We start from the raw sequence: 139823 nt of genomic DNA on the forward strand, positions 1-139823 counted from the left end.
AATGTGGGAGCATGGCCTCGTGGCCTCTGCGCTTCTGTCTGAGTACTCCAGTGTGGGGACTGGGGAGGGGACAGGGTGCAGAGAGGGTGGAGTGGTGAGGCCCCTTCTGTGTGCTAGGCAAGTTTTGCACACTCTTGGCAGAGGCACCAGCCCAGTTGAGGAGCTCTGGGCCTCCTTCCGGGGCGGAGGAGAGGAAAGGCCCTCCACACACAAGCTGGGAGGTGCAAATCTGCATGGGACGGTGACAATGGACGGTGACAGTGGACGGTGACAGTGGAGACGAGGGCTGGTCTTACTGGAATGTCACAGGTGCTGTGGAGTCCACAGAGGCTGCAACCCAGGGATTTCACTACTGGGTCAAAGTCCTTGGGTGGCTCCCGGTGCGGTCCCCTCAGGTTCCCAGTCTTCATAGTTTCCGTCCCTTGGCCGTCCCACCCCATGTGGCCGCAACTGGACAGTGCAGTGGGGCCACGTTCTGTGTGCGGCGTCCCAGATGTGAAACACTGACATCACACACAGTTTGACTAGACAGTGCTCATGGTGAAGAGCCTCTGGGATGAGTCAGGCTGCTGCAGATCCCTGGAAGCTATATCCTAGCTCAGGATGGGCTGCGAGGGTAGCAGCTCAGGCAGCGGGGTGGGTGCTGTGGGACCCCGGCCCAGAGGTGGGACATCTGACCTCTGGTCTGGAGCTCTACCACTTAGCAGCTGTGCGATTTAACCAATGCTCGGTCTCTAGAGTCTTAAATTTAGGTGACATGGAATGATCACTGTTTTTGTTTTTTATACCCCCTCACTTTGGTTCAACAAGGACTCCTTACCCAGTTGTCCCACCCCCTGCTCGGCCAGGCTCTCAGCCAGGCAGAGCCCTGGGGAGGGCATGCATGCCTGACTGTGTAATGAGGACAAGCCTCAAGGGCTGGAGGAGGCCGCAAGGCTAATTGAGCTTTTCCATCCTCAGCCCACTTAGCCCAATTTGTAGTTATTTGTCATTGGCTGTTGGCATGTTTGTGTCTGCCTTTCGGCTGAGCTGAGTTCTGGGAACGCAGGGATGGAGAGGGCTCAGCTTCCTTGATGTCACACTTCTTCCGACGTGGCATCTGGCACACAGTAGGTCTTGGCGCTAGCTCTTTCTGAATGAAAGGGTCATCTTGTACAGAGAGCATATGCTCTGTCTCCTGGGACAGAGGGCTTATCACCAAGCCTTGTGGGGTTCCTCAAGTCACAGACCCCGAGTGGCCTGTGGCGGAGTAAGTACATGGACATCTGCAGAAGCAGGGGTGGCTGTGGCCTCTGCTTTGCAGGATAGGGTGGCTGCTCGCCTGCGCTGGGTTGGATTAAGCCCCATGTTGACCTAGGGTCCTTGTCCTGCTATGCAGGCCACCAGCAGTCAACTCCCAGAGTTCTAAACATCCTACTCTTTGTATTTCCCATCCAGTGTCTGGGGACCCTGAAACTGTCTCATGATAGTCAAAATCTTGGTGACTGGCTGGGTGCGGTGATTTATACCTTTAATCCCAGAACTCAGGAGGATCTCTGTGAATTTAAGGCCAGTCGGGGCTACATAGCAAGTCTAGGTCAGGAAGGTTGCATAGTGAGATTCTGTCTCAAAATAGGGTTAATTGAAAAAAGAAAGAAAGAAAAAGAAATAAAAAATAGAAAGAAAGAAAAAAAAGAAAAGCTTGGAGGTTGAGAAGGGAGGGTCTCCCTGCAAGCTTCCCCAGGAAGCCTCAATGGGTCCAGAGTATAAAGAAACGTGTTCTCAGGGCAGGGCAGGGACAAGTCAGGGTGCCCAGGCTCCTCCTTTTGGCAGATAGGACCCAGCATGGAACATTTCGCTTTCCCTGGTCCAGGCTTCAGCTACCCAGCCTTCCCTCAGGAAAACCATCCTGTGGCTAGCTCTGTGGGTACTGGGCTATTGCCAGAGGTCTCCTGGTATAGTTGTCAGACCTGCCTCTGCGTGGAGAGGAGCAGGAAGAAGGATTGCACAAGGGGAAACTGGCAGAGGGCCCCTGCTTCCGCTCGCTGTTGATGCCTTCCAGGGAGGGATGCGGGGTAGCCCGGCCCACCAGGAGCATCCTTTCATCTGCTTCCAGCCAGGAGGAAACGACAGTCCAAGGAACAGCGTCCCCTGTGTGCACGGTGTACCACCCACTGTACCCAGCTCACTTCCAGCCTCGGCCTCCAGCGTGTGCCTCGTGTGCGTTCCTGAAGGAGGTCTTCCCAGAGACCCCTCCCGGGTCCATTGAGTGAGCTCTCTCACAGCAGCCTCCGCTCTGGCAGGGGTGCTTTTTGGCTATGGTTCTGTAGCTGTAGGTAGAGTAGGCGAGCAGCTGTTGGTTGGTATCAGTTTCTGTGACTCTTAGGGAATGATCTCCTCCTTCCCTCCCATCTTTGGGTCTGGAGACCCCATTCCCGCCCTCCACACATGCCTGTAATCTGGACCATTGGACCCTCCCATCTTTGGGTCTGGAGACCCCATTTCCGCCCTCTACGCATGCCTGTAATCTGGACCATCAGAGAAAGCTGAGATCTCACCTTCATTACTCTCTGGTCATGCACTCAGAAAATGCTTTTGTGATTCTCTCTGTAAAAGCCCCGTGCCAAGCAGTGGGATAAGACATGTTTGTGGTTGATAACACACCCCCAACCCCAGGAGCTGAGCATACTCCCACAATCCCTGAGACCAATACTTGCTGAGTTCCTTTCTATCCAGCCCTGCCAGGCTGATTCCAGCCTCCTCACTGTTCCCTCCCCTTCACTCACACGGCTCTTTAGGAGCTGCCCCCTCCCTGGGGCTGCTTTTAGAGAGGAACAAAGAGGCATTGGCAGGTGGACAGCTGACAAAGGAGCCGGGGGAGTGGTGGGGCATGTCGGAGATGTTCATTTGTAAGTCCAGCTTTCTCCCTGAAGCCCTAGAGACTGCCTTTATCTGGCTTGATAATAGACCGAAACCTTGTTCTACTCCCTGTGGAGAGATCTGTGCACCTGCCAGGTGGCAGCAGCCTAGAGTGACACTAGGCACTTCTCCAGCTGACAAGGTGGCCAGATCCGGTAAGGAGCAGCCAGGTTCCAGGTCTCTCACACTCACGCAGGGGTCCTCAGTGTCCATGTAGGAGACTTACAGACACCCAGAAGCTGAGACCTCATCTCGAGCTCTGGGGTCTCTGTATTCCAAGCATTGACACGGCCAAGGAACTTCATGATTTTCCCTCAAGTATTTGTAAGCCCTGATTTGCAGGACCCTATGGCTGCTAGCCATCTGATGGTCTTCTCCCTGTTCTCCATTGTTCTTCCCCCAAAAGCTATTGGGGCTCCCCCAACAGAGAGAAATGTGGGGATCTCCACAGTAGCTGGTATGTGAAATGCCAGCCTGGGCATGGCCTGCTTACTGTGTCGCACCGAGAAGAAGGTAGGAGTCTTTCCTTGTGTTTCATAACTCCAGTGTAAGTGTTCAGGCATGTCACCTCTTCCAGGCAGGTCCAGCATGTCAACATTCCCATTTTGTAGAGGACTGGGGTTTGCACCCAGATCTTCTGCCTCCTAGTCCAGTCCTCCTCATGTTTGGAGGCCCAGTCCCTTGGTTAAACTCTGAGTTTCTGGAGGGAATCGGGAGTTTGGGATAAGATACCAATTTGGAATGGGCTGAGGAGAGGGGCCAGAAGGACGGGAGTTGATGTAGGAGAGAAGGCGTGGCAGTGGGTGCAGCTGGTCTTCCAAAATGTCCTGTAAGACTGGCCAGCAGGAGTCTGATGACCTCAGCTCTTCTCTGAGGTGCCTTGGGCTGTGTTCAGAGCGGACAAACAGCATTGGGTAAGGCTGGGGTCTAATGACTGTTTTCAGTGAGCTATTCCTCTACGTGGGGTCTGTCTTGTCAGGTCATCGCTCTGCAACCTCTACTTACTCGTGTAATAGTGGCTCAGGCTGGGTCTCCTACCCACCCGGCCCCGGGGCCCTACAAACCCTACAAACTGAGGGAGCCAGATGAAGAGGAGAGGAATGCATAGGAACAGCATCCCCACTGTGCATCAGACCCCTGTACTGTGGAATCTCACAGCAGACAGACACAGTCCTTAACCCAGGTCTGCATGGGTCTTTCTAGTCTCTGAGGTCCCTTACTTCCTTTGTCTGCAGACTACTCCCCTTCCAGGCTTAGGAAGATGAAGATTGAAGGTAGCCTGTGTGTGAGCCTGCGTGTGAGCCTGCGTGTGAGCCTTCGTGTGAGCCTGTGTGTGAGCCTGTGTGTTGTGTTAAGTATTCCTGAAGCTTAACACAACATCATCCATAGGGCGGGTGCTCTTTCCACTTGGCCATTGAAGATACCGAGGAGCTGCACTGGCACCACTTGCCTGAGTTTAGACAACGTTATAGACAGAACAACAGCAACCCCACTCTTGGCTCCATCCAGAGGTGTTTGCATCCTAGTCAGGGCAAAGGGGACTTCGTGGATATAAGGGAAGAGCTCGGGAGATTAGCCTGGATTATCTGGGTGGATCCAGAATCATTCTGAGTCCTTTAAATGTGGAAGGAGGAGGTGGATGACCAATGTGATGAAGAGCTGGCTCTGAAGCCCGGGGGAGCTAAGGATTGCGGCCGGCAGGAAAGAGCCTCGTTCTGCTGACACCCCAACTCTAGCCCATTGAGATCCATGTCAGGATCTGTAGAAATGAATAGAATTTATGTAAAGTAATAAGTACAACATGGGCAAAGCCGTGGAACTCATGTGATTCTTTTTTTTAATGATGTATTTATTTTTTTATGTATATGAGTGCTCTATCTTCATGTATGCCTTTATGTCAAAAGGGGGTATCAGATCTCCTTATAGATGGTTGTGAACCACCATGTGGCTGCTGGGAATTGAACTCGGAATCTCTGGAAGAGCAGCCAGTGTTCTTAACTGCTGAGCTACCTCTCCAGCCCAACTCGTGATTCTTACAAAGGCGGCAGAACTTGTGAGTAGCAGAGTGAGAAATTGACCCTAGGAATGTCAGTCAGCTCTGTCTAGTCCTGTCTGTCTGTCCTGCCTGCAGTCCACAGGGAACAAAGAAGGGCCATGCGAGAAGAGGACAGGGAGTGAACCAATCCGGGCCAGAACGCCAACTCCTCTGAGCCCTGTCTTCTGCCTCTGCCAGTCTCCTATCATGGCTGTCAGGAGGCCTGGACACCTGGTCCTAGCGGCCCATTTTGATATTGTGAGAATTTTAGTGGGGGAGAGTTGGAGCTGGCCTTCAGGTGCAGTGCGCAGGGCTGCTTCTGCCTTTGCTTACTTTCTCTGTCTAGTTTCTAAGCTATTTGTAGCAGGGGTGGTTGGGATGGGGCATGTGGGAGCCCCTTGGATTTGTGTTTGTGTGTGTGTGTGAGAGAGAGAGTTTGTGTGTGTGTGAGAGAGAATATGCATGTGTGTGTATGTGTGTGTGAGAGAGTTTGTGTATGTGTGAGAAAGTATGCATGTGTGTATGTGAGTGTGTGTGTGTGTGTGTGTAGCTCAGTGTAAGGGTATGTGTTGGGGTGCCTGGTTGTGGGAGGATCCTAGGGCCCCTCTGGTAGTACAGGGGTCTTCAGATCCTGGATACTTCTTGGACAATGTGTCTAGTTATCTCATGTGTGAGAGTACAAATATGCCTTCACTTGTATGCCTGAGAATGCCCACCCACACTCCTTGTGTGTGAAAAAGCACGCACCCAAGAGTGTGAACACCATTTCTCACATTCCCGAGGGGACATGTACCTTGAGCACTTGTGTGTGTGTGTGTGAATGTGTATGTCTGCTCTCACCTGTGTGAACGTTGAGTATGGCTGCCCAGCTTGTACTCTAAATGTATTTCTGCTCATGTTCCTTTATGAGTAAACTTGTCACCGTGTCTGCTACAGTGTCCCCCGGTGTGTGAACACACATGTGCCTGCTGACACCTTGTATATGAATGTGTGTGACCACGTGTGCAGGTGAATATGTCTGAATGTGTAGCGACACGAGTGTGTCTTTAGTGAATGTGAAGAGTGTGGAAGTCCACTCACACTTCTGCTTGTGAGTCCTTGAGGGTGCACTTCGCTGTGCGTGTGTGTTTGTGTGTAGGCTGCACCCGGTGCTGTCCCTTCCCCCAGACAGCATTGCCTCACTCTGTGACACAGCCACTAATGACTGTTTGCCATTGTCTGAGCTAGGTGGCATCACCTGCTCTAATGACAGTCTCCCTGCCTAATCACCTGGCTCCTGCCCCATCATTTGGGAGCCATAGGGCCACTGGCCTGGTGACCAGAGAGATGTTGACGAGCTCAACACATTTCCTGTTGGGGTTTTGTGGGGGTGGGGTAGCAGCAATTTCACCCCTCTCTCAGCCCTTAGGGTGCTCATGTGGGCCAGGATTTTAGCTGGCAGGTGGCACTCCTAGGCGGGAAGCCCTGGGTGTGGGCCCTGCCTTCTTTCTGGGCAGGGATAGGCTGATGATGCTCTCAGTTGCCCCTCCCCCTAAGGTGCACTTCACCTTAGAAGGCAACCTGACCTTCTTCAGTCACCATAGATGGTGCTAACTGAGACCTCCCTTCTGAGCAGGCCTCTCTAGGCCAAGATGCTCTGGTTTGGGGAAACCTCTGAGGAACAAGGGGCTCTGGAACTGCCAGGAACTCCTTGCGGCCCTGGGCAGGTTCCCCTGTAAGAAGGGCCTTACTAGCCCTCCTCATAATATTTCTGTTGTGACTGAAATTATGTTCAAATGGCCTTAGGCTTTCGAAGGAGGAGCCAGGAGGGCTTGCCGTCCCTTTGGTGAACATATCACCTCTTTTTCATACTCTCACAGCTTTGAACCATTTCCATCTTCTTCCTAACCCTCCTTACAGGTCACTTTCCCCCCAACTTGAAGTTTAGCTGGGTGGGTAGAGGAGCCCAGAACCCAGCCTGGTGAATAGGGCTTCACTAAAAGTTTTCACAGTTCAGGGGATGCACGCCTGGAAGTAGATGTGAACTCCTAAGTGAGCGGTGAACTCATCTTAGGTCTTTTCTTTTCTTTTCTTTTTTTATTTTCGAGACAGGGTTTCTCCGTAGCTTTTTGGTTCCTGTCCTGGAACTAGCTCTTCTAGACCAGGCTGGCCTCGAACTCACAGAGATCCGCCTGCCTCTGCCTCCCGAGTGCTGGGATTAAAGGCGTGCGCCACCACCGCCCGGCCATCTTAGGTCTTTTCAAAGCCTCCTTTGTAAGGGCGTCTGGTGCTCTAGCTCCTGGGAAGAGGATGCTTTCTCTTCGCATCCTCAGCTGTGGCCGCAGCGCCCCGCTTCTGAGGGTTTCCTCAGTGAGGAAGGAGAGAATGCATAGCTGTCTGTCTCACTTGCTGACTCAGTGACCGGTCCTGGGGAAACATTCACTCCCTTGAGCTGAACCTTGCTCGCATTTCCTGCAACAGGACTCATCAGAGGGTTGGCTGTGACTTGCCAGAGGGTCATGAGGGTGGAGAGCGGTGAGTGCATTACAAAGCACGGTCTCATGACGGCACGTGCGTGTTCCCCTCTGTGTAAAATATATTTTGTGCTGTGGGCTGGGATTAAGTAGCTGGTGATAGATAATTTGCCATTTGGGGCCAGGCCCAGGACAATGGGGACTTTCTTCCAAATGGGCCCATGTGTTCTGTCCTGGTGTAGAACCAGGTGAAACCTTTCCTACCCCAACTATTGAAAGTCCCTTCTCGCATTTCCTGGAGGATGTCCAGCTGACGTCGAGGAGCGGCTTTAGAGTGAAGGGCAGTGCCGGCCAGGCAGGGTCCCCATGAATGCCGTCCAGGCACACTTGCCCCATGGACGGACGAGTGACTGGGTCAGGGACCCTGCTTCTTCTCATTCAGTTGTGAGCCCTTAGCCAACCAGGCTCACGGTTGGGGTGAGAGGATCCGAAAACAATACTTATAAAAGCAGATCAATGGGCCTGGGGAGCTGTCCCAGCGGGTGAGAGCGCTGTCACTCAGGAAGCCCTAGCGGCCCTTACTTACATTCAGCCCATCACTCGTTCCCAGTAAGGCCCTGCTCAGGGTGGGCTGGGGTGTTGGGGGAAAGGAAAATGTTTCAGGGTTGAGGTGTCTCCTCACAAATACCCTCACCCACTGGTCTGATTGGTGGGGTCTGAATGTTGTTTGTTTGATTGGTGGGGTCTGAATGTTTGTTTGATTGGTGGGGTCTGAATGTTTGTTTGATTGGTGGGATCTGAATGTTCGGGTGGTATGTGTGTAGTTATACATAGGCATGTAGTGCATCTGGAGGCCAGAAAACCTTGACTGTCCTGCTCTAACATTTTCTACCTTCATCCCTTGAGTCAAGGTCTCTCACTCGACCTGGAGCTAGGCTGACATCCACCAAGCCTCAGTGATCTTTCGTTTTCTACAGTGCTGGTCGTACATGAACATGTAGCAACACCCAGGGTTTTGCATGGATGCGGGGGGTTTAAAGTCAAGTCCTCATGCCTAGACAGCAAGCACTCTTACCCATGGAGCCAACTACCCAGGCACATTTTCTGATGCCCAGCCACTGGCAGGCCAGGTTGGCTAAGGGTTTGGGGTTGAAGGGGAAAGAGCAGGATCCCTGGCCCAGGTGCAGGTAGATGAGACAAGCCGTCCTAGGAGGCCTTTCTTTGACCCTGCCTGTCCAGCATCAACTTCTCCTATTCGGGCAGCATAGATGAGTGTGTCTCATCCATCAGCTCACTCTTTGCTACCCATTTTTCTACAGGGTTGCGATTACTGTACTCATTCCCCGGACAGTGAAATAAAGGTTCAGAGCGATCAGGTCCACACGGTCAAGAAGAGCTAGAGCCAGGATTCTTTCCCAGGGCAGCCTCTCCCTATAGCCTTCTGTGGCCTCGCAGGGAGCCCCCTGGGTTCTGGTAAGGATGTAGCCCCTGCAGACAGCTTGGTTTCTGAGACTAGCAAGAGTGGAGCTGACCTGGGAAGGGTTTGCAGTACGCCAAAGGACGGCCATTACCTTTGAAGAGGAACTGACCGCTTCGAGGCGCACCAGAGATCCCTGCCCCCGTTCGACCTTATCTGGGGCCTCCCCGAGAGTCCAAGCAAGAACTTGAATGTGGAGAGAAGTTTCGTCAGGGAGATGGCTTGATTATCAAGAGGAAAAAATTGCAGCAAGAGAGATGTGTCTTCGATTCCAGAGTGTTCCTCGGCACTCCTTAAGGGCAGGGACTAATCCTCTAGCAAAATGGACTTAATTAATGCTGCAGACTCTCACAGCTCACAGCGCTGAGGTCTATGAGAACATTTGCAAAGTAACACATAAGCAAGATGACTGAACACACAGTAAACTTCGCATCTAAGTGCTGAGGGGACGCAGAGTAAGCCAGGGTAAGAGCAGGGAGGGGTCTGCTGAAGAACGCTTCCCCAAAGGGCAGCGTGGGACAAGCTGGGAAAGACCAGGCTCTCTCTGGGGTGGCGGGAGGCAGTAGGCAGCTGGCTTCTCAACAGCATCACTACAGAATCCTCTACTCCCTAGGGAACCCACGCCTGGGACCCGACTCAGTGACTTGCTTCTCTGGGAATTTACCCTGCCTCCTGGTGGGGACTGTCCAGCAGCATGCCAGCCTAGCCCTTTTGAAGCTACTTGGAAATGTCATGGAAAAGTGGTGTGGCCTTAAGCTAGGCCCTCCTCTCTGGGAATTTTGGATCATCTAAATTTCTTCTTTGTGGGACATGCAAGGGAGAAAGGGGGGGCAGTGGCTTCTTTTGGTGAGACCAGGGGAGAGTCCGAGAAGAGCTCAGAGATACTTCTAAAACCAGTTGTCTCAGAGGCCCCCACGCCAGCACTGCCACACTTCTAGGCTACAGCCTGCACACCTGTGTGTGTGGAGTGGGATTCTGAGTGGGAGCAGAGGACGGGGGAAGAGGGGAGGATGGTGAGAGAACAGAGCTCTGGTGGCCCCTTGGGGAACAGGATAAGGCAGGGCTGGGGAGCTGGAAGATGCAGGGCCTGGCCAGGGGTTTTCTGGTGGGAAAGGTTCTGGAAAACATTTGTGTCTGGTGTTGTGTGTGAACACCTTCTCTGGACCTGGAAACACAAACCAGGTTGCCCCTGGGGTCGAGCTCCTGGCAGTGCTGGGCAGGTCACCTTTCCGAGGTCTGGAAATTGCAGCTCATCTTCCCAAGGATTGGTGGAAATGATTCTTGATCTCAGAGCTTCAGGTGAGCCTGGGTTTGGCCCGACTCCCAGTTTGTCCTCCCTCTAGGGATGTCCTGGTCACAGGACAGAGGCATCTATCCGGGGATTTATAGTCTCTTAATAACTGGCATTTAGGTGTGTGCCTGCAACAGCCTCAGAAATGACAGCATTTGGCCATCATCGCTGCCCAGCAAACTCTCTACTCCTCAACACAGGGCACTGTCCAGAGTCCCCCGGGAGACACAGTAGGGAGAAGAATGACCTGCTCTTCCCCCATCCACAATCTCTAGAGGGAGAACTAGGAGAATGAGGCCGTGCCAGTGTCAGGGGTATAGGGAGAAACGGAGATGGTGGTCCACTGCCCAGCGGTTGTACGTGGAGGCCAGAGGGCTGTGCTTCTGAGTCCTGTAGGGCGATTTAGCCGCTGGCTCTCAAAAGCTTTCCTGCCTTCCTGGCCTCGGCCTGGTGCCCAGGCCCTGTTGTCAGCACCTGCTCCCCAGGGCCAGAGCCTGGCAGATGCAGCCATGAGCTCATGGGGCGGGGTAAGTTGGCAGGTCCCTGATCTCCCTGGAGCTGTGGCAGGTGCATGTCACAGTCCTGGGCCTGGCGCCTCAGTAATCTCTCTTCTGGCCTTATCCCCTTGTAAGGAGGCAACTCTTCCAACTAGCTAAGCCTTCTCCACCTCGGTCCCCAGAATCCAGAAGAGATGGTGTGAGGCCTTACAATTAAACTACAAGATTTCCCATTGGAAGATGGGATGGTGGGGTAGGAGCAGGGGCATTAACATCAGGGAGAGACCACAGGGCTCCTGCATGCCCACTTCTGCCTTCAATTCACTTTCAGTGGTGAAGGAGACAGGGGAGCATGAGGCCAGCCAGGCGGGAAAGAGACCGGTCACTGTCACGTTCCAAAGCACGGAAGTAGCTACGTGAAGTCGGTGGCCTGTTTCTGCCGGACACCTCTTGCATCTGAAAGGAAACAAGCAGGAGGGGGTGAAGAAGATATCAAGACGTTCTGACTTCCCATGTGGTGTCCTTGGCAGGTGGAGGCTCCTTGAAGGGCTGTGTTTAGAAGAGAAGGGATGGGGTCTGTGGGAGTTCTGGGTAGCGTTCTGTCTGTGTGACTGCCCACATAATTGTGCTGTCCATAGCAGGAGATTTCCCTGCCCTGTCTCTGAGGTCTGCACAGCCCTCGAGGGAGAGTTGCCCTTTGCTGATTTATATTTAGATACCATGCTCCTTAGTTTGGGGGTGCAGATTAACCTGAATATCCTCCAGTTCGACAGCCCATTTGTTCCTGTTCTGTAATCTCCATCCTTCTAGGGATTTTTCTCTGACCATGGTCCAAGGACCCTCTCCTTTCCCTGGGGGTGACCAGGTATCTCAGATGGTAGGCAATGGTGGGCATGCTCTGTTTCTTCCCTGTGAGGCCAGTTCCTGTTTGGACTCTCCTACCTCCGTGTTCCTAAGACAGATGATGACGAAAAGGACTTCTGGGGACGCTGCTATGTGCGCCTGAGCTTAACTCTCAGGCTCCTTTCAGATGCCACATTGGCTGATGGTCCCCATCAGCCAGTACTATCCTATGCCCCGTTCATGTCAAAGGGTCTGGTATCAGAGTCTTCATTTCTGGGCTCAGTGGCAACCCTGGACATCAGGGTCAGGTTGGGACCCCAGAGGCAACCCAGGCTTGTTTAGTTTTTGCTTACAGTCAGGCATCCAGAGATGGGGGGAGCTCACTCAAAGTCGCACAGCAAGTTAGGGGCCACATGAAGTGTCTCCCAGGCATAGCTTTCCTGCCATGTTCCAACAGCTCCCCAGTTTGGACAAATGCCCTGCTACCTCCATTTCTGCTCTTCTCCTTGTTTTTCTCCTTCTTCCCATTCTGACCTTTCCCACCCAGCTCTTGCTGCCTGAATCACCTCTGGAACCTCTAGCTCCTTCTCCCTGGGACCATTAGCAGCACGGGGCTGTTAGTTTCCCTTCCTTAATTGTCTGTAACACAAATGAATGCTCTAATAGTTCCAGCCCAGCTCATTTGCGTCCCAGCTCTGTGACCTTGGGCTAGTTGTACAGCACTCCTCAGCCTTTGGTTTCTTATCTGTAAAATGGGGCAGGCGGTTCATTCAGAGCAAAAACTTGGAAAACTGGAGGGCAAACTTAAGATGTGGAGACTAGTGTAGTGTGTGGTGTGGGTGGTCATAGCCGTGGCTGGTGCGGTGTGTGGTGTGTGGTGTGGGGAGCCTCCCTAGGAAGGTGGCTGGTGCAGTGTGTAGTATGGGGAGCCTTCCTGGGAAGGGTCATGCCACTGGGGGTGGGGCACTTTTGAGGCTTTTCTGAAAGGGAAGGGACGAGCTCCTATTTAGAGCTTAGGGTGGCCAAGAAGTGGGCAGAAAGGGCAAGAAAGTGTGTGGGTGTCTACAGATCTGTGTTTCGATCACAGCTCCTCCGCTGGGGAAGAGGGTTAGTAGATTTCTGAGACCCCGTTTCAATCTGCAAGATTAGCACTCTGCCTACTCCACAGTCACAAAAGGGTTAAATGGCTTAGCTTGGAGTCTTAGGCTTCATGTACTGAATGGGGACCAATACTCTGGCGGTCATCGCCACAGTGCCATTCAGCCTGAACTGTGGCCTGGCCTTGCACCTGGGTCTTCCTGGTCCTGGGTGTTGCTCCTCATTTCCCAACCTGGAAGCTTCCCAAGGGCAGGGCTCACACTATCAGCTTCTTGCTGTAGCTACTGTCGGGAAGACATGATGTCATTCCTTGGGGCCCCTGAACGGCTTTGCGGAGGCCCCAGGGATTGGCAAGTTGTGGGGGAGTCGTAGGCCCTCCAGTGCCCCCACAGGCCAGGTGACTTCAGAGCCTAGAGCCTGGTGTGTGTGCAGAGTTAACCTTCCTCCCAGGGGCTGTCTAGCCAGCTGTCCCTGGAATAGTCCTTAGGGCCTCGAGTCTGTGATAAGACTGTGGTAGTTCACCAACTGCACACAAGGACAGGCCTAGTACCAGCGAGGGGGCCTTCAGTGGGGGCTTGAGCACTGGCTTCCAGCTACCTACCCCAGCTGCCTACCCCAGCTACCTACCCCAGCTGCCCTCCAGGCAAGAAAAGCCAGAAACACAGCACTGATGAAATTGCTGGTGTCTAATAATCGTCGGTAACATCCATCAACACGTCAAGGTGTTGAGTGGGGTGAGGCTCTAAAGATACTAATTTGGCAGAGATATCCTGAGTCTGCACAGCAGAGGGATTGCAGACTAGGAGGGATTCAGATAACTATTCAGGGGCAGTCTGCTCAGGAAGGGGATGCCAGGGGGCTGTGGGCTCTGAGGTGGGCTCCTGACCCACTCACAACGCTGGGGTGTACAAGGAGACACCAGCATAGTCAGAGACCTGGAAACAGTCCTGCAGTCAGGAGAAGCAGAGGGGGGTGTTTTCTGTCTAGAGGAAGTGGTCAGCCATGGAAGGGTCCTTGGGCAGGGTATGCTGTGGCCAGCTATGGTCTGCAGGGCTACGGGAAGTCTGGTATTTTGTCTTCCGATTTTACCAAGGAGTGATGAGAGGTAGGGAGAGAGGAAGTGGAGTAGGGAGGGTGAGTCCACCTGCCTGCGTAGGTGGAGGCTTTGGTACCAGGGGCTCTGGCAGAGGGGGAGACAGAGCAGAGGGCCAATGGGCTCAGTGGCTCCCTCAGCAACTCCTTTTTAGGCCTCAAATGCTGCTCTGCCTCACAGTGCTGCCTCTCCCAATCTCTGGGAGTGCTTAGGTGCTGGAGGGACAGGGAATTCTGGGAATGAAGCCATGACAAGGGTCCCAGAGCTTCTCCCTTCTCCATGCCTGAAGGTCTCTCAGACCCTCACAGGGCCCCAGGATAGAAGGACAAGGAAGACAGGTCACTGCTTCCACCTGACGACGGGCCTCACAGTCCATGCAGGCTCTCTGGTTTCTCACTGTTGTCTGGCTTTGGCTCCACATGCGTCAGGGCAGGAGCTTAGGCAATAAAGGCTTTTAGTTCTGTCTTGGGGTTCTTCCTCTCTCTGGTGTGGTGGTGCAAAGGTGTATAGGTGGGCACTGATTCCCCCAGCGCCACTCAGCTGCCTCTGCCTGTGCTCTGGGACACTGTCCCCTGTTACCCAGGCCCTCCTGAAAGTCGTCCCTGTCTGACTCACTCATACCAAGGTGTTGAGGTCGTTTAACCCCTTCGGGTTGGAACATCATTGGAAGGGATACTGCCAGCCCTGGGGGAGGAGAAAACTAGCCCTTCCCTGTCCATGCAGAGGGATCCCCGCTTCTTAGTTCCAGCTCCAGGAGCTTCTATTTCAGATTCTCCACAGCCTGTTCTTCATGTGAGGTGCCGCATCCTCCAGTCCAGGCTCCTTCAGGTCTGCAGAAGGGAGGAGCCCAGGAAGCATGGGGCAGATGCTGTCTGTCCTGACTGGGGACCGGGCTGGCAGGACAAGGGGCCTGTGACTGATGGTGATGAGTTTCTACACGAGGGCCATCTTGGCCCCTTCCTCTGTCTTTCTGCCCTGCTCTGTCCCTGTTGGGTACTTCTCCCTTTCCCTGTCACCCTCACCTCCACTCCTCTATGGCTTTTATCTTTATCACCTCCTTGCCTATGCCATCGCTGCATGTTCCCTGCTTCCTAGCGCCCTCCCTCCCATGTTCCCTGCTTCCCCAGGGCCCATCCTCTCTCCCTCCCTCTCTCTCTCCCTCCCTCTCTCTCTCCCTCCTTCCCTCCCTCCTTACCTCCCTTTCTCCCTCCCTCCTTCCCTCCCTCCTTTCCTTCCTCCCTTCCTCCCTCCCTCCCTCCATCTTCCTTTCTCTACTTCCTCCAGTGCCCTTCAGTTCTCTCACCCCACCTGGGGTTCAATCTCCTTGAGTTCAAGCCGTCTGACTGCGTAGGAGATTATCCCATATCCTGCAGGAAATCAGGCCACCAGCATGTCCCTCTCCTGCCACCTCGAGGATGGGCTGGGTCCTAATCTGCAGCCAAGTGGTGCCACCTGCTGCCCACCTGGTTCTCTGGCAGGGGTAGGGTCGAGGGGGAGTTCGTTCCTCAGGTTGCCTTTATCCTTGCTGCCTTACAGTCCAGGCCTAGGGCAGAGAACTTGGCAGTGACCCCTAGAGGTGAGGCTGGGGATTGCAACTTCTGGACAGCTGGGGCCCCTTCTGCTCCTAGTCTCATCCTAGACTTCTGAAGGTCTCACATGTGTGTCTTGGAGTATGCAGTAGTGTGTGAACACTTGGGCCCGTATGTGTGTGTGTGTGTGTGTGTATGTGTGATTTGACTGTCCTGCTGGCATGCACCGTAGGCGTCTGTGTCTTACTGCAGCCAGGGAACTCGGGGCACTGGAGCATCTTGGAGACCTAGAGGCACCGGAGGACTGAGGACAGCGAGGGCTTGTCCAGGGTGTACGTGGAACATACTTGCGCGGGCCTGGCTGCTTGCCTGAGTCAGCAGATTTGCACGACACGAGTGAGACAAGCCCCTAAGAAGGCCTTTGCAGCCCTGAAGACGCTTCGAGGCTGTGAGGAGGGCTGGGGAAAGCAGTGTGTGCCCTTGTAGTTCTGGGGCAGGGCTGCTGAAACAGTGAGCACTTAGCTGTTTGTAAGCTTTTAAAGAAATGCCAGATCGGCCTAGGATGTCACGAGTCCCCAGTCACTTAAATCTGACTCAGTGGCCACCTAAAACCACAGGAATGAAAAGAGGCTATGTTGCCCCCACGCCTCACCCACCCACCCCAGCAGGGCTGGGACCAGGAACGCAGGGACACCTCCCTGTGAAGTACCTTCTGGGTGCAGCCTGTGCGGCCAGGCTGAGTGTGGACTATGCTAGTCCCACCCGTGGCTGAGCTGGGGCTGTAAGAGTCTTACCATGAAATCTGCTGCCAGATGTCCCCTCTTACAGCCAGGTCTGGCTCCTTCAGGAGAGCTGAGTGGCTTCCTCCTGCAGGTAGCTTTTTTGGACCTTACTTCCCTTCTTTCTGAAAAAGAGAAGATTGCTCCCATGTCCCCCTCACCTCCCCAGGGTTATTATACGTGGGAAGTGTGGCCACGTGCCTGGTGTGTGGCACATAGGAAGTGGTGAGTGGGTCTTCCTTGAGAGCTGGCAGCTATCGCGAATCCTTTCCACAGCATCCCCTCGTTGAGAGGTGAGTCAGTTATGGCTGGGTAACCAGAACACTCAGGTTCCCATTCTGGAAGCATGAGTCAGCCGAGTTTGGGGAGGAGGGAGGTCACACTGGGGTCAGATGCTGGACCCAGGCAGGAACAGACACATGCCTGGCTGTCTTCTGATCATGATGTCCATCGCTAGTTCCTGGATCTCTGAGTACCGCATCAGTGTGGATTCAGGATGGACTGACACTGGCTCTGTGATGTGCATATGGTTTTCAGACAGAACTGCTGGGAAAAAGCCTTATAAGCCCAGAGGAGCTGGGCCGTGGTGGCACATGCCTTTAAGCCCAGCATTTGGGAGGCAGATGCAGGCAAATCCCAGTGAGTTCGAGGCCAGCCTGCTCTACAAGAGCTAGTTCCAGGGTAGCTAGGACTGTTACACAGGTAAACCCTGTCTTGAAAAACCAAATAAATAAATAAATAAATATTAAAAAAAATAAAAAAGCCCAGAGGAAGTCCCATGACCACTATTCTTCCATCCCTGTCTGGTCCATCCTGAAGACCCTCTCTCACGTTATTGGAGCTCTAGGACTCTTCCTGGGGTGCCCTTGCCTCATTCCCCTAGTGCCCCATCCTTTTTCTAGGTCCAGTACATCGCATCAGGACCCAGATGCGCACACCTGGGTTTGGTGAGCATGTGCAGGGAGGTAATTCTTGTTTTTTTTTTTTTTTTTGGTTTTTTTTTTTTTTTTTTTTTTGGTTTTTTCGAGACAGGGTTTCTCTGTGGTTTTGGAGCCTGTCCTGGAACTAGCTCTTGTAGACCAGGCTGGTCTCGAACTCACAGAGATCCGCCTGCCTCTGCCTCCCGAGTGCTGGGATTAAAGGCGTGCGCCACCACCGCCCAGCTGAGGTAATTCTTGTTAACCATTTCTTTTAATAGCTTCCCTCTGACAGGGACCCATCCAGTAAACCGTGCGTGTTCAGTACAACAGAGTGCTTGAAGGGGGCTGGCGGCCCAGCCTTTGTGCTGGGCGGTGTCCAACGTTTTAGTGCATGGCTTCTCATCCTAGGAGCCATGGTTTGTAAGAGACCAAGAACTCGCTAGCTCTTCCAATGTTACCAATCGTGTCTTTTTGGACATCCACATAGTGAATGAGCCTACTTCTATCAAGTGCCTTGGAGAAATCGGTACAGGCTGAACAAGGCAGGATGAGGAATGGTGACAGTCCTCCCTTTGCCTTCCAGGCATGTAGACAAAGGCACTGTGCACACGCCTACACAGGAACACACATGCAGGGTGTGGTGGCTCACGCCTGTCAGCCTGTAATCTGGAACTCAGGGGCTAAGGCAGGAGGATTGTGAGTTCCAGGCCAGCTGGGGTTTTATAGTAAGACCCTGTCTCAAAAACAAAACAAAACAACAAAACAGAACAAAATAAAACAGCAGAAGAGAGTAGAACAAAACCATCAAAAAAACTTTGATGGTAGGAGTGATTCCTTCCTGCAGTCATACACTAGACAGGCCGAGGCAGGTGTTTAACTCACAGAGAAACATGGCTTCCACTGGGCATCCTCTACGGATGGGCCCTTGACAGGCACTGGGAGGCAGTGGACACGTGGGGAAGCCTGGTGTTGAATTTGCACTGGTCTGTGGACAGCTGCTCACAGACACATGGAGAAGAGACACATCAACAGGCATTTAGTTCTCTTCCATCCTTGTTTGTTTGTTTGAGGTGGGGGATGGGGAGTGGGGCTTAATATGTAGCCCAGGCTGGCCTTGAACTATTGATCTTTCTGTGTTAGCTTTCTGGGCGCTGAGATTGTGGTCTATACCACCAGACCAGGCCTTTTTTTCTCTCTTGACTTTTTAAAACTATCCCAGAGAAAAATCAAACTTGTTAAATTTTGCAAATTATGGACCAGCATCTTGGCTTCCTGGAGAGAGGGCTGCCCCACTTCACTAACGTGGTTTCCAGTAAACACTCTTCCCAAAGGAGCACATTTGGTTTCACTGATGACAGCATTTGACCCCTGTCTGCTCTTGTCTGGGCAGTGACATAGGGACGAGGCAGAGAGGTCCAAGGACAATGAGGTTTGGAGCCTTAAATAAACTCAATAAATATGTATTTATTGTTATTCTCAACATGATGTGACCATACCTGTGGGCAAAGGCTTTGCTTACTGTCTTCTTTCTCCAGTCTTCACCTTCTCTGAGCCACTGGGCCTGAGGGAAGAAGGTCTTGGTCACTGTGGGGTGTGGGAAGAGCTGGGCTTGCTTCTCCTCTTCTGGGCCCCAGAGGCCATGGGCTTCTTGAGTACTTAATGTTGAAATTCTTCACTTAAGCCTTGAGTGTGGCCTTGGTCCAGCCCTCCCCAGCCGAACCTTGGGTCTGAAACTCTGGACAGAGAACTGTGTACCCAGCCCATGCCTGGCACCCTGTCCCCGACAGTCAAGGTGAACAGGTTTGGCTGCCTGAGTTAGCTGTAACCTTTGCTTTTAGTGAGACAAATGAAGTCTGAGCTTTTGGTGACAGCCGATGAAACTTCTTGAACCTTGCTTTTGGAGTTCTCTGTAACCGGTGAAGTCAGACCATGGTGATCCTTACTCCCAATGCTACGCATGTATCTCCCGTAAACAAAGACATTCTCTTACTTAGTTACAATGTAGCCATCAAATCCAGGAATTGAATATTTATGTCACTGCCACCCAATTGTCAGACCTCATTCAAGTTTTACCAGTTGGCGCGATAATGCCCTGTATACAGCAAGAGGAGCTGGCTCACAGTCCTGTGTGGTTGCATTGGCTATCCCTCTCCTTCTACCTCCCCTCCCCTTCTCTCTCCTCCCCACCCCCTTACCTCTCCCCTGCTTCTCCTCCTTCTCTTTCTGCTGGGGACCAAACCCAGGACCTTGTCTATATCCCTGTCAGTAAAATGACACAGTATTTTCATATAAGCCCTTTCTTCTCCCTTCATCCCTTCCTCCTCCCCTTTCCCCTTCTCTCTGCCTCCCTTCCTTTCTATTTTGTGCTGGGAATTGAACCCAGGGCTTGTGCACACGGGCAAGTGCTCTCTCTCCACTGAGACACACTTCTAGCTCAGTTACTGGGTCTTGTTAGAATTCTCTTAGCCTGGGAAAGTTTCTCCATTTTCTCCATCTTGATATCTATGACTTTGACACTTCTCCAAGGATTATAGAGGGAAGTGTGCTCAGTGTTGGTTTGTCTGATGGTTCCTCATGATTAGATTCTGGTAGAAAGCACAACAGTCCAGAGCTGCGCTCTTCCTACGGTTGCCTGGCTGGGAACCTTTGTCCCTTGGCTAAGATGGTGTTGTCAGGTGTCTCCGTGGCAAATTACTTTTTTCCTCTGTGTAATTAGAAAGCACTGTCAGGAGAGACTCTGTGTCCATGTAAACACCCTGATCCTCATCAAACTTCCTCTCGCTGCTTTCAGCATCGTTGATGTTTCTTGGCTTAATGAATAATACTATGATAGTTGCCAAGTCCATTATTATTGTGACGTTTACCTGTAGGCATCTTCTGTATGGGAAAAATTCTTTCTCTTGTCTGTGGTTATTCACTTACTCATATTAGTGTAGGCGAAGGATGCTTACTTCACGTATTGTTTATTTCACTTGTCATTTGTTTTGATGTTCACATCCTCTGAGCACTGGACACGGGTGCCTTCCTACTAGCTCTGCTGTGCTTTCATGCACCCTTTCCATCCTTTGAGGGTTTCCTGACTCTGGAACAAGATGTTTCTGGCTTACCTTGTACCAATCCTGGAAAGAGTCATTTCTCCATGGAGCAGAAAGTGGTTTTTAGATGCTGTCTTGATTTGCCTTTTGTTGCTGTGGTAGACACCATGACCGAAAGCAACTGGGGAGGAGAGGGTTTACTACAGCACACAGTTGTGGTCCATTACGAAGGGGAGCCAGAGCAGGAACCTGGAGGCAGGAACTTAAACAGAGGCCGTGGAGGAACACTGCTCACTGGCTTGCTTTTCATTTCTGGCTCAGCCAGCTTTCTTATACAATCCAGGACCACTGGCCAAGAGGTAGCACTGATCACAGTGGGCTGGGACCTCTGATATCAATCACCAATCAATTGCCTACAGGCCAATCCGATGGGGGCATTTCCTCATTGGAGACCACAGGCTTGCCTATGGGGCATTTTCTCATTTGAGGCCCCCTCTTCCCAGATGAGCCCTGCTTGTGTGAAGGTGAGGAAGAATGAAACAGCACAGGTGCCAAGATCTGGTCACTGGCTGTGCTCTGGCCTTAGAGGTTTTGCAGATGGACCTTTGCTTGACCTGGGGGGGGGGGGAGGATACTGCTTCAAACTTTACCATTTCAAAGAAGTGCTCCAAATCTGTTGGGGTGGATGATAGCATGGCCATAAATGGAACTGGTTCCAGAAGCCCCCACTCCCACCCCAGACACCGAAGTCCAGGGATGGTCATCCTTTACATAAAATTTTAAGCGATGAATTGTTACGTTCTTGATGCCTCAAACGTTTTGCACAGGGCAATGACTTCTAGTTGGCTGGGACTCAAGGACATGGGGTCCCTCAATGTCGTGGCAAAACATCGGAGTTCTTGCCAGGGCTGTGACGGCAAGAAGGGAGGCGGGAGGTACGCACACCCCGGGTGGACTCACTGAGGATGGTAAGCGGTGGCCATGCTTGTGCGCCGCTGACCCCCACAGGGAAACTGAAGCTGGCCACTCGTGTACAGCGTGAAAACGGCTCCAGTGACTGGCACACCCGGAGGGCTGCTGGGCTGGTAGGCAGGAGGCCTCTTCCTCACAAGTTCTCTCTTGCCATTCTGCAGGGACCTCAGTTACACGTTCCAGACGACCCTCACAGAGCCAGACATGATGCCTGTGGCTGTAACCCTAGCACCTTGGAGGTGGTAGCAGAGGATTGTTTTAGGCTAGCTTGGGCTATGTACCAAGACCCTGTCCGAAAAAAAAAAAGAAAAGAAAAAAAAAAGGCGTGCACACAGAGAAGCAACCCTACCATTTAAGTGAAGGAGACAGAGCCCAGAGGTAATCTAGGGGTAAATGGTGGTTGCCAAGGGTCAGGGAAGGGAGCAAACAAGGCTCTTGTTTAACGGGCATGGAGTTCTCATTTGCAGAGAACTATTCTGAAAGTGAGCCATGTTGGCGGTCATATAAAATGCAAGTGTATTTAATACTCATGAAGCAAATATTTAGGTGGATAAAAAGTACATTTTATGAATATTTTATTACAAGTTTTTTTTTTAAATCAAGAAAATGAGCCAGGTGTAGGCACTCATTCCTATTATCCCAGCATTCAGGAGGCTGATGGACCAAGATCATGGACCAACCTGGGCTACATAGGACTTGTCACTAACAAGCAACCTAAAAGTAAAAATAATAGTTTTTTTTTTTTTTTAAATTTGTACTTAAAAATGATGAATCTTGGCCTGGAGAGATGGCTCAGTGGTTACGAGCACTGGCTGCTCTTTCAGAAGTCCTAGGTTCAGTTCTTAGCACCCACATGACAGCTCCCAACTGCTTACATGTAACTCCAGTTCTAGGGGATCAGATGTTCTGGCCTCTTCAGGCACCAGGCCTGTATGTGGTATGCAGACATGCATACAGACAAAACACCCATACACATAAAATAAGTACACAGGTAAGTTAAAACGAGCATACACATTGGCACCATTAAAATAGCTAACTCCATGATTAACATCTGTAAAGGAAAATTATTTATCCATAATGCTTTTGACACCAAATTTGTGGGTTTTTCTACACCAAGCAATTCTCCAATTTTCTGGAGATACCAACTGATAGCTGCAGCTTAATTCAACTCCAGGAACTCCCCGGCGTTCCTGCAGACCCCACTCAGCTATACAGGCCGACCCCCAACTCAGTCCCCCCCTCCCCCGCCATTCCATCTGACTGGGCCTCATACAGCTCCCTCTTCAGGGCCACTCATTTGCTGGGATTTCACAGATCAGAGAGCCACTTTTCCTGTGTTTAGCAATTTATTAAAAAAATTATAAAAGATAGTTTGGGGTGTGACTCAGAATTGGGTGTCTGTTTAACTTGTACAAGGCTCTGGATTCAATCTCAGTGCATATCTGTGCATTCGCATGCACACACACACACACACACACACTCAGCGTGTGTTCGTCAGGGTCCTGAGTTTAGAAGCCTCTGTGTTTGAGAAGTTTTGGTGTTGGGTGCGCGAGGGTGGGCAATCCTCTGACATGTACATGTCTTCACCAACCTGGACGTCCCCTATCTCCTAACTCGGGGTCTTTAAGGGTAGTTTCATCTCCAGCCCCAGTTGCTTCTCTACAGCACAGGTCAATGGAACCGAAAGTCCAGGCTTCTAGCCGTGTGTGACCTTTCTTGTGACCCAACACCCATACTAAAGCCATCCTGCAACCCACAGGCAGGGTCTCCTTAGAGCAGCAGATGCTCCTGTCACTTGGGAAACTCCGTGAGACTTACGAAACTGGGATGAAGTCTAAGTGTTAGAAGGAAAGGTGCCCCTAGTCCTGCTCTGCTCCCTGAAACTGCAGAGCAAACACGCGGTGCACACTCTGTCACGATTGCTCACGACAAAGCCGAGGAAAAGTCGCCCACAGTTTCACCCGTGGAACGTGGTGGTTTAATACGCAGATATTTTCCGTTCAGTGCCCCCTAGTGCGTCCGTTCCTTAAGCACAATTATGCATGTGTTGTGCCACCTTCTCATGGTGTGTGTTTGCTTAAGACAACAAAAACATACCCTGCTGATGAGGTGCCATGCCAGTCCAGACCAATGCTTCTTTCTTCTCACTTAATCCTTGACATAATCTTGCAAAGTAGACACTTTCTTGATTGCAGATAAAGAGTCTGAGCCTCCCACTGCATTTCTCAAGAGTGAGAAGCTGGGATCAGGACCTCCGTTTGATTCTGTGTGTTCTCTGGCTCTACGGATGACCAGCCTCTCCAGAGTGGACATAGTTCCCATAGCATAGTGCTACTCCCAGATCTCTGGTTCTAAATGTAAACATATATAGTCAACGAGGAGCTCTCATATCTTACCAAATCACAGTCCTATTGTATGTGTTCTCTCTACATTTATCTGTGTTGTGTGTGTATGTATTATAATGAAACTTCATGAAAGTTGCTGAATTTTTTTCTAAACTGTTACTTTAAGTTGACTGCCGGATTCAAAACACTGACTTATTACTGTCTTACAAAAATAGACGGTGCATTCTTTAACATAGACATCTTAGCGTGTATATGAATATATTTGATTTATTGAAGCATCACTGGCAGGGCTTGTTGTTTGTGCCAGAGACGATGGCAGCAGTGGAAGGTGTTCTGTCTCGTGGAAACTTTAAGGGCTCAGGAGCTCAGCAGATAGCCAAAACCAGGACACCCCAATTACATAAACCCACATTTTAGGTGCTGGGCAGAGCTGAGGGAGAGTTGGGGACTGATGCTCAAACTAAGGGTTGGTCAGTCAGCTCAGGGAAATGGGACGTGAGGCTATGACAGTTCCTGAGTTCCCGTGTCCTGGCTCCAAATACGCACTCACTTCTTAACAAAAGAAGGGTGTATTGAATCACAGTTTCTCTTTGACACAGGGTGGCCTGGCTCTTTCAGTTCTCCTGCCTCAGGGTTACTTGTGTCAGCGACCAGCCCCCATGTGGTTATGTGCTGCAAGGTGCTGGGGTTGGGAGGCTATTCACGGCTGTGTTCTCAGGGGCTTCCATTGAGGCTGGCCCATAGGGGGCTCCAGAGGTGGGGTTGTCCAGGGCTTCCTGGCACCACTAGCTTGCTGGGTGCCCTGCCTGGTCTGGCATCCGCTTGACAGTTTTCCAGGACCCAAAGGGAATCAGCCTGAGAGTGTCCACTCGCTCAGATATACCGGGCCTGCCAGGCTTCAGCTTCTACCACAGGTCTCAGTTTTGACAACCTCTAACCTCTTTGTTCTCTGAACCTAGTGTGGCACCTTTGCCTGGTAATTCTGTCATAGAGACTCCCTTTAACTTTTCATGCAGCAGTTAGCAGCTCTTTGCCTATTTAACTCTTTACACTGACGTTCTGATAAGGGGAGCGGCCGCTGTCCCTCGTTGGAGCCTGATGAAAGGCTAGGCTGGAGGCCCTGAGATATTGAGTCCCTTGGGGACCACATGGTTCCTTTTTATTGTTTGAGACATGATCTCACTGTATGGCTTAGGCTGGTCTTCTGGAGGAGGTCTTGATCCTTATCTTTCAATCTCCAGAGTAATAGGATCACAGGCACATGCCATTTTACAAGCGACATGTCAGTGGGCCCCTGCCAGTGGCCTTGGCTGTGGATTGTTCCGGAGCATTCTAGATTGTTCTAGTTAGGTTGTAAATAATATCCAGTTGTCCTGAGACATTCCAAGCGGAATGTTTTGGCAGCTACACATTCTATAAAGTCAGGGGTATCTGCTAAAGAACAGAGTCCATTTCAAATAGTTTCTTTTGATAAATGCACACAAACATCAGTAGCACAAATTCGAATTGATCTTTATAATAAAATCCCGAAGTCAGATATAGGGGTTAATGCTGAAAGATCAGAGAAGCAGAGCAGCCAACCATTAGTTCTTAACTCTACTGAAACCTCAGAACCAAGGGAGGCAGGATCCTGTCGCCACAAATCCTCAGACGGAATGCCTCGAGCTCCTGTCTCCTCCCACCTTATATTCCTCTCCCTGCTCAGCCACATCCCTTCCTGTCTCCACCTCCATAGTGCTGGGATTAAAGGCGTGTGACTCCCAAGTACTGGGATTAAAGGTGTGAGTCACCACTGCCTGGCTCTGTTTCTCTCTGAGGCTTGATCAATTTCAGATAGCCCAGGGTGACCTTTAACTCACAGAGATCCATCTGCCTCTGCTTCCTGAGTGCTGGGATTAAGGAGTGTGCCACCATTGCCTGGCCTCTATGGCTAACTAGTGTGGTTTACCACACTCTGATCTTCAGGCAAGCTTTATTTGTTGCAGCACAAACAAAATATCAACACAAATACATTGCTGATTCGATGCATTAAACAGGCACAGGATGCCTGTCGCTTCACCCCTGTTCATCAGCTGCTGGTGAGCATCTGGCAAGGGTCAGGTGCTGTGCTAGGCAGTGGGGATGCTGGGGAGATTTCAGTCCTCACCTGCCTAACTGGGAAAGACATAAACAGTTTCCAGTTCAATATGACACATTGGACAAACATTCTCATGTATGTTCCCTTCTGAACTCTACAAACACAGCAGTGATGTTTATTTATCCACACACAAATTCACATCAATTGGTTAGTTTGAAAGTGGAGGCTGGTTTTGTAGTATGGACTTACAGAACAACATGAGAATAATGTGAGTTTCATGTTTGCTTATGCATAATTTTGTTTGTGAGACTCCTGGGTGACTCTGAAAACTGCACCCAACATAGCTCAGCCAAGGAGGAACCATAAAACACACACTCTGAACATCTGCCTGCCTTTTCCAAGAAAAAATATTGCAGTAATGACTTCTTAATCATTTAATAAAGCGACTACCATTTTCATTGGCTCCTATTTCCTTTTTTTCTTTTGGTGTAAACTGATGAAGTTCTTGAAGACTTGTGCCCCATCTTCGTTTTTCTTCTCTACGCCCTGTGATTCTGGGTTGCACGAGTCTGTGCAGCTTACTGCTTTTTAGGAACACACCTGTGGTTTTATAGCGACACAGCTGTCATTTTACGGCTGAGCATGGCGACAGCCTTCTCAACTGTCAGCATGTGCAGCGGACAAAGAAGACAGCCAGGGCGATGATTGTGGAATGCTTGGAAGGGAGAACGGGGAGACCGCTGACTCTGGCGGCATCTGTGGGAGAGGACGGACCCTGGGCCCTGGGCTCCTGGAGTCTCTGTTGAGCAATGAGTTACAGATGTAGATCAGGCTCCTAACAAAGCAAGAGATGACGATGGCCTGGTATGGACTGAGGGACAGGCGCAGACCCCTAGGATAGATTATACTCTAGACGCAATCACAAGACAATCCCACAGAGAAGGAATAGCCTTTCTGTGGATGAGTTAGATATTCAGATAAAAAAAATAATTTAATACATTCTGTATAAATTACTTGGTTGTGGATCATAGATGCCAATAAAAAAATCTAAAAGTATAAGATTTCTAGAATAGAACAATCTGGGATGGAGAGAAATTTCTTAGATTTCTTAGACAAAAATATGGATCATAGAAAAAACTGGATGAATTGGACTTAAAACCCTTTGGTTTTTGAAAGGTGTCATCAAAAAATGAAAAGATGGGGCTATTGCTCGGTGGTAGGGCAGTCGAGTAGCATACTCAAGGCTCTGGGTTTGACTGAGTAAAGATATTCATAATTTGTGTATCTGACTGTGGACTTATAAAGAAGACAAATAGTTCAATTAGAAACTGGGTGGAATACGTTTTATATGCATGATAGGGTAAGACTTTGATGGCCAATAAGTACATGGAAACTATGCTACTAACCACTCGGAAATCAAACTGCAGCCGTCAGCAGCCGTGGGAGTGGGCACATCAAGATTGGTACCTGTGTCGAACAACTGAACTGCTCATATCATGCTGGGTGGAAAGAAAAATGGTACAGCTGCTTTGTACCCAGGGCTGGCCTTGAACTTGCTGTGTAGCTAGGCTGGCCTCCATTTTGGGCTTCTCCCATCTTGGCCTCCAAATGCTGAGATTACACATGTACACCACATTGCCAGATTTTTTTTAAAAAGTTAAACTATGTAATCCAGAAATGGAAGGGCGGTGGTGGTGCCTTTAATCCCAGCACTTGGGAGGCAGAGGTAGGCAAATCTCTGAGTTCGAGGCCAACCTGGTCTACAGAATGAATTCCAAGACAGCCAGGACTACACGGAGAAACCCTGTCTCAAACAAACCAAACCAAACCAAACCAAACAAAAAGAAATTCTATTTTTAGGTACTTACCTAGGACAAATGAACACTGATACATAAAAATACTTGTACAAAAGTATCTACCAACTTTAATTATATGAGACAGAAAAGAAAATACTGACAATGTCTGTTTGTAAACGAAGTGTACTGTATGTACAATGCTGTTCCGTGTAAGTATGAATGCTATTCAGCAATAAAATAATAATAATTGATACAAGTAACAATATGGACAAGTCTTCAAAAATTTAATGTGAATAAAAAAATCCAGACAGTAAATTTCAGTTACTGTCTATGTCTATTGATATGACATTCTAAACAAGACAAATTCATATATAAGAGTGGGTGAGGGTATTCTTAGGGCCTGGGGTTGGGGCCAACTGTAAAGAGGCACAAGAGAATCTTCTTGGGGGAATGGATATGCTGTTTATCTTTATTTTGGTGATAGCAATACATTTATTAGAACCCATCCAACTGTGTACTTGAATTGTATGTAAGTTGTACCTCATTGGTTGATGCCTACAACCTGTTGGGATTGGTTAATGTCTGCTTCGACTTTAACCCCAATCCGCTGGGCCTTGGGACCTCCTATCCCACTCAGAACAGCCAGGTTCTGTTCTTCCACACCTCAGCAGGTCTGTAAACACATTCTCTGGAAAGAGTTAGCAGAATCTTTATTACAAGTGACAGTAAATCTTGCTGCAGGCATTATGCCTGTTGAAGAGTCAGGGAGAAAGGAAAGCTGGGGGCTGAGGACAGAGTCCTCTGGTCGTCTTCCTTCCTTTGCTTCCAGAACGCTGGAACCAGGCAGACAGCATCAGCAGCTTACCGTGGGTTGACATTCTGCTTCCATGTACTGGGTGCACAGCCAGCCTTTGATGACAACCCCTGAAATGTGAAGGCAGTCACTGGTCACTGGTCACCAGTCACCTGAGAAAGGTCACTCAGACAAAAACCAGAGCTTAAAGTACATTTAGGAAGATAAACAATACACCCCACAAACCAAGCAACATACAAGACCAACCAAACAAACAAATAAAACAAAACCCAAAACAAATTAGACTGGAAAGAAACAGCTATATGGAAAGATGGAAATACTAAACAAATAGTCCCTCTCTGTCATTAATATTGTCAGAGATGCAGAGGCTTCTTCACCCAGGAAGTAGGAAGTAGAGGCATACACATATTATATAGACATATGGATATGCATCATAGATGATAGAGCTAAAAGTCAAATGTGGTTGTTTTTAGGGAGTAGAATTTCCAACAGATTTGTGCACAGGTGCGCATGTGTGCTTTTGTGTGTGTGTGCATGTGTGTGTGTGTGTATGTGCATGTGAGTATGCCAGAGGACAGTCTTGCGTATCATTCTTCAGGTAATATCCACCTTTTTCTTTTTTTGAAGCAGAGTCTCTCACTGGCCTGGGACTTGCCAAGTAGGTTAGGATGGCTGGGCACTGAGTCCAGGGCCCTTTCTGTCTCTATGTCCCCAGCCGTGAGAGTACAAACGCACTACCATGCCTACCTGGATGTCTTTAAGTGGGTTAAGGGGATTGAACTCAGATGCCCGGGCTCATGAGACAGAGGCTCTACAGCTGTGTACCATCTCCCCAGAGAGCATTATAAGCTTTACGGTTTGCCTCTAAATCATATTTAAGTTTTACTTTGACAAAAATTATAGTTATATGTTATCCACCTATTTATATCTGGGAACTTGTAAAAAGGTTGGCTTTCTCCTTCACCGTCCTGCTGGGACGCTAAACTGACAGAAACAGTGCATGGGGAAGTCAGCTGCCTATTGCAACCAGAGCAGCTGCAGGAGAGGCGTGGGATTCTTAGAGCCCCGGGGGTGAGGCACGGAACCCCCTGAGTCACCTAGGTTGACAATTCTCTCCTTCAGGACCAGAAGAGGGCCCAGCCCCTGGCTCTCTGCAAAACGCCTTAAAGCATGGATCAGGCTGTCACTGGCTTCCTGGGAGGGGATTCACTCCGCTCGCCCTTTTTCTGTGACACCAGAGGCAGCATAGAAGCTGGAGCTGCCCCCACTCTTCGGACAAGAGGGTCCTGTTTACCTGCCTCTTGCTCCAGTCAGAAGGAGGACCCCAGCTGGACCTATCAGAAGAGGTGCCACCAACAGAAGAAAATGTCTCGAGACTTAGAAAGGTAGAATTTTAAAATATCTATGGCAACAAAAACACTCCTAGGAGATTTCAACAACAGTGATAAAGAATAATTTGGAAATAGGATTATTCTGGCAAATTACAGAAATCCCCAATTTAAAACCCAATTAAATAAATGAAAAGCAGACACATTACCAAATGAGCAAACTCTCTTGCTGCTTGAATAAAAGTATTAGGAAATGGAAACTTCAACTGAAAAGATAAGAATAGAGACCCTAAGATAAGAACAGGGACCCTGAGCTAGGAAACTTTGTATCAGAGTATGGTTCACAAAGGAACGGATGGAGTACACCCGACAGAGAAAGAAACAGTAGAAAAGGTTTTAGTGACCCAAAAGGAACTTGAGGCCAGGCACAGTGACATATGCCAGAGTTCCAGCGCTGAGAGGTGACAGGAGGAATAGACGCTTGAGGCTAGCCTTAGCTACATAGGGAGTGAGTTTGAGGCCAACCTGGGCTATGTGACATCCTGTAATAAGCAAGCAAGCAAGCAAGCAAGCAAGCAAGCAAGCAAGCAAGCAAGCAAGCAAGCAAACAAACCTCTAAAAGAAAGACTTGACTACTAAGAAGAGCTAAGCAAATAATAAAAATAAGACACACATGCACTCCTTTAGACTCCAGACATAGGAGCAACAGACCTGAAAAGGAAGGGAACTCAAAGAGGCTGGGATGAGACCCTCTGCAGCTTAGAAACCAAGGCCTGCTCAAAAGCCTCATTGCTCCCAAGGAAGACTCAGTTCTGGAAATCTTGGCCAAAAATATTATTTAACTGTGAGGATTCCAGATACACCAAGGTATCTCAAAAATGATTTCTAAACAAACTATTTCATAAAGTAGTCTAGGCAAATAAAGCTTAAATTTGGAAAATAAATACATCGCAAGCTCACAGTAACAGTGAACTATATAGTAAATAACTGGGTGGTGATAAAGTGATTTCAAATGATCATAAATTGGAAAGGAATTTGAAATGAATGAAAACCAAGGAAAATCCTTGGTAATGGATTGGAACTAAAATGACAGGTTATTTCAACCAAGCCCAGGATTTGGAACGGGGGGTTGTGGCATTGGGAGAAGAGGTGGGAGGAGATGGGGAAGTAAAATCTGAAGTCACATCACCCTGGGCTGAGGGGTCATATTGCTGTATTCTTTTAAAGTGAATTCTGGGTCCAATACGACCAAGGAAGGAAAGTAACCATTAATAAAGCCAGATGGAAAAACTCCCAACACCAGCATGGGGAACATGAGATGCTCCTGCAGGAGAGAAAGGGTGTGGCGTTGAGGGGGTAAAGGGAGGAATCAGGTCATTTTCCCCAATGCCTTTAATCTTTATTTTTATTTTCTCTTTATAGAAAGGGTCTCACAATGTAGCCCTGACTGGCCTGGCCTGAACGCAGAAATCTGCCTGCCTCTACCTCCTGAGTGTTGAGTGTTCATCACTATGCCCTGCTCCTTTGATGTTTGATCTCTCCCTCCCTCCCTCCCTCCCTCCCTCCCTCCCTCTCTCCCTCCCTCCCTCCCTCCCTCCCTCCTTCCCTCCCTCCCTCCCCCCCTCCAACAATAACAAATACTGTGGATCAAATGCTATTTTATAATGAAAAGTAAAGCTATAAGAGACCCTGGAAGGTCAGTGTGTTCCAAGACTCATTTGATGCTGAAGACTCGAACATGTCTGGAGACTGCTTCCCACCATAGCTTCTTTTTTCCCAGCATGCTTTCCCCCTCTTCTCTTCGGAAACAATGAGCAATGCTTGTCACTAAGGAGTAGGGCTAGAGAACGATTTGTAGAAAACCCCGGGAGGCCCCAAAGTACAACCAAAGAACAAGTGACGAGTAAAGATGGCTATCTGTGCACTTGCAAGTTCTTAGTTGTTGACGACGGGCGATGTTCCTACATGTTCTGTCGGGGATTTGTTGTTCTCGTTTTCTGGAAGATATTGGACTCTGTGACGGAGTTCAGAAGATGCCACGTCGGGAGCCACTAGAGCAGTGGTTCTCACCCTTCCTGATGCTGACCCTTTAATCCAGTTCCTCATGTTGTGTGACCCCAATCATAGGATTATTTTTGTTGCTTCTTGGTAACTATAATTTTGCTACTGTTATAAATTGTAATGGACATGTCTGATATATGACCGGTGTGAAAGGGTTCTGCAACCCCCCAAAGGGTTGTGACCCACAGGTTGAGAACTGCACCACCTCAGGATCAGCGTTGGGAGAAACTCTTGATTCAGGAGTTGCAGTGGCTGAGGTCAGTGTGGGTGTTTTCCTTGTCACTATACACCTATTTCTTTTTTAGTGTATTTCTTTTTTTAATTGATTTTTATTGAGCTCTACATTTTTTTCTGCTCCCCTCCATGTCTCTCCCCTCCCCTTCAACCCTCTCCTAAGGTCCCCAAGCTCCCAATTTACTCAGGAGCTCTTGTCTTTTTCTACTTCCCATGTAGATTATATCTATGTCTGTCTGTCTTAGGGTCCTAATTGTTGTCTAGGTTCTCTGCGATTGTGATTTATGGGCTGGTTTTCTTTGCTTTATGTTTAAAAACCACTTATGAGGTCCAGCCTGGTCTACAAGAGCTAGTTCCAGGACAGGCTCCAAAAACCACAGAGAAACCCTGTCTCAAAAAAAAAAAAAAAAAAAAAAAAAAAACCACTTATGAGTGAGTACATGTGATAATTGTCTTTTTGTGTCTGGGTTACCTCACTCAAAATGATGTTTTCTAGTCCTATCCATTTTCATGCAAAATTCAGGATGTCATTATGTGTTCAACTATGTTCATAGCAACATTGTTTGTCATAGCCAGAACCTGGAAACAACCTAAATTCTCCTCAACCGAAGAATGGATAAGGAAAATGTGATACATTTACACAATGGAATACCACACAGCAGTAACGAAGTAGAAACAAAAATAATCTATGGTTGGGGGTCACACAACATATTAAAGGGTCAAAAAAATAACAACACCTTTTTTTAAAGATTTATTTATTTTAGGTATGAGTGCCGCATCTACTTGTATACCTTTATGCCAGAAGAGGACATCAGATCCCACTATAGATGGTTGTGAACCATCAGCGTGGTTGCTGGGAATTGAACTCAGGACCTCTGAAAGAGCAGCTGGGACTCTTAACCTCTGAGATATCTCTCCAGCCCCAGCCTTATGTTTTGAGATGGGAGCTCCCACTGAACCCAGAACTCGCTGGCCAGCCAAACTCACCCTGTCTTTGCCTCCATAGCACTGAGGCTACAGGTGTCTGGGACCCCAAATAAGGCCCTCACGCTCATGTAAGCAAACACTTTGCCAGCGCAGTCACCTCCCAGCTCTGCCATTTTTGCGCTCCAGTTTGAGGCTAGAAGCGTTGGGTTCTAGTCTCAGAATTCCCCAAATGACTGCCGACTAAACAGTGAATTAATAAACGGGGCTGCGTCTAAGGTCGCCCTCAGTGTGAACTGTGCCTTCCCTTGCATCCGTCTTGAGCTGGCCTGGTGTTCTGTCCAGTTTCATACTCAGTATCCTCAACAGTCTTCTCCTGGCGCTCCCCTGAGCACAGACAACTGCATCCACAGAGCCTCCGGCACCTGGTGCCCCTTCTCCCAGCCACACCTGAGGGGATAGAGCTTGAAGTTGGCCCCGCTGCCGCAGCCACCCCCAGCACCAGCGGCCTCCCTGTGGGGCCCGTGGACTCCTGCGGTTTCTGAAGAGCTCCCACCTTTCGCTTGCCATCTGTTCTTGTTATATCAAGTGGACCTCAACAAGAAGTAGGGAAACGATGTTTTGTCTAGTTTCAGAACATTCAGCAAGCACATAGGACATTCCAGGAGTCAGCTAACCAGAAAAAACATAGTCTTGGGAAATGAGGAACAAATCAAGGAAGGTAGTATCCCAGATGCCTACCTTTGGGCCCTCATCAGAAGAGAGAAGCTGGGAATGTCCACAGCATGACAGTTGTGCCATTGATCAGCTGACAAGATGGCGTCTCATTATTGGGTCTTTCCGAGGGGCGCAGAACCCCTAACATGTCATACATGTTTTGTTCCTCAGTACTTAAGCCTACAGAACAGACACTGTTGAGCCTACTTTATAGATAAAGAAATGGGGTCTCACAGGGGTCAGCTACAGGGCTGTATAACTGGGGTGAGACTGAGCCAAATCACTGTCACCCGTCCTGCCGGAGAGCTGTGCGGCTTCTCCTGAGGTGGCTGAGTTCTCACGGGGTGGAATTTCATGATGGCCGAGACTAGAGAAAGCCGACACGTGTGGTGACCGGATGTGGGGAGTGGAGGAAGCTCTACGTGAGTGAAATCCTGAGAGAATACATGCTGCTGTCACGGGCACCACCGTGTCTAGGACCCCAATGTCTAAGACCCAAGAGAAATGGCAAAACCTCCCTCAGGTCAGCTGGGGGAAACGGCAAAGTCTCCCCTTTTGGTCCAAGTGCAGATATGGACAATGTGTACAGAAAATGTCCCAAGCTTCCTCTGCCTCCCAGATATTTCGGCCTGAAGACGAAAATATCTCTCCAACAGAAAGTGCACCCCAAAAGAGAGTGCTCCCCCAACAGAGAGCTCCCTAACAGAGACTGCTTGCTCTTCCAGGTTGGCTAACCCCATCTCCTGTTCAGCTGTATCACTGACCCCGCCTCCCTGCTCAACTGTATGTAGTAAACACGCTGAGCTTCCGGCATGCTGTAGCTCCTCCATCAGAGAGCACAGTACACTCAATGCCAACTTTTCCATGTCTGTGTGCTTGCCTTTTCTTCATAACCTCAGTAACAAACCCAGTCACAGTAGTCTCTGGAGTCTGCTGGATGTGGCAATCTCAGGTATAGAGAACTCAGATACATTCACCAGAAGCAGACCTAGGTAGCTGCTCCAGAGCCTGACTTGGCCTGCGCTGTGAGCGTCTGAATATGTCTCTTCTGCCCTCAGCTCCTTTTCCTACCACAGGCGGGGGCTTTTCCTTGTGTGCTCCTCCAGGTCTCTTAGGCGCGTCTCTCTGGATCCTGCTCCAGTGATTTGTGTAAATCTCTCATGTTTAAGGTCCCTCCCTAACATGTCTGTCTCCCGTGTGTCTATGTCTCTCCTGCTGTAAATATGCCTTCATTTAAACTTACTTCCTGCTTACATCAACTTCCATGTCTCCTTTCTTTCCTTCCAAGGGTCCCTCTGGAGCTGGCGATGGCTCAGTGGGTAAAGGTGCTTGATGCCAAGCCCACTTAACCTGAGTTTGGTCCCTGGAATCCACATGGTGGAAGTCGAGGGACTGATTCTCAGCTGCCCTGTGATCTCCACTCGCACACAATGGTAAAAAGTCTCTTGCCTGCTCCGCACTTCAAGCCAATAAATCAAGTTTCAGCAGGTCCTTCTAATTCCCGCTTCCTCACCCCACTGAAACCGCAGCCTGCTGACATCTGACTTCTTACCCCACGTCAGCAGTGATGGTGCACGCGACCACGGTGCCGGGAGGAACGATGGCAATGAAGGTGCACAGTGACCACAATGCCGGGCTGCAGTGAAGGTGCATGGTGACCATGACCATGGTGCCCTGAGGAACGGTGGCAGTGAAGGTGCATGGCGACCACGGTGCCAGGAGGAACGGCGGCAGTGAAGGTGCATGGTGACCATGGAGGAACGACGGCAGAGAAGGTGGCATGGTGACCACGGTGCCGGGAGGAACGGCGGCAGTGAAGGTGCATGGTGACCATGACCATGGTGCCCTGAGGAACGGTGGCAGTGAAGGTGCATGGCGACCACGGTGCCGGGCTGCAGTGAAGGTGCATGGCGACCACAGTGCCGGGCTGCAGTGAAGGTGCACGGCGACCACGGTGCCAGGAGGAACGACAGCAGGAACAACTTAATAGCAAGGAGGAGGCAGAGAGTATGGAAGCGGGAGAGAAGGGCATGGACTCGCTAGGAGGAAGAGGCAGGTAATAGAGGCAGGTGGAATTCTGGGGGAGATGATAGCAGCTGACGTCTCAGGGACAGGAAGAAGGCCCTAAAGCTTTGCCAAAGCAGTGGAGAGGCCTGACTGAGGCTGCAGACCAAGGACCGGGAGCAGCGCCCTTCTGGTTGCATGGAGGATGCAGCTGAGCTGGGTCCTGGTGTTGGTGGTGATGCAATCTCTTCCCATCTTCTCCTTCCTCTCCCCTCCCTTCATCTCTTCTCTTTTCCTTCGTCCAGGCTGGTCGATCTTAGGCCCACAAATGCTGGATTACATGTGGGCATCTCTGTTTCTGCCTGAAGAAAAATATATGTAGTTTAGTTATTTTATTTTTACATTTATTCATTGTGCGCGTGGAGGAATTTACACACGTGCTCCAGTGTGCATGTAGAGATCAGAGGTCAGCTTTTGGGAGTTGGGGTTCCTGCCTCCTACTGTGTGGGTTCCAGGGTTCAGACTCGGGTCATCAGAGGTGGCAGTAGGTTCTTTTATACACCAAGCCATCTCACTTTCCTCTTCCCTTTTTTGCTTATTTTTTTCTCTCTTGAGTTTAGAAGCCAAGGAGAGAAGTCGAATGTTCAGGGCCTTATCTAGGGAGAAGGGACTTCAGGCAGAGTCAGGGACCAGGGGAGGTGATCAAGTCCAAGCTGGAGAGGTGTTTGAAGCAGGGTGGGGGTGGGAAGAGAATGGAATCTCTGGGCTCAGTGCCAGGACGCTGGCGTAGCTGAGAAACCCACCTGTGGTTTAAAGCCTCGGGACTGAGCAGGTCGGGGTCTTGTGACTGACACAGAAATAAAGATGAAAGTGGATGTTGCTGGAACTGGGCAGCTTAAGGAATGGGGAGGGTAAGATCTGGGGGGCCATCTGTGTGGAGTGAGGGTGCCAGCGCAGGAGGGAGTCCTAGGATCTCTGCGCACAGGAAGCAGTGGCCAGGAGGTTATAACGTGGCGTGATTTGGCTGGAAGTAGACACAGCCGAGGGAGAGAGACCTGTGCAACCCTGGAGGATATTTTAAAGAAACGCCGGCAGTCAGACTCAGGAAAACTTGTGTGTGTTTCTGTTGTGTATGAGACCTAGATGTTCAATTGTGTATACGTGTGCATGTGTAAGAGTACGGGTGTGTGTGAGCCACGAGTGTTGAAGGGGAATCAACAGGATGTCTTTGCTCACATTCTGCAGCTGTGACCAAGCACTGACACAAGCCGCCCCAGGAGGGAAGGATCTGTTTCAGTTTCTAGGGAGGAGCCAGAGCAGGAGATCAAGGCAGGAACCTGAAGGCAGAGACCTGGCTGGAGGAACTGAAGCAGAGGCTGTGAGGAGTGTGGCTTACTAACTTGCTTTCCCTGGCTTGCTCAGTTTCCTCTGTAATATGATCCTCGTCTGTCTCTTCAGGGATGGCACCATACATAGTGGGCTTTGCCTTCCCACATCACTTAGAAATCAAGAAAATGCCCATGGACTTGTCCACAGGCCAATTTGATAGAGGCAAATCTTAACATACTCTTCCTAGGTATGTCTAGGTCTGTGACATGTTGACAGATGAACGATGACGTAGGGAAATAGAAAAACATGCTAAGACAGGAGGGGGGGAACTGGCTGAAGGCAGGGGATAGGCTGAAGGCATGGGGGGGGAGAATGGGCTGAAGGCAGGGGTGAAGCACGATTAATAAAAACTCAGGGAGAGAAATTGAGGTTCAACTTGAAGATGTGAAAAGTAAAACAGCCAGCTACTGACTCTTACTTTGACCACAGTTTGAAAATGGCAATTCTGCCTCCAGGAATATCAGAATGAGACCGTGACTGAGAGGTGTCCCTCCCTTTTTATAATCCTCTCTAGTGCTGGGATTAAAGGCGTACACTGCCCGGTTTCTTTGGCAACTAGTGTGGCTACTGGGATTAAAGGTGTGTGTTACCACTGCCTGGTCTGTAAGGCTGACCAGTGGGACTGCTTTACTCTCTGATCTTCAGACAAGTTTTATTTATTAAAACACAAATGAAGTATCACTATACAGGGGTGACATGAGAGAGAGAAGTCAGGGAAGGGATGAAATAAGAACAAAGTACAACTGGGTGGCGGTGGCACACACTTAATCCCAGCACTCGGGACGCAGAGGCAGGCAGGTTCTGTGAGTCTGAGACCGGCATGGTTTACAGAGCTATTTTCAGGACAGCTAGGGCTGTTACACAGAGACACCCTACTTTGAAAAATGATGGTGACAATAATAATAATAATAATAATAATAATAATAATAATAATAATAATAATAAATGAAAAAGCAAAGTACAACACACGTGTGTGAAGAAATCCTTTATGATGTAGGCAAAGCTAAAGGAGTTGTTAAAAATAAAGTAAAACCACACCAGTTTTGCAGTGGATATGCAAAGGCTAAAATCTCGGGGGGGGGCGGGGCTGGAAAGATGGCTCAGCAGTTAAGAGCACTGGCTGCTTTCCCAGAGGACCTGGGTTCGAGTCCCAGCACCACTTGCCAGGTCACATCAGCTGTGACTCCAGTCTCGGAAGATTCGACATCCTCTTCTGGCCTCTGGATGCCTCATGCACACGATGCATGCACACCCATGCAGGAAGAACGTCCAAATGAACTGATTAATTAGAGATTTGAAGATTGGGTCAACATGGAAAGGTGTATTCATTAAACAGCCATCCACTGAACGAAGCTGTGATGCTTTGAATGGGATGTCCCCTGTAAGTAAGGCTTATCCATTTGAATAATAATAGTTGGTGACTGTTGGGGAGAAATAGGAGGTGTGACCTTGCTGGAAGCCCTGTGTCACTGGGGATAGACTCGGAGGTTTCAAAAGGCCTTCTGCTTGCAATTCAGGATGTGAGATCTCAGCTGCTGGTCCCACCCCCTGATGCCTGCTACCTCTGCTCCACTATCACAGACTCGAGCCCTTTGCAACCATAAGCTGCAGAGGAAACTTCTACAGGTTGCCTTTTATCACAGCGGCAAAACTGTAACTAATACAGCAGCTAACTCAGCTCGTTCTTTGGGTTCCCTGTGCACAGGCACTTAGGTTTCCAGGTTTTCTTGAATGCAAACAGTACAGAAGGGACCTTGTATGTGTGCATTATTGTGAATGCCAGGAAGGGAAGAACTCATGGCAGGATGATGGACTCATCTGGTTTTATGCATACATGTCAAAGCTGATGACATGCTTTTCTGAAAGATTTATTTTTTATCTTATGTGTATCTGTGAGTGCTTGCATATATATGTCTACGCACTGAAATTGAAGTTGCAGATAGTTCTGAACCTCCTTGTGGATGTTAGGAACTGAACTCAGGTCCTCTGCAAGAGCGTCCAGTGCTCTTAACAACCATTGAGCTGTTTCTCCAGTCCTTGCCAGTGTAATTCTGAGATCTTTTGTTAACTTTTCCTGCAAGAGGAAGTGACAATCAATAACCCCAGCATCAAAGGACAAGATTTGCTGCTACCTCCACAGCTGCCCGCATGGAATGCTGCTAACATCAATTTAGTCTTTGATGACTTGACAGGCACAAAAGGATCTCATTTCTGTTTTGGTGCTGTCTTCTGAGGTGTAGTCTTGTCATGCAGCTTGGGTTGGTCCTCAGCTCACCATCCCTCACTGTCAGTTCCCGCAGAGCTGGGGTTACGGGCGTGGCCACCACACCAGCTTGGTGTCCTGCTTCAATCTTTTTTCCCACCCCAGTTTGAGTTGTGCTGAGCACTCCTTCAGGTTTGCAATTAGTATTCCTTCTTACAGTGATATTCACTTTATTTATTCACTTAGTGTGTGTGTGTATGTGTGTGTGTGTGCAAGTGCGCACACATGTATATGCCTTCAGGTACTCACAGAAGCTGGAGGGATTGGATCCCCTGGAGCTAGAGTTACAGGTAGATGTGAGTCCCCTGACAAAGGTGCTGGGAACCTAAGAAGGTGCTCTTAACCACTGAATCATTTCTCCTATCTCTCTATTGTCATCATCATTATTTTTTGCAAGTAATCCTGTGGTTCTAATTACTGGGGTTCAAATATTAGCTTTTCTACATACTAGCTGTTGACGCCTGGCCAAATGACTTTAATTATTTGTGCCTTAATGTTTTCTCTTCCTATGGGGACAATAATTGCATTTGGTGACACATACCTGTAATTCTAGCACTTAGGATCCTGGGACAGGACCATGAGCCAGCCTGGGCTATATGGTGAGAGCCTGCCACAGAAGGTGTCATAGGTTATATCCTGTGGATAAAATGGTTCATCATGTCTGTAGCAGGTGCATGTGCACTAGGTGCTAGGTAACCAGCAGCCCACATTCTTCGTATCTGCTACACTCTTCAGGATGGTGGTTTCCAGGCAGAGAAGTAGCCTGCTGTCAGTCACATTCTTCTTAGCCTTTGTCACTTGCTTCCTTTGTAAGAGTTATGTGCAGATTTTTCTGTGTACCACTATCAGAGATTGAGCATAGTACCACATGCACGCCGGTCTGCTACTGAGCCACCTCGCCCAATGGTCCACACAGAATGGTAAGTGGCTCTTAGTGTGATCAGAAGCATTCACATTCCAAGATAAGAAAAAGGGATTTTTTTCCTTTAAGAATCAGAAGACGTGGGGCTGGAGAGATGGCTCAGCAGTTAAGAGCACTGGCTGCTATTCCACAGGTCCTCAGTTAATTCCCAGCACCCTCGTGGTGGCTCACAACCATCTGTAATGAGATCGGATGCCCTCTTCTGGCCTGCAGGCATACATGTAGATCACTCATACGTAAAATATTTTTAAAAATTAAAACAAAGAATCATAAAATGTGCTTTTACATTGCTGGGCTATGAATAATAGCCGTAAATATTTTCACTACTTTGTGGGAGGAACCACTATGTCCATGGGCCAGGTATCCAGGTCAGGATTCTTGAACAGTAGGGCTAAGAACCTGGGTCCCCTGCTGTTGGTGGCTAGGTTCCTAAGGGTGCTTAGCACAGATGTTGGAGGATAGGTGAAGTTTACACTTGGCTTGGCTTAATGTGAATGAGTGTGTGTGTGTGTGTGTGTGTATGTGTGCGCATGCTCATGCTCTGTGTATATATAGCAGAATGCTGTCGCTGAGATGGGCAGAGGACAATGAAGGAAAGAGTTGTGGGGCTAAGACAGGGTCTAGGAAGGTGGTCTCTGTGAGGGCCAGCAGGAGCATGTGGGGTGTGTGTGTGTGCGCGCGCGCGCACGCGCATGTGCGGCACTTTCAGATGAACCACTAGACTGACCTCCCTTGGGGCAAGAATTTGATGGGCGGCTTCCAGGGCTGTGAAACTTGAGAGCGAGGGGGAGGGATGAGAATGGTGGGAATCCTGCCTTCACCTGGCACTGAGTGGCCTCTCAGTTTGGCCTGGGAATGTAGGGGCAGGAGGAATCTAGCCAGCGCTGGAGCCTTTGAGAGTGTTCCAGGGAGGGGCAAGAGGCCCAGGGAAGACACAGTGCAGGCTCTGGAATGAGGAAATGTCTCTCGAGTCTGTGCGTGGTGGTTACTGGGGGCTGAGGCCTGGCCTGACCGCGCCTTTCTTCTTTGCAGAGAACTTCCCAGCTTTCTCGAGGCATTCAGCCTGAGGGGGTTGAGGCCTGGGGAGAAGCAGTGACCTGTCTAGGGCATTGCACTAGTGCTGCCATGCTAGGATGGCACAGCCCAGCTAGAGAAAGAGGAACTCTTGGTGCGGGCAGGACACAACCTTCGAAATTGGGGGTGGAGTGGGGAGGGATAGAGGGGTACAGGGAGCCGAAGAATTGAGGATGCATTCTGAGGTGTGGGGGTCTGCTTTTCCAGGTTAGGCGTTTCTAACTGAGATAGCAAAGCAGGAGGAGCGGTCCATTCCCACCCTCCTTCACCCGGGACTCCCTGAAGACTCAGCTCACTGGGTGGGGCTAGAGGTAGGCCAAAGGCTGACCAGCTGAGTCTGGGAAAATGGGAGTGGGGAACACTCAGGGGTGTGATAAGTGTACTGGCACTGGCTGCTACACAGCGGGGCCAGACCTGGACCGTTGATTTCCTTCTCGGGTACAACCTGGTGGGCCTTTAAATAGGAAAATGGGGCAGGATGGGGGAGAGTGTTTGGATGTGAATGGGAGCCAGGACACACAGGTGTGCATAGGAGCCAGGACACACAGATGTGCATAGGAGCCAGGACACACAGATATGCATAGGAGCCAGGACACACAAATGTGCATAGGAGCCAGGACACACAGATGTACATACACATGTGTATCCAGACCAGTATGCACAGACTCCACTCATGTATGCACACATGCAAGTGTACCTACGGGCATTCCAGAAACCCATAAAGTGGTTTGGGGGGGGGGGGAGCTCAGAACTTGGGTGGAGTGCGGAGGGTGTACTGTAGTTAGGCTGGGAGGAAGTGTTCTATAATGCCTTGGGCTTCCCTAGCCAGTGGGTGAGGGGTTTCAACTTTCTCAGCTGGAGCTTAAGTTTGTCCTTCACTTCCTTTTGTAGAATTTAGCTTCCCTGCTGGCCTCAGGAATCTGGGTATTCCCACCCCAGGCCTGCTCCTGTAAGGTGGTCTCTTAGAGGCCCAGAGATTTCTGGACTGCGGGTGTCTGAGGCACCCTGAGGCGAGGGTGTCCCAGGATGGCGTTTGACATTCTGCATACATTTCTGGCGTGGACAGAGAGCCTGGGCGGCGGCTGGGGGCGGCGCGAGGGCAGAAGGCGGCCCCAGAGCCCCTGGCGGCAGAGAAAGGTGGCCAGCGGCCAGCTCCGCCCTGTCCCCACCTGTGTGTGCTCAGGGCCCACACAGAGGAATAAAAGGTCGCAGTCTGCCTGAGGTCAGCCAGTTCCCGCTGCTCCTCGCCCGCCCGGTCCAGCGAGCCACGTCCAGCCGCTATGTCCATCCACTTTAGCTCTCGCTCCACCGCCTTCCCCGGCCCAGGTTCCCAGATGCGCCTGAGCTCGGGCCGTGCCGGTGGCTTTGGTAGCAGCAGCCTCTATGGCCTGGGCACCTCTAGGCCGCGCATGGCCGTTCGCTCTGCTTATGGAAGCCCGGTGGGCTCTGGCATCCGAGAGATCACTATCAATCAGAACTTGCTGGCGCCGCTGAGGCTGGACATCGACCCCACAATCCAGCAGGTGCGCCAGGAGGAACGTGAACAGATCAAGACCCTCAACAACAAATTTGCCTCCTTTATAGACAAGGTGAGACCGATGTGACACACCCCAGTCAGGCCCTAGCGGTTCTTACTGGCCACGCCTGCATCAGTCCTGCCCAAGGAGGCCTACCGGGTTTCTTTCCTTCAGTGTCTTGGGTGGGATCTTTGTAGAACGCTCCTTACACCCTCCTTCAGTGTCCAAGCTCCTTCTATCCTCCAGCAGCTGCCCTGTGTACTTCCCTTTCCTCAAGGATTCTAAGATCTGTCCATCTTTCTTTGTTTACTGGTCTCAATCTCCATCTTCCTTTGTTTTTGGGTCTGAGATCTCTGGGGCTTTGGAGCCACTGTGGTGCAGGGGCGAGGCTGGGAGCTCTGGAGGCCAAGGCCAGCAGTTAGTTCTTTTCTGCCTGGGTCCCTTTCCTGAGAGGAGCTTGTGGGGAGTCAGGAATGAGGTGGACTGTCCTTTTCCAATGAGAGAAGGATGTATCTGAGAATAAACGCCGGGGAGAGGGAGGTTCCTGCCCCACCCACCTGCCTGTTCCTCTACCTTTCTTTGCTGTAGGAGTTGAGGTCACCTCTGCCTTTGGAGATGGCCCAGTGGGGAATAGGGACTGGGCTGAGGGCCATCAACAGGAATCCTTTTGAAGATAACGCTCCCTGGCTGTCCATTCCTACCATCCATGGCCTTCTAGGGACAAGAGAGGCAGCTTGGTTCTCAGAGAAGGGGTCCCAGGAGACCTGAGGCCTTTAGTCCTGCCTGGCCCTCTGGCTAGGACCCACTCCCCTGCCTCAGAGTCTTCCTTCCAAAACTCCTGCCTGTATTGTTTTATCCTAGAAATCCTCAGAAGTCCCCTCTCCTCCGGCTGACCCAGATCTGGGCTCCTGCCTTGATGCCGGGCCAGACTGTCCTAATCCAAGTCCTGGTTTTCAAGGCTGCTGGTTTTGAGGCAGCTCCTCTTGCCTTCCTCCTGTCTTCAGCCTGAGGGTTCCTTTTGGTCCTGGGATGGGAGTCAATGCTTCTTTTCCTTGGTTTGATCTTAGCACGCTGCCCTGATACCTGGCTGGAGGAAAGGGGAAGGAGAGAAGACGCTGAGGGAGCAAGAGTAGCTCCAGCCTGGAAGGAGGGGCAGTGCAGTCAGCTGCCTAATACTCTCACCTGTGGTTTCAGAGAAGAAAGAGGTTACTAAAGGCCAGAGAGAGAGAGAGAGAGAGAGAGAGAGAGAATACCATTGAAGCCAAATTGACTAGAAATGCTTATACACCACCAAACCAAGCCCGCTTCCTCCACATCTCTCACTTGAAGTGGGGTTCTGGAGAGGAGAAGTTAGCACTGGGGACCAACTGTGGGTGCATGGGCTCTGCTGGGTGCCTCCAGTGTTCAGCCCCTCAGGAGCCACCTCTTCCACACCCCTCCAGGTGCGCTTCCTGGAACAGCAGAACAAGATGCTGGAGACCAAGTGGGCCCTGCTGCAGGAGCAGAAGTCAGCCAAGGGCAGCAAGCTTCCCCGAATCTTTGAGGCCCAGATTGCGGGACTGCGGCAGCAGCTGGAGACATTGCAGCTGGATGGAGGCCGCCTGGAGGCGGAACTGCGAAGCACGCAGGACGTGGTGGAAGATTTCAAGAATAAGTAATGTCCCTGGTGCCACTCGGAGAACCCCAGGCCTGGGATAGTGTGCCTTCCAATCATAGGCACTCTGCAAGCATCCCTGGTTCAGGGATCAGAGTTCATAGCTGCCCACCAACAGAACTGCCTGAGTGATGTCCCTGCCCCACCTCTCCTTTTGCCTCCCAGGGAATGTTGTTGAGACATTCTGTTCATTGTTTCTCCTTGCTTAGTCAAGAGAAATAGCACAGTGTACCCTGACAGTCCTGGTTCCTTCTGGGTGCCTGACTAAGCCTCAAGGCCTCAGGTGCCATAGACAGAAGGTATTACATGACAGAGAGCTTCAGAACTCGAAACCCTCACAGATTATTCTAGAAAAGAACAGTGTGCATATTTATTTATTTATTTATTTATTTATTTATTTATTTATTTATGAGCAAATGAAGAATTGGAACCAGACAGTCTATGGGACTTAGTCAAGATTGCATAGCAGGTCATAGGAAACTTGGTCTTGAATTTGGGTCTCTAACTCCCAGATGTGAGAAGGAAAGAAACAGATGGAAATGATGGTTTTTATTGACAGGGCAGGGCTCAGGACAGAGCCAGGGAAGAGGCTGCCAGAGACAGGAAGCCTGGAGTTTGTGGACAAGCCTTGGAATGCCCTTGCAGCTCAATTTTTCCCTCCCTGATCAGAAAGCAGGCTTGAGCTGGGCCCCACCCTGCCCCCTGCCCCTAGGCACTGGGGGCAACCAATGTGCTCTGTGGTTGGGTGACTAAGTCAGGCATACCAGCTCCGACTGGAGGAGAACAAACAGGACCTCCGGGGAGTGTCTCCCACCAGCTGCTTCCTTTGGGCTTGTGTCAACAGACCAATCTCACCATGGGTAGAACCGGACAGGTGCAGGGCAAAGGGGCTCTGAGTAGCCAGCCACCTCTGCTGCCTGGGATTCAGCCTGCACCCATCTCCCCGCACTAGATCACCTCAGAGCATCTGGCTTCTGTGGAGCAGGCTGAGCTCCAGGCAGAGGGTGAATGGGAAGCTGGCAGCAGGCACAGGGAAGGGCATGGTGCTCTGAGAGCATCAGCCAGTGCATTTGGTGGCAGCAGCCCAGCAGCCCAGCATCAAGGCGGGGCATCAGGGAGCCTTGCAGATTTGTAGCTTCTATGGGACTGAAGTGCCACTCTGGATGCATGAATGTCCTGAGCCTGGGCTCCTGCCGGCAGAGGTCCTCCCTGAAACAGGTGCCAGCTCCTTGAGAGGAAGAGGGATTTGGGGGAGAGATGTGGGCTACCACCCAGCGTGGGCGCTTCATATGTGCTCTGTCTGTTTTCTCCGTTTGAACTTCCTCTACGCACTTCAGGGGTGGGGCCTCGCTAGTGGTCAAGGCAGGTGCAGTGGAGTCAGCTGCCAGGGCTTAGGCCAGGGCTTTGTCCCTTTTCAGTGCAATGACCCGGCCAGGTGACCTGCCTCCGTGCTTTCAGCTCTGACAATTACAGTACTATAGTGTAAGGCTGTTGGGAGGGGGAGTGAGTTATCCCACAGGAAGTGCATGCCACTAAACATGCACTTTAGGCCCCATTAAACAGCCCCCAAGCCTGGCTCTGCTTGCTTTCCCCACCGGTAGATACAGCCTTTGGTTTTTAATTCACATCTATTTCCGGAGCCCCTTCCCTCCATGCCGAGATGCAAAGACTTGGAACTATCTGCATGGAAGTAAGAGAGATTAGGTTTTGTAACTGTGCCACCTGCTGTCTTAGGTGTGCCACTGAGTGTTGTGTGTGACTGGTCTGAGGCAAAGCTGGGCCGTCCCCATGCCTCTCTCTGGTTGCAGGTATGAAGAGGAAATCAACCGGCGCACGGCTGCTGAGAACGAGTTTGTGTTGCTGAAGAAGGTGAGGGGCAGAGGCGCTGGGGGCTGTCTCATACCCAGGGTGGTACCAGGGCCCTTAGGGCCCTTATACCCTAGGGCTAGGTCTGTGGTCAAGGCCTGCCTTTGACTAAACAGAAGGGAATGCTGAGTTTGGGGAAGTCTCAGTCACATAGGAGTAGGACAATTTGTGTCCTCATGCTCTATGTTCATGTATGCTTGTATGTGCCCCCCCCCCCGTGTGTGTTTGTGCACGTGCATGCATGCATGCACCTGTGCACATCCATATCTCTCGTGGGCAAATAGAGTTGTTTCCAGACCTTTAGGGTTAGAACTAATAAAAAGATAGAAGTTTGAGAGGGAGGTCGTAGAATCATCTAAGGAAGTGTCTTTTGGGAGTCAGAACTTTTACCCCAGACCTCAGGGCTCCTGGGTGGTCTCAGGTGTTTGCAGAATGAACAATAATCTGTCTTGAGTCAGGATGAGCTCCCTGTTCCTGAAGGTGTGCAGGTGGCCTTTGGTAAGCCTAGAAGTGTCTCAGAGGGATTGTGCTAACTGCCTTTAGAACCCCAAGTCCAAACCCTCTCACCAAGCAGCTCTGTATGCAGACCCCGCTGCAGGTGTACTGCCTGGCCACAGAGCCAGCCCCTGAAGACCCACAAGGTCAGCCCAGAGAGGGTAGGTAGGAGAGTGTGATGGTTTTCTCCACTGTCAGCTTGACTGGGCTTAGATCAGCTAGGAGTTGGATATGGCAGTACAGACGTTTAATTCTAGCTTAGCTGAGCTAGAGGATTGCAAACCTGAGGCCAGTGTGGACTACATAGTGCATCCCAGGCTAGCCTGGGCCACATAGTCAGAACCTGATTTTTAATTATTATTACTGTTAATTACTTGCAACATTGGTGAGGTGCACTTCTGGGTGTATCTGAGAGGGTGTCTCCAGAGAGGAGTAACTGAGGGGGGAAGCTAGGGCCCTGAGCAGCATAAAAGGGATGGACAGAGAGAGACATAGACAGGTAGGTATGTAGATGAATGAATGAATGGATGGATAGATAGGTAGGTAGGTAGGTAGGTAGGTAGATCGATGATAGACAGACAGACAGACAGACAGCCAAAGCCAAAAGAGCATCAGAATTCCCTCCCTCTGCTTCTGGTTTGCCGTCAGTCATGATGTGAGCTGCTGTGTCTTCCAGGCTTTCTCTGCTCTGACAAACTGAGGCTTCTGAAACCCAGAGCGTAGACAAATCTTTCCTCCCTTACATTGTTTGGGCTGCCATTTTGGTCACGGTGATGTAAAAGCACTGACAGAAGGCCGTCTCCCACCTGGGTTGTGATCTGCGCTCACTGGCCTCGGAGTCACCCAGTGTTTCCAGTGAAGCTGGCTGGCTGGAGTTTCTCATCATTAGGAGGGTGAAGGGATCTAAATGACTGACACTCTGCTCTTACACGGATGGAGAAGAGGTGTTCAGTGTGACTCTTCCCACAGCCAGGATGTCTGAGCCAGGGTTGTGTCCATACCATGAAGCCTTTGGGACCTGGTCACATGTTTGGCCTGGGGCCCAGGGTCTCTGGGTCGAAGGTGTTGGGGAGGTAATGCTGGTTGTGGAGAGGCTGGAAATGTGACCGATTCAGCAACCTGCAGGGCCAGCGAGGAAGTTTCCGGGGAGGCAAGGGTATTGTCCTGAAATATCGGGCAGGATTGATGGACTTGGTCTCATCTCTATTGGCTGTTCCCTGTCTTAAGGACGTGGTGTCTCTCTCTCTCTATCCTGTCTGTCCACCCCAGGATGTGGATGCCGCCTACATGAACAAGGTGGAGTTGGAGGGCAAGGTGGATGGTCTGAATGATGAGATCAGTTTTCTCAAGACCCTTAATGAGACGGTGAGTTCCAGGGTGGGTGACGTGCCATCTTCTAGCCTTGGGAAGGAGCCCCACTGACCATCATCTGGCAGGGGTTGGGCCAAGGCTAGTACCCTGAGGGGACCTCACAGGAGGAGCTGCTGTGTGCACCGTATATTCTCTTTCTCTCTTCTAATCCTACCAGATTCTGTGTTTGAGATGCCAGAAGCCAGGGTAGGCAGAACTATTCAGCCTGTTCTGGGGCCTCACTGGCTATTCTTCCCACTCCGGCTTCTTCTTTCTCTTTTCCTTGGGTGGGTTCCAGTGTGGTGTGGGACAGGGCGGGTCTGTCCCAGACATGCATTCCAGTGTCCTGTCTGGTCCCTGCAGGAGTTAGAGGAGCTGCAGTCCCAGATCTCAGACACATCCGTGGTGCTCTCCATGGACAACAGCCGCTCCCTGGACTTGAATGGCATCATTGCCGATGTCAAGGCCCAATATGAGGCGATGGCCAAACATAGCCGGGCTGAGGCTGAAGCCTGGTACCAGACCAAGGTGTGTGGCCATTTGGGGACATCTTTCCTCCTTCTGCTAGACTCTGGGTGGCAGCTCCCTTTCTCCTCATCATATTTTCAGTCTTCGGGACCTGGCAGGCACCAGTGACTGAGAACATGGTGTGCTCGAGTTCAGGATAAAGAAGGCTAGTTCCCTGCCTTAGGCCTGAACCCAGGCTGATGGGGCAGAGGAAGAGCAATGAGACATACATTGAGAATGGCTCAGTGTCAGTGCTGATCAGGTGGGACACATGTGCACGGGGCTAGGCAGCGTCTTAAGTCTTCTATCACCCCACGTGTCTAATACACAGAACAGCCCTGTTTTGTGGGCACTGCTATGATTGTAATTCTAAACATGAGGCCCAGAGAGGTTAAGTCAGTTTTCCAGCTCACACAGCTGGTAGGTGAAGAATAGGCACTAGCTCTTGAAGTGCAGGGTTCCAGGAACAGGAGGCTTAATTGTTACTATAGAGTCAAAACAGCTGAGGGCAATCTGCTAAAGACATGGGAGAGACATGGGCTAAACCAGTGTCACTGAAAGAAGTCAGAAGCCAGGTTTGAGGGGTGCAAAGGGTGTGGAGCCAAGCAGTGTGCATAGATAGAGAAGTTCAGGCCTGGACTCATGCTCTCAGATCCTGGCTACTAGGGGACAGAGACTGCCCTGTCATTTGACCTTTTGGGATTGTGAATGTGGGGGCCTGGGTGGTAGTGGTGACTGAGGGGTGACTGTTTTTCCTGGGACTGTAGCTGAGAGAGACTGTCTGTGGGTGGAGAGAAGGCCCTAGTGGTTGGCAGTGATGGCCCACCCTGCCACCATTGTGTTCACGACCTTTCAGTTTGAGACCCTCCAGGCACAGGCCGGGAGGCACGGAGATGACCTCCGCAACACCCGGAATGAGATTGCAGAGATGAACCGCACCATCCAGAGGCTGCAGGCTGAGATTGACGCCGTGAAGAACCAGGTGGGGACCTGCCCTTCTGCTGCCTTATCCCTGCTTTATGGGAGTGAGAGGCAGCTATCCAGGTCAAGGTCAGGGTGAATCTGGGAGGCCTGGGCCCAGGTGGGTGTAGCTCACATCTCAGGCCTACCTGATGGAAAACTTTTGGCCAGGGCCTGGGCTGGGTTGACAGTAAGAGTCAACAAACTTTTGGCCAGGGCCTGGGCATGGAGCTGGTGGAAGGGAACTCAGGTCACTGAGCACTCTGCTTGCCCCTAACTCTGGGCTCAGAGCACATGACATGTCCCGCCCTGTCTTCAGTCTGGACCACACCCTTTCCTCCTTTCACTCAGGCTGTGCTAACCTGCTTCCTAAATCCCCTTCACCTCGCATTCCTGCTCCAAGGGTCTCGGTCCACCAGCCTGTGATTCTCCCAGCTCTGTCCAGGGCTTTTGCTTTATCGTTTGTGGGATTTAGGGACCAGAGTCCCCTTGTGGGGCCTGGCATCTTCAAACCCCCAGCCACCCACTAGCAGCCACCTGAAGGGCTTTGAAGCACCTTCTACTGTCTGCAGTGTTTGAGGTTATTAAACTATTGGCTGTCTTCACCCCACTGGAAATGCGTATTCCTTGAGAGTGGAAGCCATCTGTCTGACTCACTGGTCCTGTCTTCTGGAGCCTGTCATGCCTTAGGGACAGAAGTCTCAAAGGAGAGTCTGAGAGCACGTGTACTTTATTGGAAGCTGAGATGGGGGTGTCAGTGAGGGAAGGGTCCCCTGAGGGACAGAGGTGCTAATGTGGTCATGACAGTGCAGCCTGAGCAGGCGTCTGCAGCATGGGTGGGCAGAGGATGCGTGCCGCTGTCTCAGCAAACATTTCACTGAACTGCGGTCGGAAGGTAGAGTGGTTTACCCAGGAAGAGCCTTCTCTGAGCCCTGTAGGTGGGTTACACACAGGGCAGCTGCTGCCTTCTGGCTTGGATGTGGAACTGTGAGTCACCCAGGGAAGCAGACCAACTTCTTGGTCAGAACAGGAGTCTCAGGATAGTGAATGGTCCTTCCTCAGACCCTAGCCTTCACCACGTCCACCAGCTTTCTCAGACGGCAATCACCACCGAGGGCCTCAAGGGACTGGGGTGGTCTCTAGAGGCAGGGGCTGCCCTGCATGGCCCCGGGGACATTAGTGCGAGAGGACTCCACTGAGTGGTGTCCATGGAGTAGGGAGGTGGTGACTTCAGCTGAAGGAAGAAGCCCCTATAGGATGGTGAGGGATCCTCGTGACGGGCAGAAACACCCTGGGCTGGAGTGTTGGGGATGGGAGAGGGAGGCAACTTTTGTTAGTGCTTGTGTTAGACAGCGATCTACCCTTTGTGTAAAACACTGCAGAGAACCAATTTAGAGGAGAAAAGAGTTGCTTCGGCTCACGGTTTCAGTGCCTGTTTTAAGTATCGTCACTTCGAGTAGGTGGCTATGTGGATCATGGTGTGTGTGTGTGTGTGGATGGTAGTACAGAATTCCTCATCTTACCTCAGCCAGAGTGCAGAGAAGAAGGACCAGGGTTCCTCATTCCCCTTCATGGACGTGTCCCCCGTGCCCTCAGTTCCTTCCACTAGCCCCAGCCCCTAATGGTTCTACCTCCTGATACACACCATAGGCTGGGAACAAAGCCTCACACATGGACCCTTGATGTCCATTCATGACCTAACCTGTGATAGTGGAGGAAGTGCCCAAAGGCGGGGAAGCCCTAACACCCATAGTAAGTGGTAGCTGCTCTCAGGAGACACCGGCCTGTGGGAACTGTGCTCATCCCTCTTACCCTTACCGTATTCCGTGGGATAGATACTGATCACTACTCTTTTAGAAAGAAGAGTCTTTGGCCTGGAGGGAACACTGCTAGAAAGTGGCAGAGCCAGCATCAGGTCCTAAGCATTGACTCCTCATACCCTTGGGTCTAACCTTCAGGATTCCCTGGTGTTTGGGGGAGTAGGCAGGGCCAGTGAAGCCATCTCAAGCAAGACGGACAGGAGCATCATGGTTTGGTAGGAAGGTAGTGGCCAGCTGTTCCCTCTGCTCATGGTTTCACTACCACCCACAGCGTGCCAAGCTGGAGGCCAGCATTGCTGAGGCTGAGGAGCGCGGGGAGCTGGCACTCAAAGATGCTCATGCCAAGCAGGAGGAACTGGAGGGCGCCCTGCAGCGGGCCAAGCAGGACATGGCGCGGCAACTGCGCGAGTACCAGGAGCTCATGAACGTCAAGCTGGCCCTGGACATCGAGATCGCCACCTACCGCAAGCTGCTGGAGGGCGAGGAGATCCGGTGAGAGATGCAGGCTGAGCAGGAGGTCCTGGGGGATCAGTAAGGTCTGGCTTTGTTATTAGTACGCCCACAGGCATCTTCTAGTTGCCCGCCCTTTGCAGGGTATAGGGTGGGAGGGACAGGATGCCCAACGCCCCTGATTGCTGCTTAACCCCGTAGAAAATGTTCTTCTGGATGGAAAAGCCATGTGGTAAGTCCCTTCCTAAGTAGGGCCATTAGCAGTGTTGGAATTTAAAAAGTGGCCGGTGAGAGAATGATATCATGCAACAGAGTTCATGTGGAGGGGTTTCTATAAAGGGAATGTAAAAAGAGGGAAGGGGAGGTGGGGACAGGCCTCTAGGGACAGAAACAGCAGAAGAGAAGACAGAAGCAGAGAGTAGAAGAGAGAGGGAGAGATGGGAGGTGGACAGGGTCCTTTAAAAAGGGAGCATAGTGAATGTGCACAGGAGGGGCTCTAGTGGCTGCAGCTGGGGATGAATCCTGTCTGAACCCCAAGGTCAGGCCAATACAGATGCCTTAATACTAACAAGCAGAGCTTTTAAAAAATGATTTATTTCTTGGTATGGTGCATGTGTCTGGTGTATAAGTACATGTGTGCACAGGTTCTCACATTCAAACTTATGCTTGGAGGTCAGGGGAGGATGCCGGTGCCCTGCTCCATGTTTGCCTTGTTTTGAGACAGGGTCTCCTATGGAACCTAGAGCTAGGCTAGGCTGGTGGCTAGGTAGCTCGTGATCATCCTGTCTCCCACCTGCTCCCCCATAGCACTAGGGTCACAGGCACATGTGAGGCCACACCTGGCTTTTTATATGGGTTCTGGGTTCAAATGCAGATCTCAGCAGGTGCTCTTACTCACTGAGCCATCCCCGCAGCTCCTAGCAGGACTCCCTTACTGATCCTCAGCAAATTTTCAGTGAGGCAGGTCAGGCAGCGTTGCCTCCAGGATCTGCAGAAGGACAAGCTGTGGTTCAGTCACCTGAGGGACAGAGCAGTGTGCAGCTGAGGGCTGCTGATTGCTGGCCCGTGAACAAGCTAGGCCGCTTTTCATGGCTACCTGGGCTCACCATGTGTCACTCTGTGCTAGGAGCATTTTCTCTGTCCCCAGAGCTGTGTGCATAGTCACCTGCAGTGACGGGGAAGGCTGGCAGGGGCTGGGCTGGCTTCCTGCAGGATAGAGAACCTCAGTCTGAGGTTGCTTTTGTTCTTAGAGGCTACAGGGACTGATCCCTTCCGGGGCCATACAAAGCTTTGTCCTGGAGAAGGTTAGGGTTTGGAGAGGTGAGAAGCAACCATGCTGGGAAAGCATGGGAGTAGCCTTGTTAGAATCCAGCGTAGAGACAGACAATATTTAAGCCATGTTTCTGCCCTCAGGGAGGAAGTGCATTCACCGTGGAGATAAACACCTGCAAAGGGAAAGCTCAGAAACCAGGATCTTTGGTTTTATTTATTTATTTGCTTATTTACTTATTTATTTATTACGTTTGCTTGCTTGCACTTATTAAAAAACAAACTAGTTTAGAAAAAAACATTTATATTGTGTGTGTACACAATGCTACAGTGTCTGTATATGTGCATACACACATGCTACAGTGTGTGTGTGTACATGCTACAGTGTGTGTGGAGGTCACAGTTTTGGGGAGTAGGTGCTCTCCTTCCACTGTGTGGTGGGACTCAGGTTGTCAGGCTTGGTGGCAAGCTCTCGTACCTGTGGAGCCGTCATCCTGGCCCCAGGAACTTACAATGTTTAAATGCTAAGTTCACTGGAGAACTTTTTCTCTCCTAAGCTGTGTGCACAGGGGAGATGAATGGAGCAGACCGGAAGGTAGGGGTGTGTGGGGGCGGGAGTGGGGGAGTGTTGAGGCAGAAAGTCTGAGTGGTAGGAAGATGGGGGGGCATGGTTGAGAATGTAGGCCAGAGGTAAAAGAGGGTCTGTGCACCCTATTTAGTGTTATTACACTGTTTATACGAACATTTATTTAACCACCTGACTTCTTTGTGAGAAGAAGAACTGAACATCAGAGGCCTCTGGAAGACAGGCTGCCACGCAGACTGTCACACAGGCTGTCACACAGGCTGTCATACAAGCTGTCACACATTCTGTTCCAGGCTGTCCCACAGGCTGTCACACAGGCTGTCATACAAGCTGTCACACATTCTGTTCCAGGCTGTCCCACAGGCTGTCCCACAGGCTGTCATACAGGCTGTCACACAGACTGTCACACAGGCTGTCCCACAGGCTGTCCCACAGGCTGTCCCACAGGCTGTCCCACAGGCTGTCCCACAGGCTGTCCCACAGGCTGTCATACAAGCTGTCACACATTCTGTTCCAGGCTGTCCCACAGGCTGTCACACATGCTGTCCGAGGCTGTCACACAGGCTGTCATACAGGCTGTCACACATGCTGTCCGAGGCTGTCACACAGGCTGTCACACATGCTGTCCGAGGCTGTCACACAGGATGTCACACAGGCTGTCCCACAGGCAGCTGCATCTGAGAGGCCTCTCTGAACCTTCCTATCTACACTGGGGCCCTTAACCCCTTTAACTTTTCCTGGACATTTCAGGGACTGTGGCTCTGAAACTTTCATAATTGTTTTGAGTTTGTATTCTTTGAGATACAATGTTACAAATATAGTCACAAAGTCAATATATACTTGCAATGGAAGAGTAAGTCAGTCACTGTAACTTGGACATCAGGCCTGTTCCCAGCGCGCCCTTTAGACAGTGCCCTGGAATTGCTGCTTGGTGGCACCCAGCCCCTGGCGGCCCCAACTTCTAGCAGTCTCGGCCATTGGTCTAGCATCCTGGAAGCATCCCGAAAACCTGACCCTTTCCCACCTTCACTGTGAGGCTGCTGAGCCAGTGGATCCCCCTACCCCTCCCCATCAAAGTAAGGTATCTGACCCCCCTGCCAAGCAACTGAACCCCAAGGCCAAGATCTTGGTGACAATGGGACTATGAGTCACCAAACAAACACACCCAGCTATCTCAGATTTTGAATTTCCACTGCAAGACCTGTTTCAGGCCCACGGGGCGGCTGAAAGCCACCCCGCCTTCCCCTACCCTCTCAGTCCTGGCTGGAGCCAAAGTCAGTCAACAATTCATTAATTATTTCAGCATCTATTAAGTAATTGCTAGTTCCAGGCCTGTGCTAGGGGCTGGACACAGGAGTCCGTAAGCAGCAGCCCATTTTGAGAACTTCTGGTGAGGAAGGGCAGGCCTGCTCACAACTAATGAGCGTGGTAATTGTTTCCCAAGCCTTGGGTGTTTGGGGCTCGTAGGGACACTGCATGCTGCAATGTTCACAAACACACCTGTCACCTTGGTTCTGGAGGTAGGCCTGGTTTAGAGGTGGGATACGGACGCCCTGGAACTTTGATGCAGGCCATGTAGTTGACTGGGAACGGGAACTAAGTGGGCCTCTTCACTCCTACTCCTCAGTGATTTTGAAACAAGGCTAAAGATGAGCTGGGAACAAGAAGGGAGGGATGGAGATTCTGCTTGGCCTCTGGAGGCTGGTACCTGGCAGTGCTAGCTCCGCCCTGAGGTGAGAGCCACCCTTATAGACCTGTCCTCTTCTCTCAGGTTGTCTGGAAGTGGAATCGGCCCTGTGAACATCTGTAAGTTCTTGGCTACTCCCCAACCCCCTGCAGTGCCAGCTGTGAAGACTTAGATAGTTAGAGCAGAGTAGATTGGTCCAAAAGCCCCAGCTTTTGGAGTTAGGAGCTTCCCCTTCCACACACAGTTCTGGTAGGTTCCATGGAACTCATATCCACCCAGCTCAGGGGCCCAGAGCAAGAATGCAAAGGTGAGAGTAGAGGGAAGCTGGGCTAGGAACGGCTTTGAGACCCTGGGGAGGGCCCCACCGTTGTAAGAAGTTTCTTTTAGGCTGGAGGGCCTTGTTAGAGAAGGGAGGCAGGGCAAGGAGGGGGGCGGCTGTGGCAGGAAGGTGGGCTGGGAGAAGGGTGGGCTCCCTGGGCAGGGGTGTGTGCACTAATCAGACCCTCTCCTTTTCCAGCTGTGGTGAATTCCACTGGGGGCAGTGGCAGCAGGCTCCTCTTCGATGGAACCATGGGGAGCAATGCTCTGAGCTTCTTAAGCAGTGGGGGGCCCGGGAGCCTCAAGGCCCATTCCATCAGGACCACATCTACCTCCCGCAGAAGCCCCCACAACTGAGCACGTATAACCAAGCTTGTGGGCTTGGGGAGTCTCCACAGCCTTTGCCCACCTACAGGACCCCTCCTGCTCCACGTCCCTGTCCCACACACAGGACCCCTCCTGCTCCACGTCCCTGTCCCACACACAGGACCCCTCCTGCTCCACGTCCCTGTCCCACACACAGGAGGACCCCTCCTGCTCCACGTCCCTGTCCCACCTACAGGACCCCTCCTGATCCACGTCCCGGTCCCACATACAGGAGGACCCCTCCTGCTCCACGTCCCGGTCCCACATACAGGACCCCTCCTGATCCACGTCCCTGTCCCACACACAGGAGGACCCCTCCTGCTCCACGTCCCTGTCCCACACACAGGAGGACCCCTCCTGATCCACGTCCCGGTCCCACATACAGGACCCCTCCTGATTCATGTCCCTGTCACAAGACAGAATACGGTCTGAAACTGTTGTTGGTTTTAGTAAAGTTCTCCTCTGAGCGACCTTTTCTGGCAGCCAGGACTGATGTGCACAGGGAGCAGAGGGTGTGGCATGCTCAGGACTGGTTCAGACTGATGGGGGTGTGGCTCCAAGGTGCTGAACCCCTATCCAGGGTGCCACCTAGGCCCCTGTTCAGGCTGGCATTGGTTCCAGTGCCTCTCCTGAGGTCATTCAAGAAGGCCTCAGGGAACAGGTGGCGGCAGGTAGATGTTGAAGAAAGCCCTCCTCGTCAGTTCCTGGGACCTAGGACTATGTATCTGATACTTTTGAGGGGTTCCTCTGCAACTGAGATTCCCCGGGGGTGACTCCCTGGGGTGACAGAGGGAGGTCTGGTATAGCAGGGGTCTCAGAGCCTAGGCTGTGGATAGAGAGCCTGTGCTGGATCCCTGGATGAAGGAATGGCTGTATCTAGATACCTAGGGAGGGAGGAGGGGACGTCTGTCGGGGGCCTCCAAATGTCTGGGTCTCTGCTGTAGAGCTTCAGGTGTTTCTGCATTGAGAATTTTGGTCCCAGGCATGAGGGGGCGCTGGGGCTGGTTTGAGGTCTGCAAGTGTGGGGCCCACAGGGGAGGTGGGAGCAGCATAAGGTGGTTGTAATAAAGGTCTACGAGTGGGCCTCAAAGGATGGCAGGGAGTGGGTGGGCACAGGGGACAGGATGGAGACCATCATCACGGGTGTGTTGACTTCTGAGGAATCTGTGTATTTGACCCCATGGGCATGGAGTTTTGAACTGGGGTGTGGTGTGGAACAGGACATGGAGGAAGTCGACCACTGGTGTCCTAGAGCTCTGAGTGGTGCAGTCCTCATCCAGGGTAGAGTCTGTCCCTCAGTGCCTTGTGATTCCTTGTATGTGGGTTTGGGGCCTACCAACTCATCCCCTGTGTCTTAGGCACCATGCTGTGCAGAGTGGGTAAGAATCCAGAGACAACCCTCCTCCCTGGCTTAGGACTGGTTGGCTGGTGCAGGCAAACCAGCAGGGAGTGGCGACACTGGCACAAAACACCACACACCCTTGCATCGCAGCAGCCTTTATTGAAACACAGATGGGGCACTCCAGAAGGCAAGGCACCCACAGACAGAACCGGAAAGTGGCCTCAGAGTCCCCATCCCATCAGCCCTCCGGAGGGCAGTTCCCTTCTGCACAGGCAGGGGAGGCCTAGAGCAAATATGGAGTCTTTGAAATGTGTAAAGGCGTCAGGAATAGCAAGACCAAAGCTCCCTAGCTAGGGGCTGTAGGTAGCAGGAATCCCCAGAGAGCAGACTGTTTTCTGGGAGACAACCCAAAGAATATGGATAGAGCATATTGCCCCAAGGAAGGCAGTCAGTCAGGGATGTGACCAAACACAACCAATGATAGGCAGGTGCTTGCTGCCTCTGGGGCCAGAAATGGGAGCTTCTTGGGTAGGGTTCCCTCTGGTGCTATAGTTTTTGGAGGAATGGCTGGGTAGTTAGGATGGTGCCTTGACCCACGAAGGCCAAGCTTTATTGTTTAGCCATGCTGGGTGGCAGGTAGTATCCCAGAGGGCTTGGTGAATGATACAAATCAATTATAAGTGTTTGAAGACAGGTTGGAATTAAGCGGAGGGTTGGGAATATCTTCTAAAGTGAAGCCCGAGGAAAACCAAGAAACAGCTCCCTAAAAGGAGAATTTGGAGGAGAGTGGCCCTGACTCTTTCCTCCCATAGGAACATCTAGATTATTCTGGAAGCAAGCACACATTTTCCATTCACACATCATTCCACTCTGGGGCAGACAGACATCCCATTTGCAGGTCCTGGCGCTAAGCAAAGCGCACTGAGCGACTGCTCCCACAGCTGAAGCTGGAGGATCTTGCCTGGCAAGGAGTGCAGGAGTCAGGGGCCATCACTGAGATGCTGCCCCCAGTGGCAGAGGGGCCAGAGGCAATCTGGCGCCCTGGGGTTGTGCCATATGTGAGGCCCCCACATGTGACTCCACCACGGGAGCTGCTGACACCTGTGGGAAGAGGAAGAGGGAAGGATAAGGGACTTGCTGGTGTCACCCACCCACCACAGGTGCCTGAGGGCTTCACATGCAGGGCCTGTGTCCTCCTCAAGGGATCAGTGGCTAACATGACATGTCCTATTCTTTCAACCTCATGGCACATCTGGACCCATTTCCCTGGACTGCAGTGTCTATTGGCCACCAGTTAATGGGTGCTTAACTGTTTGTGAAGCTAACCTTTCCTCCTTCCCTGGCCCTACAACCTTTACTTCCCCACCTTCCACCCCCCTTCCTGACCAGTAGTCCTTAGGGAGGAGCCTGGGGAAGAGGAAAGACTATGAATGTTGGGAATGTTGGAGGTTTGGTGGGGTGGGCCCAGGCTGCAGCTTTGCCCAACCCCAGAGTCATTTTTCTAGGGGCCTTTCCAGCAGATACTTACAGACATTCACGGAGCCCACACCCTCGCATAACCTGAGGAGAAAGGAAAGCACCATTAGTTCTAAGCAGTGATCTGGGTCCTTGGGGACAGACAAGGCCAGCTTTTGTTCTAGGTTGGAGCTATCTCCTGAGAGGCAGGAAGGGCTCCCCAAATCTTCTTGGAATGTTCATTTTCTGTCTTTAAAGTGTCCCCATCCATGGAGACCAGCCCTCCCAGTTTAGAGCAGTAGTGAGTGGAATCGTGACTTCCACATACCGCCTGCCATCAGTGCCTGAGCCTGCTGAATGCCAATAAGTGCTCACAGTAAGCATGAGGCAGAGCTACGGGTATACAGGGCACAGAATCCTTATTGCACATGAGTCCAACTCCAGGGAAACTCTGAATGGGCTTCAGAAGCCCAGGACCTAGTGTTGGGTCCCAGTTCTGAGCTTAGTAACTTTGTGGCCATGGGAAAAGAGCTGAAGATTGAACCATCTCTTCTCTGCTTTTGGATAGGAAAAATGGTACCTACTTGACAGGATGGAGGATTATAAATGGGTGCTTGACACAGAGCATAGGATATGTGATCGCTAACCATTATTACTGAAGCCTGGCCTTGAGTCGTGTGGTCAGAGCTATATGTCACACTTGTGCCCAAGACCGTTAGCCAGGAGGCCCAGGGTCTCTGCCCCTTCCATGCAAGGACTAACAGGCCTTAGCCAGCTTGTTTTTTCAGGACAGTTTGGTCCTCAAATGAACCCCCACATGGTTCTTCTCAGCTCACCTGTGTTCCTCGCCCTCCAGCAGACGCCTGTAGGTGGCGATCTCGATGTCCAGGCCCAGCTTGGAGTTCATCACCTCCTGGTACTCCTTGAGCAGGCAGGCCATGTCCTGCTTGGCCTTCTGTAGGGCAGCCTCCAGCTCAGCCAGTTTGCAGCGGGCATCAGTGAGGGCGGCCTCTCCCTGTTGCTCAGACTGGGTCACTGCAGCCTCCAGCTTGGTGTTCTGGGATGCAGGGAGGGTTGTTAAACTTCCTTGTTCTATGTTCAAGGGCCAAGTCCCAGAATTCACTGCTAAAAGTTCCTATTCTTAGTGCCATGTCTTCAATTCTGGACATCAACCTACTGGTGCAGATTCTGGCTTCTTTTGAAAAAGTTAAGAGGCCTCACTATGCTTGCCCTGCACACCCTCGTTAGCTGTTCCTATTGGGTCTGGTTAGTTCTGGTCTTTGTGTTTTTCAATTGGCTACCTTTTGTGCCTGGGACTAGTCTGTAGCTCATCATCCCAGCCTCCGTTTGCCTGAGTGTGTGACTCCTGACCTAGAACGATGGGCTGGATGTTAACCTGCTTACCCAAAACCCGTGACTTGTGGGTGCCAGGATTAGTTTCTGAATCCATTTCCCAGTACCTTACAAACCACTGGCATTCTCTCAGCCTCATTCTGGCCTGGGGACCAGGAAATTCCCTGCATCTCCACATGGGTCATAGTCCCCATTCGATAGCAAACTGCTGAGATTAGAGTTGGCTTCTAAACCCACCCATTGGCAACCTGCCTCCTGCTGGGCATGCGGTGGGGGTTGGGCTTTTTACCTGGCACTTGGCGTTCTCAATCTCGGCCGTCAGCCTCTGGATGATGCGGTTCAGCTCGTTCATCTCCTCTCTGGTGCGGCGCAGGGTCTCCCCATGACGGATCACTGTGGCCTTCATCTCCTCACACTGAGAAGAATTGGACATGTCATGAAGTTCAGGGTAGGACGTCCACCCACTGAGCATACTGCCATTGAGGGTAAGGCTGTTGAGTGCTTAGCCCGTAGAGCCAGGTAGCAAGCCTCACCCTACTATGGGCTCTTTTCTGTTCTTTAGGAGGCAGAATGCTTAGACAAAGGACACCTCATATCCTTTCTATCACCATGTTTAAGGGACAAGTGTCCAGGTCACTCACCTTGGTGCGGTACCAGGACTCGGCCTCTGCCCGGCTGCGGGTGGCAATGTCATCATACTGAGCCTTGATCTCAGCCACGATGCAGTCCATGTTCAGGTCCCGGCTGTTGTCCATCTTGACGATGACAGAGGTGTCTGAGATGTGGGCGTGGAGGATTCGGATCTCCTGTGGGAAGAGGGGGAGGAAAGCTCTTTTTAGTTCACACCCCTACTCTTGGCTTCCTACCTTCTCCCAGTCTTTCTCCTCCCCTGTGTCTCCAGTAGTCCCAGTCTGGTGGCCACTGTCATGTCCCAGTGTCCCCCCGGGACCATCCCTCAGTGCTCTTCACATCATACCACAGGCCCAGGAGGAGGAGACAGAATTGATGTCTATAACCTCAACTTGGTGCTGTTGCCCAAGCCCGTGGTTTACCAGCTGTGATCGCTGTGGTTACACTAACCAGGGAATCTAGCTTGCATGGGTGTGAAATGAGATGCAAGCTAAAATTCTTCACGTTGAGGTCTGTCTCAGCTCTCTACCGTATTCTGTCCCCTGACTCCACTGGGAGGCTTAGAGACCAAAGTGGTTGCAAGTCCATCCCAAAGTGTTGCAGGCTCCTCCTGCCCGACTGCCCTGTGTCCCCTCACCTCCTCATACAGTCGCCGCAGGAAGTCGATCTCCTGTGTCAGAGCTTCTGCATTGGCCTCCAGGTCCGACTTACGGAGGTAGGCACAGTCCACGTCCTAAAGGGAAGACGAAGCAAGAGTCCACGGGGAGCTCACCAGAGTGCCTCTCTCCTCTCCAGTTATTAGACTGAGCACCTCTCGGGAGGCCCTCCGCTGGTGGTCATCCTAGGGCCTGGTGCCATGGAATGAGCAATACCTTTTATGTCATTGGTGAGGAGTGGGAAGAGAAGGGGACCCGAGGATGCCAGGCACAGCCTGCTTGTTGCCACTGGAATGGGTCCAATAAACCCACCAAAACCCCGGGGTCTCGTGTGGAAGTGCAGAATGGGTCATTTCCGACTGGGCCCTGCAGCTGTGTTCTGGATCTTAGAGAAGAACCAGGCCTAGGCCAGAACTGAGGACCCTCTGCATCTGGACCTCAGGTGCTCGCAGAAGTCCCCTCATCCAGGTGGTTAGGAGGTGAGTCCACAAGGAAGAGTCACGTTTAGGAAGCAAGCAACACTAGGCATCTTCATCACCATGTGTTTTCCACTGTGGCTGTCCAAGGCGCCCTGGCAACTGGGGCTCTTTCCTTCACCACAACATATCAAGTGCCCACTCCATTGACAGCCCCAGCCCCAAGGGGCATTAGAAGCCTAGACTAATGAGCCTGAGATAACAGTGCCCCGAGTGAGGCTGGCATGGGTTGCTGAGGCCCAGGGCCATGCAGGGGTTAGTCTTTGTGACTCTGGGAAGCACTGGCCTCCAAGGCCTAGTAAGGCTGCCACGCGTCAGCTCCGGCTGAAGAATGACTGAGTCACTCACCTTCTTCAGGGCTACAAATTCATTCTCGGCAGTGGCCCTGAGTGCCACTTCTTCTTCATACCTGGGGACAGAGGGCACAAGGCACAGATTTGAGGAGGGGGAAAAAGAGAATAAAGGCCCAGATGGACATACCCCAAGACCTCACACTTTGGAGGGGACCATGACAGTTCCCTGTGCTCCTACATCCTCCTGGCTGATGTGGGTCAAGATGGACCTTATGCCTTTCAAAGGCCTCCTCTCTGTCTGGACTGCAGCTCTCTGAGAATAAGAAGCCTGCCTGGCTCTGGAGCCACCCTTTCTTTGCCCGTTCCGCATCCAGGGCCTGCTCCAGCACTACCTAGAACACGGCGGGGGCTCAACAAGCCTTTGTGAATTAAGAAAAGAAATGAGTAAAAATGGGTATCTTAGAATCTATAATCTTCATTTAAAAAAGCTTTTTGAGATGTCGTTTATTTTTCTTCTATGTGTATAATGTTTGCCTGCATACGTGTCTGTGTGCTCATGTGCATAAAATGTCAGTGGGGGCCAGAAGAAGGTGCTGGGCCTCCTGGGGTTAGAGTTACAGATGGCTGTGAGCTGCCATGTGGGTGCTAGTAGTTGAACCCTGATCCCCTGAAAGGGCCAGTGCTCTTTACTTCCGAGCTGTCTTAGTCCTAGCCCCCTCTGCCATCTCTAAACTCCCAGGCTAAGAGAAGTTTCTCGCTCTTTAGAGCAGTGGTTCTCAGTCTGTGGGTCATGACTCCCTGAAGGTCGCATATCAGATGCTTTATATTATGATTCATAGCAGGTAGCAAAATTACAGTTATGAAGTAGCAATGAAAGTAATGTTATGGTTGGGGGTCGGAGCAGCCTGAGGGCCGCAGCCATAGGAAGGTGAGAGCTGCTCTGGCAGCAGGAACCGCCGTTGTCTTCTCTCTCGAGGGAGGATCCCTTTAGAGTCCAAGATAAAGCCATTGGTCCTTGACTTAAACTCACTTTGTCTCTGTGCACCCCCATCCCCACTGCCCTCACCTCTTCTTGTAGCCCTCCATGGCCTCCTGGGCGTGGTTGAGCTCAGCAGCCAGTCTCCCGCTGTCAGCCTCCACACACTCAGCCTCCCTCCTCAGGGTCTCGATGTAGCCCTCGAACAGCGGCTCCACGTTGCTCTCGCAGCACTTGCGGTTCTGGTAGAACTGCCACTTGGTCTCCAGCAGCTTGTTCTGCTGCTCCAGGAAGCGCACCTGCCATGGGAGAGGGAGAAAGTCTGTGGAAGGGAGCCAACCTGCCTTTGTCTCTTGATAAAACTCACTGAAGAGGTGTGCAATGGACAGGCAAATGAATGTCTGCTCAGGTGGGCCCAGATGGGGAAACTGAGGCAGGGAGCTGTGCTGGGCAACTGAGAGACTGCAGGTAAGGCAGAGGCAATCAGGAAAGCTCCCCAGAGGAAAAAGCACAGGGCAGTGGAGGGGGAGGGAAGGGAGCCTTCCACTATGTTCTTCCTCAAGACGGGTTGAGGCTTAGGTGATGTTCTTGGTAACCAGGGAGCTTGGTGAACAACTGAGAATGGATGAGGTGGGTAGGGTGTCCTGGGCACGGGGAGGGAGTATCAGAGAGGCAGGGGTGAGTGTCCTAGGCACGGGGAGGGGGTATCAGAGAGGCAGGGGTGAGTGTCCTGGGCACGGGGAGGGGGTATCAGAGAGGCAGGGGTGAGTGTCCTGGGCACGGGGAGGGGGTATCAGAGAGGCAGGGGTGAGTGTTCTGGGGCTCTTATCACCAAAGAGGCCTCCAGTCCCAAGTGAACCTGAACTCACAGGTCTCTGAAGACCATGTGGATGATGTAGACCTGAAAAAATTTTAGAAAAAAATGTCACTGTTTACTGTCAGTCATAAAGACAGAAGTGCCCATGTGGCCAAGACCCACTGTGCTGGCAGAGAAGAAAGACAGCAAACCAGGTTAGCCCTGGGCCTCTAGGTTTCTAGACCTGAGCTGGAGAAGAGTTGCCTGTTGGCTGTAGGACTGGTCCACCTCTTATGGCCAGGCCTGGCCCCTGTCTACCTTCTACCAAAGAGTACAGCTGAGGAGCCCTGGGCTGGAGCTTCCAGAAACGGTGTCTAGGGTCCTCCATACTGTGTCTTAGCCGATAGGATCCTGTGACTGTCTTAGCTCTACTTTTCATTTCAAGGTCATGGCCAGCTCACACACTGCCCCGGTGGGGGCTCTGAGGTGGAACAAGGAGGACACTGTTCCTTGTCACCCAGTGAGCCAGAGGAGGAAGTAGGTGTTGGGCAAAGGCCACAGATTCTTGGGCCCATAATCCGTACTGCACGGCTCTTACCACTTTTCCAGGGTGTAGCCTGACTGGACGGACCTGCGGCTGTGAGCCTTGGACCCTCTAATTCGGGGGCCTGTGGAACAGGACAATACAGGACTGGGTCTAATCTGACTCTCTGTGGTTGGACAATGTTGTCACTGCCGTTTTCTCTTCTGGGTATAAAGGCGTCAGCCGTCAATTGCCCTCTGTTCTAAGGTTGGCTACAGCTTGAAGAGGCGTGATTTATCTCCTCAGCTAAGGTTAACTAAGAGCTTCCATTCTGCCTGAGCTTCTAAAACCATTTAATTGGTCCTTAGGCTCCAGAAAGGGCCTGGCCCAGGACACCCACCTTGTCGATGAAGGCTGCGAACTTGCTGTTGAGGCACTTGATCTGTTCCTTCTCCTCATGCTTCACGCACTGAGCATTGGGGTCGATCTCCAGGTTGAGGGGCGTGAGCAGGCTCTCATTGACAGAGACGCTGGTGATGCAGGGGGGTGTGGGCCCGCAGACACCTCCAGAGCGGTATCCGAAGCTGCGACCACAGGAGCCGGAGCGGAAGGTCCCGCAGACGCTGCGACTGCCAAAGCCCCCTGAGAGTCCACGGTAGCAGGAGATACCCCTGTAGGGAGCTGCGGAGATGCAGCAGCGGCCAGGTCTGGGGCCACAGGCCGAGGCGCAGCTGAAGGCTCCGAGGCGGGAGGAGAAGCAGGACATGATGTGCAGGTGATACAGGGCCAATCTGGACCCCAAGGCCGGTGCTGAGCCTTATATCGTGCAGAAGGCAGCGCGCCATCCGCCCCGGCGTTTACGAGCTTGCAGGTCGGAATCAAAGCAGCCGGGGTTGCCTGGCCGCCCCCATAAAACAGCGTTCTTCTCCCGCCCGCCTGGGCTTTATGGTGCCACGAAGCGCCTGGTCAGCTCCAGGGCCTGGCACTGTAGGCATCGGGCGGGACTCTCTTGCCCTGCTGCTGGGACTCAGTGTGTCACTTTGTCCATCCCAGGTTGGTTCACACCCCAACTGGTCTCACGATGAAGGCTATGAAATCCAGGCTTTGGGTGTCTAGCGACCTTTGAGTTCAGTGTGTGTGTGTGGAGGGGAGGGGGTCATGCACGCACGTGTGATGAGGGACAAGGCCTTTGAAGTTATGGGCAAGTTCATGTCACGACTTTGGGAGGGTGAATAATCTTCCCGAGCCTTAGATGTCGTGTGGGGAGTAGGGATAAAGGGATAATAATTATAATATCCACCTGAGCGCTGTTGGGAGGAACTAATGGGATAATGGACCCGAAAGCCTCCAGGGTGAGACTTGGCACTTACTAAGAGCTCCTGAAATGTTTGTTGTGTATCTATTTGTTCCACTATTATTAATTTGTTATTTCTGCCGTGTCCCCTTGGGTAGACACTTTCTCTTCTGCCTCTCACAGCTCAGCTCCTGCCTCCTCTTGCCCTTCGTACCCTTCTCCGTGCATCTCGGAGGGGAAAGCCAGTAATACTGACGGGTTCACCAACAACCGCCTAGCTCACTGTAGAGGGGTTTTCCTCGTTTTTGGAGACAGGGTTTCATGTAGTCCCGACTGGCCCCAAATCACTGTGTAGCCTTGAACTCTTAACTCTTCTCCTGCCTCCTCAGGCTTTCTTCAGAGATTGTGCCGTTCGACTGCTCGGGAAGATGAGCCCGCCGTGGTACAGGACTCATGGAGAAGGCTCCGAGTAGTGGCCTCGGAACCTGAGGGTCCAGGGCTGCTCGGTGCTGTCTCTACGGGGCATGTGCCTGTGCACCTGGAGCAGGAGTGAAGCTGAGTTCTTGGAGGCAGGATTTGGGCTGCTCTAGGCTCCCCTCAGTTCACTGATGGTCAAGGACACTGACTCCAGGTGGCCAGAGCCATGACAAAGGAGGTTAATTGTGTGTCTTATTATTAGGAGCGGAAACCGGAGTGTGTGCTCAGCAGCCGGCATTAAAGAGAAGCATGCGTGTCACCGCGCTTCCTTTGTTTTAAAGCTGTGCTATTATTGTGTATGCAGTAATTAATTCTGGGAACTCCGAGATCATCACGGGCAGCCTGGCCTCTCATTTCCAAGGAGTGTCCCATTGCCATTATTGCTGTCTTTCACATTCTCTCTTGGGTTGGGTTGTTTTGGTCCAGCCTGGGATTGTTTCATATCGGTTTAACCCAACCATGGTTCTGTGCATGAGATGGTCCCCCAACTCTAGTGTCTTGGATGTAGGATTCTTTTTCTTATTGACGAGGTTTTATCTGTAGCTCAGGGTGGTGTTGAACACTCTATCCTCCTGAAGGTATGTGCTACCATATCTGAGTCAAGATTGTATATTTTTATTCTTTTTTCTTTTTCAGTTTGTTGGGGGATAAAAACTAGAACCTTGTGCATGCTAATAACTTGATCCTCCAGTGAGCCCACATTTCAATTTCCTTCTGGGAATGATAGTGTTGAGGAGTCCTTCCTGGGGGCCTTCCTCTGAAGTATGAGTATTTAAATCAGATGTGTGGTAGGCTTGCCCAGTTCTGGCTTGGAGCCTTTCTGGGTTTTGAGTAGACCGTTGGTGTAGAGCAGTCAGTCAGCACAAACTGGGAGAGCTGCGGCTGAGCTGAGACTGTAAAGTATACAACCTGAAAGGGTTAGCTTGACACATAGGCTCCCACGGTCCCCCAAATGTTCATCCTATTTCTTATCCAGCCTTAGGAAAGCATGCTCCTAAGACCCCTCTATTAGTCTTAGAACTTGGGAAGGAAGCAGGCTGAATCATGAGAACATCAGATGCAACCGAGGACGGGCATCTCCGCCAGAGGGTAAATGCTGGTGCTGGGGAGGGGAAGGGCTTCCCCAGTCTCAGCCCTGGAAACTGTGTCCTTGGCCTTTCAGCTGGCATTCGGGTGGAGTTGCTCTCTTGTCTTGGTCATCATGCCCACCAGGAGCCAGGCTCAGAGTGTGATGAGGAGGCTGCAGGGATGGGGTGGGCATACACAGGTTCTGAGTAGGAAGTAGTAGGGGTCTGACCTTGGAACCCCAAGTCTTATGAATTTTTCATTGGGTGAGCCTCCCACATTGGGGTTTGGGGCCAGGTCAGGACAAGTTCTCAGGGGAGATGGCTCTTTGGTTGGAGCTAAAGAATATGAGGAGTTAGAAAGTACCAAGATTAGAGAACAGAGAACGTGGTGTGTGTATGTGTGTGTGTGTGGTGTGTGCCTGTGTGTGTGTGCATGTGTGTATGTGTGGTGTGTGCCTCTGTGTGTATGTGTGTGTGTGTACGTGTACTACTTTTGATAATGTCATTTTGAAATATCTTGAACATTGTCTTAGTTGGGGTTTTATTGCCATGAAGAGACACCATGACCACAACAACTTTTATAAAGGAAAACATTTAATTGGGGCTGACTTACAGTTTCAGAGGTTTAGTCTACTATCACCGTGGCAGGAAACATGACGGCATGCAGACAGACATAGTGCTAGAGATGTAGCTAAGAATTCTACATTTGGGTTTGCAGGCAGCAGGAAGAGACTGTAAGCCACAAGGCCTGGCTTGAACTTCTAATAAAAGACCTCAAAACCCATCCCAGTGACTCACTTCCTCCAACAAAGCCACATCTACTCCAACAAGGCCACACCACTCCCTATGTGCCTATGGCAGCCATTTTTCAAATCACCACAAACATCAATGCTCCTACCTCTTCTTTCTCCATGGCATAGTTGTCGAGTATGGAGTCAAACGATTGAATGCACCTCAGCTCACTTCCCACCTGAGATAAACTGTACATTTCATCTGAGACTCAGTTTCCTTTGTGCTGGCACTAATGTAATCAGACTTGTCCAGGACTCCATGAGGATTAAGTGAGGGGTGTCTCTACCAGCTTGTTCTTTAGGGTTATCACCAGCTCCTCAGTCATGACTCAGACTTATTATTAGTTTTGAATGCTCGGCCTGGCTTAAGCTCATTTCTGGCTAGCTCTTTTAATTTAAATTAACCTGTTTCTCTTTATCTACCTTTTGCCTCAGGGCTTTTTACTTCCCTTCCCTTCCGTGTGTCTTTTACTGCTTCTTGTGTCTGACTACCTGGTTTTTTATCCAGTTTTCTCTCGGCTTTCTTCTCTCCAGCCTAGATTTCTCTGCCAATTTATTCTCTCTGGCTGCCAGCCCCGCCTATCCTTTCTCTGCCTAGCTATTGGCCATTCAGCTCTTTATTAAACCAATCAGCAGCCTTAGGCAGGCAAGGTGAAACAAACGCAACACATCTTTATATAATCAAACACATATTCTTACATCATTAAATAAATGCAGCATAAAACTAACACATGTTTACACAGCTAAAGTAATATTTCACAGCTTAAATAAATGCAACACCTCTTTGCCTAGTTAAAATGATATTCCACAACAGGTGTCCACGCAGGGTCAGCCTACAGCTGGTGGACAGCTGTGCTGTGAATACATTGTAGCTGCTCTTTCTCCTTCACCTGCTGGTCACTCTGGGTGCCTGCTCGCCCTGGTCATCAACAACAGCCACCACCCCCATCAGCCTCACCTCTTCTTCCAGGTCTGGGGAGGCCTCAGTTTCACCTTTCAGTTCAGGATCTGGTGGATGGGCTCAGAGTTTGTGAGACAAGCCTTCCTGAAGGGAGCCCAAGGTAACAGAACTGATTCGAGAGTAGTCGTGGACTTTTGTGCACATTGAGGGAGAGGCATGTAGTGGGGTTAAGAAACCTTGAAAGCACATAGGAAGGATGGAGGCATGTGGGCTGGCTGTGGTCCTTAAAGACACAGGTATTTGGAACTCTCAAATCACGTAGGGAGGCAGAGGACCCTTGTATCTGGAGTTATAAACAGGCGGCAATGATCGCGTTCTTCCTCCTCTGACTCCATCCTTTCCGACCTAGAGCCACCACCACAGGTGGCTGGTTCAGAACTCCGACAGCGGCGTCAGGGTACGTCTTCAGTTGCGTTTCCTCTGCACCCCATCTCAGCATCTCTTGCCGCCTGTGGCCTCTCGGGGGACTTTGGCCTGGGCTCCTCTGGACACAGCTTTAGAGACTTCTACAGCTCTTCCTCACGATCATGTTTGCTAGCAGTCTTCATTAGCAAGGGGGTGTCCTGGAGCACTGTGGGTGTTGACCATTTACAAGGCTCTAGGTTCAGTCTTCAGTAATGAGAAAATAAGGGACAGGGCTATTGTCTTGCCCTGTATCCTTTTCAAATCTTCATTCCATGAGAACACTCCCAGTCTGATGGAGGAGGTAGACAGACATCCAGGGGACAGATAGGTGGGGCCAGAACAGGAGTTTTTGAGAATGTATGATTTTTGTTGTTGTTTCTTGAGACAGGGTCTCTTTATGTAGTTGTAGCTATGCTGGAACTGGATATGTAGACCAGGCTGGCTTTGAACTCAGAGTTCCAGTCTTCTGAGTGCTGGGATTGAGGTCGCGTGCCACCACACTCAGGAGAGCAGTGACTTTTTTAGTGTACAATCTCTATAAAGAAGCAGAGAGAGAGAGCAAGTCGGGGAGTCTTTATTTTCTCTTTGCTCTTGACTGTGACTTTCCCAGAAATAATAGGTATGATTTGACACTGCAGCCGAACAAACCATTCTCTCGCCACAGTTGCCTTTTGTCACAGCAGCAGGGAGTCACAGAAATGAGCCAGGACGCCGTCTGTCCTCTATCCGTCCAGGGAGTCACAGAAATGAGCCAGGACGCCATCCGTCCTCTATCTGCCCATTCACGCATCCTGCACACCTCCTCTGAGCACTGACTGTAGCCTGATTATGCCGAGTACCCGAGCACAGAGATGAAAGACCCCATTCCTGTCCCATGGCATGTGCTATACCTCTTTCCCTATATCTAAGCTCAGGGAAGTTCCATTTTCACTGGTAGGGACTGAATTCAAGACTTTGAACATGCTAGGCAAGCATTCTACAGATAAGCTCACCTAAGCCTAGGAAACTGATTTATATGTTAAAACAACAAGGCTGAAATCTTTACAGGCTCTCCAGGACACAGGACAACAACAGGGTATCCAAGAGGAGTCCCATTGAGAACCCATTATCAGTAGCATAGCAAGCCAGATCAATGACTCTTGCAAGTAAAGACGAATGGACTAGAGGGTAAACTGTGTGATTCAGTGGGCCACACTACAGCTTCCACAACAAGATTTTTCTTCTATTTTTGTTTTGTTTTTTCTTTAAAATTTGTTTTTGATTTGGCAGTGGGGAGGGTGCAAGGGCAGAGGGCAGATCAAGAGGATGAGGAGATAAGAGGGATCAGAATGCATGATATGAAATCCACAGAGAATTGATAAAAGTAAAAATATGAGTAATAGCTGGACATTAAAAGGCTGTTGGCATTGCATGATTTCCCTTGCTCACATCTCTCTCCTTCTGCAGGGATGATGTTGACATCTTCGAGGACCACGAGTGAGTCTAAGCTGGTCATAATCACGGTGAGTGGTTGGATCGGCAGACGCCATCCGTAAGTGGACAATTCAACCCCATAGACCTACAGGGTAGGGGTAGGGGTTCTTTGGATCTTCCTTTACCGAGGCCCAGAGAGGTGGACCTCAGGATGCCAAGGTGATGAATTTAGCAGACAAAGACTTCAAGGAAACTGATGCAAATATGTTCAAAGCATTTGTTTGATCTCATTGAGTACAAGAAATTAAAATAGGACAAAATAAAGTGTAAAATTTTAGAATTGGAAATATTGGAACTTAAATAAAAAGCTTAAAAAATGGTTCCAAACAGTAGACTGTATACGTCAAAGATGGGCACATTAGGAGCCTGTGGCCTGGGAGAGATAGTTTAGCAGCTATCAGTGCTCCCTGCTCTTTCAGAGACCAGCGCTCCATTAGCAGCCCCCACAGCACACAACGTCCCTTAACTGCAGCTCCAGGGAGTATGGCACACTCTTCTGGTCTCTGCAGACATCTTACACGGGTGGCACACTGTTGTAATATGAGCGGCGGTGCTGCATCCCCGGCACCCAGCCGCCCACATGGCTAGCTTATGCCCTGAAATAATTACACGGAAACTGTATTCTTTTGAACACTGCCTGGCCCATTAGTTCCAGCCTCTTATTGGCTAGCTCTTACATATTGATCTAACCCATTTCTAATATTCTGTGTAGCACCATGAGCTGGCTTACCAGGGAAGATCTTAACCTGCGTCTGTCTGGAGTGGGAGAATCATGGCGACTCTCTCACTCGGCTTCTTTCTCCCAGCATTCTCTCTGTTTACTCCACCCACCTAAGGGCTGGCCTATAAGTGGGCCAAGGCAGTTTCTTTATTAAATGAAAGTAAAGGGAGATTCTGTTAATTATTTAGGTTATAAAATAGGTTTACAAAAAATTAAGACACAAAAGGCACAAATTCGGAGAGATCGCCTACGGACTCTTAATGACTTTCAAAGACTATTAAGGGACATTTCCAGTCTACGGCCAGCTATTGGGATAACACCTGATCTAATAATTCATTTGAACAAAACCTTGGATGGTGACAAAGATTTAAACAGTCCCAGAGAATTAACAGCTGAAGCAGAAAAGGAACTGACGATGATTGAGGAAAAATTACAACAGGCACATGTGGATAGGGTAAATCCAGAGCTCGACTGTATTCTCGTCATACTACCATCAAAAATTTCCCCTACAGGAATTTTAATGCAGAGAGATGATATTATCTTGGAATGGATCTTTTTACCACATAAACCAAGTAAGAAACTGAAAACTTATGTAGAAAAAGTCTCTGAGTTAATTATAAAAGGCAAGTTGAGACTTCGTCAACTAGCAGGCATAGACCCAGCAGAAATTATAGTGCCTTTCACTGCTGATGAACTAAAGAAATTATGGGAAGATAATGAACCATGGCAAAGAGCTTGTGCTAATTTCTTGGGAGACATTAATAACAACTATCCAAAAAGCAAGAGGCTTAACTTCATAAAGAGAACTTCTTGGATCCTTCCTCGAATCGTCCGTGATACTCCAATAACTGGAGCCCGTACGTTCTATACTGATGCCAATAAATCAGGGAAGGCAGGTTACAAATCAGAAGACTTGGGTAAGGTGGAACAAAGTCCTTATGATTCTGTCCAGAAGGCAGAATTATATGCCATTCTTATGGTGCTAAGGGATTTTAAAGAACCTATTAATATAGTTACTGATTCACAATATGCAGAAAGAGTTATTTTACATATTGAAACTGCTGAATTTATACCTGATGATACAGAACTAACCTCTTTGTTTATCCAGGTGCAAGATTTGATTAGGAACAGGCTTTGCCCTATGTACATAACACACATCCGATCCCATACGGGTCTGCCAGGTCCTCTAGCACAAGGTAATGCAGAAATTGATCAATTATTGATTGGTAGTGTGCTACAAGCCTCTGAATTTCATAAAAAACATCATGTTAATAGCAAAGGTTTGAAGAAAGAGTTTTCTATTACATGGCAACAAGCTAGGGAGATTGTAAAGAAATGCCCTACTTGCTCTTTCTATAACCAAACGCCACTGCCTGCAGGGGCTAATCCAAAGGGCACCCAAAGGAATGAAATCTGGCAGATGGATGTGTTCCACTTTGCAGAATTTGGCAAATTAAAATATGTTCATCACACCATTGACACGTATTCAGGCTTTCAGTGGGCAACGGCTTTAAGTTCAGAAAAAGCTGATTCAGTTATCACTCATTTATTAGAAGTCATGGCTATCATGGGTATACCTACACAAATAAAGACAGATAATGGTCCTGCTTATGTCTCTAGGAAAATGAAACGGTTTTTTGATTATTACAATATCAAGCATGTTACAGGTATACCATACAATCCTACAGGTCAAGCAGTCATAGAAAGATCAAATCGAACTATAAAGGATATGTTGAACAAACAGAAAGGGGTGGAAAACACCCCCAGAAATAGGTTACATAATGCTTTGTTAACCTTGAATTTCCTCAACGCTAATGAGAAGGGAACATCGGCTGCAGAAAGACATTGGATAATGGAAAAGTCTACTGAACTAAATCAACCAGTTTATTTCAAGGATGTGCTGACCTCACAATGGAAGCCAGGAGATGTGCTGAGTTGGGGAAGGGGATTTGCTCTTGTCTCCACAGGTGAGGAAAAATTGTGGATTCCATCAAAATTGATAAAGGTTCGTTTTGATGAAGAGAAGCCAGTTGGGAAAGATAAATAACAATTCAATCACATGGATGGCAATCATACTGATGGTAAGTAATACAGATAGGTTGGGGACAGGGTTCTCTTCTTATCTCCACAGGGAAATATCCATCTTCAAAGAATTTAAGGTACCCCTAATATTTAATTACTGATGGAGGGACTTGTTCTGTAAGTATTAATTTATATATATATATATATATATATATATATATATATATATATGTCTTAAACTTTCTTTGCTTTTCCTCATATCTGTGTCTTTCTTTATATGTCAGTATATGTCCTTGTTGTTAATGTTTAAATTTCCCATAACAAGCAACAAATTTTCCTACAGTAATCTTTGAAGTTTCCAGGATGAAGATGGGGCCCCACAACATCAACTCCATCTGGTTTTTATGACGTCATGAATTTTTTTTTTTAAAGCGCTAATATTAGACCTGTTTTTTGGTACCAACTACAAGAGACAATTTCGAATGGTGAACATTTTTGACAACACTCTGGTCGGACCTTCTCAAAACGCTCTGAGACTAGTTACAATTTTCTTAGGTCAAAGGTTAATTTGGGAATTTTACCATCATTTGCTTTCACAGGACCCCCTAAGAAGAACGTCGCCCCCATGTCAGCTAGAAGCAATCTTAGAGGACGACATCCCCTCTCCCAACAGAGTTTGCCCTCAGGGTTGGGGACATCTTTTAATGGTTGGTTTAGGGTTGAGGGGATGGGGTGATATTTTTTTTTGAAAAAAAAAAAAAAAGAAGAAGAAGAGGAAGAAGAAGGGGGTAACTGGTTTTTTGGGATGATTGGTATTTGTGAATTACTGTTTATAGAAAATTGTACTGGTACTGTGTTTTGTATATTGATATGTTGAATATTGAATGTGAGTGTTCCTACCTCTATTTTTGTATGAGTATGCTTATAACTTTGTCTATATTGTATTGATACATCTACCATATTACATTGTACATTTCTACCTCTGATACTATGACATTGTTTACAGTTGAAGATCATTGTCTTCATATATTGCACAGTTGTTTATTCTTTTAGTCTTCAAAGTTAGATAGGTATTGAGAATTATATGTTTGTCATATTTATTTTTAAGTTAATCAGGTCTTTTAGTTACATAGAGATTATATTTAGTATAGATAGTATGATCTTCAGCCTCTTCGAAGAGCTGTAGAAAATGGCCTTTAATCTAACCTAAAATTTCTGTGCCAAAGAGACACAATTACTCCTGGCAACACCACTCTACTCCCGAGAGAACGTTGAGCACCAAAGACACTCCACTGGGAGCTTGTCTTCTTGGCAGAACTGGCCTTTGGGTTAAGAAAAGCCCATACCTCAACTTCTAACAAAGATACAGAATATCCCTAAGTGGATGAAACAGGATTGTCTTATCTTGCCAAGACAGGGTAGGATAGTCCTAAGAAAGTTCCTTGCCTTTAATAATGGTATGCCAGTTATGTTAGGCCTTAGCCAAAGTTGGTTGACTCAACATTGCAAACGAGACTTTGGGTGATTGCCCAGGTAGTCAGTTGTCTCTGTCAATTGTTGCACATTTTGGATATCTCTCGATTGTTAAGTAATATTTATTCCCTTCTCAGATCTTTGACGGAGTTGAAGATTATATAATTGTAGTTACTCTCTATGTTATTTAGACTCCTTGAGATAGAATGTTTAGCAAAAGTTTTGTTCTCAATATTGTTTGTTATATTTATTATTTGTTATTATTGTATATAGTTGTATTTGGTTTGGTTCTATCTTATTTAGACAAAAGGGGGAGATGTAGGGACATAGCCCCACCCATTGGGGGCGTGTTCGCCTCGGGCTAATGTTTAAGGATAAATCTGCCGGGCGTGAGCCCAGCAGCCCTTTTCTTTTGCTCCGCTTTTCCAGTGCTCCTCGGGAACCTGTGGTCCTGTAAGTCTATTTCCTTATTAAAGCTGTATATATCTATATAATCTGTCTGCATTCATTTGCGCCGCCACAGCACACTCAAGTGTGGACACACATACATGCACATACACACTAAAGTAAATCTTAAAAACCAAGTCCTAGAAACACTGGGTTTCCAGTATCAGAGCAAATAGCAATTCTTCCCTTATGGAAAATGGAGGGGCTGAGTGTGTCACAGGATGCTTCGATAAGGGGCATAAGCTCTTGGGCAATCTTTCCTGGTCTGTGTCCAGTTTGTGTGTGCCTCTACATTTCTCTGCCTACACATCTAACCCAGTGCCTGCCCTCCCTGGTTTTTTGGAAAATATTGGCTGGAGGCAACTCTTGTTTTTTCCAATGAAATATGCAAATTAAATGTACCACCCCAAAAGGACACAGCCATGAGCAGGGATGGCGCCATGAGGGCAGTCCCATTCTTGGGTCCTGTAAGGCAGTAAGGGTCAGGCATGTATGGGGGTAGTGAAAGAGATAGGAGGCAATTAGTATACATCATGGAATAAGGCTTGTACGATATTTTATGGTTAAATGGCTTAAAGTAATGGGAGAAGTGGGGCATCCAGTCTTCTGGGAGTAAGATGTGCCTCAGTTCTTACCTCTCCAGAGGTCTGTGCCACTGAGGTGTGGTGTTGTTTTTAATGTCCTGGGAGCTACCTTTGTCTGTGTTGCACATATGATAGTAGAGGCAGTGATTTTGGAATCAGACTGTAGAAATGTTCTAACCCAAAGAATCGAGAAAAAAATTACCGAAGGAAAAATAGCAGCACCTCAGGCGTCCGAAGGACAGTAAATAACTGACCATCCTTGCCATAGGCTGCCTGGAAGGAAAGGAAGGTGAGGATTTAATCACACTGTGAATCCCAAGATTGCATTATTGAGTACAAAAACTTGTTTCTAGTTGTGTGTGGCTCAGCCCTAGCTCACACCTCAAATATAAGAGCTTTCTGCTTAAATATTGTAAACAGGACTAAATAAAATCAACCATAGGTCAAGAGGCAGAGCAAGCAACCAGTTGACAGGAAAAAAAAACCATAGAGAGCAAGAGGGAGTCAGAAGGATGGATAGAGAGACACACAGAAAGTAGAAGGGAGGACCTTCAGTTTGAGGAGTTTTGAGTAGGAGAACACTCTTTCTGGGACATTGGCAGAGGAGGTAGGTCAGTTAGCTGCTTTCTCTGCCTCTCTGAGCTAGCAGGTTTTCACCCCAGCATCTGGCTCCTGATTCTTTATTGGTAAAATGAAATAATTGAGATTTAGTTAAAAACAAGAGAGAGACCAAAAAAGCTATAAACTTGAAGATAGTGTTTGTAGAACTTGTGAAAAGTGGCACTTCCCGGAACATAAAGAACACTCACAATCCCATCAGAAAAAACAAACAACCTAGAGGGGAGCAAGCTGGAGACACACTCTTCACACACTTAGCCAGAGTTTGAAGCGATACTAAACTTCAACGTCATACCCAAACCAGGATTCATTATTGTGACGGTTAATTTTGTCATCAACTTGATGGGATTTAGAATAGGAAACAAACCTCTGGGCACATCTGGAAGGGAGCTTCTGTATTAGGTTGACTGAGTTGGGAGCACACACTCTAAATATGGGCAGCACCATTCTATGGGCTGAGGTTTCGGGTTGAATAGAAAGGAGAAAGTGAGCCTGGCGTGGGTGTTTATGACTCTGCTTCCCGACTGCAGATCTGCAGATCGGTGAACATCAGTTTTAGGCTCCTGCTGCTGTGCTTCCCGGCCATGATGGGCTGTACCACCAAACTGTGAGCCAGAATTAACCCTTCCTGTCCCAGGAACAAGTAAAGTAACTAATACAATTACTTTTTTTTTTAACTGTTAAAAGTTAATACACAGGTGCTGGAGAAAAGGCTCAGCGGTTAAGAGCACTGACTGCTCTTCCAGAGGACCTGGGTTTAGTTTCCATCACCCATGTGGCAGCTCACAACTGTCTGTAACTGTTCCAGGGGATCTGACACGCATGGCAAAACATCAATGCTCGTAAGATAAAAAGGTGATACATATTGAAGAGGATATCTTTTATACATTACCAATGAATGAATAATTCAAACAAATTTAGAAAATAATTTTCTATCCTCTTGCCGAGCTGTATATCTGCCTAGCCTGCGACTCTACTCCTGGCTGTATGCACGTGTGCCATGAAGCACGCACCATCTTAAATAGTTTTTAGATTATTTATGTGTGTGAGTGTTTTGCCTGTATGTATATCTGTGCATGTACTTGGTGCCCACAGTGGTGAGAAGAGGGTGTCAGATCTCCTGGAACTGGAGTTCTGATGGTGGTGAGCCACAGTCTGGGTGCTGGGAACAGAATCTGGGCCTTCTGCAAGGGCAGCAAATCCCTTTAAACATCGAGTCATGTCTCCAGCCCCATGTACACATCACCCTTATAAGAAAAAAAGCTAGAATTACACTAAGCATGAGATAGTCACAGAGTGAACTTGATCCTACAGGAGGAAGCCTCCCCTCCAGCCTTCTCCTTCAACCCCCCCCCCCCGCCTCTGAAAACTCCAATCAGAACCTGGCGACTGTAACCAGGTGAGGTCACAGAGCTCCCAGAGAGAGAGTCCTCAGAGATGAGAGTTTTGTGAGCTCTTCAGATTGGAGCTAGGCTTTGGTGCTTGAGAGGCGTGGAGGAGTCACAGCTCCTTGACCATGGTGAGACTTGCCTCTGGCTTGTCAGTCGCGGGGGTTGAGGGTCCTGGACTCTGGTAGGAGTCTAAGGGCTGCCAGCCACAGTCGTCAGCTGTAGCCCACTTACCTTGGGCACATGCAACAGGAAAGGGGTCAATGGGTACAAGAGACATTTGTGGACATGATGTTTTACCACCAGGCTCTGTCTGTTCCCGTGTTCTGCCTGTGAAATTTGTACTGTGCTGGTATGAGCAGTCTCTGGGTCATCCCTCCTTCAGAGATCAAGCAAAGGGCTTGACCTAAAATGTAGTCTGAGCAGCTGGGGAGGTATCTCTGTCCATGAAGGTTGTGCCTGTTGTACAAGTATGAGGACCCAAATTTGATCCCTAGAACCCAAGTCTTAATCTGGGTTTGATGGTATGTTCTTGTAATCCTAAAGCTGGGAAGGCAGAGGTGGGAGGATCCCTGGGACTCTCTGACCAGCCAGCCTAACCTAATTGTCAAGTCTTGGACTCCAGTAAGAAAGCCTGTCTCAAAAACAAACAACAAACAAACAACCCAAAGTGAACCACACTCACAGCCAAGGCAGACAGTGGTCCTACAGAATAACACTCAGATCTGATGTCTGGCCTCCATACACACTTTCACACACATGTACACACATATACACACACACATGAACACCCCACAAATTTAAAAATTTAAAGTGTTTTTTGACATTAAGAATTACCTGGGTTTTCCTAAATGATGGTCATATGTGATAAGTTTCAGTGCTTGATGCCACAGAGCTTAACTTGGTCTGTTCTTGGGATGAACCCCGGGTTGCCCAGCCCCTAAATCCCTAGAATCTGCACCAGGCTCTCTCTGCTGCCTCCCAGCAGCCCATGGAACTCACTGAATTCTCCCAGTAACATGGATGGAGATCTGGTGGGGACAACAGATGTCTGGTGGGCACTGGGGTTCCTTTCTCCTTGTCTTTGCCTCTCCCCTGACCTCTGCTCTGCTGCCCCATCCCAGTGTGAGGAGATGAAAACCACTGGGCAAAAATGTGTGCAGGGCCCTCAGCACAGCAAGGAGGCCCTGAACAGACTCAACCAAGCCATCCAGCAGTTGAAGAAGGAAGTGGGGAATGCTCAGAGCCAGGTGAGTGGGAGCTGTGGGAGGGAGCCATTGCCATGATACTTCCTCTAGGTCCCCTCATCCTTTGGAAAAGGTGAGTTTTTGTATGCGTGTGTGAGAGTGTATGTGTGTATGCTGTGTGTGTGTGTGTGTGAATGTATGTGTGTGTGAGTGGATGGGAGAGTGTATGTGTGTGGTATGTGTGAGTCTATGTGTGTGTAGGAGAGTGTATGTGTGTGTGTGCTTGTGTTAGTGTGTGATGTGTATGTGTGAGTGTGTGGGAGAGTGTATGTGTGCTTATGTGAGTATGTGTATGTGTGAATGTGTGTTGTAGAGTGTATGTGTGTGGTGGTATGTGAGAGTGTGTGTGGGAGAGTGTGTGTGTGCATATGTGAGATGTGTCTGTCTGTCTGACTGCATGTACCACTCATGCTTCCCTTTGCCTGGGCTATTTTATATAGAAAGGCAATTAACCAAGAAATTATATATCAACACATATTGCTTGGCCTTCCCTTTGTTTGGTTTTTGTTTTGCCTTGTGATAATTCTGAGCTACGTTCAGAAACGATAAGATTCACCAGAAACTCAGTTTTCCAGTTTATTCTCAAACATGTGACAATCAAGGTGGGTGTTGTAGCACACGTTTGTAACTTCTGCACTCAGAAGATCTCAAGTTCCAGGCCTCCTGGTGCAGTAGGGTGAGCTCAAGAGCATCTGGGCTACAAGCTTGGGTTCTGGCTCATCAGCAGAATGTTTGCCTCGCCTGAACGCCCTGGTTCTCAAGTCCCTCGCTGAAAAACCAACCATAAAATAGAGCCCTAATCCTTGTGCTTGGGAGGCTGAAACAGAAGAATTTCCAGATGAGGGCAGTCTGGGCTGCACAATGAGGTCCAGGCAAGTCTAGACTAAACAGAATGAGACACTGTCCCAAGACAAACAAGCAAACCCACAAAAACAACACAACACAGAGAAACAAAAGCCCCCTCCCCACCCAAAACCAAAGGAAACATGCAGAACTGGCAGCAGTAACCTGGTGGGAAGATCTGGCTTCTCACAGGGCGCAGCAGCTTCCTGTGGGCCGCCCCCAGCTCTGCCACTCCTGACGGGAGCACAGTGCCTGTCCTGCACACGAGGAGGGAAGGAACGTGTCACTGGAGGAAAGGACTGGATGCTGTGGAAGCCCTGCCTCAGCAGGAGTGGGAGAGACCAAGTCTCTCAGAGAACGGGGTTCTGTGTGTTGGCCTTCATCTTCATCAGGCAGGCCCTGAAGGTGTTTGAGGCCCCAGCGTGCAGGGAGAGGATGCTCATGGATACCTTCCTTCTCCCAGCCTCTTGCCCTCCAGCCTCCTCTTTCTACCCATGAAGTCCCCTCAATTGATCTACCTGGCTTATCCTGTACCCCTGTCCAGAGCTTTCTGTTCAGGGTCTGGTTTTACTTTTTGCAGATCGAAGTGTCTTAGGCTTGAGGTGTATTCTTGGTATAGGGTTCCTTGTCCAGAAACTGGTGGCTTTGAGGCAAATGACCTGGTTGTGGTTCTGGTGGTGACAGAAGGGTGGGAAGGCCCACAGTGGTTGAGTCTCCCAGTAGCCAAGCTGCCCCGATTGCCCAGGCAGCAGGCACCCTCACCAGGCATATGCTATAAATACTGTTTCTAGAGATGTGCACTCTGGCTCCTATGGGAAAGGAGACTTTCTGTTCTGATTTGGGTGGTATTGGGGGCAGAGCCCAGAGTTATCCCCATAGTGGTGAGCACTTTGCTACTGAGCTGCTGCCAGACGTCTATCCCTTTTCAGTGTGAAGTCTCCCTGAGTTTCCCCGAGCTGGAGTCTAGGAAGGCCTTGAACTTTTGATCCTCCTGCCTCAGCCTCTTGAATAGCTGGGACTACAAAGCCTTCAGATTTTGTTCTTTCCCTGTGAAACACTAAACCAGTTTATTTATTTATTTATTTTGGTTTTTTGAGACAGGGTTTCTATGTGTAGCTTTAGTGTCCGTCCTAGAACTTAGGCTGGCCTTGAGTTCACAGAGATCCGCCTGCCTCTGCTACCTGAGTGCTGGGATTAAAGGCGTGCGCCACCACCGCCTGGCTCAGTTTCTTTGATAAAGAATATTTGACACATCTTTAATCTTAACTCACGTGAGGAGTGCCATCATTGAGACACAGAATTCTTAGCCATGACAGTTGGTGGCCTCCAGTGTCATCTTGAGTGCAGGGAGTGGGCAGGATTTTTTTCTTTTCTTTCTTTTTTTAATCTCGTGGTTTAGACATACTGAGACAAACACACGAATTCCAGAGCAAGCCTTCACTTCTTCCCAACCACAGATCACACCCTCATTGACCTTGGAGGAACGGCTGGACTTCCGAGGCCGAGGAAATGAGGCTGAGAGTATCTTTCTTTCTCTGCTCTTTGCTCCATCCCCAGCCCTGTGAACTAGAGAAAGCCAAAGACTTGGAGGCCGGGCAGCATGTGACCTCAAGCAGCGCTAAGGGCAAACTGGCCTGGCTGGAGGCCGCCCTGCAGCGGGCCAAGCAGGACATGGCGCGGCAGCTCCGTGAGTACCAGGAGCTCATGATCGTCAAGCTGGGCCTGGACTTTGAGATCGCCACCTACCGCAGGCTTCTGGAGGGCCAGCAGCAGAGGTGAGGTGCCAGGAAGTGAGGGAACGCATGTCTTCCCACACCTTAATAGCGCCTTGAATGAAAAGGCCCTAGCACTGGTGCGGGCGGAGTCAGTGTCAGACAGGAAGACAGTGTAGGTGCCAAGGCCAGACCCAAGGAGCTTGCAGGGTAAAGGCTTATCTGGTCTGGGGGTGTGGAAGTCAGAGGTGTCTGTCTTGGGGAACCTGGTAGGCGGACTGAGTTAGCTGTGGCTTCTTTTTGTCACACAGGCTTGGTCTGGGACTTGGGGCAGGGAGTTCAGGTAAGGGACTTGGGTAAAATGTAAGTTCTTCTGGCCACCCCCCCACCCCCGCCCCAATTCCCTCGGTCCCCTGAGAAGGCAGCAGGCAGGGGTTTATCTGTCTCTCTGTACAGATCGCAGTTGTGGTGGGGCTGTTTCTTCTCGGGGGTGATTCCCCGTGTGTTTGGGAGAGGACTTAGAAGTCCCTGGCAGGGGTTGGGCAGGAAGGCTTTTCTGAGTCCTTTGGTCTCACCTCTCACGTGACTCTCTATGAAGCTCCAGGCACCGATGTCACTCGAGGTCCGGGCCTGACCTCAGTCTCTGTACCACCTCGGGCACCTGGAGTCTGTTCCCGTGGCCTGGATGTGAGCGCCCCCGGCGGTGTTTGCACTCTCTGCAGCTCCGCGGGCTGTGTTGGGGGCTTTGGCTGCCGTGGCTCCCATGAGTGTTGAACCCTTCCCTCTCCACTTCCCTCCGGAGAAGACTAGGAACTCGTGCTTCTGCTTGAAGACTTGGTCTTCTGGTCTCAGATTCCCCGCCCACAAAGCGGGCCCTCACATCAATGTCTCTTTTGTGCCTCACCTGGAACTAGACGGGATGCTGGTGTCATCCTGTACTCAACGCCTGTGTCTTATCTGAACCTTGGACCCTGCCCCTCTTACTTGCCCCATCCCTTTGCTTCTAGGCTCCCCCCTTTAATAAAACTTTCTGCGGTGGCTAAGCAGCCAGCCTGACTGAACCTGACTTTCTGGCTACCTCACAGCCGAGTTCTATCTCGGCTCCAACCAATACTGTAAAAGGATATGACTTGTTCTGGAAGCAGGTGGATCCCTGTGAGTTTGAGCCCAGCCTGGTCTACAAGAGCTAGTTCCAGGACAGGCTCCAAAGCTACAGAGAAACTGTCTCGAAGGAAAATGATACACCGCTGTGTGGGTGCAAAGTGACTTACATTTTGGGTGACTTTACTGTACGACTTGGGACTTTATGATGGGGCAGGTGAAATGAGGCAGGACACACCCCACAGACAGTTCTGGGGTCCACAGTCAACTGCCAAGCACAGGACTCTGTCCCCTCATCCACTCCTCCACTCTGTCAGCCTTGTGTTGGAGCTGAGAGTGTTAACGCCAGACTTGTACATGCCATATGCGTGCTCCCCTGCTGTGCTACGTTCCAGCACCCCTCCCTACTTTTTGGAGACAGGGTCTCCCTATGCAGCTCAAACTGGCATAGAACTTCCTGTGGCCCAGGACTGAACTCAAAATTCTCCTGCCTCAGCATCCCAAGTGCTGGGGTTACAAGTATGTACCACAATACCCAGCTCCCCCTGGAATGGTGGTATAAGGTCCATACGGTGATTAAGACACTCTTACCTTGCCCTCTGGATGCAGGACACTGGCACAGAGATACACAGGAATAAAGAAGGATGACATGGGGAAGAAAGTCCACCTCTGCTGCCCTGATACACACTAAGGGCCAGGCTCAGGTTGAGGCTGGGCAAAGATAGTCAAAACTGGGTGGGCTAGACCCGGGTTCTAACATAGGAAGCGATGGTAGTGGGCCAGGAGAACACTGAGGCATGGGGAAGCATTCTCACCTCTACTTCCGCTGGTCTGAGTTTTCACAAGGTGCAGAAGATAGGACAGTTCTCTGAAAGTGAGGTGCTGGAGCTGGGCTGGCTTTACAGGCCTGGAGAGCAGAGCGTGCTCAGAGAGTTCACATTCTTCTCCCTTGCAAAAAGGATTACATCATCAGTGCACCTTGGAAACAATAGTTACTGCTCTCCTTCTCTGGGTGGGGCGCCGGCGCGTCATTAGCCAGAGGCCCAGCATCGCCTTTTAAGGCGCAGAAGTGCCGGAGTGTCTGCTGCTTCCCTGCTTGAGCACCTGGGGAGCAGGTATCCAGAAGGCTCCTTTCCTGGGTAAACACAACAGTCTCATGGAAAAGGAATGGATGGAAACTTGCTTGCTGGTGACCACGCATATCCTCATCAGCCCCATGGGTCATCTCTGGCCCTCTCTAATCAGATACTCACTGTTACAGACTCTCCCAAGGAACCCTGGGGGTCCAGCCCCTCTGTGAGTGTCCAGAGTCCAGCGCCTTGTCCCTTGTATTTTGCTGGGAGGCAATGAGTTTGATTTTCAAAGGCAGGTTTTTGTTTTGTTTTTGTATTTTTCCTGTTCCAGTTTGAGTGTATGCATTTATGCGGGGGCTTTGAGGGAAGTGCAGACAGATTATCTCGGACCTGCAGGCAGGACTTTGGCTCCCCAGAGACTGGATGCCCACATTTTCCCTTTCCAACCCCTAAGTTTTGACTTCCTTGACATCTGTCCAGAGATTCCAAGGGCCTGGGGTCAGGTCTAGGCTGGGGCCAGGGCTAGGGCCATTTGAATCACCAGAGTATCTGTGGTTTGGGAGCTGTTCTCTGAGAGGTTCCCTAAGCCATGGACCACATTCCAGCAAGGGATGGAGGAGAGCCGCCTGGTAGCTTTACGAGGAGTCATTTGTTCTTAGGTGACTTCTGAAGGGAGCAGGGCTATCCCCCATCCAGTCATTCCTTCTCCTTACAAGCGTGAAGCAGGAGAGGAGGACAAGGGAAATTAAGGGTCACGAGAAGAGGGAAAGCCCCTTACCTAGGATGCAGTGTCTATGTTTAACTGGCTGGATAAATTTAACACACTGCCCAAATCAGGGAAGACAGCCTAAAAAGAAAAGAACCCTTTTTCTGAGCGGCCATCTGAGCCGAGTGTCAGAGCGATGAATGGGTCGTAACTGTTAAAGACTGAGTGTTCAGCGTTGAGTCTGATTTATGGGCGTTCATCTCTTATTCTACAAGTCTCCTACATTTTTTTTTCTTTTTCTTTTTTTTGTTTTTCAAGACAGGGTTTCTATGTAGCTTTGGAGCCTGTCCTGGAACTAGCTCTTGTAGACCAGGCTGGTCTCGAACTCACAGAGATCCACCTGCCTCTCCCTCCCAAGTGCTGGAATTAAAACCTACATTTTTTTAAAGATTTATTTTTTAGTTTTATGGGTACGTGTGTATGCCTGTGTGAATGTTTGCAGCATGCATGTAGTTCCTGAAGAGGTCAGAAGAGGGCACTGGATCCCCTAGAACTGAAGTTGCAGGCTGTTGTGAGCCCCTGACATGAGTGCTGTGAGTTGAACTCAGGTCCTGTGGAAGAACAAAGGGTTCTTAATTGCTAGGCCATCTCTCCAGCTCCCACAAGAGGGAATTCTTTAAGAGAAGTAAACCAGCGTATATGTTTTTCCTTTTTTCTTTCTTTCTTTCTTTCTTTTTTTTTGTTTTTCGAGACAGGGTTTCTCTGTGTAGACCAGGCTGGCCTGGAACTCACAGATATCTGTCTGTTTCTGCCTCCTGAGTGCTGGGATTATAGGTGTGCACCACCATGCCTGGCATGTTTTTTCTTAAAACTTAAGCTTTACTTATTTTTACACTTTAATTTTTGAGCCTGGTTGTAAATTGCATCCTTTGAATAATAAGTTTAAAAGCCACAAAATACACACACACATACACACAGACACAGATTCACACACAGACACAGATACACACACAGACACACAGACGCAGATACACACACAGACATACATACACATATATACACACACATACACACACACAGTGCTTAGGTCTCTCTCTCTCCTTTCTCCTCCTCAATAAACTATACTTAGCTCATACTGACTTGTTGGGATTTCAAGCCCCTAAGGGAAAGACGCCTTGGGAACTCCCACTCCCCCCACAGAGAGGTCATTCATAAAGAGGACCTTCTGTTGGCTCTGTGCCCCCACTGCTTTTCTGCCCCACACTTCACAGCTCTCAGATGTGCCAGAAGCTGACCTGAGTTCATATTTCTATTCGAGCCCCCTGAGGACAGTGATTGTCTCATTCACTCCTCTTTAGGGCTCCACCATATAAGTAGCTGTGGACAGATGGAGACTTTCTGGTCTAAACTGATCTATCCAGGAATATTTTGTATTTCCAGCACTCATCCCATCTTACACAATTCCTTGAAGTCAGTTAAAAATATTTACCGCGGGGCTGGAGATGGGACCCAGGGCCTTGTGTGTGCCAAGTGTGCACTCTGCTCCAATCTACATGCCTAGTCCCTCATGGGCATTTAGAACACATCTAACATTCAGGTGCAAAGTCCAAGGCTGCCAACTTTGCTTGGCTACAGCTAGATCAACAGTAGCAGGAACAGGCAGCTTAGCCCAGGGGTTGGAACATGGAAGACCGTGTTTCCAGAGGAACACTTCCCAGAATGCTGCTCAGTGGCATGAGGCCATCACCTCTTCTATGTGACTCCAAGTGTCCTCCTGGGACACCTGCCTAACCATTATACATGGTGTGGTAATCAGGGTACTCTAGAGGAATGGAACCCAGAGAATGTATACATATTACAAAGGAGATGATTGGCTTAAACAATATGGGCCGGGAAGCCCAACGTTGGCTGGCTGTACACTAGAGAGGCTGAGGACCACATCGCTGCGGAATCAATGAGGCTGCAGGTCTCTCAGCTGGCCCAGTCTGGTACTAAATCTCAGAATCATTGGTGTCAGCCCAAAGTGCAAGGCTGAAGAAATGACTTGATGCACTCACCAACAAGGAGCAAAACCAGGCAGGTAAAATCAGCATTACCTATTTTTTCAGACCTTTTTATAGCTGGGCCATAAAGTGCTGCCCACTTTGGGGGAGGGGTTTCCCCCTCAGCTAATCTTTCCAGGAACCATCTCCACAGATCTGCTCAGGAACAGGTTTCTTAGTTGATCCCAGAACAGTCTAGATTAACCACCACATGTAGGTTCTGTCCACATCCCTGTACTGCACTCCCGTGTGCTCACAGATCCCTGAAGCTTGGAGGGTGTGAAAGTTGTGTAGCTGCAATGGGAAGGAGGGAAGAGGGGATCAGGGCTCAGCAAGATGAAGGAGTAACAAAGGAGCAACCCAGTCATGGCCCAGCTTGGCTGGCGAGAGCAGCAAAGTTGACAGGGAGGGGCAGAGAAGTTGCCCATCAAGACGGCAGCTTGATATGAGCTTCCGCGTGGAACAGTCCTAGAGGGCTGGGGCTGGGGCAGGGGCTGAGCAGGGGCTGGGGCTGAGGCAGGGGCTGGGGTAGGGGTTGGAGCAGGGGCTGAGGCAGTGGCTGAGGCAGAGGCTGGGGTAGGAGCAGGGGCTGGGGCAGGAGTAGGGGCTGGGGCAGGAGCTGGGGTAGGAGCTGGGGTGGGAGCTGGGGTAGAGGCTGAGGTAGGTGCTGGGTGGCGCTGGGTTGGGTCTGGGCTGGGACTTTAGGGCTGGGATCTGTATAATACGCTCTGCTTCTTAGCTGTATATTATCCTGGGGAGAGGGCTGTCAAGAAGACTCACACACTCTGGAACTCTCTGGGGACTCTGTCTATCAGAGGTGACTGGCATTGGCTTGATCCTAACTCTGACAAAGCCTTTGTTCAGGCTGTCTCCTGCTCTCTCAATAGTCTTCAATGTGAGGGCTTCCATTTCTGCATTGTCTTCTGAGCCTGGGAGTGGAAGTTTAGTGGTGCATTCTGCTCTAAAGATGTATTTCAGAGACAAGTCTTAAGGCCACAGGACAGCCCCTAGTTGCAGGATATGGACATTTCTCAATGTTTCTGACTTCTGTTCATGAATATGCATGTAATAAGAGACTGGTGGTGGCCCTGCTCCCTGGAGACATCTTACTTTATATTCTACAAAAGAGCAATAAATAATAAATGCAGATGGTGGTTGCTATCTGCTGGCTATTAAACATCTCTGAAACTGCTTTCCTCTCCCATAAACCCTGAGTTGGGGGCCCCCTCTTGTCACCCCTGTCTTAAAGTCATGCACAGAGAGAGCAAGCATGAAGCCTACATCTACTCAGCTAGGAAAAGACAGAGCAGCCTGGACTGTTGTGTGCTGTTTGCTGTGCTCAAGGCAGGCAGCAGCTCTGGCAGGGCTCCAAGCCCCAAAGGGACTCCATCAAGAAAGGGCAGCCAAATCAAAGGGTTTTTTTTTTTTTAAGTTTTACATCACATTTGTGTGTTCATGCCTTTAGGATTCCAGTAAATTCTTCAGGTCTGAGTCTTCCCCACATGACAGTGAGCGATGTTTCCTCAACCTTCAAGCACTGGGGAGTATGCTGCTTCTTGTCTATAGTTTACAAAAGTGTTCTGTTTGAGGGGAGGTAGTGTCAGTGACACAGAATAAACACAAGCCACAAACACAGGACTCACTGCAGCTGGATCCCTCAACTAAGAAACAGTCCCTGGAACAACTGTTGCTCATCTGTGGGGAAAACTATACCATGTGTGGGCCTAGCATGGGCCTCAGTCAGGTTTAAAACTGGTGGGAGACCAGGGACAAAGACTTTCCTGGAAGCCCTGCTTTCAGTGATGTTGGAGACTCGAACCTTGACCCTTGGAAGGCTAACAGAGACAGACAACGCTCAGAGTTGGCTACCTTAATTTATTGGAAACAGATCAAGACAGATTAGAGAAGAAGGGGCGGAACTATGGATATAGCAACTGGCTCCCAGGTCAAGCAGGGGAGGTGCTGTCCTAGCCCCCCCCCCCTCCAGAACTCCACTCTGTGGCTCCAAAGACACTTCTAGAAGCCCATCTCAGTATTCACTTCTGAGAGCAGGGGGTCGTCTAGGGAGACCAGAGGGACTGAGAGTGAGAGGGTCGATTCAGTGTGAGCAAGTCGCTGAGTGCCTTGTGCCAGGTCCCAATACTGGGCAGCCAGAGATAGCTCAGCGGGAGAAAAGCCTTGCCCGAGCCAGGGGGGAACCGAGCTCCTAACATTTACGGCCACAGGACACTGCAGAGCCACAGGGTGCACACAGGCCTGTGCTCACTGCCAAGTTCCCGCTGCAGGGGGCGCTGCAGACGCTTCCGGTCACTGGTCGTGAACCTGACACGCACAGGTCCCCACTCACGACCCCTCCGCGGGAGCTGCTGACACCTGCAGATCCGGAAGAAAGGGTCTGAGTGAGAATGGGGGGGGGGCATGGAGGGTGTGCGGCGGTAGCCCGGAAAGCGTCCTAATTTCCTACCGACCCTGTTCCCAGGCCCAGACAGACCCATTTCCGTGAAGAACTCTAGTTCCATCTAGACCCAAAGACATGGTGGTTTTGTATGACCCCAAATCCCTCCAGCTGCTGTGAATGTAACTTTCACCTACCCTCCCCCCCCCCGTCACACTTCTCCTGTCACAGGGAGTGAATCTGTCCACACCAAACCCCAGTACTTACAGACATTGACAGCTCCTACACCTTCACACAGTCTGAGGGAAAATGGAAAAAAAAAAAAAAAAAACTTATGAAGCTCATAAGTAGCAAACACAGCCACCCAAAATCACGCTCCGCAGGTCAGAATTTGCCCGCAGAAGTCAATCAAAACATGGCCCACTAAGAACACAGCCTCAAAGGGACTAATGAAGGATTTCATGCCCAGAGTTCGGCTATGGGTCAGCCAAGGGCAAGACAGAAGTTCGGTTCCTCTGGAAGGGACTCACCTCTGCTCCTCGCCCTCCAGCAGGCGCCTGTAGGTGGCGATCTCAATGTCCAGGCCCAGCTTGGAGTTCATCACCTCCTGGTACTCCTTGAGCAGGCAGGCCATGTCCTGCTTGGCCTTCTGTAGAGCAGCCTCCAGCTCAGCCAGCTTGCAGCGGGCATCAGTGAGGGCAGCCTCTCCCTGCTGCTCAGACTGGGTCACTGCAGCCTCCAGCTTGGTGTTCTGGGGACACAGAAGACAATGGGATGGCCTATGGTCCCTGGGTCTCTTTCAGTTATCAACATGTTGTCCAGTATTTCCCACCAGTTGGGGACATTCTAACAACAAGGCCTTTTGCCTTGTTCACATAGGTCAAACTGAGTGACCATGGGCATACATAAATAGGAGGTATACTAAATGGTAAGACCCAGGCCGGGCACATGCTGGCACTAGGGCACTGAGTAGGGGCCCAGCCTCCCTGGTCTCAGCACAGCTGACCCCCACATACCTGGCACTTGGCGTTCTCAATCTCGGCCGTCAGCCTCTGGATGATGCGGTTCAGCTCGTTGATCTCCTCTCTGGTGCGGCGCAGGGTCTCCCCGTGCCTGATCACCGTGGCCTTCATCTCCTCACACTGGCGATGGGGGAAGCAGAGATAGATGCCCATGGGACACAGGACCCAGTGAGCACAGCCACTGAGTGCACAAGACACACAGCAGCACAGTGCTCAGCCAGGGCTGCCTCCCCCACCTGAGAGCTGTCCGCAATCTTCTTGGGATTCTTGGGGTGCAAGAAGCCTTTTCTGATAGAGCCCGGAGTCCTTCCCACTGTTGCATCTCAGGACAGGTGTTGTGACCACTCACCTTGGTGCGGTACCAGGACTCGGCCTCTGCCCGGCTGCGGGTGGCAATGTCATCATACTGAGCCTTGATCTCAGCCACGATGCAGTCCATGTTCAGGTCCCGGCTGTTGTCCATCTTGACGATGACAGAGGTGTCTGAGATGTGGGCGTGGAGGATTCTGATTTCCTGCAGGAGGAGGGAACAGCAGTCAAAAACTTGCTAAAATTTCAGTCCAGCCCTACATTCCTGTGCCAGCCTCTCAACCCTTCCCTGGTTCACACAGGGCTTCGCAGCCATGGAATGACTCTCTTCAGCCTACTTGCTGGGTTTCCACCTGGCTGATGCCCTCACCTCCTCGTACAGCCTCCTCAGGAAGTCGATTTCCTGGGTCAGTGCCTCCGCGTTGGCCTCCAGGTCTGATTTGCGCAGGTAGGCACAGTCCACGTCCTGGAAAGCAGGGATGTCTGAGCTGTTTTCTCATTCATTCCATGCAGCACAGGGGAGAACGGTCCTTGCAGGGCTTCTATGTGCAAACCCTCTCTGCTGCCCTTCCCAGCACTTGGTAGCTCCTCTCTGTGGAGATCCTCCATGCCTCCTTAGCCTTGGCTCCAAGTGATTCTGTACTGCTCCAGCAAGCCCCCCAGGTGGGTTCCAGCTGTGCCCCTGGAGCCTGTCCTGTCCCCCGACAATGATCTGTTTGTTCCATTATTCCTTATATACTCAGTTGAGTCTCACATTGTGCTCTGACTTTTGGAATGGGAAGTGGACCACACAATTGCTCGGTGGGCAGAAGGGAGTCCAGGATTCCCTCAGATGCCAGCCACATGCTACAGCCTCTAAGGCAGGATAAGGCAGCAGAGGTCTCTGTCAGGTGACCCTCTGCGTCAGGGCCACTAGACATTCCAGGTAATTTGCCCTTTGTCGAAGGCCTGACATGACATTGAGTTGCTTCTCAGGCCATTTCCCATCCTACATGGAGAGGTTTGCGCCCCTGCTCACTGATGCTAGCACCAGTTCCCCTTCAAGCTCAGTGCCATGTTGCCCTGCCTCCCACAGCCCGGCTACTTGCCTTCTTCAGAGCCACAAACTCATTCTCGGCTGTGGCTCTCAGAGAAACTTCCTCTTCGTACCTGACATAAAGAGAGGAGAGATCATGAAGGGAAGGGGGTCTCTGCACCCCACAGCACCAATCCTGCTCTAAGGTCCCCTTAGGAGAGGAATGAAGGCCCAGCCTCCAGGAGGACATCACACATCCTTGGACATGTAGTCCCAGCCTTCTCTCTCACACACACTAGTTTTACCTTAGCTGCGGAAATATCTGGAGACCCAGGACTGAGAACCTAAGACTGTGAGACATTCTGGGCCTGGGTCCTGGTCTTCCTAATGCCTTTGGCTGCACGTACTTGGCTGCCACAGTGCAGAAGACAAAAGTCAGGTGGAGCGGGTAGAGTGCCTCAGAGTGTCCTCCCCCAGAGGGGCGTGGCAGAGTGCTAGAAGCTTCCAGCTGAGCTAGAGAGAGCTGATCAATGACACCAGCTCCCCTTCAGGTGGCTGGCAGGATCTGGCAATGCCTTAGCTGGAGACCACACATTTTCCTGAAACAATCTTACTTCCTGTGCCCTGGGGTTCCATTTAAGTGGAATCCCATGCCAGCTCCCCATCCATGCCCTCACCTCTTCTTGTAGCCCTCCATGGCCTCCTGGGCGTGGTTGAGCTCAGCAGCCAGTCTCCCGCTGTCAGCCTCCACACACTCAGCCTCCCTCCTCAGGGTCTCGATGTAGCCCTCGAACAGCGGCTCCACGTTGCTCTCGCAGCACTTGCGGTTCTGGTAGAACTGCCACTTGGTCTCCAGCAGCTTGTTCTGCTGCTCCAGGAAGCGCACCTGCCATGGGAGTGAGAAGGTGTTCAGGGCCAGATCTGGGGTGATGGTGGAGATGAGGTGGAGGGGCCCTGGAAGGGAGCTCAACTCTCCATTCCCTAATCTTGCCCTGCCTCAGCTTCCCCGCTTGGGGAGGTTCAAGAGACAGGGTCAGTGCCCGCACTCAGAGATCCAGGTGACCACTTCAGTGTCCTATGCTGGGCTTGGTCCTATCCTCTGAAGCTGGGGAGGCAGGAGCCCCCAAAGTGAGCACCCACATTCCCATCCCAGGATGAGGGACTGACAAGGAGCCAGGGAGACAGTGTCACAGACCACTTGGAGGAGCTCGCTAGGCTGGCTCTGTCCTCCCTCAGCAGCCTACTCCCTTCCTGTCAGCTGAAGTGCATCCTTCCTCCCTGGCTGCCCACAGCTCCATGATGCAGTCAGCCTGTGCCAGGGCAGCCTGGCCATAGCCCTACTTCTCAGGACTGACAGATGAGCCTTGTGGGTCCTTGCTGTGCCCATCTGGACACACCTCTCCCTTGAGACTATGGGCTCAATGTGAGAGGTTTCCTTCCTCCTGTCCCCCTCAGTGCTCTCAGCCTCGGCCGTGCATATGGTGGGCCCCAGGAAGGGGCTGGTCCAGGACACCCACCTTGTCGATGAAGGCCGCGAACCTGCTGTTGAGGCACTTGATCTGTTCCTTCTCCTCATGCTTCACACACTGAGCATTGGGGTCGATCTCCAGGTTGAGGGGCGTGAGCAGGCTCTCATTGACAGAGACGCTGGTGATGCAGGGGGGTGTGGGCCCGCAGACACCTCCAGAGCGGTATCCGAAGCTGCGTCCACAGGAGCCGGAGCGGAAGCCTCCACAGACGCTGTGGCTGCCAAAGCCCCCTGAGAGTCCACGGTAGCAGGAGATACCCCTGTAGGGAGCTGCGGAGATGCAGCAGCGGCCAGGTCTGGGGCCACAGGCTGAGGCGCAGCTGAAGGCACGGCCACAGAATCCTGATCCACAGGTCATTGTGTTTTTGAATACGGACTGCTTTTGAATATGGAGTTCTGGATGGAAGCTCTGGAGTCCTGGTGGAAACTCCAATGTGCTCGTCCTGGTGCCTGGGTTCTATTTATGGCAGACTCTTGGGGGCTTGGCTAAGAAGGTGGTTGAGGCAATTGCACTTTATGGGCTTGGGCGGTTAGCCCTGTCCAAGCCTCTCTAGAGTGCGCTTTAATGGAGGAGTGGCCCGCACCCTCACTCCCCTTTGTAAGGCATGCCAGCCTGTGCCTGGGGCACTCTGCTACTTGCATCTTCAAAGTGCCAGAGGTGAGGCATGCGCTCTGTGACATCGGGGAGGGCAGGAAAGACCCATGTATAGAGGAGAACCTGGAATGGGATGGAGATGCACTTGTGCCTTTAGTGTGGGGAGGAGGGCACCCAGGCAAGGCTGGGGAATCAACCTCCAACCCCCACAGACTTTGCTCCAGGACTTTGGCTGCTCCAAAGCACAGTGGGATTCCTCCCTCACTGTCCTGTGAGGATTGCTCTTCCTGAAGGGGTAGCGCCCACCCCTTTGTGTCTGTTTAGGTCTTTAGAACCTGCCTGGAGTTCCAGAAAGTGTGAATACAGTCCTCAGGTACTTCAGCATCCCCATCCCCAACTAAACCGAGGGTCTTGGTGAGTGTTCTAGCAAGTGCTCCACCCCTGAGTGACACCCGCCCTCTTCAATGTACATTTCATGAAAACACAGGCAGTGCTCTTTTCACATGCAAGAAAATCAACCACAAATCCGGAGAAGCACTACGACCTACTCCACATTCAACTCCCCTAGTTTTCCTGGGATGATTTTTCAAAGGAGATTTTAACAATTTAACTTCTCACTCTGGCCCGTGTGCCCTCTGTGGGGTGGGGGGATCAAAACTTGAGACTAATGGCTTCATACGGGACATCATATTTATGGTGGCAACTGTTCTGTGTGGACATTCAGACCCTAACTACCTACTTGTAAGTGGAGCCCAGCACAGAGGAGAAACATCCAACATTTGACGAAATTCTTTGAGACAGTGCTGGGCTAGAGGCTTGGCTCATTTCCAAGTCAACATTGGTGGCAGATTGCTTCATGATGAATTCTGGGTTCTTCTTACTGCCTCTGATCAGGAGGCTCATGTCAGACTGTGGATTTGAAGTTGGATTACTTGAGAATATTTCCCCTTACCCAGAGCAAGGACTCTGTAGGGAGTACACCTCTTACTTTAGTAAGCATGCATCCCTGACCACAGGTCACTTACTATGTGCTAATCAGTATCAACAAGAAACAACCTTCAGTTCTTATGTCAGCCATCTGAGGGAAATGGAGGCTCAGAGAGGTTGAGCAATTTACCCAAAGTCCCCCAGCTATCAAGCCGTGAATTTGGGAGATGCTGAGCCTTTGAGAGAACAACCTTCGGGTTTACTAGTCTCTGAGAAAGCTCCAGAGGCTAGAAAATGCTGGCTGGGGTAGATATCTGTGACTTAGACAGTACAAGGGAGGTGGGAGAGTCAGTGACTGGGACAGGTTGACTGGGAGGGGCCAGTGGTGTGTGTCCTCCAAGGTCAGTCTGGGGCTGGCATGTGGCTGAGAGGTAGTTTCATCGTTGTGGGCACTAGCGAGGCCATGGGAAGCAACAGTTCTAGCTATTTGTATTCTCTGGGTAAATTGCATTTATTTTTGCTTCATTACTGTGTCCTGTGTATCCACCAGCCATTTCTACTCCAATAATACCCTAGCAAAACCATCTGGGAAGGTACAGAGGACAGACAGCACAGGGTGTAATGGAGTCCCTGTGAACCCACACAAGCAGAAAGATCTTAGGGAGGAGCAAGGGATGGGCTCGGTGAAAGGGTAGGAAGGAGAAACCTCAGGGCAGGCTCCAGCATCTGCACAAAGCATTCAGAGATAGACAGGACAGATGTGGGAGTCACAGGCTGTGTCAGTGATCTGGTCCTGCAGATGGGTGTGGCACCTGAGGCCACTTCATGTCTTCAAAGAGCTAGGCTATGCAGCCATTCTGGGCACTGCCCACAACAGTGTCCCCAGTCAACCAGCTGGCCAGGTGTCCCTGGAGAGTGCTGAGTCAAGCAGCACCTTCCAGAAGGCATTTTCTGCCAGGGGAACTCCCCATCAAAAAGCTGTGCAGAAGCATGGGCCCATTACTAATGCCTCACTCTTGCTAAGCAATTTTCAAGTTCCAAGAAGCAATTGGAACAAGATACAAAGAAACTCAGCTATGACAGCACATCACTGGACTTCAGAGGCTACCAATCGCTGCTGATTTTTAACACTTGATAGGACATTTAGCCTGTTTTCTTCCGGTGAAAAACTGAAAAACTAAAAGGGGGTGCTGAGAAAGGGGTAGGAGAGAGGGAGGTGGAAGGACAAGTGGTTGACAGACCCATGCTGTTCTATCGTCTCAGCTCTGACAGCATAAAGTCAGAACATAGCAACTACGGAAGTTAAAGACGTTTTAATTGTGAACTGTACCAACAGACGGGGAGAATCTATCACTGATCTGCTCTAAGACTAGAGCAAGAATTAAGATGTGGCTGGGTGGTGGTGGTGCACACCTTTAATCCCAGCACTCGGGAGGCAGAGATGGTGGATCTCTGTGAGTGTGAGGCCAGCGTGGTCTACAAGAGCTAGTTCCAGGATAGCTAGAGAAACCCTGTCCCCAAAAAACAAAACAAACAAACAAACAAAAAACAAACCAAATTAAAAAAACAAAAAAAGAAAAGAAATAGAACGTGAACATCCTTTAGAACTCCTGTAGACCATGACTCCTTTGGAAATTATACCTTCTGCCCCCTGGCCTGGGCGATCCATTACTTGGGTCTTATAATTATTTATTCCTTGTTTCTCTTTATGGGTTTAGAACCACTGGTTCTAGAACCCACAGTGGCATATTTGTCCATTTTCCAGGCTTTAAATTTTACGTAGATTCACATTGTATGTTTTCTTTCATGTCTGGCTTCTGTTCTGTCTTCTGTAACTTCCTGTGCTGTATTCACTTGGTATGTGCTCATTGTATGAGAAGAGACAGCATCCAGTCACTTCTCTGCCCAGGTAGGCTCATGGTCTAGTGTCCATACATCAAAGACAGACCTTGGGAACATCCCTTCCTGTCTTCTGATGCAGCTGTAGCTGCACACCAGCCTCATAGGGTGTGTTTTCTAGATACTTCCAACTTTCAAAAGAATCTCTCCTGATGCCAACTTCATTTTATGTAAGGTACTATTCCAACAGATCAATACATATGAACTTGTGTAATTAAAAATATTTATTTTGTTTATTTACACACACACACACACACACTCTCTCTCTCTCTCCCTCTCTCTCTCTCTGTGTGTGTGTGTGTGTACTACAGTGTGCATGTGGAGGTAAGAGAACACCTTATGGGAATAAGTTCTCTCCTTCCACAATCTGAATCATAAAGATTGGCAGGTCATCAGTCATGGTGGCGGGCACTCTTACCCACTGAGAAATCTTACTGGCCTTTGTATAGTTATTTTATTACAATTTTTGTTTTATGTGTGCAAGTGTTTTAGTTTGGAATGGAGCCTGGGATGGAGCTGTGGGTAGAGCTGTGCATAGAGCTGTGGATGGAGCTGTGGATGGAGCTGTGGATGGAGTTTGGGATGGAGCTGTGGATGGAGTTTGGGATGGAGCTGTGGATGGAGCTGTGGATGGAGCTGTGGATGGAGTTTGGGATGGAGCTGTGGATGGAGGTGTGGATGGAGCTGTGGATGGAGGTGTGGATGGGGCTGTGGATGGAGTTTGGGATGGGGCTGTGGATGGAGGTGTGGATGGAGCTGTGGATGGAGTTTGGGATGGAGCTGTGGATGGAGGTGTGGATGGAGCTGTGGATGGAGCTGTGGATGGAGGTGTGGATGGAGCTGTGGATGGAGGTGTGGATGGAGCTGTAGATGCAGCTGTGGATGGAGCTGTGGATGGAGCTGTGGATAGAGATGTGGATGGAATTGGGGATGGAGCTGTGGATGGAGCTGTGGATGGAGTTGGGGATGGAGTTATGGATGGAGGTGTGGATGGAGCTGGGGATGGAGCTGGAGATGGAGTTGGGGATGGAGCCTGGGACAGAGCTGTGGATGGAGCCTGGGATGGAGCTGTGGATGGAGCTGGAGCTGGAGTTATGGGTGGTTGTGGTGTTGACTCCTCTGCAAGAGCAACAAGTGCTCTTGCCTTCTGAATCACTGTTCCAGTGGCCCCCTCCCCCTGTGTAATAGGGTCTCCTCTGCGGCTGGTGTTCTGAAATACTGAGACCAGGGAAATTGAAGATAATTTCTCAGAGTGAGAGTCGGACATCACTGACCCCAGAGTGGATGTGCCAGACGTTGTTGGGAGAAATGAGTTTGGCTCTTGGAATTCCCATCTGTCCACCATCATCAACACACCGTAGACATATTTGTACGGAGCACACACGCTCATTAGCCTCCTCAACACCCTCTTCAAGGCTTTCTTCGCACATTGTTCTCAGTGTTCTGGGCTGAAGGATGGAAGGGAGCTCATTTTTGGGCCTTGGTGAGTCTCTACCTTTAAGAGCAAAGCTGGACGCACGCACAGATCACGGATAGTGAGGCACATCCTGAAACACATTACTATTTAACAAAAAATGTTGTTTGTGGATGCATTTCAAGGGCCTGTCACATAGTAGGTGCTCAATAAATGTCTACTGAATGAATACAATGAGTACCAGTTGCACATTAAGTACTGAGTAATGGGGTCATTGAAGCTTGGCGGCCTGCTGTACAAAGCTTTGTGGTCAAATGGGGTGGGGTCACACGAAACAGACCAGGAAGTGTTCATTCCTGGGGATGGAGTAGGGAGGGAGATGCTGAGGTCTGAAGGAGTGACATAAGAGAAATGTGTTACTGGCCAAAGAGAGCCAGCCAGTGAAGGCAAGGATCCAGAAAGCCTGGAGCAAAGCAGATGTGGTGTGTGCCAGGTTGAGGGTGGAAGGAGAGATAGGAATGTGAGGGGATTTTTTTTTTGGGAGGAAGAGCTGTATGATCTTAAATGAGTTACTCTCGAGAGCTGCTGGCAGGAAGGGAAGGAAGCAGTGGGATGCAGTTGGGAATAATGAGAAGACAGAAAGATAGTAGGAGGTGGAGGGTGTGGTGGACAAGTGCATGAAGATCCAGAGGAGAATTGGGTGGTGGGAACACTTCAGCAGAAACGGATGAGGGGAGAATGAGGAGGAGGAGAGGAAGGGGGAGGGAGGAGGAGGGTGAGGATGATGAACAGGGGGAGGAGGAGAATGTGGAGGAGGAGGAAGAAGAGGAGGAAGAGGAGGAGGCAGCTGCTGTGCTGGAGAGGTGCAGCATGAGGTCAGGTTCTGGACCAGTCTGCAGAGGGCACCTTCAGCCACATTCCTGGTGATGAGGTCTCACAGGCAGGCACAGGGGTTGGGGCTTGAGGTCCAGCAGGTTGAGCTCTAGGGGTTGGGCATCTCCAGGGGTTGAGAAGCAGGGTTCAGATGTGGAATGTCCCCCAACTTGCCTCACTGATGTAGAGGCTAGACCTGAGTTCAGTTCTCTTTCTCCAGAGTCCTGTTAATGTAGAAACATCTTTCTTCCCTTAACTTGGAAGCTTCGCTGGCCTCAGCTTCTCTTTCTGCTCACAGTTGAGAAGGGCACACACAGCAGGTGATGCATAGGTATCTTCCAACTGTAGAGCCCATGGGCTACTTCAGTCTAAATTCCCACTGGTCTCGAGGATGACACAGGCCTGCTTCCTGAGCCTTGGCTTTGCTGATGGGGGTCTTTCCCTCATTTTGTCTCTGTTGTCTCTCCATTTCTCTCTGACTTTGTCTCCCTCTTACCAACCACTGAATTTCATGACCCTTCTTTCAGGGACTGTCACCTTTTCTAAACTTCTATCCTTGACTCTTTCTCCCTGCTACCTCCTCTCTGAGTCACCCCCAGGGTTCTGCCTTTCTTGCCCTCCCCAGAGAGCCTCCCTTTTTTTTTCCAGAAGGACACCACAGTCAGGCATTCCCTCACCATGGGAGCTCTGTTTTCCCTGACACGCGAGAGCTCCAGAGTCCGTGTTTCTTTCCAGTCAGCACATGCTCAGGATTCACCTGATAGGACACATCACCCCCAGAGTCCCCAGACGCTCCCTCAGTGAGGTACATCGAGTCCTTTCTACCATCCCTCTTGAGGATCTGTCTCACATCCAGGAGTTTCCCCAGAAGCAGATCAGAATGAAATGAGCTCTGAATAAGGACTTCATAAGATAAAAATGTCTGCTGTGCTGTCACCACAAGGCCCACTTGCCCACATGGGCTGGAAGAAGAGACCATGCCATTAATATCCTTTCAGCAGAATGGCTGCGTGTCCTTTCCCAGGGAGTTCTTCCTCAGCCTCAGCTTCCAGCCAGCCAGGGCCTGCCTGCTCTTGCTTCTTTTGCAGTTCTATTGTGTTAGGGTAGATCTCCTTCAACAGCCCCATAGGATTTCTGGCTACCACCCAATCAGGAGCTTTGGGGGTAGACAAAAAAAAAAACAAAAACAAAAACAAAAAAACCCAAACAAACAAGATATACAAGCTAGATATTGTTTATGACCAAGGATTTCTTTTTCAAAATAGTATTTTTTTGAGGTGATACAGTTACATCATTTCCCCTCCCTTTCTTACCTCCAATCCCCAAGGACCCCCTTGACCTCTTTCAAATTCATGTTTTTTCTTTAATTGTTGTTACACATATATGTGTATATATTCATATAAACATTCCTAAATGCATAAAGAAAATGAACTCAGTCTGTATAATGTTACTTGCGTATGTGTTTTGGGGATGCTCATTTGGTAATCAATGTGTGGCCCTTCCCTGGAGAAGACTCTGCATTCCCCATCTCAACTTCCCTAGGTTGCCTGCAATTCTGAGGCCTTGTGAGACTCCCTCTGTCTACATTAACATGTCTATGGGTGCCCTTCTTCATACCTGTATAGGCATGAGACTTTATGTAGCTTCTGATATTTATAGGAGGCACACTCTTCCAGCAAACTTTCTATTACTTTGGATCTTCCAATCTTTCTGCCCCCTTCACCATGATCCCTTACTGGGCGGATGTTGTTGTAGGTGTATCTGTTGGGATAGGGATCCACAACTCTGCCTTTTTGGTTGGTTGTGTGGTCAGAAATCTCTGATGCTCTTCTAAGACCAAATGAAAAATACAAATTTTTGAACTATTTTTCAATGATTTACATTTTAGGTCATCTGAGCTTTATTTCCTCTTAGAGCTGCTGCCCAAGTATTGACCAACATGAGGGTTCCTGAGCAGGCCTTTCCTGCAGCAGCTGGGTTGGAGCAGAGGGGAGGACACTTAGGCTCTTTCCCAGGGTAAAGTCCATAGTCCTTTCTTCTACTGGGACAGGCTCATGTGGTAGGACAATAGTGCACACAGTAATAATTGAGCACTTTCTGTGGGCGCCACTATGTTGTGTGTTAAGCGCTTTCTGTGCACACTCTAAGTTGTGTGTTAAGCGCTTTCTGTGAACACTCTAAGTTGTGTGTTAAGCGCTTTCTGTGCACACTCTAAGTTGTGTGTTAAGTGTTTTCTGTGGGTGCTGCTGTGTTGAGTGTCAAGCGCTGCTGTGTTGAGTGTTGGGCGCAGCTATATTGAGTGTTATCGTGTTATTCAGTTCCCCCATCACTCTTCCATGCTGGGCCACTTTACTGGTAACTGAGCATAAGTGGTTTGAGAATGTGAGTGAGTACAGCCCATCAAAGCTGTCGCTATATTCACAGCATCAACAGCACAGCAACAACAATTCACATCTATTTGTGCCCTCAGAATGTATCAGGCTCAGACCTAAGTGCTTAGCATAGATTAATTCCTTGATTCTTGCAACAACTTTACGAGGTAGGTGCTAGAATTAGCTCATTTTACAAATCATAATGGTATCTCAGAGACGCTAAGGAGCTGCCTAGGGTTTCCCAGGAGCGTGGTGGAGCTGGGTTTGAAAATAGGCACTTTGGAATCCGGATCTGTGTCCTCAACTGGTATAACATGTATTTCCACTTTTTAAGAACTGCAGCTCCAGGAGGAATAATTTTATGCAATGACAGAATAAACGTAAACCACATATGACTGAACCAGAAGGTCAGGGCACAGCAGTGACGCAAGGCTAACAATCATGTTCTCTCTTCTACCCTGGATGGTTTTCTTCCCATCTGTTCTGTGACTGAAAACTGATGGGTATTCCCATTAGTGGGGTGCAGTGTGCACTCTGGAAAAGTACTGCCCAGAGCAACTGGGAAAGGGTGGGATGCAGCCTAACTGCATTGCGCTCTGGAGGCTGCTGAGCCTGCACACATCTCTGCACACTTCCAGGACTGCCAGGGGAGCAAAGCCTCAGCCTGCTTCCTAACAGTGAAGCTTCTGATTCCAGGACATGCAGACTAGTCAGGGCAGTGCTCTGGCCCTGAGTTCAAGGCTTATACTGGACGAGCAGTACCAGATGGTATAGTTGTGTTGTAACGGCCATCGAAGCCACTGGCAAGCTCCATGGGGGGCACCATAGTGTGGAACACAGCCAGGACTCAAGCGGCAGTTGAAGGTTGCATGTTCTCTTCATGTCACCTTACTGGATTTTATATTCTGAGCCAAACACTATGGAGACACATAACAATGAGGTCACACACTGCCTTGGATGGCATAGACTCCTGAGGTGAAATGAAGACATTTCAATTCTTGTTGTAGGCATTTCTGCAAAATGTTGGGCTTTCCTGGGGACAGTGAGGCAGTGTGTGCCCCTAGGCCTTGGGGAAGATTGACGGAAGACACTTTCTCAGTTCAGTCCAGCCAGGGTGAGCCAGGAATAGTCTGTGTTAGTAAATGTGTGTGTGTGTGTGTGCAGGCAAACATAGACATGAAGTCACTGTGTGTGTGTGTGTGTATGTGTGTGTGTGCAGGCAAACATAGACATGAAGTCTGTGTGTGTGTGCGCTTGTGTGCGTGTGTGTGTGTGTGTGTGCATGAAGGGCAACATGATGAGGGAAGGGAGAAAGAATCAGTGGGGGCAGGTGATGGAGGCGGGAGAAGATGACTGCTTAGAGGTTATGCCGACAAGGTGCCTTAGAGGAAACAGAAAAGAACCACCCAGCTGAGGAATTCCACTTAGAACCCCAATTCCACTCTGTCCACTTCCCAGGCCTAGTTGGGTCAGGACCACGGACAGCGGGGTTGACACTTTTCTGCATTGACACTACAGCTCAGCCCTTCTCCATTTTCCTTGCAACCTGAATCACCACCCCTGCCTCTCCACCTCTGTTTCTGAGTATGGGCGCATGAGCAGAGGATGGAGGAGATGAGCTGGCCCTTTGAAGAAGAAAATTGTACAGTTTAGGGTAAAGGATCATAAACATTTGGCTGCAATTGAGCACCAATTAAGCACATGTAAGGAGGAGCCACAGCAGCTAAACAAGCCAAGCTCATAAAAGGCATCTAATTGCTTCAGACCACATGGTCACAGTCAGGGTCCCCACATATATAAAAGGCCGACAAGATCTAAAGAGGTAAACACCCGAATCCACGTCCACTGTACCCTCCACTTGGACGTCTCCAGTCTCACAGTCTCCCATCTCCCCAAATAACCATGACCTGTGGATCCTACTGTGGTGGCCATGCCTTCAGCTGCGCCTCAGCCTGTGGCCCCCGGCCTGGCCGCTGCTGCATCTCCGCAGCTCCCTACAGGGGTATCTCCTGCTACCGTGGACTCTCAGGGGGCTTTGGCAGCCGCAGCGTCTGTGGAGGCTTCCGCTCCGGCTCCTGTGGACGCAGCTTCGGATACCGCTCTGGAGGTGTCTGCGGGCCCACACCCCCCTGCATCACCAGCGTCTCTGTCAATGAGAGCCTGCTCACGCCCCTCAACCTGGAGATTGACCCCAATGCTCAGTGTGTGAAGCATGAGGAGAAGGAACAGATCAAGTGCCTCAACAGCAGGTTCGCGGCCTTCATCGACAAGGTGGGTGTCTTGGGCCAGCCCCTTCCTGGGGCCCACCATATGCACAGCCGAGGCTGGGGGCGCTGAGCGGACAGGAGGAAGAGAACCTCTCACATTGAGCCCATAGTCTCAAGGGAGAGGTGTGTCCAGATGGGCACAGCAAGGACCCACAAGGCTCATCTGTCAGTCCTGAGAAGTAGGGCTATGGCCAGGCTGCCCTGGCACAGGCTGACTGCATCATGGAGCTGTGGGCAGCCAGGGAGGAAGGATGCACTTCAGCTGACAGGAAGGGAGTAGGCTGCTGAGGGAGGACAGAGCCAGCCTAGCGAGCTCCTCCAAGTGGTCTGTGACACTGTCTCCCTGGCTCCTTGTCAGTCCCTCATCCTGGGATGGGAATGTGGGTCCTCGCTTGTGGGGGCTCTGCCTCCCCAGCTTCAGAGGATAGGACCAAGCCCAGCATAGGACACTGAAGGGGTCACCTGGATCTGTGAGTGCGGGCACTGACCCTGTCCCTTGAACTCTCCCCAAGCGGGGAAGCTGAGGCACAGCAAGATAAGAAAAAGGAGAGTTGAGCTCCCTTCCAGGGCCCCTCCACCTCATCTCCACCATCACCCCAGATCTGGCCCTGAACACCTTCTCACTCCCATGGCAGGTGCGCTTCCTGGAGCAGCAGAACAAGCTGCTGGAGACCAAGTGGCAGTTCTACCAGAACCGCAAGTGCTGTGAGAGCAACGTGGAGCCGCTGTTCGAGGGCTACATCGAGACCCTGAGGAGGGAGGCTGAGTGTGTGGAGGCTGACAGCGGGAGACTGGCTGCTGAGCTCAACCACGCCCAGGAGGCCATGGAGGGCTACAAGAAGAGGTGAAAAGAGCCTGGCGTGGCCCTGGCATTAGATAACGCCTTATATAAAAAGCCAGGACACAGACAGTCTGGGCCGGCTGAGGACATTGTGGGATCCTGCAGTTTATGAAATATTTGCTTAAATTCTCCCTGGAGAGAACCAGGGTGTCTCAGAGTGAACTATTCTGCTTCAACCTTCGCTCTAGAGACTGAGACCAACAACTCTGCCTTCTCTAGGGAGAAGAAGCCCCAGGAATCCCATTCACTCTTTCTGACTATGACCCCCACTCTTTATGACTCTCACACTATGGCCCCGGTACTGAATCAGCCAGGGATTAGGGGGGTAATGGTCCACGCTCATCTGTCTTCCCAGCTTGGGTACTCAGTCTTTGGCTGTGGGCCTACTTAACAACTGGGTTGGGACTGACATGCAGGTGAGGGGAGGTTGGAGCTTGTGTACCCAAGACCATGTCCACTCCCAGATGAAGTTGAGGTTGAACCCTCATTTCCTTCTTGCAGTGACGTCAGAACATCAGGAGGTTCATTTACATTTAGATTCTACTCCCAGGTAGCCCAGCATCACCCAGAAAGTCCTGGCAGGGCCAAGAGCAGTGAGGGCTCCTTTCCTGCACTCCCTGGCAAGGAGTGTAGGGTTTCCTCACACTGTCTCATTTCCCTTTCCTGTCCTAGGTACGAGGAGGAAGTTTCTCTGAGAGCCACAGCCGAGAATGAGTTTGTGGCTCTGAAGAAGGCAAGTAGCAAGGCTGTGGGAGGCAGGGCAACGTGGCTACCTAAGGGACACACTGTGCTTGTGGTGACCCCCAAGGCTTAACCTCTACAGAGTTGGGATCTTTCTACATCAAGATAGGAAAATTTATACAGTGCTGTCCCCATGAATGTCATATCCAGGGCTGTGACAAAGGGCTGCTGTCAAAGCAATGGTCAGCTGGAAGATTGGCACTTAGAGGAGTCAGTGGTTCCCCTGCCATGGAGCCACATATCAGATTGGAATGTCTATTGACTTGTGGCCTGTTGCAGGGTGGTGGCTATATTGACCTTACTGTGCATTTCCCTATTTCTGAGTATGTGGGTACCAACAGACACAGGGTTTCATTCTGTCAATGGAAAAATGGTGTGGTCTACATCTCATTCAACAGTCTGATCAGAATGTTGGGACCAAAGCCAGTGCATACAGAATGATAGCATTACTAGGAGTGGCCAGGTGGCCTCTTGAACCCTTGCTGGTTCAGGTCAAGGTCAATTGGCTGATCTGGGCATCACTGGGAAGCTTTTGAGAGTAGAATGGGATCAAAGAGCAAATGAGGGAAGCTGTCTCGTGGGCTGAGAGGCAACGAGTCTCCAGTCCTGAGGAGCTGCCAGGTACATGCTGGGAAGAGTGGCAGGGATAGCTTGCATACAGGAATCTTCTTTCCTGTGCTGCATGGGATGGATGAAGAAAGAAAGGAGGTGGGGGGCACGATCAGCCTAGTGATTCAGGCTCACACATCCCTGCTTTCCAGGACGTGGACTGTGCCTACCTGCGCAAATCAGACCTGGAGGCCAACGTGGAGGCACTGACCCAGGAGATCGACTTCCTGAGGAGGCTGTACGAGGAGGTGAGGGCATCAGCCAGGTGGAAACCCAGCAAGTAGGCTGAAGAGAGTCATTCCATGGCTGTGAAGCCCTGTGTGAACCAGGGAAGGGCTGAGAGGCTGGCACAGGAATGTGGGGCTGGACTGAATTTTTAACAAGCTTTTGACTGCTGTTCCCTCCTCCTGCAGGAAATCAGAATCCTCCACGCCCACATCTCAGACACCTCTGTCATCGTCAAGATGGACAACAGCCGGGACCTGAACATGGACTGCATCGTGGCTGAGATCAAGGCTCAGTATGATGACATTGCCACCCGCAGTCGGGCAGAGGCCGAGTCCTGGTACCGCACCAAGGTGAGTGGTCACAACACCTGTCCTGAGATGCGACAGTGGGAAGGACTCCGGGCTCTATCAGAAAAGGCTTCTTGCACTCCAAGAATCCCAAGAAGATTGCGGACAGCTCTCAGGTGGGGGAGGCAGCCCTGGCTGAGCACTGTGCTGCTGTGTGTCTTGTGCACTCAGTGGCTGTGCTCACTGGGTCCTGTGTCCCATGGGCATCTATCTCTGCTTCCCCCATCCCCAGTGTGAGGAGATGAAGGCCACGGTGATCAGGCACGGGGAGACCCTGCGCCGCACCAGAGAGGAGATCAACGAGCTGAACCGCATCATCCAGAGGCTGACGGCCGAGATTGAGAACGCCAAGTGCCAGGTATGTGGGGGTCAGCTGTGCTGAGACCAGGGAGGCTGGGCCCCTACGCAGTGCTCTAGTGCCAGCATGTGTCCGGCCTGGGTCTTACCATTTAGTATACCTCCTATTTATGTATGCCCATGGTCACTCAGTTTGACCTATGTGAACAAGGCAAAAGGCCTTGTTGTTAGAATGTCCCCAACTGGTGGGAAATACTGGACAACATGTTGATAACTGAAAGAGACCCAGGGACCATAGGCCATCCCATTGTCTTCTGTGTCCCCAGAACACCAAGCTGGAGGCTGCAGTGACCCAGTCTGAGCAGCAGGGAGAAGCCGCCCTCACTGATGCCCGCTGCAAGCTGGCTGAGCTGGAGGCTGCCCTACAGAAGGCCAAGCAGGACATGGCCTGCCTGCTCAAGGAGTACCAGGAGGTGATGAACTCCAAGCTGGGCCTGGACATCGAGATCGCCACCTACAGGCGCCTGCTGGAGGGCGAGGAGCAGAGGTGGGTCCTGTAGCTTTGCATTCTTCCAACCCTTCTTGGGTCCTCAGCTTTAAGCCCTACAGCTTGGGTACCTGTCAATCTTCGCTTCCTCAGCCACCATCCTGTACGTGCATAGGAGATCCGTGTAAGTCCTTTAACCTTGGTCTTGCTCCACCACACTTCTTCAGGCTGTCTCTGAGGCTCCCTACAGGGAAGCACTGGCTTTGCTCCCTTGAGGACTAACTGGAGTCCATTCCTAGGGTTGTTTTCCCTTTCCCCATTATGTTCTGCACGTATCCTCAGGAATCCATCTTCTTTCCTAACCTGGCTCGGGCTAGCTCCACTCCGACCTTGGAAATTCAGACTTATTCCACCAAGTCCTGCTTAGCTAATTGACAAAAGGTGCTCTAAAGTGCTCTCCCATTGCAGTTCAGACAGCGATAGAGGACGGCAGAACAATTTAGTTAATTTTTGTGCTTTGGCATTGGCTACTGGTGGAGGAACCCCTGGCCATTCTGCCTTAACTGACGTGGAGGGGCCCTTAAAACTCAACCCCTTAAGGACCCCACGCTAAACCAAGATCTCATTTTGTACCTTTGCTTTCTGTTTTCCGGTCAGCCATTTGGTTGTGCCTGGAGTAGCTTTTTGTGTATATCCAGGTGGCACGTAGATTGAAACTCGTGTGTACTGGGGACATGGGGGACACAGACTTGATACCTGGAAGTCTGTGTGATTACATAGAGAGACTCCCCCAACACAGTGAAGTAGCTTGGGAAACCAAGACGTACAGTAGGGTGATGGTACTCAGGGCTCTGGAAGTTGGAGAGAGATGGACATAGCATTAGGAACGGAACCACAGCTTTTCCACCACACTGAGTGGGTGGGTGGTGGGGGAAGTAGTTACATAAGAGACCAGAGAGGAATGGTCACTGGGATCTGAGGTTGAGTTTACCAGCCCTTGGCCATTGTGTGTTCTGGACAACTCCAACTCTGCTTAGCTCCCTTCTGGGAGATGATGTCAAGTGGAAGAGATACAGGCTGGGTGCACCTGAGTTTTAGCCCTTCTCCATCGTTGGCCATTTCCTCTGTGGGTGCCCAGTGAGACTACTGCTGTAGGTGCTTCCGAGCTGGCTCTAGGTTTCTAATGTCTCATCTCTTCACCAGGGAGTCGTTTGTGATGACAGGCAATGTCTTCAGACACTGGGGCAAAATGTTCTGGTTTCCTTTAGGCTCATATTTTCATGATGACAATCAGATAAGATTTAGAAGGTCATATCTGGTCCCCTGGAACGCACTCACAACTCAGAATCAATATGGCAACGCAGCCAGTGTCTTGGCATGTGTGTCTAGGTTTCTCTGTCGCCGCAAGGACAATTGGATTATTCGGGGAGTTTACCTAGACCCCACTGGGGAGGCTAAAATTCAGGCTGCACAGAGAATAAACATGGTGAGATGGAGGATGATATACCTTGACATCTGACCTCACATAGCGCCCCCAGGTCTACCCTCAGCTCCTGGTTTCCCAGTCTCTCCCTAGGAGGGCCCACGATGGCACTTGCTCAATGCTTCCGGTGTACTAACGTCTTCCTTTCCGCTTCCACAGGTTGTGTGAGGGCGTTGGCTCCGTGAATGTGTGTAAGTAATTCCAGCCTTCCCCTTTCCTGCCGGGTGATGCGAGCCTTTGGGGGCGGGGACACCTGCGCTTGCTGCAGAGCAGACTGTGGCAGTGCCTGACGCCTCTTCTGTTCTCCCTGCTTTTAGGCGTGAGCAGCTCCCGCGGTGGCGTCGTCTCTGGCGATCTCTGCGTCTCTGGTACTGCCCCTGCTGTCAACACAAGAGTGTGCAGCGCCCCCTGCAGCGGCAACGTGGTGGTGGGCACCCCTAATGCCTGCGCTCCCTGCACCGGGGTGGGCTCCTGCAGCGGAGGCTGTAAGAAGTGCTAGGAAGCCGCAATCCTGCCACCACCTTCCCCCTTCCCAAAGTGACTGCACAGCAGGACAGTGGCCTCGATGCCACCATCTCATTCTCTAGCCTTCCTGAGCTACTTATTCCGACGATTCTTTCTTTCCCCTTCTGTTGTTTTTTATTGGATTCATTGGTCTTAATGTCTTGGAGGATCCACTGCCCTGGAATCCTCTTTGACCGCCAGGTCCTTAGCATGCTTTTGCCTGGACATGCAGATCAAGATGGTTGCTGGTTTTCCTGCTGCTCAGCGAGAGACCACGTGACCCAGGGTATCTCCTTCAGGGTCTGCCTGCAGCAGCTTCCCCCAAACCAGGGACCCAGCTGCCTGCACTTTTGCCTTTGTCTCCCTCTGCGTTCCCAATAAACTAATTGCAGCGAATCAAACCTGCGCCTCAGACTCTCCAAAATTCTGTCTATGACAGGTGCCTTGGCCAGAGGTCTCAGGACCCCACCAGCTACCTGGGTGTTTTCAGTAGGCCAAGGCCGTAGTAGGCACCTTTTCTCTGTCCTGGAGAAAACAGGCCTTGGGGACAACAAAGGTAGATTCCAGACAGAGAGTCTTGTGGGGTAGTCAGGATTCTAACTGAGGCCTCAGTACTGTGCATTAGTGGCTGGGTGACTGTCCCTGAGCTCTCCTGGGACTTTTTTTTTGTAGCATCCTTGGCCCCGTCACTAGATGCAGGCAGTATTTCTCTTCCCCTTATTGTGATAAACAAAGCTATTTCTAGACAAGTTGAAATGTCACTTAGGACTTCTCAGCCATAGTCATTTTGCTGCCCTTTCTTGAAAGGCAATTCTGGGGTGCAGTGCTAGAGGAAGGGACTGGGAGAATGGAAGGAAGATAGTGAGCGGCAGAGGAGAGGAAGACAGGAGGAGAGGAGAAGAGGAGATGAGGAGAGGAGGAGATGAGGAGAGGAGGTGAGGAGCCCCTGGCAGGCCAGGGTCTGAAGAGCTGGTATTCAGAGTGGCGGCTGTCACCTGCTGTGGGTGAATGAGCGAGTTACTGCCACCCCGAATGTTCAGTTTCCCCACTGGAGTGAGGAAGCTCCCAGCTCTCTGAGGCGAGGGAAGGGCCTTGTTCTTGGGGTCAGCTCCAATAGTCAGCTTGACTATTGCCAGTTCCCGCACAGCAGGCAGGGTCTCATCCTCACCAGACTTCAGCTCTTCATCTGCAAAACGGGGCAGTGCTGCCTTCATTGTGTGGGTGAGAATGCTGGACAAGGATGGCACACAGCAAATCTCTCCGGAGCAGTGTCCTTTCTAAAATTTAAAATAAATATATATATTTTTTGACCAGTGCTGAGAACCAAATCCATGACTTTGCACATCTTAGTCAAGTGCCCCCCCCCCGCCCCCACTGAGTTCTAATTCCAGCTACGGAGGCTTCAAACACAACTTCCTCCCTCCGCCTGCTTTCTTTTGACTGTGGGTTGCAGGGAAGCTCTTCCTCTTTACCTGGCATCTTTCTGGGTACTGTGATGACTGAGAGATTCTCAGGGCCTCTTTGGCAAGGCTGGTCCTGGTGCTGGCTGCCAACTGGGAGCTTGGGTAAGGGCTGCCAGCAAGACTATATCATCTAGGTTTGAATGGGAGGGGAATAATTGAGCAGAGGAAATGATCACAAATAATTGTTAACTATAGTGGAAGCCTAGGAGAACAAGGGGTGCTAACAAACAGGAAAAGAGCAAACCACAGGACTGTGGGGATAGGCATGGCTGGGGCCTGCCTGGTGTTGTATTAACCTTGATTTTTAGTTCATTGGTCGGAGAATGACTATCCAATGCAAAGCGCACCTCTGGTTGTGTCTGTGAAGGGGTTTAAAAAAAACTGATTGAAGGGGAGCCGACCCACTCTGAACATGGGGGGCACTGCCCCACAATCTAAAGGACTGCATATGACAAAGGAGAAAAGGAGGAAGTCAGTTAAGGAGCTCTCTCCTGTTTGCTGGCCGCAGTAAGGGCGTGGCTCTGCTCCCCCAACACGCTCTCCATGAGAGATGGAGACATCCACAACATCCAGCCAAAGTAACTCTTTCCTGTCTCACACAGTTTCTCAGAGACGTTGATGCCATGGAGTAGGGGCATTTCATTTGTATTTTAATAAATAATGATTGCCTGAAGACCAGAGAGTAAAACAGCCCCACTGGCCAGCTTTACAGACCAGGCAGTGGTGACACACACCTTTAATCCCAGTAGCCACACTAGTTGCCGTAGAAACTGGGCAGTACATGTCTTTAATTCAAGCACTAGAGAGGGTTATAAAATGGAAGGAAACAGCTCTCAAATACAGTCTCATTCTTTCCTATCCTGAAGAGTCTAAGTCTTGTACCTAATATGCCTTAGCTAAGAGAAGATAATAATGGTGACCATCTAGTCTTCAATCCCATCAAAGACCTGAGATGGAAAGTAATATTTCCTGAGTAATCTTGAAGTGCAAGCAAGCAACTTCCAATAGAAATGACAGAAACAACTGGCTACCTGGACAGTCACCCAAAGTCTCTCTGCAACATTGGGCAACCAATTTGGCTATAGGCCTAAAATATCTGACAGACCATTTTAGAAGCAGAAAAATTTGAAAGACTGTCCTACCTTGTCTTGGCAAGGTTCAGCAGTGACATTTCCTTGTATCTGCTTGTCTGGGTTGGACAGCACACTTACTGTCAGAAGTCAAGGTAAGGGCACATCTTTGCCCAATAGGCCAGTTTTGCCAAGAAAACAAAAGCAAGCTCCATATGGAGCGTTTTGTAATAGCTTTGGGGTACTGGTCTTAAGGTGTGGCTCCTTGTCTGCAGATGTGATCTCTTAAAAAAGGGATAGAAGTCATGACTTAAGGCCAGTACCCCAAAGCTAATGGCAGAATGGAGTCCTATAACCACTGACTTCTCTGTGCTTAGCTCTTATAGCATAACCAAACTTCCCAAAGGTAATTGCTTAAAATACTATTTTTCATGGGGTAGCAGGTAACTATTTTTCTTTATGACATTTGCATGGGCTTCAAGTGACTGGATAGTCCTAAATACCGTCACTGAAATGGTTGGCTTTGGAAAGCTCAGCTGGGGTGATGATCAGGGGCCTTTCTTCTCCTTCATGGCTTCAAGTTCTCACAATGCCAGAGCACAGAAGCCTGGTGTTGTGGGGGCTACGGGCCACTTCCCTCCACCCAGCTCCTGCACAGCTAGCTTTACCCAAAATAATTACACAGAAACTGTATTCTTTTGAACACTGCCTGGCCCATTAGTTCCAGCCTCTTATTGGCTAACTCTCACATCTCAATTAACCCATTTTTGATAATCTGTGTAGCCCCATAAGGTGTGGCTTACCAGGAAAGATCTTAACCTGCGTCTGTGTCGAGTGGGAGAATCATGGCAACTGACTGACTCAGCTTCTTTCTCCCAGCATTCTGTCTGTCTACTCCGCCTACCTAATTTTCTGCCCTATTAAAGGGCCAAGGCAGTTTTTTATTTAACCAATGAAATCAACACAAAACAGAAGACTTCCACATCATTTCCCCTTTTTCTGTTTAAACAAAAAAGAAAGGCTTTAACTTTAACATAGTAAAATTACATATAACAAAACAGTTATCAAGCAAGAATTACAGTTACAATATTTATATCTATTTTATCCTTTATCATAACTGAGGAAAACTATAGCTATAACTAACCATTCTTCAACTCCATTAAAGACTCCAGAAGGATATAATATTACCTAAGCAAACAAGAAGTAAGTAACTTCTAAAATTCTAGAAATGACAGAGACATCTCACTGCCTGGACAGTCACCCAAAGTTCCTCTGTACCGTTGGGGCATCCATCTTTGGCCTACAGGTCCATAGTATCCAGCAGACATTTCCATGAAGCAGGAAATTCCAAAGACAGTTCAGTCACTTTCTGCTGTGTCCTGCAGGATGTCTCGCAGACTCTTTTATCAGTCAGGAACTCTGAAAGACCATCTCACCTTTAGGCAAGTTCAGCAGTCCTCTTTCTGTGGGTTCTTTGTATCCAGTTTATGCATCAGTCCAGGCAAGAGCAGTTTCTTGCCCCAATGGCTAACCAACTCCATAAGGAGCCTCTTCGATGACCATCTTTCTCTTGAAGTAGATTGGTGCTGCCAGGAGCAGACGTGTCTCATAGTCATGAAAAGCCCTAAGTTATTAAAACATTAAATGCCATGTTCTGTCATCTTTGAAAGATATGAAGAATGACTATCTAATTGAAATATATCTCTATATATCTAGAAAATCTAACATGACTACAAGCTTGACTATTATTCATGATTATCCATCAACAACCTATATTTCCTAATTATACATTACATTTTAAAAATGAACTACACAGTCACAATACCTTAATCAAGATCAGAAATACATATACATATAACAAAATTGACCTTAAAATCCATACCAATGCAAATTATTCATACCTATATCATTTCCCCCTTTAGATGTAAAATAACATTTATGAACAGTATTTGGGAATATGGGCGTAGTTTTTTTCTCTCCAAACTGCTTCCTGCTGAATGGGGTCACTGTTATTTAAGTCTTTCATGGTATAACCTGTGTGCTAGATTCATCTCAGTCAGCAGTTGAGTGAAGTAATTTTTTGAGGATGTTCACTGCAACCTTTCAGGAGGGTGGGGGTCTATCATAACATATTGGGATAGAAGCAATCCACAGGGTCTCATCTTCTGTGAAAACAAAAGAAGAAACTCCTTTCCAAACCATCATATCCTTAGACCCAAATTCTGAAATCATACTCTTATGATATCCTTTCTGGTTTAGCTTGGCAGCCCATATAATGAAATGTCTCTCTGTACTTAGGTCCTTTACAGTCAAAAAATTTTAAAGAAAATACAATGTACATAATCCAGACTCTCTGTGAATTTTTCATTTTTATGTGGCTTATTTTCCTTTTTTTTAATCTATAACTTTCTGTACTTTGTATCTTTAAAGACTTTACCTTTTTTTAAAGGGCATTAACTTTATTTTCTCTATTTTTTTTCTTTTCTCTCTCAAGCCTACGTACACTCATCCAACACTGTGCTCCATTTAGTGGTCTGTTATGTCTGAATCTGTTTCATTGTGAATCTGTAATTTTTTACTATCCAGGAGCATTTCTTAAAATGTTAAGCAGTTCTTAAAAACAAGTTGCACCATGTACAGGTAATACGGTACCACCTGTTTCCTGTCAGTCTAAACTTACTGCGCTGTTATTATGGTAATTACGATAGTTCCTGCCTGAGACCAGCACAGTTCAGCATGGCAGAGCTGAGCTGCTCCTGCCTCAGAGCCATTTGGTGCCCCTGAGCCACACACAGTTCCAGGCACACAGCAGTCCACATTGACATCAAGCAAGCCATAGCACTTTATTCCAAATGCTTCTTTCAAAAGCTCTGTCTCCCACAGGAGCCAGACAGAGAATGCGGTGGCGGCACAGCCCAGAAAACCAGCATTTTAAAACAGCCAGTTTTTTTCTGCTGCTGAGTCAAGAAAATTTCTTTGCAGCAAGCCACCCACAAATAGCCAAAAGCTGTGTTAAACTCTCTCTCCCCTTTTTTAAAGCCCTCTCAGGTTTTTAAGTGGATTTAGTCCATCACGTTGGGTGCCACTGTGTTGTGGGGGCTGCGGGCCGCTTCCCACCACCCAGCTCCTGCACAGCTAGCTTTACCCAAAATAATTACACAGAAACTGTATTCTTTTGAACACTGCCTGGCCCATTAGTTCCAGCCTCTTATTGGCTAACTCTCACATCTCGAATAACCCATTTTTAATAATATGTGTAGCCCCATGAGGTGTGGCTTACCAGAAAAGATCTTAATCTGCATCTGTGTCGGGTGGGAGAATCATGGCAACTGACTGACTCGGCTTCTTTCTCCCAGCATTCTGTCTGTCTACTCCGCCTACCTAATTTTCTGTCCTATTAAAGGGCCAAGGCATTTTCTTTATTTAACCAATGAAATCAACACAAAACAGAAGACTTCCACATCAGCCTGAAGGGGCCCTCACCGGCAAAGAGAGTGTAGGGACCAGCCCAAGTCAAGAGATTGAGTCTTAAACCCTTTGTGTGCTCAGAGAAGGGCAGAATTGTTGGGGACCATATTTGAAGACAGTCTCCTCAGGAGGATGAACTTGGAAAAGACATAAATTGTTGGACATTGTGTAGCATTAAATGATACTGGGGATGAGGTCTTCATCCCTTTTGTTACTGTTGCTATAAGTGGCACTGGAAACATCCTAGCAGTCATGAAGATGTTCTAAGAGACTTGTGGCCCTCCTTGGACTGTCAGGCTATAGAAACAATGTTTCCATGGGAATAGGAATGCCCCAGGAATCTCATGTGTGGAGAATTAAAAGACTCAAGCTTGGCGCCAAACCTGAGGAATTCTGACAACTGGTCAGATCTCCTTGCTGGGAGACTGCAGCAGAGACAGATGGTTAAATGGGATGGCACCTTGATTAGAACTGCCTAGTTATGCATGCTTCTTGCAGTCAGTTTAAACTTAAACTTAATGCCAGCACCCCAAAAGTGGACTGGGGGAAGTCACTAGATTTTTTTTACTCCTCTTCCCAATGTGGCCTCCTTGGGTAAATCTTCTTCCTCTGTTTTCCACTATCTTGTCTTTAACTGGCCTACTGGGGATGGGTGGCTAAGCTTGGCATACCAGAGCTTCCAGGGCCCTACTAACAGCATTTGGTACAACATCTCTTGTCATCTGATTGAGAAGGTGGAGTGGGGTGGTAAAAAAAGTCCAGGTTGTTCAGGTTTTTGTCATGGGTTGTCAACCAGTACATGTAGTTGAGGGCCCTCACTTCCAGACTCCAGGTAGTTTATCTATGCCAATGCTGTGACCCTTTAATACAGTTCCTCATGTTGTGGTGACTCCAACCATAAAATTATTTTCATTGTTATTTCATAGTTGTAATTTTGTTACTATTATGAATCATAATGTAAATATTTATGTTTTCCAATGGTCTTGGGCAACTCCTGGGAAAGGGTCAATCACCCTGCCAAGGGGGTCATGATCTACAGGTTGAGAACCACTGACCTGTGTGACTAATGGGGTAATGTGGCCAGCCCATGGGTGCTCAAGAGCTCTGGCTGATGCACAGAGCAGAGCAGGAGCCAAGGGACAGTTATGTTGACACCATCACAATGTGAGCCACCTCATCTCAGGCTTGTCAGCACAGAGGGTCTGATTGCCAAAGCGGTTCCATTCTTCATCGAAGATGCTGCAAAGCCTGGTTGCCCTTGATCCAGCAAGGTGATGGGCAAAGATGACAAGAATGAGAAATTCCTCAGCCTGAGGAAGCTTTAGGGGGTAGAGGTTGGGTGGGGTTGGGGACAGGGAGCAGAGTGGAAAGCAGGATGGTTCACTTCAAGCTTCCAGGACATCCCCAGCCTCCCTGAGCCCATGGATTGCCTGGTTCCTTTTCAGTTGCTGCTGCAAGCCTGAAACATGCCTGTCTGCCTGGGTAACTCCTCACAGTCAATAACCCTCTCCTTTAAAACAAGCCACAGGGACAAGTCTCTCTAGTCTCCCCCCCTCTTTCTTTCTTTCTTTCTTTCTTTCTTTCTTTCTTTCTTTCTTTCTTTCTTTCTTTCTTTCTTTCTTCCTTCCTTCCTTCCTTCCTTTCTTTCTTTCTTTCTTTCTTTCTTTCTTTCTTTCTTGACAGAGTCTCTCACACTGTGGCTTAGGTTAGTCTCAGATTCATGATAATCCTCCTGCCTCAGCTTCCTGAGTTCTGGAATTGCAAGCATGTGCTACTGTTATTATTTATAAACATATTGTGGTAGACAGGTCCCATGAAGGCACTGGTCCCATAAGAGGCAGCAGTTAGTCACCTGAGGCCTTGGAGGGTCCCAGAGGCCTCAAAGGGTCCCCTTGGTGGGTGGGAGACCACGGGTGAGAAGCAGACAGATAGGCCATGCAGAGAACTAGAGAGAGAGAGAGAGAGAGAGAGAGAGAGAGAGAGAGAGAGAGAGAGAGAGAGAGAGAGAGAGATTGGGTATAGAGTTTATTTAGTGGGTTATGGAGGGGAAAAGGAAGGGAGAAGGGGTGAAAGGGGAGAAGTGGGGGGGCGGAGAAGGGAGAGGGGCAGTAGATACCTCATCAGAAGAGGGACTGGAAGAGAGAGAGCAGGATGGAGAGGAGGCGGGGGATCTGCTTGCCTCCATGGAAGGGGGAAAGGTTGGGAGCGGGCAGAGCTTGTCTCTTAAAGGGACAGGGTACCCAGGTGAGAGGGAAGGTCAGCAAAATGATAACATTTCCATCTTTCTCTTATAATAAAAAGACAGGGGGTTAGGCGTGGCAGGTTGAGGGAATTGGGGTGGTGGATTCTCAAAACTGCTTCCTGCTTGTTTGTGGGCATCGTCTGGGGGAGGGGCCTGAGAAAGCTGGGTGCTGGTCACATCCTGGGGTAGCTGGTTGCTTTACTCCTGTCCAGGGCTTGTGGTATGAAACTGTCCAATGTTTCTTGGACCTGGCAAAGTGTTGGCAGAAAAGAGGACAAAGTTAAGTCTAGGAAGAAAAAAATTGCAGGACCAGGGAACTGACAGGTGTATACCTGACCTGTTTAAGGTGGATCCTTCAATTTGGCTCCCTAGAACTCACAATAATTCTTTGAGTTTGTGAAAAAGTAAGTTTTAGAGATGGAGGAGGGTCATCTGTCTGTGTTACTTTCATTGGTTAATAAAGAAACTGCCTTGACCCTTTGATAGGACAGAGAATTAGGTAGGCGGAGCAAACAGAACAGAATGCTGGAAGAAGGGAAATGAGGCAGTTGCCATGCCTCTCCTCTCTGAGACAGACGCCATGGAGCCAGCTGCCATGTCAGACATGCTGAATCTTTCCCAGTAAGCCACCGCCTCGTGGTGCTACACAGATTACTAAATATGGGTTAATCAAGATGTGAGAGTTAGTCTGTAAGAGACTGAAACTAATGGACCAAGCAGTGTTTAAAAGAATACAGTTTCCGTGTAGTTATTTCAGGTAAAGTCGTACGGGAGCTGGGTGGGAACACAGCCCACTGTTCCCACCACCACAGTACATTGTATAAACAGCAGCATATTTATACCAGAATGACTGTGACAGATGTTTTTGCACAATGAAAAGTCTTTTTAAGACTATGAAAGGTAGCGTGAGAGAGAAACTTGATAGTGTGTATTTGTCCTCACACCTTTATAACTTGCATTTGTATATCTTAAAACACCCTTTATTTAGAACATGTTAAGAAGTTATACTGAAATTTGTTTGATGAGTTTGTCCTTTTAAACTTATAAAACCACTCAGCTGTCAACTGCATCAGAGATCTTTGAGACGGATAAAATTTTACTTGAGTTTTTGATTAAAAATGTCAGAACTTACTCGGTTGTCTACCTAGAGCCTCTCCTCAGGTCATTGAGGGTCAAATTTGGCTTTTGTTGTTAGAAGCAGGACCTCTCAGACTCCAGAAGATTCTGTGTGTGAGAAAATCTGTAGGAAGACAAGCCTACCTTGACCTGAGCAGCTAGGCTGTCGATTCTGGTGATTCTGTCCACGTCTGGAGATCTCCAGTTTAGATGAAAAGCAGTTTTCCCAGTGATGAGCACTTTCACTTGTTGAAGTGAACTGCAGATGGACATTGTTCTGTGCCCATCTGTCTTCTGTCTTCTTTGGAGGAAATAGAGTGCTGCGCTAGGAGCCAGCCTGTCTCTCTGTTATGAAAAGTCTTTTAATAATTAAACATTTAAATGCTGTATTCCCCAGATCTCTGAGCAGTTGAGTGCTGTTTATTGGGTATATATAAGTTATAACTACAGCATAGGATCTGCCTGGAGAGCTGGGTCCAAGCTTGACTGTACTGGTTTTTAACAGGTGAGATTTATACTTGTGAAAGACAAAGAAGAAAAACTGTTTACAATAGAAGCTTAATGGTGGAACTGACAATAGTGGAGAACAGCTTAATATATTTTAAAGCAGAATTGGACCACATATACAGGATTCCTGTAAGAGACTCAAAAGCACATACCAAACCAAAACATGAGACCCAGAGCTCTCCAAGTCTGGAATGAGATACAATGAACAGACAATTATAATATTTAACAGTAAATATATGTATATGAATATCCAGTTGAACCCAAGTTTTATACAGATATACACACAGAGTTAAAGCTAACTTATATTTATACAAAGTTAACTCAAGTCACATGTATGCACACACACAAATTAAATGGGAATTGAGAGAAGTGGGTGCTTTTAGTGGGCCCTACCAAAATCAGGCCACAGCGCAAAACACACATGTAACAGAGTCGGTAAGAGGAATTTAGACAAAAAAAAAACATAAGTAAACTGCAAGACTAGGCAAAGAATACCTCAGTAAAGATGGTGGGACTTGGCCACCTGACCTGCCCCTAGTCAAGATGGTGGTGAGGTCACCTGACCTGCTCTTAGTCAAAATGATGGTGAGGTCACCTGGCCTTAGTCAAGACAGCAGCAGTCACCTGCTCTATGAAGAAACTATGTTTTTAGGGAATTTTAAACAGATATAAAGAACAAGAGTGGCTGTGTAAAAGATACATTTCAAACAGAATTACATCCGTGTGGCCACATACTTTTCCATACATGAAGTAGAGAGGAAAATTACTCAACACCATGGCCGCCATGTTGCCATGCCGGGGAGCAAGGGCTGGAACTGGAAACAGCTACCTCATGGATGTGACTAATCTTGCTGATGTCTGCGGGACCAGCGGTAGCGGTGGCAGGGATAGAAGAGAAGGAATAAGAGTGAGGGAAGGAATACGAGCAAGAAAAAAGAGTGTTTACAGGTGGGTGGGGATGGGGCTGCTCAGCCGAAGGAAAAACGGATGGGCGTGAGATGCCAGCAGCGGGGCAGCCGCGGTCCTGTTTGCTGGTAGAAATTAGAAAACTCCCATTTCAGGCTGTTATCTAAGGGGTACTTGGGCCATTTGTTACTGCAGAGGCAGGTAAAGTTAGGAATCTGTAGGTAAGGCAGAGGGGTTAGGATGTGTAAAAGACATAGTGGGGGAGGTTGGATGGGTAGTTTTTGAGGGTTTGTTTCTCATGGTTAAAAAATGTGAGAACCACGAAAACCCAAGGGCAACTAACTGGACATTTCCGGAATAGCACGTGGGTTGGGAACTAGGCCAAGCCAATTTCAAGACCCATCAGCACAGGAATCGGGGGTGGGGGCAGATAGGACTGCCCCCAGCAGCACAAACAGCAGCAGCAATAGGACCACTTCAAGTGGTCCGAGAAAAGAAACAAAACAAAACAAAAAGTCCAAACAGCAGTGACAGGACCATTTCTGAGTGGCCTGAACAGCGGCAGCACCAAATCTCAGTTTTTAGCCTGGGGTAGCAGCCGGAGGAGAATGTGAGGGAAAGCTGACTTGGAGAAGGGGATCTTACTATTTGCAGTGATTGAGCAGGCAGGATGTTGGAAGGTGGTCCAGGGTCCCCACATGTCCTCAGTTGGCCCGCCTGCAGGTAGGAGGGAGCGTGGAGAGAGCCTGGTTGAGTCCAGCACCAATGTTATTATTTATAAATATATTGTGGGGGACCGGTCCCACAAGGGGCAGCAGTCCCACGAAGGGCAGTGGCGGGTCAACCGAGGCCTTGGTGGGTCCCCAGAGAACTCAATAGTTCCCCTTGGCAGGTGGAAGACTGCAGTGGGTGAGAGACACATACATTACGCATAGAAAGAGAGTTTGGGTCTAGAGTTTATTCAGTGGGTTATGGAGGGGAAAGGGAAGGGGGAAGGGGAGAAGCGGGAAGAAGAGAGAGGCAGAGAGAGAGAGAGAGAAAGAGAGAGAGAGAGAGAGAGAGAGAGAGAGAGAGAGAGAGAGAGAGAGAGAGAGAGAGAGGAAGGGGGAAGAGAGGCAGTAGTTACCTCTTCAGAAGAGGGACAGGAACAGAGAGCAGGCTGGAAGGTGGATGGAAGGATCCACTTGCCTAGGCTGAAAGGGAGGGGGGTTGCGAGTGGGTGGAGCTTGTCTCTTAAAGGGATAGGGTACCCAGGTGACAGGAAGGTCAGCAAAATAATAACAGCTACCACATCTGGCCCGAGGCAACCATCTCTAACTCTTCTCCTTACCTGAGTGAATGTGGAGCCTATACTTCTTTTGGTGATTCTGACGGAGACCCTGCCTCTCCTTAAGGTCTCAGTTTCAGTGTTGCTTCTGACACTGGCTAGCCATCCTCCTGCCCAGTTCCCTTTTCTCCCAGCCCTAAGGCCCAGGGCTTTGTAAAGCCCTTTGGCTGTTTCCTTCAAATATCCAAAACTCAAAAACTCCTCCAGGAAGGAGGAGGGAGGCTCACAAGACCCAGGAAGACAGTGAAGACCGAGGATCAGGAGGCTCCTCAGTTTCCAGGCCCAGCCAAGGTTGTAAAGGTGGCACAGACAGGGAGAGTGCCCGTAGCTCCAGGTGCTGCCCTGTGTGTGAGTCACGGTCCTCACTCTGTTCACGTCTCACAGCGGGTGACTATGCTGCAGCAGGCAGGCCTAGAGACTTGTCTCTGGAGTCTAATGACTGAGGCTCCAGCGTCGGTCCTGGATGGCGTGGGAAGAAGGCACCCTCTGGGTTCCCCTGTATGGCACTGCATTGTACCTCCTGAGGCTGCCTATCATCAAGCTCTCCTCCCCTGGAGTCCTTGGGAAGAGGGATCAGTGGCCCAGAACAGCTTCCACGGGGGTGGGGTGGGGGGGGCGAACTGCAGGGCCCACGGAGCTTGTATCCTACACTCCAGGTGTTGAGGACATCCGAGGCCCCCATAGGAGACCAAATGAAGGGGGCCTAGGAGACCTGAAAGGCACTGTGTGTGGGTCAGAGCCAGTGTGTTGTGTGTGTGGGGGGTGGTACTCCTCTAGATAGCTGAGGTCACTTGGAGGGCAGAGGGAGCCTTGGAAGATGGGGCTCGTGTTCTGTGGAGGTCCCTATGTGTACTATGAGCAAGTTTTCCCCCACTCTGAGTTGTGTAAAACAGTGGCTTTCGAATTGAGCCCTGCACAGGGTGATTCCGTTTTACAAAACGTAAGTTTGTTCCATTTGAGTACAATTAACAAGGCAGGTTCATTAATACTCTGCATCTCGTGTGTGTGTGTGTGTGTGTGTGTGAAGATACCTTCAACTCTGCATCTCGTGTGTGTGTGTGTGTGTGTATGAAGATACCTTTAACTGTCTCTGCATCTCGTGTGTCTGTGTGTGTGTACGCACATGTGTGTGAAGATACCTTCAACTGTCTCTGCATCTCGTGTGTGTGTGCGTGTGTGTATGAAGATACCTTCAACTGTCTCTGCATCTCGTGTGTGTGTGTGTGTGTGTGTGAAGATACCTTCAACTGTCTCTGCATCTCGTGTGTGTGTGTGTGTGAAGATACCTTCAACTGTCTCTGCATCTCGTGTGTGTGTGTGTGTGTGTGTGTGAAGATACCTTCAACTGTCTCTGCATCTCGTGTGTGTGTGTGAAGATACCTTCAACTGTCTCTGCATCTCATGTGTGCGTGTGAAGATACCTTCAACTGTCTCTGCATCTCGTGTGTGTGTGCGTGTGTGTATGAAGATACCTTCAACTGTCTCTGCATCTCATGTGTGCGTGTGAAGATATTATCAACTGTTGCATATCTGTCACAAGATACACACTGATAAATAACTCATTCATGTAAGCAAAAAAAGTGTCACCCACGAGCTTATCAGTGTAGATGGAAACACACGGACACATGAGTGGATTAAACTGTATCAGAAAAACCAGGCCTGGGAACTTGTGTAACACACCAAGAACAGTGAAGGCTGTTCTGTCCATTCGGATCCAGCTTGGACCTCAACTGACTGGCCTGCTGGTGGGTATGCCTGGCTACATAGTGAGCTGCAGACTCTGGATGACACGAGAACCTGTCTCAAAAAACAAGAAAACCCAGCCAACTCAGCCAACTAACCAACCATTTGTGACTGCCAGTGGCCACACTATATAGGGAGATCAGAATTACTAAATAAATTGCAGTCAAGGGTACTGATATAGCTAATTAATTTATTGTCATTCAATAATTCTAAGCTTGCTGAAAGACTCATACATTTGCCACATGGTTTTGTGACGGTAGGGAGAGAAGAAAGCATTCTAGAAAGTGTTTGGAGGAAGAGGACAGTCCTGGTGGCTGAATCCAGGGGCGGCCTGGCCAGGAGGGATGCTTGCTTCAGTTCTGGACAGGACAGTGGCCTCAAAGGGCACTGCTATTGTAGAGTAGTCATTAAAGATAGGTTACATTTGTTTATCCTATGGAACGTTTGTTTAACGATGCAATGATGTGTTGCATTCTTTTATGTTGCATTTGACTGCCTAAAACACATGATTGGTCTAATGAAGAGTTGAGTGGCTAATAGCTAGGCAGGACAAAGGATAGGCAGGGCTTCCAAGCAGAGGGAATGAATAGAGAGAGGGGAGAGAAGAGGAGGAGCAAGAAGAGGAGACAAGGAGGACAGGAAGATACTAAGGCCCAGTCACCCAGCTACACAGCCAGACATGGAATAAGAATAAAAGAAAAGAAATACAGAAATAGAAAAAGGTGAAAGTCTAGAGGCAAAAGGTAGATAGGATAGTTTAAGAAGAGCTGACGGGAAACAAGTTAAGCTAAGGCTGGGCATTTATAAGTAATAAATCTCCATGTGATTATTTGGGAGCTGGGTGGTGGGCCCCCAAAGAGCAAAGAGGGTAGAAAAACAAGTCTTTTGGCAAAGTAGGCAGGGGAAAGATGCAGGAAGGATCAAGAAGAAGTCAGGAGAGGCAGAATTCGGGGCCAGGGCTGTGATAGAGAGATCATGTGGAGTGGCGGGGGGGCTGCTGAGCCGTGAGGCTAGTGAAGGCATCAGGGTTCTGAGCCTGGTCTCGGGCTTAACCAAGCAGGACCTTGAGCATAGTGGGAGCTAAGGTGGAGGCTGGTGCAGTGGTCCAGGGTCAGGGCACAAACATAGAGCGGCCCCAAGTGCTCAAGGTGAGGCTGCAGGGTGAGGGGTGTGAACCAGTGAGTGATGCCCATGGGAGGAGTGAGAGCCTATGAAGTAGGAGGGACAGGCTGGAGACCTGAGACTTAGGGGCCACGGGTGGAAGAAAGACTGAGACAGGGAGCTTGGTGTAGATCGAGAGGGCCTAAGACCTAAAGAGTGAGGGGAGGATGTTTTCAAGTGGGTATGCGTAGGTGGGGAGGAGGTCATGGGCTTCAGCAGTGCTGAGGAAGAGGGGGTGGGGTGGGCATCAGTGATGGATGCATCAGGATGGAGAGCACTGGAGATCTGGTTCTCTAGCTTGGGCTCAGAGCCTTTCTGGGTCTTCTATTCTGGACCATCCCCAGGACTAGTGATGTCAGGCCAGGAAGAACAGAGTGGCCATCCTAGTGTTGGGGATGAGATGCTCAGGTGCTGAGAACAAAGCCGCGAAGTGGCCATGGCAACAAGGAGTGGTGACCAAAGCAACACAAAGAGCAACACAACTCCTGATAGTTACTGCTATGATGTGAGTGTGGTGTTGGGGTGTGGGGAGTAATATATGTGGGAAAAGACAGTGGGGTGTGGGGGAGCCACAGTGACACACATACAAAAAACAGAAGAACAGCAGACAGACACACATGCTCCCTCACAGTTCGATGGACCAATAGACAAACAGACACCTACCTCCAACTCCCCCTACCCCCCAAACAGATGGATGGCCAGATAGACAGATGTCCTCCAGCACCTCCCAAACCCACATACAGATGGATGGTCAGACAAGCAGACAGGCAGGCAGACAGACAATAAGACATGCAATGCTGCCTTTCAGCAGAGCCTGTGGCCTCTGTTTCCTTCAGGATGGAAGCGGGAAGCCCATTGTCTCGCTATCCCAACCTCAGGATGATTGAGAAGGCTGCTGGGAATGAAGAAAGGATGTGCATCTGGGAGAAACAGGTATTAGGCGTCACATCTCTCTTTGGTGGGCAACATTGGGAGTGTACCTCCCAAAGTCACAGGGCCTAGTAGGTGTGGTCTAGGCAGCCTGTGCTCTGAGCTCTGTCTGGCGGGGATGAGAGGCGGTTCTGTTTGAGGTCAGGCCCTGTAGATGTCTATCACAAGGACAGGCCAGTGACAGCCTAAGAAAGCACGACATCGCACACAGCTCTGAGAGTAGGCACAGTTTATTACACAACAGGGCCTAGAGGCTGAGGTCTCAGGAAGCAGCACTGGGCACTCCAGGGTTGTAACTGAGGCAGGAGGCTGATCTCTCAGCAGCAGGCTCCTTGCTGGCTGGTAGCTGGGCAGAGGGCAGCTGCTGGGAATGGGGACTGTATTCTCAGAACACAAGGGCAGCAGAGCTTGAGGCCACTGTGGTCAGCCTTGTGGGGCAGGCCACTTCCCGGCTCCCTCTGGACCTCTAACACCTCCCCTGGTAGCAGGAGCCACTCCCACAGGGCGCACACAGGCCGGTGCTCACTGCCACATTCCCGCTGCAGGGGGCGCTGCAGACACTGCCTGTCACTGGCCGGGAGCCAGACACACACAGATCCCCGCACACAACTCCACCACGAGAGCTGCTGACACCTGTGAAAACAAGGGAAGGGTCTCGAAGCCTGGCTGGTGGCCATCCCAGTCCATCACCTTCCCTTGGTTAGTTTGGGGAAGGTCACAAAGAACCCTCAGTCTAGTTTGTAAACTGTGCAGGGAAGCCTCCTCTTAGGAGCCAGGAGGCCTGAGTTACAGGCAGCTTCTGCTATGTGATTCCTTTTGTGGACGCGGCTCCCTCACTTCTACAAGGCAGACATTATACTAAATGACTTCTGAAGTCCCCCGAAGTGGTATCTTTCCCCTTTCCCACTGCAGCCACTCTGGGAGCTGACCTCAGTGTCTTTTCCCGCATGAACAACCTAGGGCCAGTGATTGGAGCTGTTAGTGATGTTTGCCCAGTGTCTGTACACCACACTGGGAAATCTTTGCTGACGCCCGAGGCTACAGCTTCCTTTCAGGGTTCATTATACTTACAGACATTCACGGCTCCAACACCTTCACACAGCCTGAGTAGAGGAAAGGAAGGGAAAGGAGAGAGAGTGGTCAGAACGAGGCATCATCAGGGCTTCCTCAGATGCCACATAACCACTCATTCTTACCTTTGTCACTTAGACAAAGGCATCTTTGTGGTGGTTGTGGCCATGCAGGGCGCGCTATACTGAACAGACTTCAGACTGACTTCAAGTCTCGCTTGCCTTCATTCAGCTGATACTGCAATGTGTAGCCCAAACAGGTCTCTGACAGACTTGGCTAGGCCCAGCTTTAGGAAGAAATGGCCCCCCACAGGCTCACACTTTGAAAGGTTGGTCTCTAATGCTGTTTTGGGAAGCTGTGGAATTTTAAGAGGCGGGGTTGAGCCGGAGATAGTAGGACACCAGAAGAGAGCCTTCAAAGGTTACACTCTAGTCTCTGGCTCTTGATCCTGTCTAGTCCGCTGTCATGGGAACAACCTCACCCCATCTGTAGGACGATTAATAAAAACCCAGAGACAGATATTGGGCTTCAATATGAAGATCAGAGAAGCAAAGCAGCCAACCACTAGAGAGCCCTTTGAAATCTTCAGACCAAAAGAGATCAAGTTCCTGCCTCATGCTGCCTTAACTGCTGTGGGCGGAACTGCCTTATCACTCTCCTCGCTACAGTGGACCTAGCTCCCCTGAAACTATGAGTCAGAGGGAAGCTCCCCACCACTTGTGCTGTTCTGTCCAGCACTGTGGTCAAAGGTGCCCTCCTGGGCACACAGGCCAGGGGCAGAAGTTGGCCAACTGCTCGAACCCAGGGCAAGACCCCATGGACCTATAGGCAAGGTGCCCATCTTGGAAGAGCCAAGAGTAAAGACCCAAGAGAGTTCTGACCCAGAGGTAGGGTACTTTGGTTCTAGTTCTAGCATGCGCCTATGCTGGTTGGAATTCTGGCTCTGTGGTGCCAGGGGCTTGTGTAATGAAGCCACCCAAGGCCAGTTCAGGAGCACTGGGCTCCAGGCAGGAATGGCTCTAGCTTCTGCTGGTTCTTGGGTTGGAAACTGAGATGTGCAGGTGGGAGGCAGTCTAAGCAGGGAAAGTTCCTTAGGTAGTGGAGTGGGCCAGGAACTCACCTCTGCTCCTCGCCCTCCAGCAGGCGCCTGTAGGTAGCGATCTCAATGTCCAGGCCCAGCTTGGAGTTCATCACCTCCTGGTACTCCTTAAGCAGGCAGGCCATGTCCTGCTTGGCCTTCTGTAGGGCAGCCTCCAGCTCAGCCAGCTTGCAGCGGGCATCAGTGAGGGCGGCCTCTCCCTGCTGCTCAGACTGGGTCACTGCAGCCTCTAGCTTGGTGTTCTGGGGACACAGAAGACAATGGAATGGCCTATGGTCTCTGGGTGGCACTATGTGTTACCTGGATGTATCTAGTCTGCTACCATCTGGAAAACATCCCTCACTCTAAAAAAACCTTTTTCGTTATAGACCGGGTTCAATCAGAGTGACCATGGGCATACATAAATAGGAGGTATACTAAATGGTAAGACCCAGGCCGGACACATGCTGGCACTAGGGCACTGAGTAGGGGCCCAGCCTCCCTGGTCTCAGCACAGCTGACCCCCACATACCTGGCACTTGGCGTTCTCAATCTCGGCCGTCAGCCTCTGGATGATGCGGTTCAGCTCGTTGATCTCCTCTCTGGTGCGGCGCAGGGTCTCCCCGTGCCTGATCACCGTGGCCTTCATCTCCTCACACTGGGGATGGGGAAAGCAGAGATAGATGCCCATGGGACACAGAACCCAGTGAGCACAGCCACTGAGTGCACAAGACACACAGCAGCACAGTGCTCAGCCAGGGCTGCCTCCCCCACCTGAGAGCTGTCCGCAATCTTCTTGGGATTCTTGGGGTGCAAGAAGCCTTTTCTGATAGAGCCCGGAGTCCTTCCCACTGTTGCATCTCAGGACAGGTGTTGTGACCACTCACCTTGGTGCGGTACCAGGACTCGGCCTCTGCCCGGCTGCGGGTGGCAATGTCATCATACTGAGCCTTGATCTCAGCCACGATGCAGTCCATGTTCAGGTCCCGGCTGTTGTCCATCTTGACGATGACAGAGGTGTCTGAGATGTGGGCGTGGAGGATTCGGGTCTCCTGCAGGAGGAGAGGGAGAAAGATAGTCAGGTTATCTGGGCTTTTCTTCACCCGCCATTCCCCCAACCCCCACGGCTCTCTTGGAACCTAGCAGAACTACTACCCCTAGAAAGAGACCGCTTTCTGTGTCTAACTTTCCCTCGGAGGCAGCCACAAGCATTTCCCATATTCTCGCTTGTGGAGTTGCTTAGGCTTAGCGAATCCAGGCTGTCTTTGGATAGTTCCTTAGGGACAGACTGTGCCCTGGGGTCTGATGTTCTCTTAGACTTGCCTTAGGGCCAGCAGGGCTGGGCTGTACCTGTTGGTTCAGGAACGACTAGGTGGTCTCTGGGTGGACAGTTCATCTAGTCTGCTTGGCTTTTCAGTCCCCTGCCCAAGCTCTCCAGTCTCTAATCTGGCCTCATGTGTCAGATTAAGTTCCGTATGGGGGGAACTTGGTGGGTTTGGGGATTCCTTCTGAGTCTCATGTGTGCTTGCCAAGGCTATCACCCTTACCTCCTCATACAGTCGCCGCAGGAAGTCGATCTCCTGGGTCAGTGCCTCAGCATTGGCTTCCAAGTCTGACTTGCGCAGGTAGGCACAGTCCACATCCTGTGGGATTTGCAGAGAGCCAGAATTCTAATTCGTCCTTGGGTTTGGGGCATCTGGTTGATGAGTGACAGGCCAGAGGGGACAGGGTGGGCAGAATTGGGTAGGGAGTAGCTTCAATCACTCACCTTCTTCAGAGCCACAAATTCATTCTCTGCTGTGGCCCGGAGTGCAACTTCTTCTTCGTACCTGAGGCAGGAGGGAAAGGAGGCCTTGTTTAGGTGGGGGTGGTCATGAAGCTGTCTCAGAAAGCAGCCTGAACTCCAGGCCTCCTAAGAGGACCTGGGAGAGGCCAGGCTCTAGGCACAGGCCCATAGGAACATTGGGTCTTTGCAGGAGAGACAGGATCATGGTATTTGGAAGCTGTGCATTTACGTGTGTGTGTGTGTGTGTGTGTGCACGTGTGCGTGAATGTGTGAGGTTGGGCAGAGGGAGATGACATTTTTCTTTATCCTTTGCTCTGAGCCTTTGTTTGACACCCTCTTTATTATCTTCCTGGAATGAGCCCAGGGACCACTCTGTGGGAAGGCCTGCTCAGAGACAAGGATAGAGGCCGGAGGCCATAGCAAAGCATGGCACCAAAGAAGGCTGGTCCCTTTGAGAAGCAGAAGCTTTCTATGACCCACCACCCATCCTTCATGGCTGTGTTACATGTAACTGAAAGTCTCCATATGTGACCATGCCATGACTACATCCCAGCAGACGGTAAACCCCCACGGGCAGAGACCATGCACACTGCTGGCTGGATTAGTAGCATCCTGTTGGGTCTACCTGGGTGCGGAAGGTTTTGGAGAAGAGAGTGGGTGAGGAAACCCTAACAGCAGCATCCAGAGGCTTAAGGGCTAGTTCTGTAGACCAGGAGATGTAGGTCTCCCCAGAGTGTTTGTTGGGTGGAGAAGGCAGCCTTGTACCCCTTCGGGGAGGCTTTTGACAATCTATCTTGCAAAGGAGAGAGGCTCTGCCTGGAGGAAAGCAGGGAAAGAAGCTCCTTATGGACAAGGTGGAGGCAGGCTTCCTGACCTAGGCAGGCAAAGAAATCAACCACAGGCCAGATGTTCCTATGTACCCAGGGAGCTCCTGCCAAGACTGTCCAGCGACTCTCACCTCTTCTTGTAGCCCTCCATGGCCTCCTGGGCGTGGTTGAGCTCAGCAGCCAGTCTCCCGCTGTCAGCCTCCACACACTCAGCCTCCCTCCTCAGGGTCTCGATGTAGCCCTCGAACAGCGGCTCCACGTTGCTCTCGCAGCACTTGCGGTTCTGGTAGAACTGCCACTTGGTCTCCAGCAGCTTGTTCTGCTGCTCCAGGAAGCGCACCTGCCATTCAGAATTAAAGTCTGAGAATAGACCCTTGCAGGATTAGAAGGTAAGGGTGCTCGTGCATGTACACGCATGTGTGCGTATGTTTGTGTGCATGTGTGCATGCATGTATGAGTGTGTGTTTGTGCAAATGCAGCAACAACACGTGGAAGCCCATGTCCTCCTTTGTTGGCGTGTCATCTTTCCATAACTACACTGGGGCTGAGTCAGTTTATCACCTGGGGCTCCTTCTTGAGCACTAACTTCAGACAGTTCACCTGGGGTCATGAAACGTGCTTAAACCATACCCTCCGAACTCAGCTGCCTCTTCTTAGTATTTGACCTTGGATAAGGCACTTAATCTTCTGCAGAGGGGTTGGTTATAGTTCCTGTCTCAAAGCGCAGAGAGGTATGCTACCCTGAGAAGGCAACACAGCAAGGCAGCTGTGACAGCCAACCTGCAAATGTACGGCGGGCCTGTTTAGATAGTAAACTCTGGAAAGTGAAGTGTGTGGCTCTTATGGAACCCTGCAGCAACAACACAATTAGAATAACAGGCGTGTTGGGTATGAGTGCAGAAATGCCCGTGTTGCACCCTTACCCTCAAGAGTGGGGTTGAAGGCCAGGGAACGTGCTGGCTGTAGAGAGAGACCCTTGACCTACAGGAGCAGAGCCCACCTGATAATAACAGATTATTGGGTCCCATGCTGCATGTTACCTGTGTCTCCCCTCCCCAGCTTGGTCCACTCTCGAATGTAGACGACTTCGTCTGATAACCTTGCTGTCTCCCTGGTGAGTTCTTTCCTGTGCTGGTTTTAGTGTTTTGTGTGTGCCAGTTCTGGACAGCTCTCCCCATCCCACAGCTGCTCTCTCCTGGAGCCCAAACCTTCCTGCCTGTGCTCAAACCTCAGCTGCATGTGGCTGCCTGGATTCTGTGCAGAAGGCTGCAGGCTCGAGTTTGCTCTGGCTCTGCAGTGGATGTCTGTGGAGCCCAAACCATACAGAGACTGCCTTCCTCTATGGCCCCGAGAATGGGGGCTGGGACCGCAGCTCAGGTCGCATGCTGGGCTCCAGTGCAGTAGCTTGCACAAGGTACACTGGCGCAGCTGCTACACGGGATTAAAGCAGCCCCGTGAGATGAGCTTTCAGTCTCCACAGTTACTCTCTCTGCCCTTGATTGGGGAGGACACCACCTTCCTGCATGAGCACGACTTGGTCTCACATGCTGGAAAGTCCCAGAGGGCAGCTCTGGGCAAGGTTGTGCCTGGGCTCTGTAGGCCCCAGCTCTGTTTTCAGTTTGTTTCCCCATGTCAGACTGGAAGGTATTGTTTCCAGTGTCTGTCTGTCTGTGTCCCTCTGGTCTTGGGGGTTCAATGGGTTTGTATTCACTCTGACTCCCCCTCAGCCCCCAGCCTTGGCTGTGCATATGGTGGGCCCCAGGAAGGGGCTGGTCCAGGACACCCACCTTGTCGATGAAGGCCGCGAACCTGCTGTTGAGGCACTTGATCTGTTCCTTCTCCTCATGCTTCACGCACTGAGCATTGGGGTCAATCTCCAGGTTGAGGGGTGTGAGCAGGCTCTCATTGACAGAGACGCTGGTGATGCAGGGGGGTGTGGGCCCGCAGACACCTCCAGAGCGGTATCCGAAGCTGCGACCACAGGAGCCAGAGCGGAAGCCTCCACAGACGCTGTGGCTGCCAAAGCCCCCTGAGAGTCCACGGTAGCAGGAGATACCCCTGTAGGGAGCTGCGGAGATGCAGCAGCGGCCAGGCCTGGGCCCACAGGCTGATGCGCAGCTGAAGTTTCCAGTTCGAAAGCCACAGGTCATGATGGAGGATGGACACGTGCGAAGAGGAGAGAAGTTGACAGCGGATGGAGCTGAGGCCGTGTGTTCCCTGGGTCACCGATGGCCCTTTTATATGCCCACAGTAGCTGGCATTAAAAGAGGCCAAGAAGAGACAATAGCTGTGTTTTATTGGCTTGGCAGCGCCCGGCCTCTTAAGCTCCAACTCGCTTGCCTCCTAGTGTGGCTGTGTCAACAACCCTTGGCCACAGGCCTGTTTCATCTTCAAAGCCATTTACAAGCTTCCACCGGGCCTCTGCCCCTCCTGTGGTCTCCGGGAGAGAAGGCAAGGGGATCCCTGGGAGCATGCTCTCTGAATCCTTTTCCAGAAGGGATCTACCCGGGCTATGGATCCTGGAGAGCTGACTGGCTTTGAGCAGAGCGGCTGGTCTGTTTTTCCGTATGAGGGATGGTGTCCCTAACATTTCCTCCTCATCTGTCCCCATCCAAAGGGCAGGTAGATAAGGTCCTGTCTTCACTGTTATGGTCAACCACTTCCAATCGTTTCTTTCCTGGAGCCTGGCCAGGGTGGGGTGGGGGTGGGGGCTCAGGAGTCTGGAGTGGGAACTGAGTTTGTCCTCTGCACTTTGGGTATTCCCAGCTCAGGGAGAGCAGCTGGCACGTGGGATGAGGCAAGGCGGAATGTTCCGCATGAGAGCTGTACTTCTCAACCTTCCCAATACTGTGAATCTTTAACACGGTTCCTCACTTTGTGCTGACCCCAACCATAATGCCATTTTGTTGCTGCTTGAGAACTGTGATTTTGCTACTGTTGTGAATTGTAACGTAAATACCTGATGTGCAGGATGTCTGTTATGCAACCCAGGGGTCACAAGTCACAGATTGAGAACTGTTGCTTGAATTCTGGATGGCACTGCAGGTCGGATCTGGAGCAAGGCTTGAGAACAGGCACTCTAGAGTTCCGGGTGTTCAGGTGGGGAGTTGAAGGTGGGTTTGAGAAGAACCGGGAGGGGGATGAATTGAGAGAACCCCAGACACTATAGTCTAGCTCTGGTCTGGAGACTGCTCATTCCTCTATTCTCCAGGAAATGCCAACTCGGTCTCCTTGGCTATAGCCACAGTGCTGCTCTCTGGGGATTCAGCTTTGGAGGTGGGTAGCGTGGAAAGAGTTTGGGGAAAGCAGCTTTTGGCCAATGGGTAATAGAGAGGCTGCAACTGGGAAGAATGCTCTTCAGTGTCCAGGCTCAGGAACTCGGGTCTGACAAAGAACAAGCAGCAAGCTCAGTGACTGTCTTGGTGTCCCTGCATCCACTGGGAAACAGGAAAAGTACTGTGTGGGGTCTATGGGGTCTGAAATGGGGTCTGTTCCTCCCCTAGTGAGAACTCACTGAGTGGCCTAAGGCTGAGACTTGAGGGACTGTCCTGAAAGCCATTTGTCCTTATCTTTAAGTTTAGGTCATGTGATGGCTGATCTAGGAGACTTCCCTAACCTAGTGTCTAAGCTCATAAATCCTCCTAGGCACACGTCTCTTGATGGCCTTTGAGAATGACTCCTTTGATGGGACCATTTGTGAGTAAGCTACATGCTGAGCTAAAAATAACCTTCCACGCATCCCACCAGCACCTCACCTTTTGCCCTTCCCTCCTTCTTGGGGCGTGGGAGTGTGGACCAAGCACATTCTGCAGCAAGTTTTTGGAATGAAGAGGAGCCTGTCTGTTATGGGGAACTTGTCAGGAAGCTGGGACACATTTGCCAGAGGTGTGGAGGAGAGGGCTCTTTTGGACCCTACACTCAGGCCTCCTCACATTCAGGCCAATGTGTGGGTGGTGTTGGAGAAGGGCATCTGGTATGAGAGACCCACCATGGTGTTGGCCTTGAGGTTTGGGCCTAGTGGGATCTCTGCACCTGCTGGACGGAGGGCGGGGCTGACTCCTTCTGTCATGCTAAGCCTTAGCAGGTTTACAACTGCCAGACACCCAAGAAAACCCAGCTCCTTTCTCCCCTGTGCAGAGGGAAACATCAGGAATGTCTTGCTTCAGTGGTCACGTGGAACCAGGTCCTTGAAGTCCTGAGGGGTGGTGAGTTTTTCTGGAAGCTCATCTTCCTCGTTGCCCCATTGTTGTCTGGCTAGGTCATCTGTCACAGTCCTGGAGCTGGAACTATCGGGTCCTTTCTCTGAGGGACTTTGTATAGACACACACACCTCCTCAGTTCAAGGAGCCATGATGATGTTCACTCCTATCTTGCTCTTGTTGAACAGATTCCCAACATTCAAGGGCTGCTCTGGCTGCCCTTGTGTGTAAAATTAAAATGGCAGCGGCATAACACATAGTTTGCTGGATTAAATGGTACCAGTTTAAGCCATGGGAAGGGTCACCCCACCCCAATTTCATGCTTACAGGGTGACTGGGCAACCAGCAAGACCTTGCAAAGGGACAGTATCATGGCCAGTGAGATGCCAAGTACCACACCCTGGTCAGCAGAAAATAGCCATGGCTTTATGAGGCGACCATTGCCACCTCAAAAAGCCTAAATTAGAGTTCACACTTATAAGTGCCAAAGAACAAAGACACTGGGACCTGAGAGCCCCTGAATATAGACACAGACAGGGAACTGGCAAAGGGCCCTAGGCAGCTCTCTCCAACCAAGACTGGCTCTGCCCATCTGGGATCCAGCTATGACTGGTTCTGGCTTTAACCATGGCCTTATAAAGGCTCTGGCTGAGACTATAGTTCAGTCATAAGGTCTGTGTTCTGTGCCTGCTCTGGGCTGCTCCTTGATGCCTCAGCTGCCTGAGGACTGGCCTGTGTCAGCTGCCTGGGTCACCAGCAGGCCTTGCTCAGCCAACACTCTGAGTCCTGTCTGTTGTTCTGGGCTGTTGCTCCCACTTGGCTGTCCTCCTAACTGTGTTTTTCTGGTTGTACTCATCTGAATGCCTGGCTTCTTATTCACTCTCCCTCGCTTGGCTACTTCTTATCTTCGTGTCTTAGTAGCCATGGGACTTTGCTTTTGTTTCTGTCCTTTCTTAATTGAATTTTAAGGAACACCCCTGTGTTCCAAATGATCTCAAATGCTGGGCAAAAGTTAGTAGGTAGGTATATCTCCGCACGTGTCCTTCAGTTTTCTAAACACAAATCATTCGGTGTGAACCTGTGGGACTAAGGGACTTGCCTGGGCTGGGGTCTACCCGTTTGGTGCCTGGCTGCTTGTAGAAGTGACATTTATTTGTGGGAAGCTGTTGCTGGCCAGCCAGAGGGACTGGGAGTCAGGACATGTAGGTACGAGTTCTGAATTGAATTGAATTGGTGTGAAAGGGTAGTTAATCTCTGCAAGGTTTCTTTCTTCAGCGGTAAAATGGTGTTGTGGCTGCCTGGGCTCTGTGATGAGCTAGCCTGGGCTCTGTGATGAGCTAGCCTGGGCTCTATGATGAGCTAGCCAGCTGGTATATGTGAAACACATCAACTCACCCCATCTAGGGCTCTGTTCCAGGCCTTTATGACCTCTCTTCTTTCAACCTTGGCATTTTCGCCTGTGAAGCCACCATGCACAATGGACAGCGGTCCCTGCCACACGCTTGACAGCTGCATGTTGCAAAAGCACTATGCTCCTCATAGGACAGAGGAGAATTTACTACATGCCATGTGTCTTCCAGGGGCCAGCTGATCAGCTGGGTCAATTTGCAGTTATGCCTCAGTTAAATGGCGACTGACAAGCAGATGTCGAGACTGGTGTGATGGGTGCACCTGTGGGTCTCAGCAGCAGCTGGAGGCTGGGAAGGATGGAAGAAGAGCATCTCAGAAAAGCATGGAGTGCGGCAGGTGAGTAGCTATGTGGGTGGAGAGCAGAGGATGTCACATCTGAAGGATGAACCTGGGGTCCGTGCCAACAAGAGATGCTCATTATATTAGTTACATTTTATTTCATGTGTAACAGAATACCTCATAGAAACAGCCCAAGGGATGAAGCTATGGTCTGGTCACTGTTCAGGGGACACAGTCCACCATCGGGGAAAGGTGTGCTACTAGAACCGCTCATATCCATGGCAATGGAACCTTGGGGCTCTGTTTGCTCATTATCTTAGCAGCCCAGGGAGCACAGAAATCAAGTTATGCCCATAAGCTCTGCCCCTAAAGTTCTACACTGGCCAACTTGATTCTGTGTCCACAATGATGTCACCAGTTGGGACAGAACATTCTAAGCAGCAGCCTGTGGGGGCCATGTCACACTCAAACCATAACACCCATTTTCAGGGTTTTGCTGGAACATACTGGAATTACTAGCTCCCCCCCCCAAAAAAATGAAGGAAATAAATAAAGAAAGAAAAGAGCAGAGGTGGGGTGGGATGGGGTGGGGAGATAGCTCAGTGGGTTATAAGGGAGCAGAGGTGAGGTGGGGTGGGTGGAGAGATAGCTCAATGGGTTAAGAAGGGAGCAGAGGTGAGGTGGGGTGGGTGGGGAGATAGCTCAGTGGGTTAAGAAGGGAGCAGAGGTGGGTGGGGTGGAGGAGATAGCTCAGTGGGTTAAGAAGGGAGCAGAGGTGAGGTGGGGTGGGTGGGGAGATAGCTCAGTGGGTTAAGAAGGGAGCAGAGGTGAGGTGGGGTGGGTGGGGAGATAGCTCAATGGGTTAAGAAGGGAGCAGAGGTGAGGTGGGGTGGGTGGGGAGATAGCTCAATGGGTTAAGAAGGGAGCAGAGGTGAGGTGGGGTGGGTGGGGAGATAGCTCAGTGGGTTAGGAAGGGAGCAGAGGTGGGTGGGGTGGAGGAGATAGCTCAGTGGGTTAAGAGTGTTTCCCATGCAAGCATGGGGACCTGAGTTTGGAGTTCCCAGTGTCTGTGTAAAAAGCTGAGTGTGGCTGTGCCTCTTGTCACCCCAGCGCTGGCAGGCGATGGCCATTCTGGTTGCTCTCTGGCCAGCCAGCCTCGGTGAGCCAGCGATCTCCATTGTATGCTCCTCCCATGGTGCCAAATCCCTATGCTGAGACAGCGTTAAAGCCCAGCAGTTAATCATGCTGCTTGGACGCTTCTTCCTCCAAAATAATGAGCTGAAAACCTTGTTTTCTTTTATTCCTTCCTAGCTTCAGATATTCTGTTGTAGTAACACAGTAGTAATGTAGTGTGAATGGTTACCCAGTCATCCCACTCTTAGGAGGCCCTCAACCTCAAATCTGAGAGCAGTTAGTTCTCTTATGAGGACAAGGTCATTCGCTGTGGCATTATTTCTATAGAAGCAAGTTAGAGGCAACCTCAGCTACCACTGATTGGCTAGAGATGAGTACATGCTAACAAACCATGACATGTCAGAGGTACGAAGGTCGAAGGTGATCAGAAGGAAATGTGACAAAGTTGATGTGTTTATAAGCCGTGTGGTGCTGAGGCATGAAAGGCAGAGCAGAACCTGAGGACCAAGGCAGGAGCTGGGGACCAGGGCAGGAGCTGGGGACCTGAGCAGGAGCTGGGGACCAAGGCAGGAGCTGGGGACCAGGGCAGGAGCTGGGGACCAGAGCAGGAGCTGGGACCAGGGCAGGAGCTGGGGACCAGGGCAGGAGCTGGGGACCAGGGCAGGAGCTGGGGACCAGGGCAGGAGCTGGGGACCGGAGCAGGAGCTGGGGACTGGAGCAGGAGCTGGGGACCAGGGCAGGAGCTGGGCTCTGGGCACTGGAGCAGGAGCTGGGGGCCAGAGCAGGATGTGTGCATGAATGCTGTACACACTGCAGCACCATTGCTGCTTAGTTCGTAGTGATGAATGCATAATACATGTTGCAGAGGAATCCTTTGTGGCTGAAGAGAGAGGGGGGAAGGAAGAAAGAAGGCAATATTGATAGCCCTAGGTGGAGGATGACCAGAGAGGACCACTTGGCTCTCGGCCAAAGGAAACCGGGTAGGAGGGGCCTAGAAGGCTGGGGGCCAGCCGGGGCCCGAGCCTTCAAGTGTATCTTCAAGTGTCTCTGGTGAAGGACAGCTTGGAAGGAGACTTTGGGGCAGCTCAGACTGCAGGAGCTGGAGGTGGGAAGCCCGAGCTCTGTGTTGGGCCCAGGTGGTGGCTTCTTGCGGTCCAGACTGGTTTCCGTGAGCTGAGCACATCCAGGGAGGCCTCTGCAGGAGGGAAATCGCACAGGAAAGAGCAGGGAGAAGCCACTTCCCATGGTCCTCAACCTGGAGTGTTTCTTGTCCGGAAAGGGCTTTCCCTGATGGTGCCCTAGGGAACTGGCTCCGGGTGAGGGAGCCCTCTAGTGGAAACATGGAAGCAATCCTACTGCATCTTTTCCAAGTTTCCCAGTCCACAGCTTCCCAGCCCTCCCCAAGGAATCAGGAGTGTGGTGGGTATGAGCATGTGGGAGTGCGGGTGGTGGTGGTGGTGGGGGGTGGTTGTGGGGGTGGTGGGGGTGGGGGGGTGGTAGTGAGGGTGGGGGTGGGGAGGTGGGGGTGGTGAAGGAAGGAGTTTCAGTGTGGGTGTGGGTGTAGAAGGGTGTTGAGTCTGTTGAGCAGAGGTTACAGTGTAGCTAGGGAGCTCCTGGCGGGAGGCAGGGAAAGGACCATGGAAAGTGATATTGTCACCTGAAGACTCTGTCCTGTCCTTGATCCCGCTCTGTTCCTGCAGGATCTAAGACAAGAGAGTTCTGGTGAAGAGGGCGTCCTGGAAGCAGGCTTCGGGTGGAGTCCAGCCCAGTCCCTGTCGTTTTAGTCCATTGCTTGTTCTCCATGTCTTTGGGGACACACTTGGGCCTGTCCCTGTCCCTTAAGGGCCCATTACCCTGCATCTCCGATCACCCCCTAACCTGCTTTCCTTAGAGCCCCTCAGAGTGACTCTCAGGGCCTCAGGTGAACCTGAAATCTCTACTGGCTTATGTTTTTGAACACTTGGTCGGAAGCTAGTGGCACTGGGACCTTTGGGGGGTGGGGCTAGCCGTGGGAACAGAGGGCAGGCTTTGATGGTCCGAGTCTCATTCTCCTTACTGCCTATAGCCCGTGACCTCCTGCTGCAGCAGCCATAGGGCCAGCCACTCAGCCACCAGGCCTTTCCACCATGATGCACCGTGTCCCCTGAAGCTCGAGTGCAAACAAACCTCTTCCCTTAATTCTGTCAGGTGTTCCGTTCCAGCGACCAGAAGAACGGCTAACACAGAGTTCTGACACCAGATGCGAAACCTGTGCAGACTGGGGCTTGGTGGAGCCCGTGTGCTGCAGCCACTCTTACTTAGCAGCATAACTGTTGTATTTTAAAAATAATCTCGTGTGTCCCGGGTGGGCTGGCTGAGGAGCCGCGCAGAGACTCGCAGGTCCCGAGCAGCCAATCCCAAGGCGCTGGCGGCTGCTGGTCCCGGAGCGTTGGCCCAAGCAGTGGCGGAGCCAAGCTGCTGCAGATTCCCAACAGCAGGTGGGTGCGTGTAAACAGACCCATAGACACAGAAAATAGCCATAAATATTTATTAAGGAAGGGAGGGAGGGAGGGAGGGAGGGAGGGAGGGAGGGAGGGAGGGAGAGAGAGAGAGAGAGAGAGAGAGAGAGAGGGAGACGAGAAAAGAGAGAGACAAAGACACATGTGCACACCAAAAGAAACAGGAAGAGAGAGAGAGTTTTCGGATGGGACGAGTGGTCAGAGGTCGCTGGGAGTGGGCGTGGAAAGGGCAGGGACCAAAGAATAACAATAACCTTCTCCAGAAGCCAGAGGCGAGTTTCGGCGCCTTCTTCCCACATTGGCCACTTCTGCTGCCCCACTCCTGCTCAGAACCCCAGGACTTGTTGGGGTGACTTCTTTCACTCCTCCCAGCCTCCGCCACAGGACTTTCAGCCTGCATTGAATCTGAGGTGGGAGGGTGGGGCAGGACTCTGCTGTGGAGGAGGTAGCGGTGGGGGAAGCAGCTCCAGTGGCTGCTTCTGAACTTGATAATGACCCCATTGCTACTACTGTTCTGGAGCTCATTCTCACTGGTGCTGCCCCCAGTGTTTGACCGCGTGCCATGTCCATACTGGTGAGCGCTGGCAAGACCAACTTTCAGTCTCAGTCGTCTGAGGTCACCTGGTCTGGAGGGTATGGTGGTAGCCAGATGCATGGCGCTTAAAACGCCCTGCGCTCTGTGTTGGCTGCAAACCCGGGGTCACATGAAGTAACCACTCCCTCTCTCAGCCTCAGCCAGTCCCACAGTCAAGATTCTGGTTTCTCTGCAGATGGCCCAGTGTCTTGATAAGGTTACC

The 139823-nt window shown here is 50.3% G+C and overlaps 6 protein-coding genes across 6 annotated transcripts; 3 read left to right on the forward strand and 3 right to left on the reverse strand.

Moving 5' to 3' along the window:
* The first annotated feature begins 41718 nt into the window (after positions 1-41718).
* Krt7 (keratin 7) lies at positions 41719-55794 on the forward strand. The gene is made up of 9 exons (XM_057791418.1): positions 41719-42457; positions 43828-44039; positions 45848-45908; positions 47670-47765; positions 48114-48278; positions 49114-49239; positions 51309-51529; positions 55114-55148; positions 55547-55794. Exons 1-9 carry the CDS (start codon positions 42149-42151, stop codon positions 55702-55704), a joined length of 1383 nt encoding a protein of 460 aa, XP_057647401.1. The 5' UTR covers positions 41719-42148; the 3' UTR covers positions 55705-55794.
* Positions 55795-57962: 2168 nt separating this feature from the next.
* Positions 57963-64979, reverse strand: LOC130888479 (keratin, type II cuticular 87). Its single transcript, XM_057791419.1, has 9 exons — positions 64614-64979; positions 62985-63193; positions 61974-62034; positions 61131-61226; positions 60505-60669; positions 60153-60278; positions 59347-59567; positions 58584-58615; positions 57963-58156 (listed from the first exon to the last, which is right to left on the reverse strand). Exons 1-9 carry the CDS (start codon positions 64977-64979, stop codon positions 57963-57965), a joined length of 1470 nt encoding a protein of 489 aa, XP_057647402.1.
* Positions 64980-78953: 13974 nt separating this feature from the next.
* LOC130888441 (keratin, type II cuticular Hb1-like) lies at positions 78954-82510 on the forward strand. Its single transcript, XM_057791327.1, has 5 exons — positions 78954-78968; positions 79059-79184; positions 81582-81799; positions 82048-82079; positions 82335-82510. The coding sequence occupies exons 1-5, from the start codon at positions 78954-78956 to the stop codon at positions 82508-82510; spliced, it is 567 nt and encodes a 188-aa protein (XP_057647310.1).
* Positions 82511-88679: 6169 nt separating this feature from the next.
* On the reverse strand, positions 88680-93285 carry LOC130888561 (keratin, type II cuticular Hb1). Its single transcript, XM_057791629.1, has 9 exons — positions 92917-93285; positions 92077-92285; positions 91473-91533; positions 90755-90850; positions 90425-90589; positions 90070-90195; positions 89584-89804; positions 89321-89352; positions 88680-89031 (listed from the first exon to the last, which is right to left on the reverse strand). The coding sequence occupies exons 1-9, from the start codon at positions 93283-93285 to the stop codon at positions 88865-88867; spliced, it is 1446 nt and encodes a 481-aa protein (XP_057647612.1). The 3' UTR covers positions 88680-88864.
* Positions 93286-102909: 9624 nt separating this feature from the next.
* LOC130888541 (keratin, type II cuticular Hb6) lies at positions 102910-109184 on the forward strand. Its single transcript, XM_057791581.1, has 9 exons — positions 102910-103278; positions 103910-104118; positions 104788-104848; positions 105618-105713; positions 105879-106043; positions 106273-106398; positions 106664-106884; positions 108467-108498; positions 108625-109184. Exons 1-9 carry the CDS (start codon positions 102910-102912, stop codon positions 108804-108806), a joined length of 1461 nt encoding a protein of 486 aa, XP_057647564.1. The 3' UTR covers positions 108807-109184.
* A 16026-nt stretch (positions 109185-125210) lies between these two features.
* Positions 125211-131656, reverse strand: LOC130888558 (keratin, type II cuticular Hb1-like). Its single transcript, XM_057791625.1, has 9 exons — positions 131294-131656; positions 129638-129846; positions 128662-128722; positions 128441-128536; positions 127781-127945; positions 127426-127551; positions 126936-127156; positions 125816-125847; positions 125211-125377 (listed from the first exon to the last, which is right to left on the reverse strand). Exons 1-9 carry the CDS (start codon positions 131654-131656, stop codon positions 125211-125213), a joined length of 1440 nt encoding a protein of 479 aa, XP_057647608.1.
* Between the last annotated feature and the right edge of the window lie 8167 nt (positions 131657-139823).

Source organism: Chionomys nivalis, chromosome 17, assembly GCF_950005125.1.
Source record: "Chionomys nivalis chromosome 17, mChiNiv1.1, whole genome shotgun sequence".
Classification (NCBI taxonomy): Eukaryota; Metazoa; Chordata; class Mammalia; order Rodentia; family Cricetidae; genus Chionomys; species Chionomys nivalis.

Coding starts and splice junctions, on each gene's coding strand:
- LOC130888561 (XM_057791629.1), bottom strand. CDS start 93,285: ATGACCTGTGGATCAGGATTCTGTGGCCGTGCCTTCAGCTGCGCCTCA. Junction 90,196..90,424: donor AGTCCTGGTACCGCACCAAG/GTGAGTGGTCAC, acceptor CCCCATCGCCAG/TGTGAGGAGATGAAGGCCAC. Junction 89,032..89,320: donor TGTAGGAGCTGTCAATGTCT/GTAAGTACTGGG, acceptor CCGGATCTGCAG/GTGTCAGCAGCTCCCGCGGA.
- Krt7 (XM_057791418.1), top strand. CDS start 42,149: ATGTCCATCCACTTTAGCTCTCGCTCCACCGCCTTCCCCGGCCCAGGT. Junction 47,766..48,113: donor TCAAGACCCTTAATGAGACG/GTGAGTTCCAGG, acceptor TGGTCCCTGCAG/GAGTTAGAGGAGCTGCAGTC. Junction 55,149..55,546: donor AATCGGCCCTGTGAACATCT/GTAAGTTCTTGG, acceptor CTCCTTTTCCAG/CTGTGGTGAATTCCACTGGG.
- LOC130888558 (XM_057791625.1), bottom strand. CDS start 131,656: ATGACCTGTGGCTTTCGAACTGGAAACTTCAGCTGCGCATCAGCCTGT. Junction 127,552..127,780: donor AGTCCTGGTACCGCACCAAG/GTGAGTGGTCAC, acceptor CCCCATCCCCAG/TGTGAGGAGATGAAGGCCAC. Junction 125,378..125,815: donor TGTTGGAGCCGTGAATGTCT/GTAAGTATAATG, acceptor TTGTTTTCACAG/GTGTCAGCAGCTCTCGTGGT.
- LOC130888541 (XM_057791581.1), top strand. CDS start 102,910: ATGACCTGTGGATCCTACTGTGGTGGCCATGCCTTCAGCTGCGCCTCA. Junction 106,044..106,272: donor AGTCCTGGTACCGCACCAAG/GTGAGTGGTCAC, acceptor CCCCATCCCCAG/TGTGAGGAGATGAAGGCCAC. Junction 106,399..106,663: donor TTGAGAACGCCAAGTGCCAG/GTATGTGGGGGT, acceptor CTGTGTCCCCAG/AACACCAAGCTGGAGGCTGC.
- LOC130888479 (XM_057791419.1), bottom strand. CDS start 64,979: ATGTCCTGCTTCTCCTCCCGCCTCGGAGCCTTCAGCTGCGCCTCGGCC. Junction 60,670..61,130: donor TGCGGCGACTGTATGAGGAG/GTGAGGGGACAC, acceptor CTCTTCCCACAG/GAGATCCGAATCCTCCACGC. Junction 58,616..59,346: donor CTGGAGGGCGAGGAACACAG/GTGAGCTGAGAA, acceptor CTTTCTCCTCAG/GTTATGCGAGGGTGTGGGCT.
- LOC130888441 (XM_057791327.1), top strand. Junction 79,185..81,581: donor TGGGGAATGCTCAGAGCCAG/GTGAGTGGGAGC, acceptor CTCCATCCCCAG/CCCTGTGAACTAGAGAAAGC. Junction 82,080..82,334: donor ACTTGGGGCAGGGAGTTCAG/GTAAGGGACTTG, acceptor CTCTCTATGAAG/CTCCAGGCACCGATGTCACT.